Source organism: Rhinoderma darwinii, chromosome 8 (assembly GCF_050947455.1).
Source record: "Rhinoderma darwinii isolate aRhiDar2 chromosome 8, aRhiDar2.hap1, whole genome shotgun sequence".
NCBI lineage: Eukaryota > Metazoa > Chordata > Amphibia > Anura > Rhinodermatidae > Rhinoderma > Rhinoderma darwinii.
In genome coordinates, this window is record NC_134694.1 from 9,919,615 (window position 1) to 10,023,246 (window position 103,632).

The following is a 103,632-nucleotide window of genomic DNA, read 5'->3' on the forward strand; positions in this document are numbered from 1 at the left end:
TGTATTTAGGGTGTATGTATTTAGGGGTCTGTATTAGTTTAGTGGCTCTGGTCTTGGGTCCGTATTCAAGGGGTCTGGTCTGGGTCTGTATTTAGGAGGTCTGGGGTCTGTGTTAGTTTAGGTGTCTGTATTTAGGGGGTCTGTATAGTTTAAGGGGTCTGTATTTAGGGGGCCTGATCTGGGGTCTATATTAGTTTAAGGGGCCTGGTCTGGGGTCTGTATTAGTTTATGGGGACAGGTCTGGAGCCTGTATTTATGGGTCTGGTCCGAGTTCTGTATTTAGGGTGCTTGTTCTGGGGTCTGTATTTGCTTAGCGGGGTCTGTACTAGGGACAGCATTAGTTTAGAAGGTCTGGGGTCTGTATGCATTCTAATTTATTGGTCTGAGTAAGGGTATGTTCACACGGCCAAATTTCAGACGTATACGAGGCGTATTATGCCTCGTTTTACGTCTGAAAATATGGCTACAATACGTCGGCAAACATCTGCCCATTCATTTGAATGGGTTTGCCGACGTACTGTGCAGACGACCTGTTATTTACGCGTCGTCGTTTGACAGCTGTCAAACGACGACTCGTAAAAATACAGCCTCGTCAAAAGAAGTGCAGGACACTTCTTTCAGACGTTTTTGGAGCTGTTTTCTCATAGACTCCAATGAAAACAGCTCCAAAAACGAGTTGGTAAAAAAATGAGTTGGTAAAAATGCGAGTTGCTAAAAAACGTCTGAAAAGCAGGGTCTGTTTTCCCTTGAAAACAGCTCTGGATTTTCAGACGTTTTGGTTGACTACGTGTGAACATACCCTTAAAGGGGTTGTCCAGGCACATTGATAGGTCACCAGTATGAAAAACTGATCTGTGCCCGGACAACCCCTTTAATGTATGGTCCTGGGCCTTGGTGTCTGAATTTTTGTGTTTCTATAGGGGCTGGAAATGGCTGCAGAAGTCATGGACAAAGATGTCTCATCAGGATTAGTCGCCATACTTTGTGTCAGATGGAGAAAAAAAGAGAACGACTCCCATCAGAGAAGACGTCACGTGTGAGTCACTGGATCTATAGAGGATCTGTCCCCTCTCCTGACATGTCTGTTGTAGGAAATGCTTGTATTCCACATAAAGTCTTTGTGTACCCAGGACTAATAGACAAATGTGTGTTACCATTCCCATTGTCAGGAGGATGTGTGATAGTCAGCGATGGTTGGAGACTGTCAGTATGTAGCGACACATCCCTTTGACAAAAGGAATCGTAACACCCATTTGTCAATGCTCACACAAAAAGGTGGTGTTCACTATAGACACGGCAGAGCGGCGGTGGGGAAGGGGGGTCCAAATTTGTGGAACAGCCCAGGGCCTATGGTCTACTTAATCCGCCACTGCCACTAACAATCCGCAACCAATGCAATGAATGGGATTTTTGTAACCCCATTCACATGCTGCGGAAAAAGCTGCAGATTAGCTCCACTGAATCACAATGTGGCTAATCCATGTGCGAATCCGCTGGCACATTTGTGGCAGAAATCCAAGTTTCAGCCTCAGATTTTCTGAAAGCTTCACAGCCTAAGGCAAATCTGACATGTGTGAACATACCCTTAATGACTCTGCTATGAGGCCTACCTGTTTAGTACATGAAAGAAAGTACATGTCTGTTTCTGATGCCAAGACCTAGCCATAGGTTCCCTGCCACGTGTATAATCCAGCTATTCTGGAGCCCTTGGGATGGGGTCCAGGGAGACTCCTTGACATCCAGGGTAAGGCCTCCGTTTTAAAAGGCTGTGTTCACATCTGCGTTGAAGGCTACGTTATACAGATCCAATCAAAAATGCCATAAAAAAATAGCGCTGTTTTATCGGGTGAAATAACGGACAGCATGACGCAAACCCGACAAAAGCCATTACTGTACGTGTCCATCCATGATGGTATGTAGAGGCGTAACGTGAAGCTATTGATAATACTATTTTTTTCTTAGGTGGCAGAGGGGCAATTTTTAAATTTCTGCAACAAATCTTCCATGTGTGAATGTTCCCTAAATCACCCCGGCATCACGCTTCAGACCCCCGCATGTGGTAACAAGCTCAGCTCAGACAGGTAGTAGTGTGTAAAATGTTTTATTTAAAGTATATAGTAACATTTAGTAGTTTGTAGTATATAAAACACATAACATAATTCTCTATATAGAAACACATTGTCAGCGAGGAAATGGGGTGAGACCTGCACCCACAATACACTCACTGTCCATTATCTGTGCCCCCAAAGACACTTGCATGTATATTAACACTCACCAATCATTCATGGTTCCTGTCATCTGACCGCTTCACCCAATCACACTGTGACCGCTGACACTCTCACGTCATGCTGCACTCTCTCACCCACGTCATGCTGCACTCTCTCACCCACGTCATGCTGCACTCTCTCACCCACGTCATGCTGCACTCTCACCCACGTCATGCTGCACTCTCTCACCCACGTCATGCTGCACTCTCTCACCCACGTCATGCTGCACTCTCTCACCCACGTCATGCTGCACTCTCTCACCCACGTCATGCTGCACTCTCTCACCCACGTCATGCTGCACTCTCTCACCCACGTCATGCTGCACTCTCTCACCCACATCATGCTGCACTCTCTCACTCACGTCATGCTACACACTCTCTCACTCACGTCATGCTGCACTCTCTCACTCACCCTCATGCTGCACACTCACTGACTCTTAAGCTGCACATTCTCACACACGTCATGCTGCACTCACTCTCATGTTGCACACTCACTACATGCTGCACTCTCATGCTGCACTCTCTCCTGCTGTGATGCATGCTCTCTTAAACTGCAGACTCTCTCATGCTGTGATGTACTCTCTCATGCCGCACACTGTCTCATCCTGTAATGCACTCTCATGCTGTGCTGCACACTCTTTCCTGCTGTAATGCACACTGTCATGCTGCACACTGTCTCATGCTATGATGCACTGTCTCATGCTGTGATGAACTCTCTCATGCTTTGATGCACTCTCATGCTATGATGCACTCTCTCATGCTGTGATGCACTCTCTCATGCAGCACACTCTCTCATGCTGTGATGCACTCTCATGCTGCACACTCTCTCATGCTGTGATGCACTCTCTCATGCTGCACACTCTCATGCTGTGATGCACTCTCTCATGCTGCACACTCTCATGCTGTGATGCACTCTCTCATGCTGTGCTGCACTCTCTCACGCTGCACTCTCTCATGCTGCACTCTCTCATGCTATGATGCACTCTCATGCTGCACTCTCTCATGCTGTGATGCACTCTCTCATGCTGCACACTCTCATGCGGCACACTCTCATGCTGTGGTGCACTCTCTCATGCTGCACTCTCTCATGCTGCACACTCTCTCATGCTGTGATGCACTCTCTCATGCTACACACTCTCTCATGCTGTGATGCACTCTCTCATGCTGCACTCTCTCATGCTGCACTCTCTCATGCTGCACTCTCTCATTCTGCACACTCTCATATGCTGCACTCTCATGCTGCACTCTCTCATGCTGCACACTCTCATGCTGCACACTCTCTCATGCTGCACTCTCTCATGCTGCACTCTCTCATGCTGCACTCTCTCATGCTGCACTCTCTCATGCTGCACACTCTCTCATGCTGCACACTCTCATGCTGCACACTCTCATATGCTGCACTCTCTCATGCTGCACTCTCTCATGCTGCACTCTCTCATGCTGCACACTCTCTCATGCTGCACTCTCTCATACTGCACACTCTCTCATACTGCACACTCTCTCATACTGCACACTCTCTCATGCTGCACACTCTCTCATGCTGCACACTCTCTCATGCTGCACACTCTCTCATGCTGCACTCTCTCATGCTGCACACTCTCATGCTGCACACTCTCATGCTGCACACTCTCATATGCTGCACTCTCTCATGCTGCACTCTCTCATGCTGCACACTCTCTCATGCTGCACACTCTCTCATGCTGCACTCTCTCATGCTGCACTCTCTCATGCTGCACTCTCTCATGCTGCACACTCTCTCATGCTGCACACTCTCTCATGCTGCACTCTCTCATGCTGCACTCTCTCATGCTGCACACTCTCTCATGCTGCACACTCTCTCATGCTGCACTCTCTCATGCTGCACTCTCTCATGCTGCACTCTCTCATGCTGTGATGCCCACTCCCTCGATATCCCCCTCTCTAATCTATACTCTCATTCTTCATCATCAGCCAGTTTTCTTACATGCACACTAGTACTCACGTAAGTGCTGTTTTCATACCGCACACCCTAAAATGTGCTAATCCCTCATGTGACACCCCCATTTTCTTACTGTACGTGTTCAGTAATAAAATATGAATACATATGAGTCAATGACCTAAAGGCTGGAGCCGCACAATGAATCTCTATGTGGCAGCCATCACATTGCCACCCATATTGCCATGTTACATCTGCAGATTATAGACCACCATGCATTCACAATCAGTATAACCGTGGCGACAAAAAATTAATTTTCTTGTCGTCTCGAGATTATCCAGATTAGTGATTTTGTCTATTGGAATATGAAATGCCCTACAAGGTCTACAAGCTACAACTTGGAAAGGACAGAGATTCCCAGACTACCCAGGTGACCCGTACCCCTAGATGACGTCATGGACAGACTGGTCACCAGACGGACATTGGAGGGGGCATCCCAGAATGGGATCCTGTACATATGGGGCACCTAAGAGGAACAAGGGACTTCTGTATTGTGGGTCACACTACCAGGCACCATCATTTTTTAAGATGCCACCTGCTATTAATGCCCTATGTATCTTTTTTAGGCCCTCTGCCTTTACCAAGTAAGAATTTATTGGTTCCCACCGAGACACCATCTTCCCTACCGCACCCTATGTACACCATCATGCCATCTTGTAGACTACTAAAAAAAACACCATGTCTTGTCCTATGCCCACCGCATCACCCACCCTGTTGTGTATTATGCTGAACAGTCATTTTCAGACACCGTCTTGTGTGCCAGTCTTCTGCCCACTGGCGGGCACTATTTTGCATTGTGCGTTGTATTCATTCTATTACTTTATGCCCTCTCTCCCACCAGACGCCATATTACTCTAACCATAACATTCAGCATCTTGCTTTTCCCACTCTCCGCAGTAAGATGCCAATTTGATCCCTGTGCCCTCCGTTCATTACAGACACCATTGTGCAAATCACACCCTCTGCTCGTGACCAGACCCCATGATCCGTATTTATCATCAGTCATGCTCGATGCTCCACACTTTACATTGTGCTGATGTCTTATTTGGGTGGGGGGGGCGGGGGGTTGACATAAACTGGCTCTCATCTATATGAAAGTGTTAAGAATCTATCAGTCTCTCTCATCTACAAAGTCTCTGCTTGTCCATGTCCGTCTTCACCAAGCAGTGAGGAATTTATGAGAAACCAAACTACGCCCCTGCCAGGGAAATAAGAGGGTGAGATCAGGCACTCAGTCCAATTCCAGGAGTGACTTTTTTGGAGAAGGAATACGTCTGGGTGCCGACTGTGTCAGTCTGGTAGAAGGAATATGGACTGGGATTTGAAGGACTAAAGTCGATTGTTAAAGTTTAACTTCTGCGGACTGATCAAGAGTCGTCCTCCATGCTAAAGCTGCTGTGGCGGCTGCTGGTCTTAGATGCTCCGGGAGAAACGGAAGAAAGAAGAGGATCTGCTCCCCCTAGTGGTGACATCACATCATCCATAAGAATGTCTGCAATGGCCGAGTCCCCTGTCAGGCTCAGATCAAAATCCAGGCCCTGGTTAACTAAGTCATTCAATTGGTCCGAGAAGTGAAGTGTGCCAAGGTCTAGGGTAGAGGGGTCCAGATGCGGCGTGGGCTGGGCACCAAATCTTGACAGTATTCTGGAGATTGGCTCTACCTTGGTAATATCGGCTGACATAGACGGTGGAATAGTTGTAATCCCATGTAACTGAGCCTGCATTTCCAGTTCCTGCAAGAAATAGATAGATCATTGACACTACTATCAATCTGTAATATAAACCTATATCAGATGTGGAGCATCTCGTACCTGTACACGCAGCAGCAGGCTCTGGTTCATGTGCTCCAGCTTCCGCTGCCGGCCTTCCATGTCTCGCACCCTCTGCTGTTCTTTCTGTAGCTTCCTGATGTACTCCACTGAGGCCTTCAAGATGGTGCCTTTGTTCCAGCGCAGCTCCCTGTTAGATTGAACCAAGGGGCGAAGAGACGGGACGTATAAGCAGCGATACAAGAGGTGAAATCAAAAAACAGTGGGGTTAGGCCTAATGAACACGACCGTGTTTTTTGGTCCGTGTGATATCCGCAATTTTAAAGATATCACACAGACCCATTCATTCATATGGCGCCATGCACACGACCGTGATGTTCACAGACCCAGATGGGGGCCGCGAGTCTGGTCCGTAAAAACTCAGGACGTGTCATTTTACTGTCCATATTTGCGGCACAGACTTGCCCATAGAAGTCTACGGGAACGTGAAAATTGTGGACAACATACAGCTCTCCGTCCGTGCGTCTGCCCGGCAATTGCGGAGACGTTGCCAAGCGATGCCAAGACATTCATGTGATTCAGCTATCATGTGGCCTACTCAAGAGTTGGGAACAAACTGGTGACATCAATTCCAGCCTTTCTTCTTCTTTTTTTCTTTTTGCGGATCCGTGAATACTGATGACACACGGGTGCACTATGAAAGGTTTTTTTGCAGACAAATGGACCACAAATACAGACAACGGATCCGTGGTTTTGTGGACAGCAAAATCACTAAGATCGTGTGCATTAGGCCTTAGTGATATGTGTCACTGATATTGTCACATAATGACATCACATCCTGTCACTGACAGGAGTCAAAGCATTATGCTGCACCCATCTGTAATTAGGGATAAAGAGAGGCAAATGCGGGAGGACTCCGCATAAGGAGCCGTAAGGGGGTCACTGCAACCCATGTTAAATAAGGGGTTAAATGTTGTTCGGAGGTATAATTTGGGTGGTTGGGGTTGTAGTTATAAAAACAGGTTATGAAGCGCGGTGGGACAAAGATGGCGCTGGGAGTTAGTAAAGTGGGAGGACGGAAAATGAAAGGAGTTTTTTCGGCTGGAAAAAAAGGGACTGGGATTGGGCCAGGTGTGTAAAGGGGAGGGTATAAAAAAGGTAGCCAGGTGTGGGAGTTTTTTGTTTTTCCACCCCCCCCCCCCCAGTCTGAGATTGGGTAGGGAGGTTTTTTGTTTTCCTCTCATATTTGTATAAAATCGTCTGATGTGATCTAGATTGTGTAAAGCGGACATCACGGCCCTTCATCCAAAGTCACAGTGAAGTTGTAGGCCTACGCCTGTTAGAGGACTGCTCTGGGGCAGAGCAATTGTCAGTGGGGGGGACAAGACTGTGCAGTCGTTCCCCAGGTAGGGCCTATGATGGCCATGTGGTCAGCCGCGTGCAGGCGTGGCCTGGCGGGTAGGTGAGTTGTTAGCAGCCGGGTATCAGGCGTTAAGTGTCGCGATTTTAGTCTGGCTACCTGATATATGTTTAATATGATTTAATGTCTAATAAAATTTACATTTTTCCTGAAGATGAACGTTACTTGTGGTAATTGGATGGGGAACAACAGGAGCAGCAGGTTCGCTCCTTATTAGATAACCATGGGAACCCTTTGGTGCTAGATATGCAGTCCTATAAAGACAGTCCTTGATACCCCTACACTTAACGCAAAAGAGGGGACTGTAAAGTCTGCGGAGAAGCAGGGAAACCACATATAGAGCTTTGCCTCATAGACTTACGGGTCACTGGATTTTGGGATGAGTGCCCCGAGTTCTTTGATTCTATCATTGATGTTGAATCTTCTACGACGTTCAACTGCAAAGAGAAGAAATATGTTCAGAACCGGGTTACACATTGGGTGATATATCTAAAAACTGGTGCAAATAGAAACCAACGGTGTTGCCCATAGCAACCAATTAAGTTAGAACTTTTAGGTTGCAACATCAACAGGAAAATCTGATTGGTTGCTATTCTCTGTCTTTTCATACTGTCGCCTCCGACCTATGCCACTGTATAGGAATACAGTGCCATACATCACCCATAGGCTCCTATGTTAAAAATAAAAAAAATTGTGCAGGATGCCTCGGGATGGAATAAATAACGTAGTCAATTGCGCTATTCCATACAGTTGAAAAAAAGGTTAAACAATGTTTACCAGCTGGGCGAGCTCCTGGTGCATATGCCGAACATACGCGTAGGGTCCCATTTACACGATGGATGCCAAAAGAGTGTCTTTTTGGCATCCGTCGTGTGAATAGGACCCTATGGACACGTCCGGCGTATGCGCCACTAGCTCTTCCAGTGCATGTGCCAGACGCACACTACAAAAGTAGTGTGAAAAGACCCTAAATGATGGGCAGGAGACTACTGGTTCTCTTCATGTCACCTTGTTATATTTATATATATGGATCCTACATATTATATAATAATCAGATCCTACATATTATATAAAAAACAAGTATTTTGCCGTCGTTCGCATGTGTCTAGGAGCCTGAATAGAACTGTTTGTTAATAATGAACATGTGAGGGCAGATCAGCTACACCTCCGGGCCCGGAACATATTCCCTATGTTAAAAGAATGCCGACCGAGCCAGTCAGGCCAGTTTGGGTGTTGTTCCTATCGACAATGTCCTTTGTTACCAAAACCTCAATATCACCGACCCTTTATGGTTGCTGACATTTCTTTTGAGGAACGTCTGACAGGCGGATGATGCAAAGTGAAAGGTCGTGTGAAAAAAGATGGGGAAGGAACATCAAAAGGGTGGGGAAATGAAAGCATTGCTGAAGGACAGGAATTAGAGGGAAGTAGGATCTGTCAACAGCAGTGGTTCTGATATTAGGATGTCTGTGAAGACAGCCATAAAGTAGGAGTAAGGCGTCATGCACACAGCAGAGTCTCTGCGAAATGTGTCACTGTATGCTGCCTCTGTATGGCCAGTAGGGCCCTATAGAATTCTATGGGAGCCCTATTATGCTCCGTACAGTACTGAGGTTGTACGTATTGGGTGCATGAGCCATTAACCTGGCCATAATTGCGTCAATTTACCACCAATATGATATTTTTCAGTATAGGGATGCTGGGCATATAACGCAAAATATCTGCAGTTTCCCCAATCTGCTATGGCCATATGACCGATGGAGCAAATTTCGATTTTGCGTTTCCCAGTATTCATCTTTTAGGCTTGCTCATGAATATGATAGGCAGCACCTGAATACACTAGCTAGGGAGCACCTGAATACACTAGCTAGGGAGCACCTGAATACACTAGCTAGGGAGCACCTGAATACACTAGCTAGGGAGCACCTGAATACACTAGCTAGGGAGCACCTGAATACACTAGCCAGGGAGCACCTGAATACACTAGCCAGGGAGCACCTGAATACACTAGCTAGGGAGCACCTGAATACACTAGCTAGGGAGCACCTGAATACACTAGCCAGGGAGCACCTGAATACACTAGCCAGGGAGCACCTGAATGCACTAGCTAGGGAGCACCTGAATACACTAGCTAGAGAGCACCTGAATACACTAGCTAGAGAGCACCTGAATACACTAGCTAGGGAGCACCTGAATACACTAGCTAGGGAGGACCTGATTGCACTAGCCAGGGAGCACCTGAATACACTAGCCAGGGAGCACCTGAATACACTAGCTAGGGAGCACCTGAATACACTAGCCAGGGAGCACCTGAATACACTAGCCAGGGAGCACCTGAATACACTAGCCAGGGAGCACCTGAATACACTAGCCAGGGAGCACCTGAATACACTAGCTAGGGAGCACTTGAATACACTAGCTAGGGAGCACCTGAATACACTAGCTAGGGAGCACCTGAATACACTAGCTAGGGAGCACTTGAATACACTAGCTAGGGAGCACCTGAATACACTAGCTAGGGAGCACCTGAATACACTAGCTAGGGAGCACCTGAATACACTAGCTAGAGAGCACCTGAATACACTAGCTAGGGAGCACCTGAATACACTAGCCAGGGAGCACCTGAATACACTAGCTAGGGAGCACCTGAATACACTAGCCAGGGAGCACCTGAATACACTAGCTAGGGAGCACCTGAATACACTAGCTAGGGAGCACCTGAATACACTAGCTAGGGAGCATCTGAATACACTAGCTAGGGAGGACCTGAATGCACTAGCTAGGGAGGACCTGAATACACTAGCTAGAGAGCACCTGAATACACTAGCTAGAGAGCACCTGAATACACTAGCTAGAGAGCACCTGAATACACTAGCTAGGGAGGACCTGATTGCACTAGCCAGGGAGCACCTGAATACACTAGCCAGGGAGCACCTGAATACACTAGCTAGGGAGAACCTGAATACCCTAGCTAGGGAGCACCTGAATACACTAGCTAGAGAGCACCTGAATACACTAGCTAGGGAGCACCTGAATACACTAGCTAGGGAGCATCTGAATACACTAGCTAGGGAGCACCTGAATACACTAGCCAGGGAGCACCTGAATACACTAGCTAGGGAGCACCTGAATACACTAGCTAGGGAGCACCTGAATACACTAGCTAGGGAGCACCTGAATACACTAGCCAGGGAGCACCTGAATACACTAGCTAGGGAGCACCTGAATACACTAGCTAGGGAGCACCTGAATACACTAGCTAGGGAGCATCTGAATACACTAGCTAGGGAGGACCTGAATGCACTAGCTAGGGAGGACCTGAATACACTAGCTAGAGAGCACCTGAATACACTAGCTAGAGAGCACCTGAATACACTAGCTAGGGAGGACCTGATTGCACTAGCCAGGGAGCACCTGAATACACTAGCCAGGGAGCACCTGAATACACTAGCTAGAGAGCACCTGAATACACTAGCTAGGGAGCACCTGAATACACTAGCCAGGGAGCACCTGAATACACTAGCTAGGGAGCACCTGAATACACTAGCTAGGGAGCACCTGAATACACTAGCTAGGGAGCACCTGAATACACTAGCTAGAGAGCACCTGAATACACTAGCTAGGGAGCACCTGAATACACTAGCTAGAGAGCACCTGAATACACTAGCTAGGGAGCACCTGAATACACTAGCTAGGGAGCACCTGAATACACTAGCTAGGGAGCACCTGAGTACACTAGCTAGAGAGCACCTGAATACACTAGCTAGGGAGCACCTGAATACACTAGCTAGGGAGCACCTGAATAACTGACGACCATGCAGATCAGTGTGGTGGTAGATCAAGTTCTGGGAGCTGGTAGATGAGTAGAAGTGCAGGAGATACAGTGTCTCTCCTGCTGGAGGTTTTCTGCAATATTCCCATATTGGTAGGACCACACGTGGTGGAATTGGCAGGGTTGTTTACTCCAGGTTATATAGGTGCATGAGCCCTCTACTGTACCTCCGTATGCCTTTGATTTAATTTGGAGGGGGAGAATATCCCGGCACACACAGAGTCCATCCAAGTCTACGTGCCAGGGTGTATGAATCCTTAAATGATCGACGTGAACATGTTTCCTATAGGTTTCCCTCATGTCCTACCGCTCTTCCGCCATACTTACTCAGATTGTGATTGTCTTTCTTCTGACGCTCCTTTATAAATGCTTTCGCCTCGTGTTCTGTGGAGGAGGAGAATGAAATAGAAGTCACCTGCTCTCCACTATACATAATGCACAACACCAAGGCTGAGTACTGCCAAAAAAGAAGGAGCTATGAACTTCTTATCTCACCTGTGTATTCTTTCTTAATGTTCGGCAGGTCGGCCGGGCAAGAGTTGCTCGCAGTGATGCCGGGAGAGGTCATTCCAGGAGCGCAATACATGTCCAAGAGATTACCAGACCCCGGAAGCTGAGAAAATATTAGATTTTACATATATGTTATGGTATTAACACAATATTGTTAGCAATCATCCTTTGAACTGGTATCAATAGATTTCAACAGGTGCCGGATTATCAAATATTCTGGATTATCAAACGGTCATTGAACTGATAGAACTATGTTAGGGAATGACTGTGTATGCAGCTCCCTAATATACAAATCTAGGCAACCCATTAGGCTTTTTGGGGATCGAGGAGAAATGCTAAGAAACGGTAGCCCCGCTCTTGTGGTCTCGATACGATCATGCGTTATGTAGTTGCACCTTCATTTGAATGGGCGCCATTTAATGCCATATTTCCCCTGCAGTAACCGCTACAAGGGGAAATGAGTGGCCGCATACATCTGATATCAGCTGATCGCCAGAAGTAAAGAGAAGCCGGAGCCGCGGTTATCATTTGATCCCACTAAATTAACCCTATATAAATATCTGGTAGCCGTTATAGTGTATCTTTGTTATGACAGCTGCAGGTAAATATATTGATTGTATTGATTTTATGGCGGACAGTCCATTGTACTTACTGTCTACTAGCTGTAGTCCATTGGCTGACATTATTACCCCATAGGTCACTATTACGACAGTCCCTAAATTTACCAAATATCATAACTAAATAAATAAATATTGGATATCGCTTACTGTGCTGGGAAGGTTCCCCCTCTCCACATATCCCATGAACTCATCATTAAGGCTGGACTCCAAGCTTATGATCTCATCAATGACATCATCAATCTAAAATGGGGATAAAAACTTTTAAGGAGAAAAATTACACATGCACATTAAATCACACAATTTCCTAAGTATTTTGCCAAGAAATGTTGTCCATACCAGTCTCTATATATAAAAATACTGTATATTAGGAAAGCTGTGGCGGCGCTCTTATAAATGGAGAATAACTCAACATTACAGGTGATACATGTGGTAATCACTATCCCAAAAGACTCTGCTGTTCCTCGTGTGGTTAAAAGCAATGGTCTCACCTGTGGTAAAACTACAACTCCCAGTATGTGGTAGCGGTAATGCTGAGAAGTGTAGTGTCAGAACAATCTAAAAGTCACATGTTGCAAACCACTACTCTGGTCTGGCTGCCTCTATGGTATTTATGCCTTGGTCGATATCCCAGAAATATGAATTAGGCTTTGTGCACATTGGGTTTTGACCCTACGTTTAGCGTGTACGTCACGATAGGTCCCGACGTACACGATAATAGTGTCCATAGAGATCAACGGTGGTCAAACGAGTGTTCTGTTGGCCTCCGTCGGACTGATTTAGGTCAGCATAACTTTTTTGGATGGATTAGGGTAGTAGACTATAATTTTCCATCCCAAGGGAACCCGCAAAAAAACATATACCACGCAGTATATGCTTTTTTAACATGGGAGACTATGGACGACGTATGCCACTGCATGGCATACGTCACAGGTATACGTTTAATTTATACGCCAGAAGCTTTCCAATAGCTTTTCATGACGTTTACAATAAATAGATTCCATTAAAGTCTATGGGCGACTTATGCGTTAAACAGATGCCTAATAGTAACATCCATCGCCCATAGACTATAATGGTATCCGTTTTATATATAACTGTATGTCATGAGAGTACATAACGGATACGTTTAAGGGATACCATTAAACTCTGTGGTGAGAGATCTGTCACAGCCTACGGTAACATATACATCAGGAGCTTTTTCCAGTGTATATACTAAATGTAGAAAACCAAAATATGTCTAAACCCAAAAATACAAAAGTATTCCAATAGTAAAAAAGTATAAATCTTTATTATCCCATATTGGGAAAAACCCCCATGACAAATTCCCAATCCGAGAAGACACACGCGTTTCGCTACCTTCGTCAGGACTTTACTTTCTGGGATCATTTCTATAGGCTTTGACGGGAGAAATGTACTTGAATCAGTCCAAACTCACTCTCCACAATGATGAGATTTTTGGGGCTTTTTTGAGCATGAAGTCAGTTGACAACTCTGTTTGATATGGAGTTTGTCTGCTTCTGATGACTATGCTCTTCTTTTTCAAAGAAATAGCAGAAGAAAGATCTCCTGACAAAAGTAGCGAAACGCGCGTCGAGGTGTCTACTCGGATTGGGAATTTGTCATCTGCCATCATGTCTACCACGGGTAATGGACTTAGGTATTGATATTGTAATTGTTGTGATCTTGTTACCATCATTGTGTAATATACCTGTGGTGTACCTAGGGAGATCAGATTCTAGATTCCTGATCTCTGGTGGAATTACCTTACATGATTTTCAGTTGTTTGTTACAATAATTATATCGGGTCATCCGAGGCTTTTTTAGTTGTATGTTACTGAGGGGGGTTTTCCCAATATGGGATAATAAAGATTTACACTTTTTTACTATTGGAATACTTTTGTATTTTTTGGTTTAGACATATTTTGGTTTTCTTGATGATATATTTGTGTCTTGATCGTTCATTGTATGCTTAGGATACATATTGGTAGATATATTCTAAATGTAGGCCAAAAACATGATGTACACAGAACCTAAAAGACCCGTTTTGAGATGTAGGGCTATACATAGAGGATCATTTCGTGATTCTAGTTTGCCCAAACATATCAATCACTTGCATCCCCGAACAAGCCTGTTGTCTGTGGAAATTAGGACAATGGTTCTATAGCAAAATTGGAATCCACCTCCTGTTACTGATTCACCCCAACATTACGCTCTATCCCCATACATGAGGACCTGATGCTTATTGTATTGGATGACCCCGACAATCATGGCAATTCCATGCTCAGTCATTTGCTATCATAATGGTGTCAATGGAAAAGGAAGGGATCATTCACACGAACGTGAATCTCGTCTGTGTGACGGCCGTTAAAACAACCGCAGTCATACGGACCCATGTAATTCAATGGGGCCATTCACACGACCGTTGTTTCAACGGAGCGTGTGAACGGCCCGTTGAAAAATAGGACATGTCGTATTTTACCGCGTGTCACTCATCCCTCCATAGACTCTAGTCTGTGGGGGATCCTTGACAACGCGTTCCGCATGGGTCTGCCTTGGACGTCGAAAACTGCAGTTTTTCACGTCCGAGGAGGGCTACGTTCGTGTTAATGTAGCTTAAGGCAGCACTAGGTGATTGTATAGTATGTATGTCTGGCTTTGCTGAATGGACGTCTCCGTTAACACCTACCTCTTTTTCAGGATTGGAGCCAATTTTCAGCATTGCTAGCGGGCTATTAGGAGCGCTGCTGGCCGTAGGGAGCAAGGTCTGTTCAGGCTGCGGAGTTGCTCCGGTAGTGGCCATGATGGCTGTAGTGGTACTTGGGGCAGAGGTATGTAAGGGCACCTTAGTCCCCATCGTGGTAGAGAGGTATTGTTTCACCTGCTGCCTCTGGGACTGCTGGATGTGATATTTTGTTGGGTTTTCTAAATGGGTCTGGACCTGAAAAATACGGTAGAAATGGAGAAAGATTAATACATGTAAAACACGGTCCTTTCATTGAGATAGACACATGTATGCCGTGACCTCATTCCTGGAGGATGACATCACTAAACCTGTATTTCTCCGCATTACTAAGCACATGTGAAATGCAGACTGGAATCTGGAAAGCACCGAACCTAACACGCTACCACAAAGGTGAATGGGATTGTTCTGCTTTAAGAACTGGTACTGCGCTGTTAAAGGGGATTTCCACTTTGGTCAGGAAGGGGTTAACAGACAAAACACCAATAAATGGCATCAAAATATGATCTGGGGGGTCTTGGGGTCATCCCTGTATGCTTCTTTCGCTAAGAATTAAGCATCGAGAAGAATTAAAGAGGACTGTTAGTTGCTGTGTAGCCTGCGCCCTAGGTTAAAGGTCCTCAGTCCACTCACCCTTACATGACCAAAGTGCCCCTATAGCGATGCCATCTGTGAACGGTCAATAAGTTTGGCGTTGTTGGGGCTCGGATTATTGTATATGCAGGAAATTGTAGGAATCCTTTTCGGGCAGGGCCAGTGATGTCACAGCATCTCACATAACTGGAATCTTATCTGACCTAGTGGAATTATATACGGGCAGTGCCAGTGATGTCCGCTCTTTGACCTGCACTCATATATAAGTCTTTGAGCAAACACTTGATGACGGAATGATTGTTTTTCGTCTGTGAAGTGAATTGTTTATCCACAGAACACCATGTCAATGCTTCTCGTTCCAGTAGTTCAACCCCCTTACCTTTAGGACCTCCAAGGGCACCTGTGCGGGGGTTGGGCGGCCACCATTGCTAACACTGATGGCAGGTGTGGACGGTGCCGCGATCTGGGCGGCTTGCTGTTCCTGTTCTCGTCTCTCCTGCTCCTGGGCCTGAGCCCTCATCAGCTGCTGCCGGAGTAGAATACGTGAAGACATTGTGCCTGGCGTCTGAAAAGAGGATTGAGGGGACTGCGATGGGGTCTGACTGTCATGGGTAAAAAAAAAAAAGTTAGATTAAAACATAGTAAAAGTGCTGTGGTTCAGTGTTATGAGGTTTATCAGGTATCAATACACCTTGTTCTCCACCCAGTCACCTGTAGCCCACAGCAGGGACACAGTGGCCCCCAGCAACTATGTCACAGTTGCATTGATCTGCACACAGTGTAAATGAATGGGCCCCAACACTGGACAATGGCTTATGCTAAACACAGCCGTCATTTTGCAACCCAGGCCTAACCGAAATATAGCACAAAATGGGCTACATGGACAGGGGGGTTTCTAAAAAAATACACATAAGGTACTGACATCTTGCTGAAATGGAAATCAGCTCTCCATGAACTGACTTCCTGGTAAGCTTGAGCGTATACACAGCAGACAATGTGAATAAGCAGAGCTGCAGTGTAAAGCACAGAGGGAAAAAAAGCAATAGGCTGCGTCTCTGATTAGATCTCAGACTACATCAGACTCCAAAATGATCTCAATGATATCAATTGCTCCTAATCCAGGAAGTTTTAGGATTTATGTACAATGCAAGTTTACTGTGGGCAGCAATAGTTTGGAATTTGACAAATGTAAATGCACCTTGAGTTGTAGGAAATTGTGAGATAAGCAAACTTAGGTTGACTGGAGGCGCATTGCACAATGGTGCGAAATTCCCCCAATTGCCCAGCAGAAGGGAGAGACACAAGTTTAACTGACTTGTAAAATTGCAAGGAAGTCTACAAATAAAGTTCATAAAAGCGCAGAGTTTGAGGGAGCCAAATATTAAAAATCCTGCTGAAAAAAATGTGTACAATCCATTTCTGTTAGGGTGGTCCCTTAAAAAATAAGCTGATCACCAGCGATCAGCTGTGATATGCAGGGAAACCTGGCAGGTAGTGTTCAATTCCCCTGCAGCACCACCACAGGGGAAATGAAGTATTACATGATTCCCATTGAAATGAATGATCTGTCTGTGTAATGAATGAACGAGCGTCGTCCTCCACAATCTTTGTAGCCGATCTCTACTCTATCTGATTGATGCAAGTCCCAAATAAATGACATGCCCATAAAGAGCGTAGATCGCCGATTACAGGTCCATCGGCGCTCGTTTAAAGGCCCTTTACATGGACCAATGTAAACTGTATGGGGACAAATAATCGTTAATACGATCGTTCAGTCCCTATACAGTTTATATAATGTCGCTGGCATATGTCCCGCCGACAACAATGACTTTCAGGGCAGCATAAAAGATCAAATTAGTCGTCTAACGAGCGTTTGTTCGCAATGACCGGGAGCAGCGTTCATATGAGCTCGTTCGACCGTGTCTATAAACACAGTGTGCCCTAATAGGGCCCTTTTTCTCCATTCATAGGGATAATGCTGAGTGTGTGCCGGCTTATCTTGTCGCATGCCACGTATTATCATTGTTTTTTGCTGCATGTCTGAATCTTATCTCCTTTTCCTGTTGACTGCGGGGCTGTGGGGGTTCTGTATATTACATTTCTGTCCGTGTCATGCATTCATGCGGTGTGTCTGGACACATACCCTGTATCTGATATCTCACCTAGAAGGGATCGGCTGGCTCTTCAGCTGGTAAAACTGCTCCTCGCTGGGCTCTAGAGCGGTCTCAACGTCAATGTCGGCGACAATCCCAGACTCGGGCAATATTGGGCTCAGACTGTTGTGATAAGATAGAATATAATGTTATTATTATTAAGACACGATAGATCGAATGACTAGGAAACAGCACATATCTCCTCCTAATACACAGGCGTCAGTACACAGGCCTCTCACAATGGGGCATTGCCCCCCTTCTTAAAGGGGTGTTCCAGTTCTTAGGTCAATTATGATTACTCAACACATAGAGAAAAAATACAACTTTCTAATATACTTTGTGCTTCAATTCACCACCATTTTCAAAATCTATGCTTGCTGTCAGTGAAATCCCCAAAACCTCTTCTTCCATTCGCTAAGATATGCTGACACCTGCTGTTCGTTCCCTTATCCAATGTTCAGCGCCGCAACCATCCAGTGGTATCACACATGATAGGCTTAGATACACCAGCTCAGCAGACAGTATTACACATGATAGGCTTAGATACACCAGCTCAGCATCAATACATGCTAGGCTTAGATACACGGGCTCAACAAACAGTATTACACATGGTAGGATTAGATACAGCAGCTCGGCAGGCAGTATCACACATGATAGGCTTAGATACACCAGCTCCGCAGACAGTATTATACATGATAGGATTAGATACACCAGCTCAGCAGACAGTATCACACATGATATGCTTAGATAAACCAGCTCAGCAGACAGTATCACACATGATAGGCTTAGATACACCAGCTAAGCAGACAGTATCCCACATGACATGCTTAGATACACCAGCTCAGCAGACAGTATCACACATGATATGCTTAGATAAACCAGCTCAGCAGACAGTATCACACATGATAGGCTTAGATACACCAGCTAAGCAGACAGTATCCCACATGACATGCTTAGATACACCAGCTCGGCAGACAGTATCACACATGATATGCTTAGATAAAGCAGCTCAGCAGACAGTATCACACATGATAGGCTTAGATACACCAGCTAAGCAGACAGTATCCCACATGACATGCTTAGATACACCAGCTCAGCAGACAGTATCACACATGGTTATTTTGTAAACGCACAGAGAGGGGGAAACAATTCTATGAAATCGTCTCATCACAATAATCTGATTAGTTGCTATGGGCAACTGCTCCACTTTTCCTTTGCAGCAGTTTTGATACAGGAGACAGAAAGTGAAGCAGTTGCCCATAACAACCAATCGGATTGTGTCTTTAATTTACCAAGCTGCCTTAGAAAAATGAGAACTTGGATCTTATTGGTTGCTATGGGTAACTGCTCCACTTTCTGCCTGTACTGGCTGGATACATGAGGCCCACCATTCAGACTATATACATGGATTTCGTTTCTAAGCAATGTATCTCAATGATTCCTGCACAGTAATAATATGGCGGAGGAAGTGCCTGAGCCTGGCGTATGACCCGGCTTTCCTGTGCTGCCCTCCTGCTGAACTCCACACTTCACGTCCCAATAAACAGAACAATATCATAATATTCATCTGTTTATAGGGGCGGCAAACCTAATGTCTATCTTATATCCATTTACTATGATTTAAATGCAAGCTATTGTTCCCTATTATCAGCCATTTCAGTCTTGGGAGAGGCTGGCTCAAGTATGTTTCAATTGCATAAATGACAGGAGTCCAGAAAAATGTCTGCCCCATAATCTCTACTCACATACGGTATCTTTAGTTCTAAAAACCTGTAAAAAGATGTGTCTGTCTCTATGAAAAATCCTTGGGTCGTTAAAAAAAAGTTTTTTTTCAGCCTTTTCTTAGTTATATCAGTTCCTGGGAAAGCTGGATGACAGACAATATGTATTATATTGAACCTCCCTCAATGGTTGTCAACCAGCTTTTCCAGAGTCCAGAATGGCAAGCCTGCCTAGTCATACAAGTACACAAGAGCTGGAGAAGTATCACACCATAAGGGCATGACCACACATGGCGGAATTCCTCCGCAACTGTCCGCATCGATGCCGCACAGAATCTGCGTTGCAGATTCTGCAGCGGATCTGCACAAAATGTGCAGTACATTGATGCGGACTAGCTGCTGCAGACTGCGGGAAAAGTGCTTCTCTTCTCCCTATCAGTGCAGGATAGAGAGAAGGGACAGCACTTTCCCTAGTGAAAGGAAACGATTTTCATACTTACCGGCCGTTGTCTTGGTGACGCGTCCCTCTTTCGGCATCCAGCCCGACCTCCCTGGATGACGCGCCAGTCCATGTGACCGCTGCAGCCTGTGCTTTGCCTGTGATTGGCTGCAGCCGTCACTTACACTGAAACGTCATCCTGGGAGGCCGGACTGGAGACAGACGCAGGGAGTTCTCGGTAAGTATGAACTTATATGTTTTTTTACAGATACATGTATATTGAGATCGGTAGTCACTGTCCCGGGTGCAGAAACAGTTACTGCCGATCGCTTAACTCTTTCAGCACCCTGGACAGTGACTATTTACAGACGTCTCCTAGCAACGCTCCCGTCATTACGGGAGCCCCATTGACTTCCTCAGTCTGGCTGTAGACCTAGAAATACATAGGTCCAGCCAGAATGAAGAAATGTCAAGTTAAAAAAGCAAGACGTATCCGCAGCACACATGACATGTGCATGACAGCTGCGGACTTCATTGCGGAACTTTGAATCTCCATTGAAGTCAATGGAGAAATTCCGCCATGAGTCCGCCACTGCTCCGCAACAGACAGAGCATGCTGCGGACACCAAATTCCGCTCCGCAGCCTATGCTCCGCAGCGGAATTGTACGCATCGTGTAAACGAACACTGCTAAATTAAAGTGAAAGTCAATGGAGAAACGGCTCCGCTGCGGATTAACGCTGCGGAGTGTCCGCAGCGGAATTTAAGTGAAATTCCGCTATGTGTGAACCCGCCCTAACAAGGAAGATTTGCCATTCAGGACTTCATGAAAGCTGGGTGGCGGGTCAACATGACAACATGACCCCCATCCAGCCTACCACAGGAATAGCATTAACTATTGCAGCTCCAGAGTCGCAACCCCTGCAGGAGCTTTCATGGCGGCCATAACAGTTGTCATCCAGCTATCCCAGTAATAGATATAACTAAGAACTTATGTGGTGCTAGTCGTCATTTAGCCCTTGCCATATATTTTGCACAGGATTGTGTCAACGGGGATCTTCCACTAATTTGCAGTGTCTAAGGGTATGTGCACACACACTAATTACGTCCGTAATTGACGGACGTATTTCGGCCGCAAGTACCGGACCGAACACAGTGCAGGGAGCCGGGCTCCTAGCATCATAGTTATGTACGATGCTAGGAGTCCCTGCCTCGCTGCATGACAACTGTCCCATACTGTAATCGTGTTTTCAGTACGGGACAGTAGTTCCACGGAGAAGCAGGGACTCCTAGCATCGTACATAAGTATGATGCTAGGAGCCCGGCTCCCTGCACTGAGTTCGGTCCGGGACTTGCGGCCGAAATACGTCCGTCAATTACGGACGTAATTAGTGTGTGTGCACATACCCTAACAAGTACGCTGGGAGCTAATGGTAAATGTATACTGCAAATGGGCCTAAGTTAATATAAATATATTTATAATAATGTAAATTGAGAAGCCATAAATGTGTGAGTAGTCACTCTCTGCTGAAATAAATGATGATACATGAGATACATTAACAGTTCTGGGGCCTCCATGATTTTACAGGGGCCAATGATCAGGCAAACGAGCGTTCATATGAGCGCTCTTTCCCAATCATTGCCCTGTATAAACAGGGCAACGATCAGCCGATGAACGGGGAAGCGCGCGTTCATCGGCTGATCGTATCGTGTATGCCACACAAAATATTATCATGGTTGGCAGCACATCCCCCGGTGTAAACACCAGCGTGCTGCCAACATGATGGAAATGTGTGAGGACCAGCGATCGTAGTGATGAACGATCGTAGTGATGAGGGATCGTAGTGATGAGGGATCGTAGTGATGAACGATCGTAGTGATGAGGGATCGTAGTGATGAGGGATCGTAGTGATGAGGGATCGTAGTGATGAGCGATCGTAGTGATGAGCGATCATCCCCATACATTACTGATCATAGATCTTTGTGAAAGGAGCAAACGAGCGCCGATCATGAGCTGTCTCATTGATCGGCGCTCTGTTTTACAGTCAACATGGCCGGTGTAAAAGGTGTAGTATTGGTGGGCAGGGGCGTAGCTGTAGGGGGTACAGAGGTAGCAGTCGCACCCGGGCCCCGACGCATTAAAGGGCCCAAAGACCCCTCTGCCACATGAGAAGACACCAATATTAACATTGGCACATGGTATTTGGGGTCCTCAGATTTTGCATTGGGGCCCTGGAGCAAGGAGTTCCGCATGTTTGTGGTAGGGCCGAGGAGTTGGACCCAGGTTTGTAGCAATGGATCAGAAAATATGTCTGCGCAGGCGTCACTCAGCGTTGTAAGCGTTTCCCCTGCATCTATTGTTCGCGTTTCCACTGATACCAGATGAAACATGTACTTCCAATTTGCATTTCTTTCGTCACACTCTTAAATCGCTTCCAAATGTTCTGTATATTTGTTTTTCCAAAATACCAAAGCCTGCAGCAAAAAGCATCGACCATAATGTACCAAGTCACATACAAAATATATTGCTGGGAACTTTATATGTAAACGATTATGTATGAACATAAAGACAAGCACATAGATTAAAGCTAAATAAAAAAATAAACATTTTTTTATTTTGAGTTACATCCTGTTTTATACTCCAATCACATCCAGAGCTGCATTCATAATTCTGCCAGTTGTCCTAAGATACAGACTACAAATGATCTATATCTCATTGTCAGAAATTCGATCAGAAAGGTTAGCTAGCTCTGTATCGCTGACATCTGAGCTCCCATAATGCACCGCTCTCTGTTAATGGGAAAATAGTAGAAATTTGAATACAGCTCTGGATGTGAATGGAGTGTAATTTTTTTATTTTTTTTAAATTGGGTTTTATTTAATGCACACTCTACAATGGCCAACTTAGTGGACCATCTTAGTGGGCAGATCCAAGTAAGGTCCATGCTGTGTGATCACAGGGGGGCTACTATGAGTATTTCCTGAAGCTGTTTCTTTAAGAAACCAATGTGACCTGTACATTTCTTATCTCTTAATGTAAAATTTACCATCGTCAGATTTTACAACGGGGCAATAATCTCTTTCTGTACAATCAGGATCCATCTTATCCTCCCGGAATGGACTTTCCACTCCATAATAGAAATCAATATCGTCCCTCTTTATCTCTACTGTCTACATATTACATTACAGTATGGCGGGGAACGCTCCTGCAGCCTCCGGATGCTCAACATTTGGTCACATCTGTGCAATGTAGTTTCCACTAATTGCACCAAGATGACAGCCCCCCAGACTAAAAGATGGGGGGCTGCAAAGTGAGAGTAGCCTCAGGGTAATTCCGTGTCAGGTGGTTATAGATGGGTCGAGACCGAAGAGGTTGGTTGTCTGTATATAGCACTAGTAAAGTTCTGGGGCCACGGCCTGCAACAAGGCTTTCCAGCTGTTTTCGGACTACAACTCCCAGTAGGTATCTGTGACAGTCAGGGCATGATGGGAATTGTAGTTGCACAGGATCTGGAGGACCACTGGTTGCACACGACTGGTCTGGATGGTCAAGGCAGCCATCAACTCCATTAACATGCATGTATGCTATATTTCTAGAAAAGGAGATAAGCAGCTGCCTGGCATCTCTTTTCTGGGGGACAGACAGCAGTAGACGGCCTGACGATCGCCATAGACATTCAAATTGTTGGTTGATCCCAGAGAAATCAGCGGGATCTGCCAACAAAAACATAATGTGTATGACCGGATTTAAAAGACCAACTACCTGAAGAACCCTACAGTCGGCTCCTAGCCTAAATGGCTGATAACAGGGAACAAAAGATTGCATTCAACTGTACAGCAAATTACGATAAGACAGACTTTACATTTAGAATCCTTTTTTAATGTCACCCTATGTAATATTTATTTCTTCCAACAGTTACCATTACAATCCTGCCTTTTGTTTTAGAAGGGATAACGTGTACTTCACGAGTTGGACACCAGGGGGCGACTTTGGGGCCCTTCTCCGGCATGTCGGGGGCCATCACACTGTGACAACACAGACTTTGCCGGAGTTTCTACTGATTGCACAACTTGTCCTGCTGATGTCAGCCATTCTTGTAGAGGGGGGGGGGGGGTTAGTCTAAGGATTAAGCCTATCTTAATATTCAGACACTCAGTTTACTTATCACTTAACCTCTGAATTGCCAAAGCAAGCCTCTGATAGCTATAGTGTGTAGGAACTCGCAATTAACCCCTACTATACCACAAACTGCATATCATACCCGGCTCATTAGACTTGTGTATTAATAGATCCGAATGGATGTGCCTATGTGTTTCCATCGGCCGCCTGTTTCTGAATGACTAAGCAAAAGCCGAGTATTTATTGCTCCTTCCTGCCGCTCGCTGTTTTCATCCCCCCGTGTGCAAGACGGCTCCAAATGCCAACAGCGCTGCTCCATTCTACATGCGATACCCACTCCAAGCACATACGGTGCCCACGCGCAGCCCCCTAAGCGCATCGGGAGACCAAGTACCATGATGGTCAGACTATGCCCATAGAAACAGACCCAAACACAAGCATGCTGTCTCCCTCCCCGCAAACCCTACCGCTTATATGTACCCAAAACAGAGCACCCCCAATATACAGGCATAAGATTGTCCATTCGCCCACTTGTGCCCGCTCCAGGGGCACCATCTCATACACTGATGCGCATTTTTAGGGGGCAGCGGTGTCACAAATGACAAATGTCCACGATCCGGATAGGAGGACCGTGCGTTAGTAATGCAGCTTTCATTTACCTGAGCAGCTGGACGCTGTCAGCGCTGGATCCCACCAGGACATACACTGTGTGCTGTGGGTTGTTGTGCACTTTGGGGGTCTCACAGCCTATATCATGAGACATCGCTGGGGAGTAGCAGAATTTGTGGGGTCCCAGTCACTCCGACGGCTTAGCCCCCCTCTTGACGGGTGTCCTCTTCTTCCAATTTTTCCCGCACTCTCAGAATATTAAATGGCTCATCTGCTGCGTTGTAGCCGTTTCCTTCGTATCCTTATTAAGTGGCGTCAATTTCGCCTGTAATTCGCCGCGGCTCGGTCTCGTTCTCCCTTTGCCTCTACTATGTGTTCAGTTCATACTGTACTTCCCATAACTGGAACAGAGCAAAACAACCCCCCCCCCCCTCCTTCTTCTTTCCTTGCCGTCTGTGCCACCCCCTCCCTCACTTTCCTCATTACCCCCTCCTTCTATACTCTTCCTCTCTGGGCTGAGCGCAGCCACTCGCACCCTTGCTGTCCTGAATCAGGTGGATTGTTGCAGCGCGGCTCTTCCCATGTCCTGGCGGTGGCCTCCGGCATTGGAAGGGTTAATGAATGACTCACAGACTAGGGAAATTCCGCAGCAAGCATGAGCTGACATAGGGACAATGGGACAGCCAATGAATGGCCACCCGGAGGTGGACGTCATCTGTTAACCCTGCACTGCCTGCGTAGCAGGCGCCATACAAGAGCGGCAATGTAAACACGGACTGACGTACGCTGTATGAGAAATCGGCCGTATTTATTTTTCCGTAGGTCTTAAATATAGAACATTCTTATGTATTGCAGCATTTTTAACCAGATTCTCATAGAGGATCTCACAAAACGTCTCAGCTTCACATCCCCCCCCCCCAGCTCGACTACAACTCCAATCATCAGCGGCATGGTAGGATTTGTAGTTTCACATCAGCTGGACTGCCAGAGGCTTCAGACTACTGGTTCCATCGAACATATATAGCAGCGGTCCCCTACCTATGGCTGTTGTGGAACTACAACTCCCATTATGTTTTGATAGATGCAGGGTGCTGGGCATGATGAGGGTCAGGTAGGAGGGATGATGATGATTTGGATCCAGACAAGGTCTCCATGATAACACTAGAGCGGTAGGAGACATGTTGTCATCAGAATGTCTCAGTAGTGCAGCCTCAGGCTTTGGGCCTGTAACGTCAAGTGCTTATTTCTCAGCATAGGAGACTTTTGTCATTTTCTTCTGGTAGGTCAAGTAGGTTTCACCTTATACATGTGTATGATAGAAGACGTGTGGCCCTGCACAGGAAACTCTCCGCCTGGATATCTTCATACGCTAGAAGTATAAGAACAATGATAATCTGAACAGATTTCCATTTTCTGTTATCATAGACGCACGGATTATCATCACGGATACTCGCTGTGGTTGCATTGCCAGCTTCCATGAAGAACGTGGGCTGTCATGCGGCATTCCTTGCTCAATGAAGGAGCGTCTTAAACTTACTAACCGCAGAAGGAGCAGCAATGAATTTAATATACACAATACAAAGCGGCCAAAGACATGAGATATTTGTGGGAAGATCCAGGCGATTTTTTGTGAGATCTGCAAAGAATTTCATGGCTATGGTGGGGTATAGAAACTGGATCACTATTAGATCCCACCAGAACTGACTGGATCTACCAACCAATATATCATGTCTATGATTTCCACATGGAGATGAGGAGGCGAAAGAAACAGGAAAGGGTATGTTTATACTTGTAAGCAGGTAGCTGGATGACTGGGTGACCAAAGATAGTCCTCCATAGCTTTCAAAATGGCTGCTTATGGTTGCAACTTCCTGTCTCCTGTAACAGTAGGATGAGCACTCTAGACACCACAGGATAGGCCATCAATATCTGATCGGTGGGGGTTCGACTCCCGTCACCCCTCCCGATCAGCTGTTTTGAAGGGACCGTGACGCTCATACGAGCGCTGCTTCCTCTTACTATCACCGCTCGTTTTGTGAATTGCCGCCACACACTTGTAGCGGCAGTTCACAGTATTACAACCTTCTCCCATTCACTTGAATATGAGATGGCTGTAATACAGTGAACCGCTCGGCAATTGACAGTACGAGCAGTGACAGGAATGAAGAGAAAGCAGAGCTCTTCAAAACAGCTGATCGGGAGGGGTGCTGGGTGTCGGACCCCCACCGATCAGATATTGATAAACAATGCTGAGGATGGGCCATCAGTTTCTTATGACTGGACAACCCCTATAAGCTGTCCATACATTACGAAAGGCAGATTTAGACCATTTCCTGCCGTCTGTCAGCACCTTTACTTGACACGAACGAGTGTGACAGACGCCGACCAAACGCCGATATCTGTGAAAAAGTTGATCTGCCACCTTGGATTTTTTGGGGTCATCGCTGGGCGCAGCGTCTTGTAAAGTCGTAGTCATAGAAGCCCAGACTAGGCCACAGATCAAGGCAAGAATCCATTAGTGATTTGTCGTTTTAACTCATGGCGTTGTCGTCCAGATCGAGAACCTTTTCAGACCGAGCCTGAAGGACCGGTCCTAGAGAAAACGGCCGTCTGAAATCCCTAATGTATGGCCAGCCCTAGACGCCTTCCCTGCACACACTTAATCATTATGTCTACACGTTGACTGGTATTTAGTCAATCTTTAACCATATTTAGTGCTATAGGTTACCCTGAGTGCACCGGGCTGTGGATGATGGGAGTTGTCGTGGAAATCCATCGCTCAAAATATATTAGACTGAAATTTATACGAGTCCCAACAGACTCTCAAGGCCAGACTCCATTAGTCAGAATCCTAATTAGGATATTTCACCGATATATATCGAGAGACGAGAAGAAAACACACAGACACGCTGAAATGTTCAAAATTCTCATCTGAAGGATTTATTACCAAACTCAAACTGTTAAACTGAAATTCAGAAGGGGTGTAGGCTTGAGATAAACCAATCAGAGACAATGTAACAATATTTGTTATTCAGTAAAAAGCATACAATAAAATACATCATTATAATTCTTCACACATTATGTTTACAGGTTTCTTATCTCTCTTTTGGACAGAATGTCCTCGTGGAGATGGGGGGAGACCTTCCCTCACGCATACTTGCCATCCCCCCATCTCACTCCCATCTCACTCCCTGTCCATCTTCGCATGGGAACCAAGGTCAAAGATAAAACATACGAAATCAACATTACTTGTATTAAAGGAACAATGACTTTTCTATTCACTACAATAAAACCAAGATGGGAACTCCAGACAAGATGGCTGCTGCACGAAACTAAATCATTTAAACATTATCATCACTTTCACATAATACATATCTTAGTAATTCAGCCTCCTGCTTGATAATTCACAATGTAATTTCATACAGAGAATATAAGCAAATAAATCATCCTTCACAAACCCCCCTTTTTCTCATATTAAATTACAGAAATTATATATTATGATTATGAAACTCAAACAATATATCAATAGGGCCACAACTAATATGATGCCATCACCAATGTCCGGTTAGGGTATGGGGTCCCACCAGTGCATTGACAAGTCATGTACATCATCGTCCTCTTCTTCTCCTGTCTTCTGATTAGAACACTTGATACTGCTGACGGATTCACTCAGGTCTTTGGTCTTTACTTGGAATTTTGCTGATGTCATCACGACTTGATTTGGTCCTTTTCATCTGTCAGACACCGTCTCTTTTAGTTTACGTCACCGGGCTATACACAACACCTCATGCTGTGAGCCTGGTGTGAGATCCCACGTAGGCGGATTAGTGGGGTGTTATTGTGACCCCACAAACCCTCCGCTCATCTGTCTTCTTACTTGTCTGGGCGGCTGCTTGGAATTATGACACTGCCGTCAGTTCATGACAAACGCGTTGTACTGGCTCCGGCTGCTCCTGCCGCACCTCAGTAATGGAGTTCATCGTATTAAAAATCTTTTAGTTCATGTTTACTGCCACTTGCTCGAGGACCCCAACCCTTGTCAATTGTTACTAATCTGGTGATAACATCTACGTAACAATGTCAGGCCCTTAAACTAAATCAAACAAACACCTTTATATAAGAAAAACGTCTCTGTTCCAATGGACAGGGCACCTAGAAGATGTGTAATTATTGGGTACATTTCATTTGCACTTAGTGTCACGCTTTCCAGCAGGATTTGTACCTTGATCTGATCTGATTGCCTGGAACATTTCCAGCTCACCAAAATATACACAGATTCAACATGTTTATCTGACAAATGTCGCAAACCAATTTTCCTTACTCTAATTTGTATTGCATGGGGAGACCTCTCAAGGTCTGTTCTCTTTGTGGGAGGCGGGTATGATAAGGTTGGCACCGGTCTGCCAGGACTGTTCTGTAGGCAAATCAAACAGCTCTAACAGAATTTAGCAGCAACAGCTGTAAAGCCTGGGACATACCAATTAGATCTCACCAAATCGATCCTTGCAGTCTTGGGGCCTATGTGAGGTCATACACCATCAATGCAAAAGCCATCAAGAGTGCCTTGGGTCTTACCGATTCACGTTCCCTTATCCGTCCACATTCTGTTAGAATCTGGTTCTCACGCCTTCCGCTCCCAGTTGGACTCTTCCTGTGGAGAACAAACTTTTTCATTGTATAAACATTAATTGATCTTAATCAAATAATTAATTTGAAGAAAAACATTAACAAATAACATCTTTACATCAAACGTTCACATTGAGCAATAACTAGAAATGATACATGCAAACTCATTTTTCTTCTTTATATATATATATATATATATATATATATATATATACACACACACACACACACACACACAAACACTGCACAGAATTTTCCTTTCACAATAACAACGACAAAAAACAAATAACTAAAAATATTTTCAAATGGGAATATTCCACTTCTGTACCTTTTATCTGACGCATGACTCTAATAGTCCAATGCTAAGGCTGATCCAGAACTTTACATAAAACTTAACTTCAGTATTTAATATTACCACAACACTTCTTAAATACAATTATTAAACAAACTAACTTTGGAATAACATCTGGAGAACTGCTGATATCGTATTGTACAAACATCAGGTCAATACTTGGGATAACACTATTCCCCTGTCACTTACACACAACGTCTGCAGTGGGGAAAATACAGGCCGGGCTTCAGCCCCCCCTGAGAACAGGTCTACACACACGAGCACCGCGTCATACACTTCTACCTCGGGTAGTTGTATGTTCTGCAGTCGCTGGGACTGTTAATCTGGCCGGGCTGCACTTTTCACAGGTACCTTTGCTGTTTTACCTATGTCATGCCGTGCGCACATCATGCCGGCTGCTACAAACCTAGTGCTTGCATTATTGTATCCAGGGACAAGCCAATTTACTGACACCTGGCTGCATATACCCTTGTTGTCAGTTCTGTTTTCTCTTGCTCTCTCAATTGGCTTACCCAATGATCCAATAAAGTTCCTACTACCAATGGGCCCATAATTGTGGGCGATGCCAAAAGCGTACCTAGAGTCAGTGTAAATGTCGGCCGTCTTACCTTCTGCCAGGTTACAGCCTCAGCGAGCACCTCCAACTCCGCTCCTTGAGATGAACAAGAAGGTGAGAGTGGTTTCTGGGTAATTTACCTGGTGCCTCGTATCCTGTTCTACACATGCTGTATATGATAAAGTATGTCTTCATTACAAATTTACATTGGAAACCCATGTCACATATAGATAGAACATTTCAAAAGGGTGGAGTTTTATTGTTCCACATTTATCTGATGATCCAGAACACTTGTACATCCCACCCACCAGGTCCTGTAAATACCTGATTAATACAAAAACAAACAAAATATGTTACTGAAATCTGGCATAAAATAAACAATATTCAAACAATTTTTTTTTTGTTTTGACTTCTCCCCATCTAAATCTGTAAAGACTCATCTGTGAGTGACGTCACCTCACCTCCTGTGTAAATTGGCTGGAGGGGGATCTGGAACCATCTACACAGAAAAACCTCAAAATATAAGTTACTGTCATACACATTTAATCTGGGTTACTCCTTAAAACTCATACACATTTTGTAGATCTCCTAAAACCAAATTCATTAATTCAAAACAAAATAAAACACAAAACAAAACTACCTGATCAGTCCCTTCACCATTGGGAAATCTTCAACCCTTTCTCAGCCACTGGGATAGGGCAGTGCTTGGCATAGCTCCCTCTGGCTGTGAAGGGGTCATAAAATTGCCTGTAAAAAAAGGAGAACAAAAAACAAAAACTACCTGATCAGTCCCTTCAACATTCCCTCCTATTTGGACTCTGCGAAAGTAATGTAGCAGGGTTCAAAACTACATATTAACATAATGAGATTAGGCACTCTATCGGGGTGGCACTAGTTTAACCCCCTGTAATACACAACAGCCTGGAACAAAAAAAGATGACTTTCTCCTGACAAAAATACATTTTATCTTTAAAATGACCTGCAACCATTTACCTGTAAAACATCTCACATTTTTAAAAAAATAACATTTAGGCAGCACTATAGCACGTGCCTCATGTGTGAAAACAAAAACAAAACAATTGTAATTAGTTATTCAATAACACAGAAAATAATATATCTGGTAATATTAATTACTGCAAACCAATAAGCTGTACATAAGAATAGGGAACAGAGGGGGCACATACATGTTCAAGACCCCGTGTCTCACAATATCTGTAGTTTAATACATTTGAATCAACATCAAAACATTCCAACAATAAATCTTATCACATTATAACACATTAATCTGCAGTATAGCTTTTATCTTTCTACAAACAGATCCAGCCGGCTGTAATATTTTTCTCGCTTGGTGTAGTTACAGACGACTGCGCTGCGCGAAAATAAAACACGTTCCATAAAAAAATGAAAAAAAAAGTAGAACTGATTTTAACCCCATACACAAAACACTAACATTTTTAGACATTACTGCTGTTAAAAATAGGAAACATACAATATAGTTCTGCTTTTATTGTGGCCATTAGTTTCAAACTTCAGACATGTTACATTACACACATCACACAGATGTCTCATCACATCACACATGTTACACTCCCCCCGTTCTGACCCACGTTAGTCACTGCAATGTACCTGGCTGCTCCGTTTTCTTCACTCTTCCAATGAAAATTTACACCTGTATTTAAATTGTTCTTTCTCACATGCAAACATCCTTCTTACGCTGCCAGCCTTTTCAACAATTTTTTTCAGTGTGTTATTTTGCCTTCACATACTTTAGAATTAAAGCCCCAGCTCCTTTTGCTCATTCTAATGTTGGCCGGGACCAGTGCCCCAAAGCATCTTTGTCCAACTTCCTCCTGACCCCATGGTCGGAGAGCAGTAGGGTGATTTCCGGTAAATCCCCCACCTCCAGGCAAACAGGCCACGTTTGCCGACAGATATCTCAGACCAGTCTATCTCCTAGACTGTCTTACCAATACGATATCACAAGTCGTTCCTCCAGACATTCTAGCAGTAGGATCCTCTGATCCCTCACTGGATTGAACATCAAGAACAGACAAAATGCTGCCAATCAACAATTACAAGAGCAAATTCTTCAACACAATCGACATTCATGAAACTCCATTGATTCAAGCAGGAGTTGGTAACACTTCACTTATGCAGAACACTTGCTGCCGGGGTGTGTCTTTCAGTTCATAGAGCCCATGATGTAACATATATCCCAAACTCTTTCCTCTAGCACTTTGCAATGGTTTCACATGCAAATTATATTTGGTAACATATATATATTATCCTCCCCGCTCAGCCGTTCACTCTGTGGGTTGTAGTTTAGGGGGTTGTCATCTATGTTGGTGATAATTTCTTTACGGGCTATGGGTCTGAGCCAATACCAATGTTCTTCACTGTAATTACTACTACGACACAGGTGGCACCTGGGATAAGTGTCAGGGTCATTCAATGAATACAGGATGTTATATTACAACGGTATTCAATCCAGCGGTCTGATGTTATACTACTACAGACTTAATTACTTGGATGTTATTTTACATCAAAGTGTATATGCCGGATTATCATGTGCTAGAAATCAGTCTGTACTGATTCCCACCTTATGCCAGTCTGGCAATGCATACAACTGGTTTATGGACCCTTACACACAATATCACTGTCTGGCAATGAGCCAGGAAAATATAAATGATTTTCTAATACAGTATTCAAAGTTTTTCCCTATTGCACTGGGTAATGGTATTGAGTGCAAATTCAATATAGACACAATTGCTTCTCCTTGCACTGGATTCTACATTATCAGGACTTAACCATTGAAGCCCCTGTGGTACTACATGATATTACTCACAACTGTCTATGGGTCTGAGCCAATACCAGTCAGTACCTCCCAACTATAATCCCAGACAAACGGGTAACAGAACAACTATTAATCCTCAACAATTTTACACAACTAAATAACAAATGACGCTACAACAAAGCAGCAAGCAGAAGTTTTGTTTTTTCCTCACAGTCCAGCCCAAACTCTTTGCATTTCAAATACTTCACATGTGAGTTACGACTTCTCTCTGCCATGCGCTACGTCACTGCATTCCAAAGGCTTCTCACAATTTTTCCTGGTTAACTATGTATTTGCTGGCAAAAATTCTCTCATGTCTTTCATATCAACAGTTTAAGATCACGTACACACCTGCAATCCTTCATCACACAAAAAGCTTCAACATACCTTTTTGGATCCATCTTGCAACCCACTGACTAAGGAGTCTCGTCCATAGAAGTGACGTTCTGACAGCTGGATTCCAAGGCTTACGCAATACATGTGTGAATGGTGTAAGAATAAGCTCCTTACCTACCGCGGTTTTTGTAATTCACAGATGCAAAGCCAGACCTCTCCAGTGACAGCTTATCAGACGTGCAATCTTCCTGGGTTTTATCGGCACCATTACTGTCGTGGAAATCCATCGCTCAAAATATATTAGACTGAAATTTATACGAGTCCCAACAGACTCTCAAGGCCAGACTCCATTAGTCAGAATCCTAATTAGGATATTTCACCGATATATATCGAGAGACGAGAAGAAAACACACAGACACGCTGAAATGTTCAAAATTCTCATCTGAAGGATTTATTACCAAACTCAAACTGTTAAACTGAAATTCAGAAGGGGTGTAGGCTTGAGATAAACCAATCAGAGACAATGTAACAATATTTGTTATTCAGTAAAAAGCATACAATAAAATACATCATTATAATTCTTCACACATTATGTTTACAGGTTTCTTATCTCTCTTTTGGACAGAATGTCCTCGTGGAGATGGGGGGAGACCTTCCCTCACGCATACTTGCCATCCCCCCATCTCACTCCCATCTCACTCCCTGTCCATCTTCGCATGGGAACCAAGGTCAAAGATAAAACATACGAAATCAACATTACTTGTATTAAAGGAACAATGACTTTTCTATTCACTACAATAAAACCAAGATGGGAACTCCAGACAAGATGGCTGCTGCACGAAACTAAATCATTTAAACATTATCATCACTTTCACATAATACATATCTTAGTAATTCAGCCTCCTGCTTGATAATTCACAATGTAATTTCATACAGAGAATATAAGCAAATAAATCATCCTTCACAGAGTGCTGCATTTCTCTGGAGTGCTGTAACATATGTGTGTGAATGATTATAGAGATAGGAGATAACAGTGAAGCCATACATTAGGTTCTTGTAGGCGCCCACTAACCGTCTAATATATATACGGGGGTTGCCACACCCTTGGGTATTGAGGGAATTAGATCAAGTATATCCGATTTCAAGCGTGGCATAGCTTCATGCCACTGTTTCCAGGGTGAGTGGCACAAGAGCGTCCCTATAAATCCATATGGGGGTTAACATATACCCCATGGGTAATTCAAGGGGGGGGATTAGGGTCAAAAATTGGCACCATATACAGCTTGTTAATATAAATCCTAGAGACAGACATTTATTAGTAAGATTTGGTTCTGGGAATTTTGTGTGACAACCAATATGGCCGCTACTACAACTCCCACAGGAGTTATAACTCAGCTTTTCCAGACTCCTGATTAGCACATAGGCCTAGCCATGCAGTGATACATCCCCGGCACCCTTATCGCTGCATAGCTATAAGATAAGTTATTCAGGAATTTGGAAACGCTGGCCGATCCGTAGACTGGGAGTTTACTACAGTTGTATCCAATCTAGACAATTCTCTGTGAGGACTCCTGGACTCAAGGTTGCCGTCACTGATACATTGTAGCAAACTATCAGGGAAGAAGAGGGATTCGTGCAGCTGAGGTATTTACCTTAAAGAAGACTGGATGCAATTGAAGCAAACCCTCAGCTGAGAGAAGTATTAGCTCTATACAGGATTTCAGCCTCTGGATGTATGTAATGATGTTCTTATTCATTGACAGCAAGCAGGGATCTGAAAATGGTCAGAAATATAGTATATTAGAAAGCTGCAGAATTTTTCATTATACGTATATAGAATTGGAAAACAAGAGTCTGATTGGCTGCTGTGATCTTATACAATTTTCACATTTTCTGCAGTCGCAGAACATGAGCGTTACGTGATGATGATGATGATGATGATAGTAATTTTATTTTGTGTCACCAGAGGGCGCTTTTGTTGTTTTTATCACAGCTTGGAACTGCAACTTGTTGCTGTCAGACAGGAATAAAACCCATCTAAGATGAATGTTGCAGTCAGTGAATAGAACTTGTTACGGTGTATTGCATTAATATTATGTACCATGTAACCACAAGGCACAACACATCACAAATCAGCATTGCCTCATGCTGAGCCCAATCCCTGCATGGCACCCTCTAGTGTCAGAGAGAAGGAACTGCAGCCACTTAGAACCTGCGAATAAAGGCCTGTTTACACGAAGCGACCGCCAATCAACCATCTAGTTCTGTTTATTATGGCGTGTGATTACATCTGTGGAAGGGTAAACTTCCACATATGTCGTGGCGGTTCTTTAAACAGAATCGGATAGGCAAAGTATGCGGTAACAGATTTTCATATCTCAGATTACATCATATGAAGGCACTAAAGATGGAGGAGCCTCTACAATGAGAATCAGGTAGCCCACTGGCAGGATTGGGCTACATGCAGGTCATAATTTGTAGTAAGGGCCGTCAGCCAATCAGATGCCTAATATATATATATACTGTATATGTCCTGGTCAGCCCCTGTGTTCTGTTAATTTTAGGGTCCGGGTACTTGGACCCCCACCGTTCCCACATTGATAGCCTATCCTAATGAAAGAGAACCTCTTTAACTGGCTGAGGACCGCTTACTGTATATATACGGCTCTTGTTTAAGCTGCCAGAGCGATTGGGCAGCTGAATGTCGGGTGCCACGGCGGTCCCAGACTGCAAGGGACCCTGGAGAGAAGACAGAAGCGGTTTTCCCCGCTTTTGTATTTTCTTTACTCACATACAGAGCGCTAAGTGAGCGCCGTGTACAGAATAGCGATCATTGAGGGACAGGTCATACTAATACAAAAATCTAAGTAAAAAAAAAAACAAAGAAAAATAAATGAAATACAAAATACCACCTCCCAAAAAAATGCTTCCCTTCCCATCATTGATGTAACCTCAGCCCTGACCCAATTACCCTAAAATGGATATGTAATATATCAAAATCTACGATAAAAGGATATTATTATCAGAAAAAAATTAGCTAAGGCCGGATTCACACGAGCGTGCCGTTTTTGCGCAGGCAAAAAACGCTGCGTTTTGCCTGCGCAAAAGGCACTTAACAGCTGCGTGTGTCATCAGCATATGATGCGCGGCTGAGTGATTTTCGTGCAGCCGCCATCATAATGACACTCCATTTGGATGTTTGTAAACAGAAAAGCACGTGGTGCTTTTCTGTTTTCATTCATCCTTTTCACAACTGTTGCGCGAATCACGCTCGTCCCACGGAAGTGCTTCCGTGCAGCATGCGTGATTTTCACGCACCCATTGACTTCAATGGGTGCGTGATGCGCGAAAAACGCCCAAAGAACGGACATGTCGTGACTTTTTTTCAGCGGACTCACGCTGAGTAAAAATCACTGAGTAAAAATCACATGTCTGCACGGCCCCATAGACTAATATAGGTGCGTGCGACGCGCGTGAAAATCACGCACGTTGCACGGATGTATTTCCCGTTCATCTGAATAAGGCCTAAAAAGGAAAAAAAAACATTTTCTTTAGGGCTTATTCAGACGAACGGGATATACATCCGCACGCACCTATATTAGTCTATGGGGCCGTGCAGACAGTCAGTGATTTTTACTCAGCGTGAGTCCGCAGCACAAAAGTCACGACATGCCCGTTCTTTGGGCGTATTTCGCACATCACGCACCCATTGAAGTCAATGGGTGCGTGAAAATCACGCGCACCACACGGAAGCACTTCCATGGGACGAGCGTGATTCGCGCAACAGCTGTGAAAAGGATGAATGAAAACAGAAAAGCACCACGTGCTTTTCTGTTTACAAACATCCAAATGGAGTGTCATAATGATGGCGGCTGCGCGAAAAGCACGCAGCCGCGCATCATACGGGGCTGACACACGGAGCTGTCAAGTGCCTTTTGCGCGCTCGTGTGAATCCGGCCTTAGTATGTTTTTCAAACTATAAGCCTAAAAATACCTAAAAAGCAAAAATGATGTGTATAGAAATGATAAGAAAATAAACCTGCATTTATTACAAAAAGGACATTGCAAAAATCACGTCACTAGCCCAAAAAATAAAAAAGTTATAGCAGTTTAACTAATGCGCTCTAAAAGCGGCTAAACGGTGCCTGGTCCTGAACCTGTTAATACTTTATGGTTTGGTTGCCATATGTCCTATCATATCATGTCATATGTGGTCTCTTATCATATGTACTATCAACCATATCAATCATATCATATCATATCATATGTACTATCAATCATATCATATGTACTATCAATCATATCGTATGTACTATCAACCATATCAATCATATGTGCTATCAATCATATCATATGTGCTATCAATCATATCATATGTGCTATCAATCATATCATATGTGCTATCAATCATATATGTACTATCAACCATATCAATCATATGTGCTATCAATCATATCGTATGTGCTATCAATCATATCATATGTGCTATCAATCATATCATATGTGCTATCAATCATATCGTATGTGCTATCAATCATATCATATGTGCTATCAATCATATCGTATGTGCTATCAATCATATGTGCTATCAATCATATCATATGTACTATCAATCATATCATATGTGCTATCAATCATATCGTATGTGCTATCAATCATATCGTATGTGCTATCAATCATATGTGCTATCAATCATATCATATGTACTATCAATCATATCATATGTGCTATCAATCATATCATATGTGCTATCAATCATATCGTATGTGCTATCAATCATATATGTGCTATCAACCATATCAATCATATGTGCTATCAATCATATCATATGTGCTATCAATCATATCATATGTGCTATCAATCATATCATATGTACTATCAATCATATCGTATGTACTATCAATCATATCATATGTGCTATCAATCATATCGTATGTACTATCAATCATCATATGTACTATCAATCATATCGTATGTGCTATCAATCATATCATATGTGCTATCAATCATATCATATGTGCTATCAATCATATATGTGCTATCAATCATATCATATGTACTATCAATCATATCGTATGTACTATCAATCATATCATATGTGCTATCAATCATATATGTGCTATCAATCATATCATATGTACTATCAATCATATCATATGTACTATCAATCATATCGTATGTACTATCAATCATATCGTATGTGCTATCAATCATATATGTACTATCAATCATATCATATGTGCTATCAATCATTTCGTATGTACTATCAATCATATCATATGTACTATCAATCATATCGTATGTGCTATCAATCATATATGTGCTATCAATCATATCGTATGTACTATCAATCATATCATATGTACTATCAATCATATATGTGCTATCAATCATATCATATGTACTATCAATCATATATGTGCTATCAATCATATCATATGTACTATCAATCATATCATATGTGCTATCAATCATATCGTATGTACTATCAATCATATCATATGTACTATCAATCATATCGTATGTGCTATCAATCATATATGTGCTATCAATCATATCATATGTGCTATCAATCATATCGTATGTACTATCAATCATATCATATGTACTATCAATCATATCGTATGTACTATCAATCATATATGTGCTATCATATCATATGTGCTATCAATCATATCATATGTACTATCAATCATATCATATGTGCTATCAATCATCATATGTACTATCAATCATATCATATGTGCTATCAATCATATCATATGTGCTATCAATCATATATGTGCTATCAATCATATCATATGTACTATCAATCATATCATATGTGCTATCAATCATATCATATGTGCTATCAATCATATCGTATGTGCTATCAATCATATCATATGTGCTATCATATCGTATGTGCTATCAATCATATCGTATGTGCTATCAATCATCATATGTACTATCAATCATATCATATGTGCTATCAATCATATCATATGTGCTATCTATCATATATGTGCTATCAATCATCATATGTACTATCAATCATATCATATGTGCTATCAATCATATCATATGTGCTATCAATCATATATGTGCTATCATATCCTATGTGCTATCAATCATATCGTATGTGCTATCAATCATATATGTGCTATCAATCATATCATATGTACTATCAATCATATCGTATGTGCTATCAATCATATATGTGCTATCAATCATATCATATGTACTATCAATCATATCGTATGTACTATCAATCATATCGTATGTGCTATCAATCATATATGTGCTATCATATCATATCATATGTACTATCAATCATATCGTATGTACTATCAATCATATATGTGCTATCATATCATATCATATGTACTATCAATCATATCGTATGTACTATCAATCATATCGTATGTGCTATCATATCATATGTACTATCAATCATATCATATGTGCTATCAATCATATGTGCTATCAATCATATCGTATGTGCTATCAATCATATCATATGTGCTATCAATCATATGTGCTATCAATCATATCATATGTGCTATCAATCATATCATATGTGCTATCAATCATATCATATGTACTATCAATCATATCATATGTGCTATCAATCATATCATATGTGCTATCAATCATATCATATGTGCTATCAATCATATCATATGTGCTATCAATCATATCGTATGTACTATCTATCATATCATATGTACTATCAATCATATCATATGTGCTATCAATCATATATGTGCTATCATATCATATCATATGTACTATCAATCATATCGTATGTACTATCAATCATATCGTATGTGCTATCATATCATATGTACTATCAATCATATCATATGTGCTATCATATCATATGTGCTATCTATCATATGTGCTATCAATCATATCGTATGTGCTATCAATCATATCGTATGTACTATCAATCATATCGTATGTGCTATCAATCATATATGTGCTATCATATCATATCATATGTACTATCAATCATATCATATGTGCTATCAATCATATATGTGCTATCATATCATATCATATGTACTATCAATCATATCGTATGTACTATCAATCATATCGTATGTGCTATCATATCATATGTACTATCAATCATATCATATGTGCTATCAATCATATGTGCTATCAATCATATTGTATGTGCTATCAATCATATCATATGTACTATCAATCATATCGTATGTACTATCAATCATATCGTATGTGCTATCAATCATATCATATGTGCTATCAATCATATCATATGTGCTATCAATCATATCATATGTGCTATCAATCATATATGTACTATCAATCATATCATATGTGCTATCAATCATATCGTATGTACTATCAATCATATCGTATGTACTATCAATCATATCGTATGTGCTATCAATCATATCGTATGTGCTATCAATCATATCATATGTGCTATCAATCATCATATGTACTATCAATCATATCATATGTACTATCAATCATATCGTATGTACTATCAATCATATCGTATGTGCTATCAATCATATCATATGTACTATCAATCATATCGTATGTACTATCAATCATATCGTATGTACTATCAATCATATCGTATGTGCTATCAATCATATCATATGTGCTATCAATCATATCATATGTGCTATCAATCATATATGTACTATCAATCATATCATATGTGCTATCAATCATATCGTATGTGCTATCAATCATATCATATGTACTATCTATCATATCATATGTGCTATCAATCATATCATATGTACTATCAATCATATATGTGCTATCAATCATATATGTGCTATCAATCATATCATATGTGCTATCAATCATATCATATGTGCTATCAATCATATCGTATGTACTATCAATCATATCATATGTACTATCAATCATATCATATGTACTATCAATCATATCATATGTGCTATCAATCATATCATATGTGCTATCAATCATATATGTGCTATCATATCGTATGTGCTATCAATCATATCGTATGTGCTATCAATCATATATGTGCTATCAATCATATCATATGTACTATCAATCATATCATATGTACTATCAATCATATCGTATGTACTATCAATCATATCGTATGTGCTATCAATCATATATGTACTATCAATCATATCATATGTGCTATCAATCATTTCGTATGTACTATCAATCATATCATATGTACTATCAATCATATCGTATGTGCTATCAATCATATATGTGCTATCAATCATATCGTATGTACTATCAATCATATCATATGCACTATCAATCATATATGTGCTATCAATCATATCATATGTACTATCAATCATATCATATGTGCTATCAATCATATATGTGCTATCAATCATATCATATGTGCTATCAATCATATCATATGTACTATCAATCATATCATATGTGCTATCAATCATATCGTATGTACTATCAATCATATCATATGTACTATCAATCATATCGTATGTGCTATCAATCATATATGTGCTATCAATCATATCATATGTGCTATCAATCATATCGTATGTACTATCAATCATATCATATGTACTATCAATCATATCGTATGTACTATCAATCATATATGTGCTATCATATCATATGTGCTATCAATCATATCATATGTACTATCAATCATATCATATGTGCTATCAATCATCATATGTACTATCAATCATATCATATGTGCTATCAATCATATCATATGTGCTATCAATCATATATGTGCTATCAATCATATCATATGTACTATCAATCATATCATATGTGCTATCAATCATATCATATGTGCTATCAATCATATATGTGCTATCATATCGTATGTGCTATCAATCATATCGTATGTGCTATCAATCATCATATGTACTATCAATCATATCATATGTGCTATCAATCATATCATATGTGCTATCTATCATATATGTGCTATCAATCATCATATGTACTATCAATCATATCATATGTGCTATCAATCATATCATATGTGCTATCAATCATATATGTGCTATCATATCCTATGTGCTATCAATCATATCGTATGTGCTATCAATCATATATGTGCTATCAATCATATCATATGTACTATCAATCATATCGTATGTGCTATCAATCATATATGTGCTATCAATCATATCATATGTACTATCAATCATATCGTATGTGCTATCAATCATCATATGTGCTATCAATCATATATGTGCTATCAATCATATCATATGTACTATCAATCATATCGTATGTACTATCAATCATATCGTATGTGCTATCAATCATATATGTGCTATCATATCATATCATATGTACTATCAATCATATCGTATGTACTATCAATCATATATGTGCTATCATATCATATCATATGTACTATCAATCATATCGTATGTACTATCAATCATATCGTATGTGCTATCATATCATATGTACTATCAATCATATCGTATGTGCTATCAATCATATCACATGTGCTATCAATCATATGTGCTATCAATCATATCGTATGTGCTATCAATCATATCACATGTGCTATCAATCATATGTGCTATCAATCATATCATATGTGCTATCAATCATATCGTATGTACTATCTATCATATCATATGTACTATCAATCATATCATATGTGCTATCAATCATATATGTGCTATCATATCATATCATATGTACTATCAATCATATCGTATGTACTATCAATCATATCGTATGTGCTATCATATCATATGTACTATCAATCATATCATATGTGCTATCAATCATATGTGCTATCAATCATATCGTATGTGCTATCAATCATATCGTATGTACTATCAATCATATCGTATGTGCTATCAATCATATATGTGCTATCATATCATATCATATGTACTATCAATCATATCATATGTGCTATCAATCATATATGTGCTATCATATCATATCATATGTACTATCAATCATATCGTATGTACTATCAATCATATCGTATGTGCTATCATATCATATGTACTATCAATCATATCATATGTGCTATCAATCATATGTGCTATCAATCATATCGTATGTGCTATCAATCATATCATATGTACTATCAATCATATCGTATGTACTATCAATCATATCGTATGTGCTATCAATCATATCATATGTGCTATCAATCATATCATATGTGCTATCAATCATATCATATGTGCTATCAATCATATATGTACTATCAATCATATCATATGTGCTATCAATCATATCGTATGTACTATCAATCATATCGTATGTACTATCAATCATATCGTATGTGCTATCAATCATATCGTATGTGCTATCAATCATATCATATGTGCTATCAATCATCATATGTACTATCAATCATATCATATGTACTATCAATCATATCGTATGTACTATCAATCATATCGTATGTGCTATCAATCATATCATATGTACTATCAATCATATCGTATGTGCTATCAATCATATCATATGTGCTATCAATCATATCGTATGTACTATCAATCATATCATATGTACTATCAATCATATATGTACTATCAATCATATCATATGTGCTATCAATCATATCGTATGTGCTATCAATCATATCATATGTACTATCTATCATATCATATGTGCTATCAATCATATCATATGTACTATCAATCATATATGTGCTATCAATCATATATGTGCTATCAATCATATCATATGTGCTATCAATCATATCGTATGTACTATCAATCATATCATATGTACTATCAATCAAACAAATCATCTTTACACACCACAATGTCAGAACGACATAAGATTCTTTTTTTCTTCATGTAAACGATGATTTGTGGACATTTTGACGCCAGTCGTTCAGCCTCCATATCTATTCACATTAGGCAATTATCACGCATGATCGCTAGTCAGCGTTGGAATCGGACCAATTATCTGCTCCTGTAAGGCCTCACGCACACGACCGTAGTTTTCATCCGTAATTACGGGTCAGGTAATTACGCATGAAATTGCGGACACATTTATTTCTATAGGCCACGGACACATCTCAGTATATTTATAGATGTGCGTCCGTCCCGTAGAAATGATCCGCAAAATATAGAACATGTCCTATTCTTGTCCGCAATTGCGACACGGACTCACCCATAGAAGTCTATGGGCGCATCCGTATTTGCAGACAATAAAAACAATGAGGCTATGTTCACATGCTTAAAGAGGCTCTGTCCCCACAATATAAGTGTCCTGTCTCCTACATAAGGAGATCGGCGCTATAATATAGGTGACAGCAGTGCTTTTTATTTAGAAAAACGATCTATTTTCACCACTTTATTAGCGATTATAGATTTATGCTAATTACTTTCTTAATGGACAACTGGGCGTTTTTACTTTTGACCAAGTTGGCTTTGTGGAGAGAAGTGTATGACGCTGACCAATCAGTGACCAATCAGCGTCATACACTTCTCCCCATTCATTTACTCTGTGTCCTGACAGTGAATAGACATTACCTCCAGCCAAGACGGGATGTCTATTCAGAATCCTGACACTTCGGTAACGTTTGTGTGAGATTTACAGCAAGGCAAGCTTAATCTCGCGAGATCACGCTGTAAATGACAGGTTACCGTGAGATTACGCTTTGCTCTGCTGTAAGTACCACAGAAACGTTACCGAAGTGTCGGGATTGTGAATAGACATCCCATCCTGGCTGGAGGTGATGTATATTCATTATCAGGACACTTCAGTAACGTTAATGTGTGTGTATGTGGCTGCACATACACAGTAAGATCACTATGCGCTGATTACATGAATGAAGAGAAGTGCAGGACGCTGATTGGTCACTGATTGGTCAGTGTCATACACTCCTCTGTACAACGCCCACTTGGCTATATAGTAAAAACACGCCCACTTGGGCATTAAGAAAGTAATTAGCATAAAGCTAAAATCGCTAATAAAGTGGTGAAAATAGATCGTTTTTCTAAATAAAAACCACTGCTGTCACCTACATTATAGCGCCGATCTCCTTATGTAGACGATAGGGCACTTATAATGTGGGGACAGCCTCTTTCTAAGGGGTGTTTTTTTTACACGCCGTTAAAACGGCGGCGTAAAAAGCCGCCCCGTCTGAACGAAACTCAGTTTTTCTCATTGAATTCAATGGGCAGATGTTTGTAGGCGTTTATGCCCCGAAATCCGTCTGAAAACACAGAGTGTGAACATACCCTTATAGTTGTGTACACGAGGCGTAAATGGGCCTTTAAAGGTCTGCAGAAGTAAAAAAAATATTATTTTTATATAAACTTCACCGATGAGTACAACCTACGTCCCCATAAAGACAGCTCAAAGGCGTTTTTCCACTCTCACCAAGAGATAAGAATCCTGAATTCCCTAATAGGGTGTATGAAGATGGGTTCTCTAAACCCCATTAACAGCACCATTAGAGCGGTCCACATAAACCGTGCCATCAGAGTGCCCCACTCAACAGTGCCCGCAAAATGCCGCCAATAAACAATACTACCAATAGATTGCCCCTCACCACAAACAGTGGCACATAGTGTCACACTTCACGTAGCCGTAGAATTCAGTCTGCCTACCGCCACCACAAGGGGGAGCTCACTGCATACATATGTATACTGCTCTTATTTATGTCAATCGAAACAATATAAATATGTATCCAGCAAGCTCCTTCTAGTTGCGGCTGCCCACAGCCGATTCCTGCACAGGTTTTCAACACCTATTAAAATAAGAGATTAAACCAACCTGGACACTGGGCCCTGTCTCTCCAGGGGCCCATAGGCTTCCTCTGTGGTCTGTGGCCCATACGCCCTTATTCATAGGCACCTCCAGCACTGGATGAGGAAGATGCGCCATAATCTTCTTTGATCCTTCATAAAAGAAACTGGAAAATGAAGCAACAGTTACAGAAACATTTAGTTCCTGCACTGATACATTGAATCAACCCCTCAGCTGTGTGAGCAAGTCAGAAATGGTTTTCAGCTTCCATTCACTGACAAAAAGCAAAAATCCTGATGCACCTTTGGTAAAAAAACAACAACAACAACATAGGATACATTACAGTGTACAAGTCGCGTGATAATAAAATGATTTCACATTCAGGATTGCACTTTAATATTCAGCCACCAGATGGCGCACATCTTCTATTGATAAACCTGGCCCAAGTTGTACGCCGTCTCCAATGGCTTCCCAATGGGAGGCAAATGGCGCAGGAACTTTAGGGCGGTATTTTTTTTAAATATATATATATATAATTTATTTTTTTTAAAAAACATCTTCCAGCTGTAACTATGGCGATTGTCACATTGCTTTTATAAGGCTAAGAGAAGTTGGGGAGAGAAGTTGCAAGCGACGCTGTAAGTATCGCAACATTTCCGGAACAGTCTGAATTTTTGGGATAGTCGAAAGATCATAATTTTACCGCTTTTCTTGTTGCCACGGAGACCTAGCCTTTTTGATCAAAACTGTCTAACAGGAAAACTGTCCTTGTTGCCCATGGCAACCAATCAGAGCTCAGCTTTCATTTCTTCAACTGCTCAGTATACAAGACAATGGCGGCAGCACACTGCGAACACTAAGCCACCCGAGCCACTAAATATAAATAAATCTGCATTACTGCTAAATCTACTTACAATAGGGAGGTTCTTAGTGCACATTATGATCAAATTGTGTGAGCCCACCCGCCACGACAAGGTGACCTCTATGAGGTGGGAACCTACGCCGCACATACGCCAAGAACTGGGACTAAACCTACATATACCTGGGGACCTGAGGCAGTCACTAACCCCACATATATGAACCCCACAAACTTCAACTTCAACTGCTCTTGAAAAATGAAAGCTGCACTGTGATTGGTTAATGTGAGCACTAAGGACAGTTTTTATTTTTATGGTTCGGACAAATGGGGGAAAATGAGCAAAAATTCTGGCAGAAATTGCACCAAAAAAGTGGAATACATTGAAATGCGCCAAACCTATTATGTGTTTCAGACACTTTTCGCACGTACTTGCCAACTCTCGTGGAATGTCCGGGAGACTTACGGAAAGAGGGGAGATCTCCCGAATACTTGGAACAGATCTCCCGGGTACCCCCTTTAAAAAATACTTACCCCTTCCGTTGCTGCAGTCCTCCATACTCCCGGGCTCCGCCGCCGACAACAACGCACTGACACCGCCTGGTGTGGAGAGGACTGCAGCATGTACTAGGGGTCGGGTCTAAGGTCTGTAGTTGTTTAGGGTGTCTGATCTATCTATGGTCTGTATGCGTTTAGGGGGTCTGGTTTGGGGTCCGTATTAGTTAAGGGGGTCTGGTACCTTTATTTGGTTGGAGGGTCTGGTCTGGGGTCTGTATTTGTTTGGGCCGTCTAAGGTCTGTATTAGTTTAGGGTGTCTGGTCTGGGGTCTGTATTAGATAGATAGACAGATAGACAGACAGACAGACAGATAGATATGAGATAGATAGATAGATATGAGATAGATAGATAGATAGATAGATAGATAGATAGATAGATAGATAGATAGATAGATAGATAGATAGATAGATAGATAGATAGATAGATAGATAGGAGAAACTGCCAAACCCCAGAGACAGACAGATCCTGAGCCGCTACAGACTGAGCGCCCACAACCTGCTCATCGAATCCGGGCGCCACAGACAAACCTACAAGCCCAGGGAGAGCCGACTGTGCCAACAGTGCGACCAGGAGGCCGTGGAGGATGAGACCCACTTCCTGCTACACTGCTCCAAATACTCAGCAGTGAGGGACACTCACTTCAGGAGACTCTCTGATCTCTTACCGGACTTCAGCTCCATGGAAGAGGAAGAGAAACTCTACATCCTGCTGGGTGAAGAGGAAACCACAGTGGGCACAGCGGCACAATATGTCACTGCATGCCATAAACTGAGAGAGACATGATATGCCATGGACTTGTATAACCCCAACCCTAGATATGTCCCTATCCCCCAATCCCTCAGTCCCTATCCCTCATTCCCTTACTTCTTACTTGCTTTGGCAATGCTAATATGTATTTGGTCCTGCCAATAAAGCTTCTTTGAATTGAATTGAATTGAATTGAATTGATAGATAGATAGATAGATAGATAGATAGATAGATAGATAGATAGATAGATAGATAGATAGATAGATAGATAGATAGATAGATAGATATGAGATAGATAGATAGATAGATAGATAGATAGATAGATAGATAGATAGATAGATAGATAGATAGATAGATAGATAGATAGATATGAGATAGATAGATAGATAGATAGATAGATAGATAGATAGATAGATAGATAGATAGATAGATAGATAGATATGAGATAGATAGATAGATATGAGATAGATAGATAGATAGATAGATAGATAGATAGATAGATAGATAGATAGATAGATAGATAGATAGATAGATAGATAGATAGATATGAGATAGATAGATAGATAGATAGATAGATAGATAGATAGATAGATAGATAGATATGAGATAGATAGATAGATAGATATGAGATAGATAGATAGATAGATAGATAGATAGATAGATAGATAGATAGATAGATAGATAGATAGATATGAGATAGATAGATAGATAGATAGATAGATAGATAGATAGATAGATATGAGATAGATAGATAGATAGATAGATAGATAGATAGATAGATAGATAGATAGATAGATAGATAGATAGATAGATAGATAGATAGATAGATATGAGATAGATAGATAGATAGATAGATAGATAGATAGATAGATAGATAGATAGATAGATAGATAGATAGATATGAGATAGATAGATAGATAGATAGATAGATAGATAGATAGATAGATAGATAGATAGATAGATAGATAGATAGATAGATAGATAGATAGATAGATATGAGATAGATAGATAGATAGATAGATAGATAGATAGATAGATAGATAGATAGATAGATAGATAGATATGAGATAGATAGATAGATAGATTAGATTAGATGTGCAAATTATAACCCAGTTTCCTGTTGAAGTATATGTACGAGCGGTTTGGACGCTGGCAGAATACCGATTACCTAGATTAACCCTTCCATGACTCTGACAGATCACTCTATATTAAAGTGTCTATGTATTCAGGGCCCCCCACCTGCTCCTCCTGCAGCCCCCGGCCCTTCCTGTTTCCCACTTTCCCCCCTCCTCTATTCAGGACACTACAGAACTGTTTTCTATCATATGAAGGGATGACACAGTTCCCTGGGACAGGATATGAGCCGCCTCAGTGCGATCTTCAGCCAAATAAATCCATGTCTTAACTCCCGCACTGCCAGTGCCCAACAGATAACGGGCACATTTTCAACATTTTTAGCAGCCAATATGGCCACCATTGCAGCTCAGCTTTCCTCCTGTCCTGAATGGAAATTCTGCCCGGCTACTGCATTCATATGGGATAGGGGAATGTATTTGCATTATCATCTTTCTTTGCCATTCAGGAGTCCGGGAAAGCAGGACGACAATGGCTGTGGATGCTTTAATAGTGGCCGTATTGGTTGCCACCCAGCTTTCCCAACTAAAATTTTAGGTTACATGAAAAAAATTGTTGTTTGTTTTTAGCTATTTCTTACTTTTAGCTGTTTGTGGGAACGCAGGGTGACAACCAATATGGCCGTAATATGTTATATGGGAGCTGGATACAAAATAAACTCGGAAATATATTATAGTTGGCCAGTCTTTACTGTGTCAGTCTACACTGTATTTCTGGTATTCTCTTCATGAACCGGGAAGTGCAGGATTAACACTGATATAGGTCCTGCCCATATATGGTAGTGCTACAGTGCAAGGCATGATGGGAGGACAGAAATCCACACTTTATGAGATATTTCGGGAGTGTATATATGAAGACAGCTGCAGTTTTAAATACAAGTTTTTTTTGTTTTAAAAAAAAAAAAAAAAAGGCCCAAATGTATTATTTTTTTATCTTTTGAAACTCCTCGTTATCATTATTACCTGGGCTCCTAATACTTCTACATTAGCAGGAGCTGGGAATGGTTGGGCCCCTTGGGTAATAATAGTCATGGGCCCTTTACTGATCACTATAGCCATGATGAGTGCTACATCTGCTTGAGGGCTAGATGTGGGCCGCCTCTGGCTATGGGCCTGAATAGTCAGTCCACCGCTGTCTATTTGCCTGGCAGTAAGGAGCCAAATGTTGATCTAATGCCACTTGGTTGGAGTCAATGCTTCTTTTGGTGCCCAAGGTAAAACTAGTATTGCCCCCATACAGCTATTGAGCCCTATAAGCACTGGTTAGAGTGGGTGACAACCAATAGGGTGAGGGCCGGATTAAGGTTGGTGGAGACCCTAGGCATAGAATTTGGTGGAGGGCACTCAACCCACCACTGGCACCTGGAGACCCAATCACAGCCACACATAGGAGAGCCACTGTCGTCTATGGGAGTTATAGAGGTGGTCAAGCCAGCGATTTCAAAAGAGAGATCCACACGCATGCGTGGTCACCCCCAAAAGCAGTAGCAGCAATAACATAGTGTCCCTCAAAATATTGCCGTATGCAGTGCCCCCGATGATATTGGAATGGATACTGAATGGATTAAGCACCTGTGCCTATATGCTGTGGCACTGAATGGGTTAAGCACCTGTGCCCCATGCTGTGGTACTGAATGGGTTAAGCACCTGTGCCCCATGCTGTGGTACTGAATGGGTTAAGCACCTGTGCCTCATGCTGTGGTACTGAATGGGTTAAGCACCTGTGCCCCATGCTGTGGTACTGAATGGGTTAAGCACCTGTGCCCCATGCTGTGGTACTGAATGAGTTAAGCACCTGTGCCCCATGCTGTGGCACTGAATGGGTTAAGCACCTGTGCCCATATGCTTTGGTACTGAATGGGTTAAGCACCTGTGCCCCATGCTGTGGTACTGAATGGGTTAAGCACCTGTGCCCATATGCTTTGGTACTGAATGGGTTAAGCACCTGTGCCCCATGCTGTGGTACTGAATGGGTTAAGCACCTGTTCCCCATGCTGTGGTACTGAATGGGTTAAGCACCTGTGCCCCATGCTGTGGTACTGAATGAGTTAAGCACCTGTGCCCCATGCTGTGGCACTGAATGGGTTAAGCACCTGTGCCCCATGCTTTGGCACTGAATGGGTTAAGCATCTGTGCCCCATGCTGTGGTACTGAATGGGTTAAGCACCTGTGCCCCATGCTGTGGCACTGAATGGGTTAAGCACCTGTGCCCCATGCTGTGGCACTGAATGGGTTAAGCACCTGTGCCCCATGCTGTGGTACTGAATGGGTTAAGCACCTGTGCCCCATGCTGAGGTACTGAATGAGTTAAGCACCTGTGCCCCATGCTGTGGTACTGTATTGCCGTTATGCTCTGGCACTAGAGGCGCCCGGTACCTGGCTGTGCCCACAGGCAGTCTCTACGTTTCTCAGTCTGTGGTTATGAAGAGGTTAATCCTTCTTTCCTGGAATTTTTGGAATCCAGAACCTTGAGGTCGGACTGTACCAATTGATAGACAGGTCTACTGGGGAAGGGAGGATCGAGGACAACCTCTGTGGGGAATGGTTTGATCTTGTAGCCTGGGCTCCCCCCGGGTTGGACGTGCAGTTGGTGTGTTCCGCTGGAAGCTCCTGTGTGAGCAGAGAGCGCAGGTTGGTACCTGCGGCCGGAGAGGTGAGATCGCTGTGTCCCTGGTAATGTGTGATCGGTGCTGCCATGTAGTGTGTGCCCCGCATGTGTATGTATGTACCCCGCCGGTGCCCTGCGACGTGTGGCTGCAGCAGGCTTCTACCTGAGAGCCAGTGTTTACTGTGTGTCTGTGCTACACTGTGTACTGTATGTGATCCTCACACTGCATAGAACTGTATATCTGCTGTGTCTGACAACCTGTGTATCATATGCGTTTCTGATGTATATTGTGTGTATGATATTCTATGTATGTGTGGTGCCCTGTATATCCTATATCTGGGTATGTGTGGTGCCCTGTATATCATATATACGGGTATGTGTGGTGCCCTGTATATCATGTATGTGTGGTGCCCTGTTTATCATATATATACGGGTATGTGTGGTGCCCTGTATATCATGTATGTGTGGTGCCCTGTATATCCTATATCTGGGTATGTGTGGTGCCCTGTATATCCTATATCTGGGTGTGTGTGGTGCCCTGTATATCCTATATCTGGGTATGTGTGGTGCCCTGTATATCCTATATACGTGTATTTGTGGTGCCCTGTATATCCTATATACGTGTATTTGTGGTGCCCTGTATATCCTATATACGTGTATTTGTGGTGCCCTGTCTATCATATATACGGGTATGTGTGGTGCCCTGTATATCCTATATACGGGTATGTGTGGTGCCCTGTATATCCTATATCTGGGTATGTGTGGTGCCCTGTATATCATATATCTGGGTATGTGTGGTGCCCTGTATATCCTATATCTGGGTGGGTGTGTGGTGCCCTGTATATCCTATATCTGGGTGGGTGTGGTGCCCTTTATATCCTATATCTGGGTGTGTGTGGTGCCCTGTATATCCTATATACGTGTATTTGTGGTGCCCTGTATATCCTATATACGTGTATTTGTGGTGCCCTGTATATCCTATATACGTGTGTGTGGGGTGCCCTGTATATCATATATCTGGGTATGTGTGGTGCCCTGTATATCCTATATACGTGTATTTGTGGTGCCCTGTATATCCTATATCTGGGTGTGTGTGGTGCCCTGTATATCCTATATACGTGTATTTGTGGTGCCCTGTATATCCTATATCTGGGTGTGTGTGGTGCCCTGTAATATCTATAATGTGTGTGTCTAATGTATATTATGTGTGCGCGCTGCACTGTGTATCATGCCCCGTATAGGTCTGATGTCCTGTATATCACATGTGTCTATGACTCTATTCACACTCGCGTTTGACTTTCATTTCTAATGGACCAAGATTGAAAACAAACACAGCGGATATCTTCCATTTTTTGCTGACTTCAATAATAAAAATAAGGCAGTGCCAGGTCGCCATTTAGTTTTATTACTGGGTAGAATATGCTATACCCGCCGCCTAACCCCAAACTGACACCTGCGGAATAGAAGCTAATGAGACCATCAGAAACGTTCCTTTCGAATGTCTGTAATAACGATAGAACGGGAAGCATAACAGGAGGCTGATGTCTATATGATGTATACTATATACCTCTATATCCTATGTGTGTGTAGAGTGCACTATATGCGTCTGATACTCTATATACTGTACTATGATATATCTGTGTATACGCCATGTACATAAAAGCGCGGGTTTGTCATGGTTTCGGACTCTTTGGGGGTCACTGCCGCCTCCTGTATGAATTGGAGCGTTGGTTTACCAGCTGGTGTATAGTGTATGCTCCCCCCTGTACATAATGCTGTATACACTGCCGTTTAGTGTGCCGTATGCTTGTAGTTTCCCGATTCTATAGGGTTTATATCCATTGGGCAGGTCAATGACTTCCATGATGAGCAGATATCTGGCGCCCAGTGGGTCAACAGTACGATCTTCCGGGAAGTCGTACCCCATGGTTACCGGTGTACGCTAGTACCAGCGTAGAGGTGCATGACCCCTGGGTGGAAGTGTCCTGGCCAGAGAAGGACCCGTATCCTACACACCCCATGTACGTTATACTGTATGTATGTGGGTATTATAAGGTATACATGGGTCTGCCCCCGCTGCCATGGATAGGCGGCACACCCGTCATTGGTAATGTGCCACCTTGTCGTCTGCCTGCTGGCAGAATGTTTACGCTTGTTGCAGCGTATGGGAATAGTCGTTCTTCCCATATGTGCAGTCGGAGGAGTCTGTCATGTTGTTGTTATCATTCCTGTGGGAGAGCAGGTCCGGCTGGGAATCTCCTCTACGAGTATCCGCCATCGCTCCCGGAGTCATGACTAATATCGCCGACACTGCAGCTTTCACAGCGGTTGTGACAAACTTTTTTCAGGGCCCTGAATGGCAATTATGCTTTGATTTACATCAGATATGGGAACCAGGGCAGCGTCCCCTCATATCGGGGCAGGGGTTACAACCTCTGCAGTGGGAGCCATATTGGTTGTCACCCAACTTTCTTAGAAACTGCAAAATAAACTTTAGGTGCCCACAGTCCGTAGCTGAATGTCGGCTAAGCCGTCTGATTTTAGTGGGACTGGCTGACCATCTATGGGGATGTAAGGGGGGGGGGGGGGGGAGGGATCGGCATGTTGGATTTCGCCATGTGCAATCCTTTGTTTTCTTGGGACATAACCCAGCGCCAAAGATGTCTGGCAGCGGATTATTCCCCTCTGCCCATGGAGAACACATGCCCGGCTGAGCCAACTATGGGGGCACGGGAGGAATATCGGTCGGCCAAACGGGCATTTGGCTACCAAAGTGTATGGCCACCTTTATGCTACGTTCACACGTAAAAAATGTGCGTAAATCTGTCCGTGTGCGTTGCGTTTGGCATCTGTGTGCTTTTTTTCAATGTAATTGATGCGTGAATCACGGATGTAGGGCTGTCACGATACCAGAATTTGGACTTGCGTTACTGTTACTTCGTGTAGTATTGCGTTACTCCATACCAAAACGATACTTTGCCAACAACAATACAAACATTTAAAAAAATTCAATTTTCTGACATGAGGCGCGAGGTGCGATGATGAATTTTGAACCTCCGTGTGCCTCATATTAATAGTAATTAACCCCATCATGTTCCTAATGGACAACATTGGGTTAATGTGTGAGGTACGTGATGGGGTTAAGTACTATTAACGTGTAAGGTACATGGAGGTTCAAAATTCATCATCGCACCTCGCGCCTCATATTAATAAGTGAAAGTTTTTATTTTATAATGGCGTAAACATGAATGACGCTATAAACGTGTAATTACGGTTGCGACGATACCAAATATGTGTATATTTTATGTATCGAGACTTATTTTAATGTTTATTGTAACGGATGTGCGTCTGTGGGCAACTAGACGCGTGAAAACTCCTGCATGTGTGAATAGCCCCATTGAAATCAATTCAACGCACCGCACACGAGAATCACGCTCGTCTGAATGAGCCCTTAGGGGTTGTTCACACAGAGGGTTTTGCAGGCAGAATAAAAAAATCCAAAGATTTTGAACAGTCTGCGTTTTTTTTTTTGTTTTTTTCCCCACTGTTTTTCGGCCGCGGCCATTGAAGCTAATTGAAGGACCGCAGGCAAAAAATGCTGCGAAAAACGATCAGAAAAGAGCGCCGTAGGTTTTTTGTTTTTTTTGTCTTTTTCTGCCTCCCGTTGATTTCAATGGGAGGTCAGAGGCAGAAACTGCAGCAAAAAAGGACATGCCGTTTTTTTTCACGTAAGCGGCCAATTGCTGCCCGGGGAAAAAACGCTTCTGACTCCCATTGAAATCAATAAGGAGGGGGGGCGATTTTTGGCCATTTTTTGGCGCTGATTCAGACGTGGTTTACATGTTAAAATCTGTGCCGAAAAACTGTGTGAACGGGCCCTTACTGTGACTCCTTGCGGTCAGGGGGACGGTGCTACTTGCTTTGATCGTTCTGCTCCTCCTTGTAAAGGCTGGAATCTTATCTGTTGGTATTTCATAAACCGGAAATAATTTCCTAATAAAAATAATTGTTGTCACCAGTGGTGCTAATTACAATCTCCTGTAATGTAGGTGGAGACGGATGTTGATGTACAGGCGAGGACAGAACATGACATGGGCGGGTGTATAACGCCTTCCTGTACACCCTATTGGCCCCCTGTATTCGCTAAAATCTGTACAAATACTTGATGCCAAAAACGGAACCAGTTTTTTTCAACCTCTTTTGAATGAGTTTGTCATGGGTCAGGTGCGCTTTAAAAAGGGCGATTTACAAAATGCCCCCAAAGAGTTAAAATAGTGGGTACCAATAGCACCCCCTCAGTCTGTGTGCCCCCCTTTTTTTTTTTTTTTTTTAAAGGAGCACACTTTCATTTGTAATGCAGGGCCCAAGGGGCGGAGCATGAGTTAGAGAATCCTTGTCATGCCCCGCCCTCTCAAGTTCTCCTCTAGACGTAACAATGTATCGTTTTGCCCAGAGAAATGTATATTCCTGTACATGGGACGGTGGTATTTTAGATGTAGACACCGCAGACACGTCCTATGGAAACTGTTGACTACGGGAAATAGTCCTGAGTGTAGAGGATGTGGACGGCCGCCTCTTGAGGTTGAAGTTTAACATTTAGGGATTATGTCACGAAAAGCCACGTTGCAGGCCTCAACGGATTGCAGCATGTTCTGTAACACACCAAAGTGATGAGGTCACACATGAAAGTCTTCGACCTAAAGTGGAAGAAGCAAGTTTTAACAACGTTGTCAAGTTTCAGAGTTGCGCTGCTGATGGATTAAAGGAGCAATGCACCTTTAAATATCTGTTATTGAGACGCCTGATGGTACTGTCTGTGGGGGCTCTGCTTGCTAGTCCAAAGAAGTTTAAAGGAACTCTGTGCAGGGCCTGAGTGGGCGGTGCATGACAAGGACATGAGAGAATCCTTGTCATGCTCCACCCCTTCAGGCCCTGCATTAGAGGCAAATATTCTAAACACCGGCCAACAATCTGGTCGATCAACGAGACATGGTTGATCGGCGTTCGTTTGTTCCTGTCACACGGAGCTATAGATGGGGACGAGCGGTCGTTACGCTGATCGCTCGTCCCCATACATTATTATGTCGGTAGCGCGTCTCTCAGGGAGATGCGCTGCCGACAACGATAATATTTTACTTTTTTAGAACGATACGATCAGCGGATGGTCCAGCGTTTGCTCGATCATCTGCTGATCGCTGCCCTGTTTACACAGGACAATTATCAGCAACGAGCGTTATACGAACGCACGACTGCCCAATAGTCGCCCAGTGTAAAAGGGTCTTTAGGCCTCATGCACACGAACGTGTTTTTGCGTCCGCAATTCATCCGTAAATCTGCGGGTGAATTGTGGACCCATTCACTTCTATGGGCCCGTGCACATGACCATGGTTTCCTACGGTCCGTGTATTGGCTGGAAACCCGGAACGCAAGAAGATATGACAAGTCCTTATACGAACCGTGTTTGCGGTCCGGTCTCATTGAAATCAATGTGTGCATGGTCCGTGAATTGTGGGCGGCCCGCGGATGTCATCCTGCGGCCGTCCGTGCCGCATGTACGGGCCGTGCACACGCCTACGGTCGTGTGCGTGAGGCCTTAAACAGAGAACAATGCTCGGTCTGTAAGTCACAGCGTTCAGTGGCAAATCTGTATTTGCCGTTTAGGACTCCAGGAAAGATGGATGACAACCCCTGTAGGAGCTGAAATGGCCGCAATATTGGTTTTCACCCAGTTGTCTTTAGGACAGGTTGTCCATGTTTGTTCGGTGGCGGTCGTGCCAGCGCCACATCCCGTCGTTGTTTACACAGGCACTGCGGCTGGTCCTTACGGGCGGTTGTGCCAGGTGCTTCAAGTAAATGGGACAAGCCGCGGTACCAGGCCCGGGCAAACCATGAACAGAACTCCGGTGCTCGCAGGAATGCCACGTAGTCTTCATTGTGTGCTCAGCGGGGGTCCTAAGGAGAGACCATCAATGTTTAATAGAGAACCCCTTTAAAATGCATGAAATGGCGTATATCTGGATCTGGGAAAGCTGGGTGATAGCCAATATGGTCACCATTACAGTTCCCACAGGGGTTTGTTGCCCAAGTTTCCGAGACACCTGGAAGGCCGGTTTTCCTAGTTATGTGGCGGTACACCCCGTGCTCCGTCCCGCGGTATACTTGGGCACATACTATAGGGTTTCATTTATTCCGGGCGGTTTCGCACCTGTAATTTGCGCGGTAGTTCTGGTCAGACAAATATTATCACAGGTGTGTCTATTTTTCTTTGCTTTTTGGTGACTTTGCATTTGTTAAACTGGCAATTCGGACGTGATGTTATGTACATGGGACGGGGTCCCCGTGGCTCTCTGTAGGGCCGGTAGTGCCCATTGAGATCCCAAAACATCGTAAAAAAAATTCTACAAATCTCGACAATCCCTTTTAAAAGGAACACTAAATTCTATGTTCACACCGTTTTCTCTGCCATTTAATACCATCTATTGTTCCCTGGTATCAGCTATTTCAAGGGTTTAGAGAGACAAGAGTTGTGTCCTACAATCTGATGAGTGGCATGACGTCCAGAAATATCCCTGCCCCCATCAACGGGACTTTATCTCGTATGTCCAGTGCTGAGAGGAACGTTTCCATACATAGGTGCGAAGGATATTCGCAGTTTGTAATCTACTGAATTTAGGTTTACTGGCCCTTTAAAAAAATGAGTTTCTGTTTTTTTTGGGCCTGGTTTCTACCTATCTGAACAGGGTCCTATTTATGCGCAACAGTACAGGCTATAGATACTCCCTATATGTATTTACATCGAGCTATAGAAAGTGAAGGCGGCCATTTTGAAGGGCCTGCTAATATCCATATGAATGCAGGAAGGTGAGCCTCATGAATACCCAGGAAGTCGGGCCTCATGAATACTTCTAAGCCAGACATAGCCGTTAAATAGAAGACTCTACTTCTAAACATCGCTTTACAGTATTTACATTTCTTCTCCATTCACATCCAAATCTGCATTGATTTTGGTTGGTTTCTCATTGTGAGAGCTTAGATGAAATTTACACAGTAAAAAGAGCGGAGTTGTTAGGTCACATGTCTGACGGTGGGGGTGGAGCTAAGCTGCTGTCTGTTTCCAAGAGCAACCAGCACACTATTGAAAGTGTGAATGGAGTATAACACATGATATGTAAAGTAATGTAGCCAGATTTCAGGACCAATCAAGAACACTTAGAGGGTTTAGATTTTGCTAAGTACCCACCTCCTAGATTGTGGTTAAGGACTGTGGGGGCAAAATTACATTTGCATTTATTTAGCAAAACTATTGAACTGTAAAACTGCCATTGTTGCCCATAGCAACCAATCAGAGCTCTACTTTCATTTTTCCAGAGTAGTGTAGGAAATGAAAGCTGATTTGTGATTGGTTGCTACGGACATCAGGGACAGTTTTACTGTTGCACTGTTTTGATAAATGAGGCCTATTGTGTTATGCCTAAAGTAGGCCATGAGGGGGCGGAGCTTGACACTGGAATTCTATCTTGCTGCTCTTTGAATCCCTGTCATGCTCCGCCTCCTCAGACCCCTAGTGGTGTGACCGTTTCACCTAGTGTTCCTTTAATTCCTATATATATATATATATATATATATATATATATATATATCGGTGTGGCTTACTGATACACTACTGCCTGAACCTATGAACCTGTCCTAAGGTTTCTAGGAGCCATAATAAAATAAAAAGTTCTGTTTATAGCCTCATATTTGATCTGTTTCGTAACCGTATAATTTATAATAAAGCAATAAAGTGAAATGCTCTGGGCAGCTACTCTCAACCTCATCGCATCCGTGACTAATGGCAGCCATAGACCTTACATTGCTATGCGCTGAGCATGGTGGGATAAGCGGTTGGTTCTGATGCTGCTTATCTCCATAGTGAACCATATGACCGGCCAGGTAAAACCCAACCTGTTTTATCCTTGTTTATGTGGCGGCGTGATCCGGCACCGGGTTAAGGAGCACATTGGATTTTTCTTCTATTCTATGTTCTCCGCTGGGATTTAGTGGGGACTGTAGAGCAGGACATGGTGTGGGGGGTTATTACAGGGACTGGTGGCGTATGCAGGAAGCCTGCAGATAATTCTGGCGCATCTGCGGGTGAGTCAGGGCAGGCGTGTTCTCACCTGCTGGGTGTAGTGTAGGTTTCTTTGCTCATATGTATTGAGCAAGGTCTGAGCGGATTTACAGACACTTCCTGCTGGGCCAGATATTAACCTGTGCTGGGAAGAGAAGCGGCCAGCTGCTGCGCCTCCGGATACAATAATCTTCAGGGACAGAGTGCTGCCGAGCCGGCGTATCTAAGCTTATGTGTGATACTGCCTGCTGAGCTGGTGTATCTAAGCCTAGCATGTGTGATACTATCGGCTAAGCCTGTGTATCTAAGCTGATTGTGTAATACTGTGTGCTGAGCAGGTGTATCTAATCTTAGCATGTGAGATACTGTCTGCTGAACCAGTGCATCTTATCCTAGCATATGTGATACTGTCTGCTGAGCCTGTGTATCTAAGCTGATCATGTGTAATACTGTGTGCAGAGCCGGTGTATCTAATCCTAGCATGTGTGATACTGGCTGTTCAGCCTGTGTATCTAATCCTAGCACGTGTGATACAGTCTGCTGAGTCGGTGTATCTAATCCTATCACGGGTGATACTATCGGCTGAGTTGGTGTATCTAATCCTAGCACGTGTGATACTGTCGGCTGAGTCGGTGTATCTAATCCTAGCACGTGTGATGCTGTTTTCGGAGCCGGTGTATGTATCTCAGCCTATCCTGTGTGATACTGTAGTGAGTGCGGCATTCCTGGGTGAGGTGTAATGTTATTGACACACGGAGCTAATGATGACATCATCCTGACAGGCAGCTTGTGATGTGGGCTGATGATGATGTCATTCTTACCTGTGCAGCCAATGATGTAGTGATGACAGCAGACAATGGCTGTGCAGGACATGACTGAGTTGCGTGACCTATAATCTAGTATTACTGCATTACTGGCACCTATCCAGAAGTATGAAAATATGTACCTATACCGATCTGTCTATAGATCTACGGGTAAACTTTTCACTTAAAGGGCCCCCTGATCATCTGGTTTAGGAAAAGATGGGTGACAACCATTATCGCTGCCTTTATATCTCTCACAGGGGGTTGTCATTCAGCTTTTCCAGAGTCCTGAATGGAAAGTCCTTATGTTTATAGTGATTTATTCTCTACTCCAGGTTAGGTAGATTTGCAATTCCTGATTCTGGGAAAGCTGGGTGACAACCCCTCTGGAGCTGTAGTAGCAGCCATATTGGTTGTCACCCGGCTTTCCCAGAAACAGATCGTGAAATAGTGCGGGGATTGAGGGTTACAATACAGTTGCAAAAGATGAACAAATACTAAGTCATGTGTATCTAAAAGTATCCCATTACATAATCCCTAGGTACTGGCATGGGGTAGAGCGATCAGTGTGCCAAGGCCGACAATGAGGTGGAACGCTTGTCAGATTGACGACTGGTTTACACATGAATAAATCATAGTATCCGAGATAACTGGGGTGTTAAGTAACCCTACCCCAAACCTGCCCTGTAACAGTACCCATGAGCGCTGCCGCCACCCTGTGCCCTATTTGGCAACGTGGTCTGATCTCTTCCCACCACCAAAACCACTTGAAATCCGCCGCGTGTCCGATCTATCGCAATAGAAAGAACTGCGTGATGTAGAACAGGCCGAGGTTAAATTATTGCATACAAAATGTTCCCTGAAAAAGGAATCCCATAATACACCACACTAGAGTCTACTCCATCTGCGGTCACAGGGAGGGCAGAATCTCGTCTCGGTTGTCGAGGCCTGGCAATGTGCGACTGTACCGAGCTAGGTGTGTCCGGCCAGCTCTATTACCAGGCAGGGAGTGTGATTATTATAAGCATATAATTGCTGCACCGATGACATCATCACAGTGGACACTGCCAGCAACGCAGTCTGTTATTTGTACTTGGAAACTATTTGTCCCCCCTGCGGAGTCCTTGCCCTGGTGAATCACTGGGTGCTTCTGTATAACCCGTCCTTCAGATAACTTTAGTACATGTTACATGACGCGCTGGGCACAGCATGTACGGCCACATGTGACGTGGCACCCTGAACATGTCTCCCTGGTATAGCAGCGCGTGTGAACTACTACAACCAAAGATCTACATAGAAAAAAAGATGGCGCCATGGTAAAAAGGAACATGTATCCAAAGGTGGTGGTATGAACCGCCACTATGAGGGAGCCACAAGGGCCTGGTACCTGTTTATCTTCTCCCTTGGCATCCCTGGTAATAGAGATGGTCGGGACCGTTCCCCTTGAATAGCGGACAAACATTGCATAAGGGAAGCACCGTTGAAATGAAAGGCTAAAGGGGGTTATCCAGGATTTAGAAATTGATGGGCGTCAATATTGGGTCGGTGGGGGTCCGACTCTCAGCACCCCGTCGATCAGCTGGGGGTCGCGGTGTAGAGAAAGCGCTGCAGCCTCTTCATTGTAAACCTCGGGTTTCAGGATGTAGTTATTTTCGTAGCGGCTGTGCAAAGTTTTTCAGCGCTGTCCCATTTGCAGCCCCTTTAAACAGCTGATCGGCGAGGGTGCCGAGAGCCGGCGCCCCAACGATCTAATATTGATGTCCTTCCTATGGAGAGGCCGCCCATTTTTAAATCCTGAATAACCCCCTTAAGAGCCAGAGACCTAAGCGGGAGCCCAATCTACTAGTCCTTGTTTGTAAAGTCTTTTTATATCGTATTTATCTGTTTCTGGGAAAGCTGGGTGGCTACCAAAATGGCCACCAGTACATCTCCCATAGGACTTGTCACCCACCTTTCCCGAGTGCCTGAGTGACACATATGCCTATATCCAACTTCGCTTTATAAAAGGACAGATTTGCTATTCAGGTGTCTGGAAAAGCTGGATGGCATCCTCTGTAACAGCGACAATGTGGCCATTTTGACTGTCACCCAGCTTTCCCAGAAAGAGACAAAACTAAAAAACGGCTGAATTCAGTATTAAATGCCACAAGAGCAGTGATAAGACGCACACGTAGCAGAGCTGAATTTGTCATCGCGCTGTGATAATGCAGTCCTATGAATAATCACAAGAACACCTGCTGATCTCAATGCCATAGGACCTGCTTGGCTTTACTACATTCACAGACTCGGTTCTGCTATATCCTCATCAGCTATATTATTGTACTAAGGCCTACAGCTAGATTTATATGTCTTCACTGTCTTGATTCCAGATTTGGGGCAGCGCTGTGAGGTGAATGGCCCCCTGCCGGATCACAAACGGTAAGAAACCGCACAAATCCGGCAAGCTGCATTCAGGGAGAGGGGGATAAGCGGCGGTCAAGCACCTCTGGCGGCAAAGGATCGGATATGCTGGAATGTGTATGTTCCCATTCTCCGGTCATAAGTAGTCGGCATTGCCTCATTTATTTGAATGAAGTGGTGTGGTGGGTACCCGCGAGCGCCATTCTACGAGGAACACTTGTAAGAGGCCCCATGCGCACGACTGTTGTTGTCGTCCATAATTACGGATAATCTACGGACCCGTTCATTTCTATTGGTCACGGACACCTTTCCGTATATTTACTGATGTGCCCGTGCCGTAGAAATGATCCGCAATATATAGAACATGTCCTATTCTTGTGTACAATTGCGGCATGGACTCGCCGATAGAAGACTATGGACGCTTCCGCAATTGCGGACGGCTACGGATGTGTGTCCGTAGCCGTCTGATCCGTAGTTGCCGACAGTAAAAACCCTTACGGTCGTGTGCACGAGGCTTTACACCAGCGCTGTGGCCCCTTCATTCTCAGGATCAGTCACGGCCGCCAGACCCCCACCAGTCAGAATAAGGGATTTGACCACTCCATAATGGGCGCCATGTTGTCTGTCACCCGGTATCGTATATTAGTAAGGGTTGTCTGACTAGAATTTGAATCCAGTTGACCGAAAAGGACGACTCGGGGATTTACGGTTAATGATGTCATTCCTTGAGTTCGTCGGGAAGGTTACAGTAGTCTTTATGGGAGAGGATATGGGTATCATCAAAATATTTGTATTGTAATTTGAGAACCGCAAATTCTGCAGATACCAGCGAGGCGTGGACAGTGGCATGCATTGTCATTGAGCGCCCGCGCGCTGCTCGTTGGGGAGGTGTTGTGGTTCATTGTTACATCAGAGGATTAGGACACCGATCCCGCGTGACAATGGAGTCGGGAACAATTCCTTTCTTGTTACATATTATTCCGTGTGTTTGCAGAAGTGACACGGATGTCTGATCTGTCAGTGATTCACCTGTAACCTTTGGCAGTGACTACGGGTGACTACGCTGATTGGCAGGATAGAGCTTGCCATAAGAGTCATGTACCCGGAGCTCACTCCATGTGTATGTGGGCCCATACAGGAGTCTCAGTGGGGTGCCCCTGTGTACCCTAACCTCTACTTCAACGGCGTAGATCACCGTAAACCCACAATCTCAATGGGCCCTGGCATCTATGTGCCCAGGATTGCCTGGTGCTGATGCTTGCCCTGTATGTACCCACCAGTTCCATGGTAGAATCATTGGCAATTGATGGTATACGTTGCCCAAGTGACATCTACCAACCCATATTGACTTTTTGAGAAAATATTTTTGGGGTATTTTTCAGGAGGTCTTGCAGCGCTTTCCTGTGTGGGAGTGACCCGTTTCACTGCTCATCCAGGGCCTCCTGGTTCACAAACAGAATGGGCAGGGCAATGGGAGACCAATTGTAGATGGTTGGCATTCTGGGTTTATGGAAAGCTGGATGACCATTTAGCTTGCATTTATTCTGAATGATTTCACTGATGGCAAAAAAGAATATATCAGACCAGTACTGGGAAGGGGTTAAAATCTCCGCCTCATTGACTAGTTTACTGTTCTGAGACCCCTTGCTGCTGACCCCGTGTCGCGTCTCGCTGGACCTCCTGCCATGTTGTCATGTCATGTTTATTAAAGTTGATTCAAATGTATTTCCGACAGTAAATATTCATGTGCGGCACGTAGTAAAACAATTTGGGAGAAATCGCATCCGACATGCGGAAAAGAAGCCGGAAATTCCACCTAAAAAGAGAAACTCCCCAGTAAATGGAAGTCCTTGAGTCGACCTCTGTCAAATCCTTTACTTTATACTTACATCTGTTTCTCGAAAGTTGGGTGACAACCAATATGGCCGCCATGACCGCTGCCGCAGAGGTGGGCAATCGGCTTTCCCAGACACCTGAATGTGATAAAATGTTGGAGTTCTGTGTTATATTAGAATTTGTAAACTGGCGTTATTTCGGGGCTGTCGGCCCCTTTTAGTCATGTCGGTCCCGGAGGCTGACGGCAGAAAACTCCAGATTAAGCTGATTCCATCGGCAGGAACTATTGATTGCCAGCTGTGCCCATCGAAGAGGGGAGTTGGCATTGACAGACTACTTCACAGAGCTTTCTTAGAATATTCTGTGGTGAGGAGCATGCTGAGAGTTGTAGTGCAGACCACTAGTTGGATCTGGACCCCCATTGTTTTTTTGCACAGGCAGCGTAGCAGGGGTCCCAGCTTCCCCGTCATATGAATAGAATTTGCTGGGTTTCCCAATCACTGACTTGGAAGTCGTATCGTGTAGAGATGCTATAAACGACTGAATGCCGGACCCCAGCCGATCCTGAGAATGGGGGTACCTGGTCTCCATTTCTGTCGGAGAAGTGGGTCACTGTTGAATAGGGGTACCTGGTCTCCATTGCTGTCGGAGAAGTGGGTCACTGTTTAATTTTATGGGAACAGCCTATTGATGGAAATAAGAATTGGACAAGTTAGACTTCAACCCGTCCAATCCTATTGGTTTCCTTTGGAGATAAGTGGCGCCGAATGTGTCTGAAAGACGCTTATCTCCTCCTCTTCATAAATTATAACATGTTTTCTGTTGAACGGACATGTTAAACGGATCTGTGGGTGATACAAGGATATTTCACAGTCAGTTTTTTAAAAGCAAGGACTATCAAAGGTGCAGCCTGTGGGTCCCTGGGTCCGGCCACGCACGTCCCAGTGGTTCATGGTTGTCCTCGGCGCCTCTCCTGCCGTTATCTGTAAACCAGATGTCCTTCGTGTCGGTGTTTTTAGTTCCTTTGACTTCAAACATTTGGTGTCTGCTGCGGGGAGGGGAGGGGGTGACCTGGGACCTTGCAGAAGTTTATTGGTGCAGTGCTTAACTTTTTCTCCCCCCTTCCCCCATCAATCTCCTTTCTTTTCCCATTTCAATTCAAATCCTTTCTATTGACATGGCAGAAGCCACTTCTTTGCTGCCAAATCCTACGGTGCGGGGGTGGAGGGTCTCATGGGGTCTATACAGTGGACTATACGTAGCTTGCGGCTTGTGTAATGACTTGTTGCCGCTGCTCGTGTCTTCGGTTTGACCGCTCTCTTCTCTCTCTAGGCTTCCCTCATCTCTGGTAGGAGCTGCAGAACAAATATGGAGGTGAAAGGTCCTTGCGGCATCTCCACGGCAGGTAAAATACCGACTCTCTGGGTGTATGACTTGTCCTTATATGTGGTATTAGATTCGTCTTCATCCTCCATTGATCTGATGTGTATAATGGTAGGGGGCTGCCTGACTCCCATCCAGTATCACATGGATCGGCCATGTTGGATTTTTTTTTTTTTTTTTTTTAGCGGCCACTCAATCTCTCGGCTGAGCCAACGTGCTCTTCTATTGGGAGATTGAGGTCCAATATGGTCGCCAGTCCGCTTTCAGCCAGTAGCTCGTATGCCTATGGCCCGCTTGATATTTGGAATTAGTGTCTCTTACCATGGACATTACTTCAATACTGGCCGATGTCTCAATCGATCAATTATAGGATCTAAACGATGCCCTACAGGCGGCCATACACCTTAGATAGCTGTCGTCCTACAACTATTCCCCCTGACCCCCCACCCCCCATACACATCGTGCATGTGTATTCAATAACATGCCCGCCTTCCACGGACACCTGCCCCGTCAGGGGAGAGTAGGGACACCCCCCCCCCCCCCCATACACGTTAGATGGTCGGCCGGTCCCGCCGATGTTTTGTATACCAGTAGTAGCAACTAGACACGCAGAGGCCGGTCTATGTCCCCCCCCCCCCCCCCTGCCCAGACATATCTTATCCGTCACATCTATACATGGACCTATATACATTCCACGTCTCTTCATCGCACATTGGACTGGTGAGCAGCTCGACACACGGGAGTGATGGGGTTTGAGCTGCTCCTCTGCGCTCGGATCTTTCTCAAGCATCAGGAGCGACAAATTGAACAAGTCCATGCAAGTCCTCTCCATGATCACCGCTCACTACATGCGGGCGCAGCTCCGTGGGCGCATTGTTAGAAGGTCATATTTCGAGACCACATGCAGGGGTGGATCAAATGTCCCTGCCCCCTCCAGGAAGATTCAAAGCAGTCCTCATAGTTGTAGATTTAACATTTGGGCACTGTATGGTACAGTTATTTGGGGACTATATGGCAGTATTATTAGTGCACTGTGTGGTGGTATTTGGGCACTGTATGGTACAGTTATTTGGGGACTACATGGCAGCATTAGTGCACTGTGTGGTGGTATTTGGGCACTGTATGGTACAGTTATTTGGGGACTATATGGCAGTATTAGTGCACCTTGTGGCAGTATTTGGGGACAGTATATTAGTTTCTGGGCACTGTATGATACTGTTATTTGGGGACTACATGGCAGTATTATTAGTGCACTGTATGTTTCTAGTATTGGGGCACTGTATTCCCATCAAATACTCCTCTTCATGAACGGCGGCTCAGCTGCCAAACCCAAGAAACCCCCTTGTTTGTGGCCAACAACGGCAAAAAAAATCCACCCTGTCCAACTCTCTTTTTCGTAAGACGTATTTGGGCTTTGAAAAAACGATCTCATTCTGGTAAAAGTTCCATTCCTTATCCATACTAAATCTTGTTTTCCCGCACTATTCTCTCCAGGTGGCGCTCTCTTTGACTCCTCCTCTAAGCAGCGAGCCCATCTGATATCCGAGCTCACGGAGAAACAGCGAGATCTGCAGGAGTCCCTAAGGCAGAAAGTCCATGAACTGCGGAGGTTGTGCCTGCAGGAGGCGGTGAGTACGAGGCATCGCCCTTCATGTAATCACTCACGTAGTTCCTCTGGTCCGGCACCTGATGGTCTGGAAATCTTGATAATCCGCTATTGCCGCAAGTCACTTTTGGGGCGCCGCTTGTCCAGTTGTGTAACAAAATTGTATATTCTGTACACACAAAAGATTAAACCTGTCACAAAACGAAATTCTGCGCCACCGAATGTAGTTTTGTGTTCATTTCGTACCACAAAACTGCATCCAAACGTCACGTAGCCAAGAAAAACAATTCACTACCACATGGGGGAGGGGAAGTGATAAATGCCCTGCGGACATTTGGCACTCCACCAGCGGCGGTGGTCACTTTCTCACCCTTCAGCTGTTCTAGGCCCATATGTATGTAAATGGAGATCAGTGAGATAAATAGCGATCAGAGATCTTTCTGGACTTTCTAGCCGTCATCCTATTGAAGAAAACTCCTGAAATTGGCTGACAACAGGGAACAATAGACAGCATGCCCTTTTACAGCATGTCGAGATAAGATCGACTTTGGTTTACACTTGTACAGCCAGGACAGGACTTGTAAATGAATGTCAGATATTGGTGACTGTGTACCGACTGATACAGCGTGACGGCTTATCCCTGTGTGTACCCGGCTATGATCCCTGCCCCCGCTGGTGTGACATGGTAATTAATGAGGCTTTACTGATTTCTGCTGCCGGTATTGACTGAGCCATTAAAGCGACAGGCCTGTGTTTCTCTCCTAACCTACGGCCTAATGGATAAACCAACCCTAATCTATAACATGTTGGTCTTCCCTATAGGAACTGACGGGGCAGGTACCCCCGGAGTACCCATTGGAGTATGGCGAGAGACCCCCAAACGTCACCAGGAGGCAGAGAGCATTTCGAGTGAGTGCAGCCACTGTAACCAGAGCAGAGGTGAGAAGTCGCAGGATCTTTAGTTTACAATTGCGACTTAAAGGGGAACTCCACTTTTCCGTATCACACGTATCCTTGAGTTGGGACCCTCATCAATGAATGTGTTCCAGTACATGATGCAAAGTAACAGAATCCCTGCGGTGCTGGTCTAGGATTTATGTAACGTTAGTGTTTTTGGAACATGAATTGAGGCCGAATATCTCGATAGGTGTCGTTAGAGGGGTATTCCTAAAATAGTCATTTATCACGTTTCCACAGGATAGGTGATAAGTGACTGATTACTAGGGACCTCACTGCTGGGACCCTCACCGATCACTAGAACGGGGTTCTGACACCCCCGTTTCTTCTCACTGCACCCCTTAGAGAAGTGGAGCTGGAACGGAGCGGAGGACGAGCATGCGCCTACCGCTCCATTCAATGTCTATGGGACTGACGGAAACCGCAGAGCGCTGTACTAAGCTACCGTAGACCTTGAATGGAGTGGCACCGCGCGTGTTCGTCTGGCGTCTTGAAGTGAGGAGAAAAGGGGGGGGGATGACTCGGGACCCCCGTTCTAGTGATCGTAGGGGTTCCAGTGGTGGGCCGCCCAGCAATCAGACACTTATCACCTAACCTGTGGATAGGTAATAATTATTTTTATTTTTTTTCTGAATACCCCTTTAAATGCGACTGACCGTGCTCGGCATGTGTCCACGTGTTCGATTCCCATCAGAGGCGACATTGAGATGGCTATTTGTATATTTATTTTTTTTACGTTTCTGCAATTCTCTAGAGGGACTCGTGGAATATGTTATTGCTATATGGATAAAATCCCCCAAATTATTCAATCATTACTCGGATAATTCAAATTTTTTCCTAGCAACCAGAAGGTATAATCCAGGCGTTGTTTCCAGCAGGGAGAGCTCAGATCTACTTGCAGTCCATCCCAGACTATAAATGAAACTCTTGCTGCATTTGAATGAACATGGCTGGCTTCCAATCCAGTCCGATGCTGTTGTAGGATCACGCAGCCTGTCCTTGACAGAAAACACTGCGGACGTCCTTGAGGCCCATTTGTAATAGCGTCGCTGTCCGTCCTCCAAGGATTTGGAATATAATTAAACAATTTCCTGATATTCCCCTCCTAATTTATTATAGATTATATTAGATAATAAAGGAGTTGGGACTTATGACTGCCATCTACTGGCTGTTCGTGGTATTGCAGCTATGACAGGGTGTTCAGGTTACAACAAGCCCTGCTGTTAGTGCATTCCTTAGCTGTGGAATGCAACCTGTAGCTCTCTAGCTGCTGTGAAACTACAACTCCCAGCATGCCCTGACAGCCGCAAGCCACACCCATTGTTTTATACATTCGCTCCTTACAGTATGCAAAATTAACCCTATGAGTTTCCTGATCACCTGGGCTTTGTCTCCTGCAGGAGGTTCAGCTGGAGCGCTTGGAGAGGGACTTTACTTTACAGATGCAGATGGCAGAGGCGGCCCGGAAGCTGAGTTTGGCAGCTGAGCAGAGTGCGGAGCTCACCATGGAGCAGCGCCGGAAACGGAGACTTGTTTATCTGGACGCGCTACGCAGACTGCAGGAGTTAGAGGAGCAGAGTAACAACCTGCGCAGGAAGCTCGGTCTGAGACCCACACACAGGGTGCCACACAGTCTGCTGGGTGAGTCTTTGCATCTTGGTGCCAACACGGTTGCACTGGCAAGTCGGATGCGTTGGCGATTCCCTCGAGTGTGGCCGTGCCCGTTATTATTGGACAACGATAGAAAAGAACCGTCAGAATCATGACGCTGATCTCGGGTGCTGTCTTGTGGGCGACGCATACTTCTATGGTCGTGTCCAATTAGGCTTTTGTTTTCTTTCATTGCAGATGAAGCGTACCAATCAGAATGCAGCTCGTTATCAGAGAGCGCCAGCCACGGTGAGACCATTACTGACTTTTAATAGTTTGGGGAGGACGTTATGGATTTGTAGCTTACTGTTGATGTCCTGCAGATGACGTCCTATCATCCGGAATGCGTCCGTCTCCCCCTCGAATGACTGAACACTCCCGGGCTGTCTCCAGCAGTCCAGAGAGAAGGATCGGATGGAAGCAGTCACCTGTAGAACTGTACTGTGAGGTCCACAATCGGCGCAACTCCATGGCGAGTGCATCAAGGTGAGACGGCGTGTGAGAACAAGAAGGGTTAAGACCAAGACACATAGTGGTCCTTCATACAGGAAGATAGGCCCAGGGGGTGCTCAGCGGCTTTGGTCGCTCTAGTTGTATAAGCATATGGATCGATATAATCAGTGGCCTTTATAGACTGGAGCTGAATGATCGGTGACCGGAGGGTGGTCTGGGGGTGTTTAGGAGTATATTTCTGGATTTAACATCCATAGTCTATCCTTATGTTCTGCGATTGGTGACTGTCTGACTCAAAGGGGCCCTGCCGATCCGGAAACGTCGCAGTGACTTTAGTGCAATAACCAACACGGCGCTGTACATGTGGCTTTGCCTGGTACTGAAGTGAATGGGGCTGAGCTGCAGTACCAGACACAGCCACATGGATGAGAGCAGCACTGTGTTGTTTGCTGCTGTGAAGGGGCTACCGTGCTCTTTCTGCTGATCGTTCGGAGTACCAGGGGTCAGATCCCCACCGATCACACGTTAATTGTCTAGCAATGTTATATGCCGGAAGGACTGTCGTAGTATAAAGGAGGACAGCGCAGGTTTGTTCGCTGGGCTGTAGCCTACACTTTCTGCCTTGTATTAAACCCGCTCACCCAGTGTTTGTGAATCTGCTTATATACAGTAGCGGTTTGGCTTTAATAGATGGCTTTGTTCACCTACAGCCCCACTCGGTCGTTTCCTCGAAGTCTGTCCAGTCTAGAAGGCCGCAGTGTCCCTGCCACCCCCATATTGAGTCGTAATGCCTGCAGCAGCTCTGCCCTGAGGTGGGTATTGGTGGGACATGGAAGAGTTAAAGGGGTTGTCCAGGTTGGGGGCTGTTTTTTATACTGATGGTCTATCCACAGACGCCGGACCAGCTGATCGTCGTGGTGTACGGGTGTCGGACCCTCACCGATCATATGCTGATGACCTATCCTGTGGATAGGTCATCGGTATAAAAACTAGCCCCCCAACCTGGACAAACCCGTTAAGGTGGCCATACATAGTAAAATTCCCATACACATGATGAATGTTGGTCATTTCAACTGAACGTCATTTGAGAAATGAACACAAAAGATCCTTCGCCATGGCAGACTGCCAAAAATGTGATCTTGCAGGTTGGGGAATTTTGGCCAACCGAAACTGCATGAGTATGGGATGATCAGCCAATCTTTGCCACTTTGTGCCGGCCTGAGTGAGCCAGTTTCTTTTAAAACACACTCCCTGATTGGCCAGTTTAGTCTCTTCTGTTGCTGGCGGGATCATCATCTTATGTGTATGGCCGACTTCAGATTAATCTCGGCCGAACCTGTCGCTTTTTGGCAGGATCGGCCAACCATCTAATGTGTATGGGGGGCCACCCGAGATCTGCTGTCGGGGGAAAGTTGTATTTCAACATGCCTGATCCTTTTGTTCTCAGGGGAGATATGAATCCGCCAGAGTTGCCCGGCAGCGGCTTACTCCCCTCTCCCCATTCATGTACACTTGGCCGAGCGGACACCTGTTGGCCAAACCCTCCATCTAATGTGTATGGCTAGCCTCAAGGCCCTTTTACTCGGGCCGATGATTGTGCAAACGCTTGTTCCTGATCATCGCCTTGTGTAAACGGGACCGTGATCGCCCATGAACGACCGTCGGCTGATTGGATCTTTTATGCGGAAATAGGGAAAGTACTGGCGTCAAAATGAAAGATTGTTATGGGGATGAACAATCAATTTGTGCCCATAATTGTGATCGTTACTCCACTTAAATGGAGCAAACGAGTGCCGATAGACAAACTGTATTGAGTATGTGCCCGTGTAAAAGGACCTTAATTTATTCCTTCATCTTCCAGGTCTGACAGCTCGGGATTATCTCAGAAACAGTGGTCTGGAAGTCAGGACTCTCAGGTGGGCTTCCCCATTGATCGTACAAACCTCCATTCCGCACGGAGTCGGCGCAGTAACAGCTCCGAAGCTTTGATTGAGCGACCACCTCCTACAGAGACCCAGGGAAAACCATCCTTCAAAAGTTCTGAAGCTCTAAGTGAGCGTCCTCCGCCTGGTGCGGTGCCCTCTCACCTCCAACAGCGGGGGGCAAGATCCCCAGATCCCCGGACACCTAGCGCCAATCCTCGGCTTCCCTATGAAGACATCTTGCTGGACTATTACATGGAACGGCAGCAGCAGCAGCAGCAGCGAGGGTGGGTGGAACCTGACGGGCACTGGTGGGTGGAACCTGAAGCTCCATGGTGGGCAGATCTTGATGGCAGCGGCCATTACTCACGACGAGATGGCTATTTCGAGGGTTATCCAGGAAGTCCAGCCTTAAGGAGCCGTGCAGAAACACAACAGCGAAGGAGTGTTGCCCGCAACAAGTCGTGTGGCCCCCATTTGACTGATACATCTCACTTCCAGCAGCCATGGAACTCCGATGGCTTCCAACAACGTCCTGCTCCTCAGGTTTCCCATCCAGGTCCCCGCTCTCGGAGCCAACCACGGGCTCCACCACCTGAGACAATGGAGAGGAATGTGCATAAAGCCTTGGCTCTGGAGGGACTGCGGGACTGGTACCTTCGCAACTCAGCGGCACCTGCCGGAGTGCAAAGGGGCCCTATCCCTCCTCACATGCAATATCCGAGATACTATCGGCCCGGTTACCACGATGGACATTATCAGGCTGGATCCCCTCTTCCACACTCCATCAGTTTCACTGGGGCCCCAATGCATGGCAGGTATGAAATTCTCTACTAGGGGCCACCTCCTGTTCACACAGGCTGCCGCGCTCAGACTCCTCTCTAGTCCGTCCGGCTCGTTTTTATTACACTTCAGCTTCGGTAATATTATAACCTTCACTTGTTCCTGTCCAGGCCAAACGCGTTTCACATATAATGTTATGCAAAAATCTCTAAATTAAAGGGGCTCCCCAGTATTGGGGCTTCTTGTCTCACGCCTGCAGCGATCGATCGGTGCTCCCTGGGATATCTTCTATGTAGCTGCCTGCGTAGAGTATGAAGTAGACTTCCATGTCCGTTCCTGTCCGTTTTCTATGTGACTATGGGCACAATAATCTGATGAACGTTCTGATTTTATGGGAATTTCATCCCAAATGCCTTCTCGTGGTCTTAAAGGGTCTGTCCACCTCTGATCGCCATTCTATAGATTATATATAGGTGTGATCTACAAGAAATGTTGAGTAACTTTCTAAATATAGAGAATTGCTTTTCATGTTCCGATTCAGAGTTACAGCTTGTATTATACTCCAGAGCTGTATTCCTAATTCTTCTGGTTGTCAATGGAAATTGTCAACGCGCTTGTCGTCAAACACACCCATAACAGCTTAGCTGAGGTGCTTTAATGCAGGGGGTAGTTAGTTGTGTCCTACATTAGTTGACTGTACAGTGTCTGGTGTAGATATGACAATTCCTAGAATGCAAATCCCCAGAACAAGTTCTGTGAAGACTGAGGGAATGTTTGGAGATTTTGGCTGTGAAGCCTGCAGAATAGGGAGTACAGCTCTGGAGTATAATACAGGATGTAACTCGTGATCAGTACAAGATAAGTAATGTATGTACACAGTGACTCCACCAGCAGAATAGTGAGTGCAGCTCTGGAGTATAATACAGGATGTAACTCAGGATCAGTACAGGATAAGTGATGTAATGTATGTACACAGTTACTCCACCAGCAGAATAGTGAGTGCAGCTCTGGAGTATAATACAGGATGTAACTCAGGATCAGTACAGGATAAGTAATGTATGTATGTACACAGTGACTCCACCAGCAGAATAGTGAGTGCAGCTCTGGAGTATAATACAGGATGTAACTCAGGATCAGTACAGAATAAGTAATGTAATGTATGTACACAGTGACTCCACCAGCATAATAGTGAGTGCAGCTCTGGAGTATTATACAGGATATAACTCTGGATCAGTATAGGATATGTAATGTATGTACACAGTGACTCCACCAGCAGAATAGTGAGTGCAGCTCTGGAGTATAATACAGGATATAACTCAGGATCAGTACAGGATAAGTAACTTAATGTATATACACAGTGACTCCACATCTTATGTAGATTAGATTTTTATGGAAACTGTACAATGGGGTTCGGAGATGGACATATATTTTAAACATGAAAATTTTGGATTATATTTAAATGTGGAGATCATAGTGATAGCAACCAGACTGAGAATATCGTTAAGGCGTGGCGGTTCCTACCGCTCATTACTGGTCCCGATTGCTGAATTATCAGCGCATCTATCGCCACCTTAAGGCAGGCTACAAAATGAAAAAATAAACAAGCTCCTATGTGCAACGCCTCCTCCATGTTCCCCATGCGCTGGTATTTACACACCTCCCCCGCTGTATTGGACGATGTGGTGGACTCTTTGCTGCTGTGAAGACGTCTTTAAAGTAACATTATATCTGAAACCTTTTCTTTTATGCTATAAATGCTTCGGATTAGTTTTTCGAGGGCAGACATTCCCTTAAAGTGTAGCTCCACTTTGTTGTTCAGCTGTATAGGGACCTGCGTCGGTACCTATTTGCTAATATATATTCATTATTAGAGGACCCCCCCCCCCGGCTCCAGAATTATGAACCCCAAATGAGCAATTTTTTTATAGATCTCCTAGAGGGAAAACTGGGTGACCACCAATATGGCCGTCATATCGAACACTGGGCAACCAACCAACTTTTCTAGTGCCGAATGTCAAACATTACTGCATAGCTAGGCAGATTTGCTATTTAGGACTCTAGGAAAGCTGGGTGAAAGCTCTTCCTTAGTAATGGTGGCCATATTGGTTGTCACTCAGCTTTCCCAGGTACATATAGAGTTAAGAACTAGCCAACGTGGGGCTACACTTAACATTCTTAGTTATTATGAGCTGCTTTGTCAATTTCTAATGCTTTGTTTCTGCTTTCCCCTTCTTTTCTGCCCTATATCCATCCTACTCCACCCCCCGCCCGCCTAACATAACCCCCTTATTACACCTATACCCATTGCACATAATTCTGACTCCTCCATGGTACATAAACTTCAACTCGCTTCTCTAAAACTCCTTCATTCTCCCAATTCTTCAACGTTCCCGCTGTCCTCGAATGCTCCTCATTTCAACCCTCCGAACGTATCCCGCCACACGCACGTTTTACAACCCCCTGCCCCACAAACGCCCCCCCCCAACCCCCATCTTTCACTGACCTACTTCACCAGACACTTTTCAGAGTACGTCGACGAAGAATTGTACAACCAGTCGACCGCGCTGACCCGGACACAAGGACAGCGGTCGGCAGAGGGCACGCCGCCCGGGACTTTAGTCTGACACTGGACCCCGATCCACCATGGACCACCCGACTCTCCTCAGTACGGAGCCTCCACCAAATGAAGACCGATCTTCCAAGAGAGAGAACCCCGAAATCCTCCACCACCGGTTCTGCAGCAATAAAACCAACGTGGGTGGAGTCGGAAGCGGTAAGAACTGTCCGCGGTCAATAGTCCTGATAGTCGCCATCGCCAAGTGCAATAAGTACCCCCTCGATTTTGCACCAATTTGGGCAGAAAGAGGTTCGGTTGCCGCAAGGGACTGTTCTATATATATTTTTTCTTTTATGGTCAAGAATGGCAAGTAAAACTGATGAAGAATGAAGTTCCTCCCTGGCGGGGGTGTATTATATATATAACGTTTCTATGTCCGGGTCGGTTATTATATGTTCTGTACAGTCGCTGGCGTCCGTCTCCCGCAGTGAAGTGAGAAAATGATTTCCTACAGACACTTTAACGATGCCGCTTATCTCGCTAGGAGTTGTGACCTTGAAGAGGTCGTAGCTGACGCTCGGCGGGTGACTCCTGCTATGACGGTGGTCTGAGACCCTCCCTACTGTATATTTTGCTGTCGCTGTCTTCACAATGAATGTTATAAGTAGAGACACTGGAGAAATGCTACGGGACGGAGGTGTTGCCCCAGGATGGAGGGGCCCGAGCTGGACTCGCAGCCTTCGCTTGGTTGGGATGTTAAGAAAAAAAAATCACTGACTTTTGTAATATTTCTTGTGGATCCTATTAACTGTTACTAACACTGACTTGTGACTGGATAACACTGTGCAATATGTAAAAACTGAAAATTTTATTGGGCCGGGGGACCTTAATTTGTTATTGATTGGGACGGTTTAACAATAAATGATAAAGGAAAAAAAAAAAAAACATTCGTTGAGTTCATTTTTAGGTCCTATGACCAGTCTTAAAGGGGTAGTCCGGCTATTATATCATCACCTATACACAGGGTATGTACATTTTAGATCTCAGTAGTCGGACTCCTCCACTAGGTGCTACAACGGTCATGGTGGGGTGGAGTTGTATGAAGCAGTGGCCAAGCACGCGCACTGCTACTCATTACAGTTCTATGGGAGGTGCAGAAACTTTTTGTAACCGCTTTAAAGATTGTTTTTGGGAACTGCATAAATAGCGATTCCCAAGAATAATGATAGTCCGGGCTTCTCTTTCTGTAGCTGCATGTATGCTCCAATAAAGAAAGACCTTTAAGGGTAGATCCATCTTTTTTATTATGATTTTACAAGTTTATACGGTCTTAATCTACATAAATAATGTCACTGCACATACATTACTTATCCTGAGTTACATCCTGTATTGTACTCCAGAGCTGCACTCACTATTCTGCTGGTGGAGTCGCTGTGTACATACATTACATTACTTATCCTGTACTGATCCTGAGTTATATCCTGTATTATACTCCAGAGCTGCACTCACTATTCTGCTGGTGGAGTCACTGTGTACATACATTACATTACTTATCCTGTACTGATCCTGAGTTATATCCTGTATTATACTCCAGAGCTGCACTCACTATTCTGCTGGTGGAGTCACTGTGTACATACATTACATTACTTATCCTGAGTTATATCCTGTATTATACTCCAGAGCTGCACTCACTATTCTGCTGGTGGCGTCACTGTGTACATACATTACATTACTTATCCTGTACTGATCCTGAGTTACATCCTGTATTATACTCCAGAGCTGCACTCACTATTCTGCTGGTTGACAATTGAAACAGTCAGACAACCCCCTAAGAGCTTAGTTGAGAATCTATAATGCATGGGAATAGTTACAGTATAGTACAGACTATAACTGCACATCCGTATAGGAGAAGTAGTGTCCTGTATGTACAAAACGTGGAAACGGCTACATCAAAAATGAGAGACCACAACCTGTTAAAATTGAAAAAAATGTATTCTCTGTATAAATATAATGGTATGAAAAAAACACTATAACAATCATGCAAAAGTGCAAACAGTGCGACATTTCAGGGGACCTCCCCTTTCTCAAGCCCTGTTGCATTTCGATGTGGTTTTCGCGTCAAAAGCAGTGCCAGTAAACTCAGTGTGAACTGGCCCTAAGGCCGCTTTCACACAATCGCATCACGGGTGTTTTTTTGCAGCCGTATACTGTCGAAACACTCTGCTTTTTGTGGTTCATCGGAAACCGGAGTTCGAGTACCAGTGACTTCTGTTATGCTCTTTACGATTTTCCTGAACGGCAAGAGGTCCAGGATGTGGCAAAAAAAACAAAATCCTCCCATATTACACGTGTGAAAGACGCCTAGGGGGATACTCAGGCGCCATTCTTGTGACCGTAGTTTTTATTGGTAATTACAGAATATCGGCGGACATCTTTCTGTATATTTACGGATGTGTGTCCGGGCCGTAGAAATAGTCCGCAAAAGACAGAACGTGTCCTATTCTTGTCTGCAGTTGCAGCGTGGACTCCCATAGAAGTCTACAGGCGTGTGCAAAATTGTGGACGGCTACGAATGTGTAGCCGTCCGTAATTGCGAAAGCGTTGGCAGTGGATTTCCCCAAGAAAATGGCGTCTGAGCGATCATGTGACCTTTTTAAGGGGTTGGGGACATCAATGTTCTAGCATTCCTTCTTTTTTCTTTTTTTTGAGCAGGTCTGTAAATACGGATTGTGTTTGTGGACCACGTGTCCGATATGTGGATGACTACGGATCCGTTTTTTTTTTTTTGTTTTTTTTGGGCGGTCCGTAAAGAACACTACTGTCGTGTAAATGAGGCCTCAAAGCTAAACTGATAAACTGTTCTGTCTGAGGGGCGGCGCAGAACAAAGTGATTCAAAGAAGATCCCAGTGTTGTGTTCAGGCCCTGCGGCACGCGCAGCACAGTGTTTTAAAGTGTAGCTAAACGTTTGACAAACTTACGACAAGTTCGAAGATTTGATTGGTGGGGGTCCGAGCACTGAGACCCCCACCAATCGCTAGAACAAAGCGCTCGTGTGAGCGCTGAGCCGCTTCATGTCTGTTCGGCTTTTTCCGGAAATAAATGTATCGGTGTAAGAACTCAATAGAAAGTCTATGAGCCCGTACACCGATACATCGGCTTTCCGGAAAAAGCTGAACAGACATGAAGCGGCTGAGCGCTGACTTGAGAGCTTCAGCTGCTTAGTTTTAGCGGTTGGTGGGGGTCTCAGTGCTCGGACCCCCACCAATACAAACTTCTGACATGTCGCTATCAACGGAAAGGCAAACAGGAACCATAGCGTGCCGTTGGCATGACGATTGATTTCAATGTTAATGCTTCCGCTGCTAATGGCTTTCATTTGTCTCAGTTTCATAAGGTTTCCGTTTTTTTTTTTTGCCGGAATCGGTTGCAGTCAACTGTCTGTTGTGCATCTGTATTTACGGATCCGCAAAAAAACCAGGGAGAAATCTTGGGTAATCCCCTGGCGTCGCTTAACACTTCCGCAATTACGGCCGGCTGCTGATGCACATTTGTAGCCGTCCGCAATTACGGAAGCGCCCATAGACTTCTATTGGAAATCCGTGCCATAATTACGGACAAGAATAGGACCGGTTCTATCGTTCGCGGAGCATTTCTTTGGCACGAACACATCCGTTAATATACCGAAAGGTGGCCGGGACCAATAGAAACGAATGGATCTACAATTTGATCTATAATTACACATGAAATCTACGGTCGTGTGCATGGGGCCTAATACAGCACGCGATGATGCTGACGGCCGGATCCACAGTGACCTGGGGGAGGGGGTCATGGACGCTGGGCGTAAGGAGATTGATGGCTGAGCTTTGTAAGACTATACAAACTATTTATTTATATCTTTTCCTAAGATTGCAATGAAATAAACCTCCATTTTTATAAAAAGTTGCGTGCTCCTATTATAAACCAGTCGAGGCATATTATTTTTAATGGAAAAAGGGGATAAGCGGCTCACAGGTCCACATGATGCCGCTTATCTAAAGAGAGTCAGGATTAGACTGGTACAAAGCCAACCTGTTCGAGACCCTATTTTTTTAATATATCAAGTGTCCTCATACATAGAAGAATCCGCTGACTAAAGTCTTATATCTCTGGCCAGCATTAACGAGTGACGCGTGTAAAGCTAACCGTAATTCACGCCAATTTTACCAGAAATGACGCCTGACTACGTGTTTCACGGACGTTACGGTTTCTGTGTAGCCCTAAACTTAGGTGCGGCCAAACCCTGTAAATAGGACTCTCTTCCGTGACTGGTGTACCGCATTAGCTATCGTACATATGGAAAGCACCGCTGCAGTCCGCTGGAGCGCAATATAAATGGGATTTATATTCTGGTTTGTCCTTTTTACCCGTTTGGCTTATATTTAGAGGTTGGAAAACTCCTTTAAGTAATATCCACTAATATTAGCTTGTACTATGGTCTCCATTTTCTATATACGTTCCCCCCCCCCCCCCCCCGTCTTCTTTGCATGGTTCATTCCAGCCATCTCCCCCTTCCTTACACCAAAAGTGGTCTCTCCCAGTCGCGCCTGCAATTGCGTCATTCCAGTAGACTGCCGAGCTTCACTGACGTCATTACTATGCGACGTTCCCGTGACGTCATTTAATGCGACGCGGGAGACATGGAGGAGCGGCCGGCGAGGGACAGTGACAATTCATTGTGTGATAACCGTTCCCAGGTAACAAGCTGGGGATGCCGGTCCAGGCCTTAGCTGGCTCAGGTGCTCTGTTTTGAGGGGGGTTGATGGGCGATTCGTAGCATATATGCATATAATAGATCGGAGGGGGGGCTGTATAAGGCGCACAATGTGGGGGTGGGGGGAAGCTTACAAAGACTGTCCCGAAGCACGTGGAGCTCTGTATAGATGGGCTGTGTGTACAGCTGCTGTATGATGGAGCACTGATGCTTTATATAGAAGTGCTCTGCAACCTGTGGCTCTTCGGCTGTTGAAAAAACTACATATCCCAGCATGCCCTGGCAGCCTCATGTTGGGGGTTGTAGTTTCACAACTGCTGGAGAGTCGCAGATCGCTTTATTATACATGATAGGAGCTGCATATAATAACATACTGGATGTGTGATATATAGCGGGCAATTGTATAACTAGTAATTACATTAACGGGTTATCCCACCATAACAACTTATCCTCTGTCCACATAATAGGTCATAAGTGTTTGATCGCTGGGGGTCCCACGGATCACGAGAGTGGGGGTCCCGAGACCCTCTGTATGAATGGAGCGGTGGCCACGTATGTGCGCTACTTTTCCATTCATTCTCTATGGAACTGACTAGCGCTGTACTAGGCTGCAGTATCTCCGTCAGTCCGATAGAGAATTAAAGGAGCGTCAGCGTGACTTCCGTACCGTTCACAAAGGGGACTAGGAACCCTCGTTCTTGTGATTGGTGGGACCCCCAGCGATCAAACACTTATCACCTATCGTGTGGTGGTCATCTGGACCTCCGGATGAATGTGTATTCGTGTCCCGCTGCTAGGGGGCGCAATTCACCTTATGTTAGGAAATTGCTTTTTATGCAATTGTATCACTTGTGTGTTCACTTTAAATATTTTGTTAACGGGATCGGTTATAAATGTGCGACCGCTGGTACCTCCTGTGCTGGGGGTGTCCGGTCCCCTGTTCTTGGCGAAGGTTTATGGTCAATCTGAATGATAGTGAAACACTTCTCACTGGCCGGGAACAGGTACCCGTGTTTTTGGTTTGATGACGGACCTGGTATCAGATCTTGATTGTTTCCCATGAAGGATAGACAGGACACTGATTTTGCATGTAGTTGTAATGCATTGCGAAATTTTCAGCTGATTTATGTGTTTTTGGAAAATAAAATTTTAATGCACGTCCTGTAAATGATTCTACGAAGCAGCGGCCCTGCAATTCTGACTTCATATGTTGATGCATCCAGAAACAAAGAACAGTAATATGTCATAAGCAACTCGCCAATGCTTGCCCCATGGCGCTAAAGAAAATGTCTGACAGAAAAGACAATGGGGCAGACTTCAGATCTAGCAGTTCAGTTGCCCGTACCATCCAATCAGGTTGCTGCTTTCATTTCTAATGTTTGACATCTATGCTAAGATATGATGAACTAGAATTACAGGCCCCAAGCCTGAGGCTGCACTACTAAGATTCTGGTGACACTTCCTGTTCTGATAGGTGTCATGGAAACCAAGTGGTCAGGGGTATTTCAACCTGAAAGATTTATTACCGATCCACTGGATAGGTGATAAATCTTTGATCGGTGAGGTCTGACTGCTAAGACCCTCACTGATCGTTAGAAGGGTGAACCCTGGTTGCACCAGCCGCAGTACCGCGGCTAGGAGTAGTTTCGGAGGAGCGGTGATCAAGCATGTGACATCCCTGATGCTCTGTTCAGTCAGTCACTGGCAGAAACAGCTGAGCGCTGTACTCGGCTGTTTCTGCTTGAGCCATAGAATGGAGCATCAGGGCAAGTGCTCGACTGACGCTGTGTGCAAACCCCTCCTGGCTGCGGTCGCGTGGCTGGGGGGAATGTAGGACCGTGGTCCCCTGTTAAAGCAATCGGTGAGGGTCCTAGCGTTTGAACCCCCACATATCTAAAATGTATCACCTATCCAATAGCTGGATAGCTGGAATAACAAATCAAAATGGAACATGTCATGAGAATCTCTCAGTAGTGCGGCCTCAGGCCTCGGTCCTGCAACTACAAGCCGTCAGATCTTTACATAGAAATAAGATGTTAAAAAAAACGGATTTTTATTTTTTGTACGCATCATGTTCATACTCCAAAGTGATTTCTCCTCCAATCTCATCCCAATTCCCTCGCCTTCCTTCCACGCAAATGGTTAACGGACAATGGGCGCAGCAGTCTGATTGGGTGACAGGAGCTCTGCATATGTAATGTATATATGCCGTGTTTTTCTAATCGCGGACAACCCCTTTAAGATCTGCCACCTATTGTTTACCGACTGTTGTGAAACTACAACTCCCAGCTTGTGGGGCATGCTTGGAGTTGTAGTTCGCCACAGGTCGCAGACCTTTGTATCTAAAGAAAGGATGCAGAGAAGAATTTATGTACTTCCCTCTGGGTCTGAATCCGATGTTGCTGGAAAAAAAGCAGCACGTCTATATGCAGTATTTAAGCAAATGTTTGTATGCATTGCCACAAGCCATATTTACAATGCAAGGCACAGTTAGGCTACCTGTGCACAGCCATTATTTTAGGAACAACAAGTCCCAGCAACCCCTGCTCTATAACGTCTCTGCATTTGGGGAGCCACTTGTTGCTTAGCTTTCCATATGAGTTTTGCATAAACATATAGATGTTAAATATAGTGTGTATGTGGCTTCACTTGCTTTCTATTGGACTAACACATGGGATGCACATGTATACCGTTATGTCACATGTCCCAAAAAAAGACGTCCATATTTGATAAGGATGGCTAGTGCGTTTCACTGTGGAACGCAACGCCATTTTACATTCCTTCCCCAGAGATTATTGGTCGGTGCTGTTCACGTGATAAGGTGAGGCGCGCTCCATGGTCCTTCCACTCTAGCCCGCCCCCCTCCTCTGACACGCAGACACGTGGTTTGGAAGCTGTCAGAGCAGACGCAGGGTATATGGGCGTGGTATTGCTGAATCTCCCGATTCTATTGGACGATGATGGCCCCGCCTATGCTGTATATTAATGAGGCCGGGCGCGCTGCGCTCTATTCTGCCGTGTTCCGGGCAGCCGCCATCTTGTTTTTGTGTTAGGCCGTAGCCGGTTGTGCGTGGATTTAGGGAGAAGAGCGGGGCGCGCCCCGGTGGGATTGGTAAGTGATTTGTACCGGAACATAATGAACGTGTCGTGCGTGATTCTAATGGTGTTCCTTTAAATTCCTGGGTGACCACTTTATCCCTGTCAACCCGAACTCTCCTGTCACTGAGTCATCCAGAACGCCTGTGTGACTGCAGAGACTACACACAACGCTCCCATCTGTACACTGCGGTTATATACGTCATGTACAATATACTACAGATTCTACCCTGTATATTGTATCCTTCATTTATTATATTTTCTATTCACATTTGAGTCTTTTGTGCAATTTAATTTGCGCCATTTTTTTGAGTTAGTCTAGGGCAGGGGGTCTGCACTCCAGCTGTTGTAAAACTACAACTCCCAGCATGCCCTGACAGCCGTAGGTTGCCGGTTAAGGACATGACTCTTCATTCAGACGCTGTAATAATACGTCTCACGGCGTGCTGTACTGAAAGGGTTACAGAGATTTCTCTCATCCGTCGTATAATGGGCGAGAAAAGTGGAAGATTCATCGGAAAGTGGAGCAGCCAATCAGGTCTCTGCTTTTATTTCTTACAAAGAAAAGAGCTAGGAGCTGATTGGTTGCTATGGGGCAGCTGCTCCACTTTTCCTTTGCACTTGTTTTGATTCTTCCTCCTGGAGACCCCCATGATATTTTGGGGACCCCCGTGTTCATATGACGTTACACGTATGTGGTGGTCGTCGATTCTGTGGACTATTGGGGGACGCAGGTTTAATTCATTTGCTCTGAATTTCGCTGATGGATTCCAGGCCTGGGCGTGGACTGAGCGAAGCAGACGCCACCCGAGACCGAGCGCTTCCTGGGGAAGATTAACCCCCGTGTGTCCAGGCTGCAGGGCCGGGGGTTTCCACGCCGGTGCGCTGCTCTGTAATATAACCCGGGGTCGTGTCTGACGTGTCAGGTGTTCGATGACGTCACGCCGTCTGCCGCGCTATGAAAGGTTTTAATGCAGCCATCGTTTTAGTGATGCGGATGATTACGTGCGGTTTTTTGGAGACTTTGGTTTGCAAATGTTCTGTATTTCGATTTAACTCTACGAATTCTGAGGCACTTTTGTGACCAACAAGCCGCGCCCGGTTACACTGAAGACAAAAATTGTCGCAGCTGCTGGATAAAATGGCGCATGCCCAACTTTGTTTTCTGTTCGAACGTATCCGTCTGAGAACCACGAGAACGGAAGTTAACTTTTTCGTCAAAAAAACTCATTGATTTCCATGAGTTTTATTTTTCATCCGTTTTGCTCCATTCCGTCAGGTTTCCGTTTTTATGATGAAAGAAATACCGTAGTATGCTGCGCTATTGTTTCCGTCAAAAATGATGGAAGCCTGACCGGAGCTTTCCGTTTTTTTTTTTTTGTTTTTTTTTAAATGTAACATTGAAGTCAGTGGGTGACGGATACAAACTGATACCACCCGTTTCTATCAGTAAGGCCTTATTCACACGAGCGTACTTCACATCCGTGTGACGCGCGTTAAAACAACGGACGTCACCCGGAACTGTGCCATTCAGACGTTCAGTGGTTTCCATGCAGCGTGTGTCCACTGAAAACTCACTGCATGTCCCATACTTGTGCGTTCTTTGCGCATCACGCACCCATTGAAGTCGACTGGTGCGTGAAAATAACGGACAGCACACGGACGCACATCCGTGTACAGTGCGTGATTCAGGCGACAGCTGCAAAATAAATGATAAAAACACCTTATTTGTTTGGCTTATGTAAAAAAAAAAACATGCGCCGTACACCGATGTCACGCAGAACTGCAACGCAGGAAAAACACTGCATTTTTTTACGCGCACAAAACGGACACGTTTGTGTGAAAAAGGCCTAAGGCTTCGTTCACATCTGCGTCAGGGTTCTGTTCTGACGTTCCGTCCGCTTCCTGTCAGATCGGGACCCTGACCAGAGGCTTCCGTTTGCATCGTCATTGATTTCAGTGGTGACGGATCCGGTGCAAATGGTTTCCGCTTGTCCCCGTTGGGTAAGGGTTCCATCGTTTTGACGGCATCAATACCGTAGTCGTCTGCGCTATTCATTCTGTCAGTGACGGAACCCTTACCCAACGGCGACAAGCGGAAACCATTTGCACCGGATCCGTCAACATTGAAAAATGTTACGTTTTTCACGTCCGAGTTTCCCCATATTCGTGTGACTCTGGCCTTAGGGCCTGTTCACATCAGCGTTGTCTTTCCGTTGAGTTCCGTCGGGGGAACCAGTCAATGGAAAGGCAAAAGGAAACTTCCGTTCACCACTGATCTCCACGGTGACGGATGATTTGCTAATGGTTTCTGTTTGTCACCGTTGTGTAAGGGTTCTGGGTTTTTTAGCTGTCACTACCCCCTTACCCACAGATTTTTAGCTCTCCATATGCAAATTAGAGTTGTTTTTTTCCTTTTGTGGTGTAAATGCCTTACCATTTTAAGATCCCTGCTTGCTGTGAGGGAATGGAAACCAAAAAATAATCTTGCTGTCATTCAGACTTCTAAGGGTATGTGCACACACACTAATTACGTCCGTAATATACGGACGTATTTCGGCCGCAAGTTCCGGACCGAACTCAGTGCAGTGCATGTTTTCAGTACAGGACAGTTGTCCTGCAGCGAGGCAGGGACTCCTAGCATCGTACATAAGTATGATGCTAGGAGCCCGGCTCCCTGCACTGTGTTCGGTCCGGTACTTGCGGCCTAATTACGTCTGTCAAATACGGACGTAATTAGTGTGTGTGCACATACCCTAATTCTGTTCAATTTGAAAAAGATTACAGGAAAGCTCTGATAAATTCCAACGAGCCCTGCACCTTTGTAAGGCTGGGTTCACACTTGTTTTGGTAGTTAAACGTCCATGTTCAATGGGAGTTCATCAACCAAAACACAAAAACGCACCGTGTGAACCCAGCCTAAGTCAGACGAGGTTGACACGTTGCAGTAGTGCGCTGCGCGGCCACGGGGCATGCGTTTTAGGCCTCATTCACACGACCTGAAGGGTTTTTAGCTGTCTGCAGATCCACATCCGTAGCTGTCCAAATTGCGGAAGTGCCTATAGACTTCTAAGGGGGTGTCCGTGCCGCAATTACGGACAGGAATAAGACGTTCTATATTTTGCGGATCATTTCTACGGACACACAATTCGTAAATCTACAGAAAGGTGGTCGATAGAAATGAATGGGACCGCAATTGTGGATGAAAACTACGGCCGTGTGAGGCCTTACCGGGAATTGCCGTGGTTATTTACCATTCATATTTTAAAACCGCAGCTCTCCCTATATGCGTTGCTTGGTAGAAGTTGCGGCTTGATAGGGCGGCCATAGATAGGACTGCGGTGACGCGGGATGTCCGTCTGTATTGTGTCCGCGCCGCGTCAGCTGTAACTGCGGCATTGGACGTTGTGTTTTTAAACCTAGTACCAAAAGGACTTGCCAGGGGGCCGATGTGCCTATAATTCTGCTGCTGGCACACAAGTTTTTGGTTTTTCTGTTGGTCTTTGGAAGTTTTGATTGTTTTGGGCCTCCTGCCCACGATTGAGCATTTGCGTCCGCGTGCTATCATTGCGGATACTATAGGACACGTTCTATCCTATGGGTTTCCGTGGTCCGTGCTTTGCCCGAAACCTGGACTGCAAAAAAAAAACCTGGCCTCTTTGAAATCCATGCACGTCTTGTGTGTGCACGGTACGTGATTGCGGACGGCCTGTGGATGACATACCGTGGGCCGTCCGTGCTGTAATCCGGGGCCGTGCACGCCGCTACGATCGTCTGCACGAGGCACCTCCGGTCAGCGCGGTTGTGTAGCTCTGAGCTGCTGGCGGCGTTCTCCATAGATGACCCGCATTGATCCCCGTGGTGTCCGCTTTGCAGAGAGCGTTCACTACCGTGTGGGGAATCTTCTCTTTCTGTGGTGTCGGTCCCCACTCGAGACCCCTCTATGAACCACAATGACCAGATACTCTTTAAGGGCACATTTACGTGAGTCTTTTTTTTTGAACGCACATCAAACGGGCGAAGCATCCCAAACAGGTTTCAATACCGTTATCTGTACAAGCAACGCAGCCGATAACTTCATGGCGAAGCTGCGCGCGTTTAACCGGGTATTGACACCATTTTCAGCCTCGCGGCGTCTTTTGATGAATCGCATGTAAACTGTTTCACCTGTATTGTTGCTGTTTCAAGAGAGCGGTCATGAAAACCTACCCTGATGCCTTGTTCACACAGTGCAGATTCTGCATGTATTTTTTTTTTTTTTAAGCCAGGAAAGGAATCTGAACAGAAGTAATATATAAAGGAAGGCCTTAAAGGGGTTTTCCCATGAGGGAAATTTATGACATATCCAAAGGATGTGTCGTTAATGTCAGATAGACGCGGGCCCCACCTCTAGGACCCGCACCCATCTCTAGAACGGGGCCCCATAAACCTTATTCTACCTTTTTCTGCTCACGCTGACTCCCGGCCACTTCCTGATTACATGGTCGGGAGATATGGAAACAGCGCAACTCGCTGAGCTACACTGTTTCCAGGACTACTATTCAGATCTATGGGAGTTACGGATACCGCGTAGCTCTGCGAGTTGACACTTGACCTATCCTGTGGGTATGTCATAAAAGTCCCTCGTGGAAAAACCCCTTTAAAGTGTCTCCTCTCCTAAATCCAATTCTGGTTTTGGCTTAAAAAAAAAAAAGCATGCAAAATTTGTACTGTGTGAACGGGGCCTAAGAGTGGTTAGCCGCTCGGCCATGGCATTACGTGGTCGTCCATTCATTTGATGTGACTAGCAAAATGTTTTGTTAGACTCGGTGATAACCGCTAGAGAAGCCGCTCTGCTTGTTGGGGGGTCTGAATTTTGATGGCGTAATCCGTGTGTTTATTCGCAGACTTTCAGTTTGATGTGCTGCGGATCCATACAGGAATTCACCCCATTCAATGGTGTTACTCTGCGTATGTAAATCCGTCTGCTTTTTCCGCGCCAATAAGTGAGTGACCTGTCGCGTATTGACACAGGGAAGTTTCTGCGACGTCTGTACAGACGCACGGATTTCCCATTAAAATCAATGGGACGGGGATTTCGTCACGGATTTGACTCTTGTGCTATTACAATCCTGTCCTGGATTACTGGTCTTCGGGGGTCACGGCTGTTGCGTGGGGGGGCTATTGTTTGGTGTCCATCATTCTATCTGCTGGTGGATTCTCTGCCCGCTGTCTTGTAATCTGATCTGTTCCTTTATATTCAGATGTCCAGCTCGCCGGTGACTAAGAAGCGTCGCGTGGCCGTATCTGATACAAAGACGGGTTCAAACTGCGCATCCTCCAATTCTGTGAGCACCGAGCAGACAGCGCCAGCCAACGTGAGTGTCCAGCGGGCTGATCGCGGCTTTAAGGTCAAGTGCAAATCTCCGCTGGCGCTCATGTTAGGTTTTTTTTTTTTTTTGTGTTTTTAGGGCATGGCTCGGAACGGGAATGAAGCGGAGATTGATGAGGGCCTCTACTCTCGTCAGCTGTAAGTATTCGCTGTGCTGGAGCGGATGTGGGATGATATCTGACAGGACTCCGGAGCTGTTCAGTCACCTATATAATGTTATTAGAGCCGTGTACATGGAGTCCCTGCGGGTCAATGCTTTGTAGCCGTCAACGCCCCGTGTGCACGCCTTATGTTCAGCACCAAGAATATCCAGTCCAATGAAAAGTACCGTGTATAAAATCTGAGGGATATGGGGTACAGTATGGACTTTTATGGGTGCCATATTGCAGCTCCGTACTACCCTGAACTTATATAGAGACTAGTACATTAGCCTTCAATGAAATTGCAGTATACGCTTTGTTAGGGAAACCCCTTTGAAGCGCAACTGAAGTTTTGACATGTCATTAGTTTTGATCGGTGCGTGCCCGAGCGCTGCCACCCCCACCAATCGCTAAAACGAAGTGTCGCTTACTTTCTGATAGGCTTTTCTCGGACCGGTGCACAGGCTCAATACAAAGGCTATGACTCCGTACACCGCTCGCTCGGCTTTCCGAGGAAAGGCGTTCGGGAAACGAAGCGGCAAATCACTCACCCCAGCACTTTACCGATCAGAGGGGTCTCGGTGCTCGGACCCCCATCGATCAAAACTTCTGACACGTCAAAAAGTTTAGTTACCCTTTAAGGTGCTCAGGGATCATGTCAATTGTTTGACGCTTTTAGCATCTAGGAGCCCGCAATAGTGACTGTGTGGGGAAGGGGTTGAATATAGGACTATGTTTTTTATTTCTCCCGTTAATGCCTGGTGTATCTTTCAGCTATGTCTTGGGCCATGAGGCAATGAAGCGGATGCAGAACTCCAATGTTCTCATCTCCGGGATGAGCGGTCTCGGTGTGGAGATTGCGAAGAACATTATCCTGGGAGGAGTGAAGTCCGTCACCATCCATGACCAAGCGAACACCGAGTGGGGAGATCTCTCCTCTCAGGTCAGCAGACGGCTATAGAATATCTGGTCAGTTTTACTACTTGTCTGCCTGTGATGAATAACCGCCCGGTTGGGCTTTTGTGTGACAGTTCTACCTCCGTGAGGATGACCTTGGCAAGAATCGGGCAGAGGTTGCCCACCCCAGACTGGCCGAGCTCAACACCTACGTGCCTGTATGCGCCTCCAGCAGCTCCCTGACAGAAGAATTCCTCGTGAACTTCCAGGTAAGTTTATGGCTCGTGTTGATCCTGTCAATGGGATCCCCTTGGACTAGACAGAGCTACTATTGTCCATGGGAATGCACGTTGATATGTTGGCATTGAAGTCCTACATGGTAGTTCTCTCTTTACATGGGGGTTATCCATTTAATTAAAAATGGAAAAGCAATGAGCGTGAAAACCTCTTATGTTTTAGTATCGTCATCACTTTTTTCCATTTTGTTACTGGTTTTACATCTTTCCTCAGCTTGTGATTCTCAGCGATTTAGCTCTAGACGAACAGCTACGAGTCGGAGATTTCTGCCATGGTCACAATATAAAGTTCATTGTGGCCAACACCAGGGGTCTGTTCGGGTGAGTGGTGATTGTGCTAATTCTATGTGGGGTGGGGATTCATTGTGTGACCAGTAAGGTGGGGGTATCCTCTGGTCTGAAAGGTGTACTTTAGCGTAATGCGTTTATGGCCTACCCTATGGATATGCCATTATGGCCTTTGGCTGGAATTTCTCTTATGGTCATGAGAAGTAGTCACGTTGGGATCATAGGTGGAAATAATTAAATGTCAAATTTATCGTGACTTAAAAATTTAGTTTTTGGCTGCACATTCACTTTTTGTTTTACTGAATTGTTTTATCGCAATCCATATTTGTCTGATAATTGAGAATGATGATCCGGAATGTTACGAATGTCGAGTAACTTATAAGGCCCAATGCACACGACCGTAGCTTTTATCTGTAGTTACGGATAATCTGCGGACCCATTCGTTTCTATTGGCCTTGGACACCTTTCCATATATATCCGGATGTCCTATTCCTGTCCGCAATTGCGGCACTGACTCGCCCCGAGAAGCCAATGGGCGCGTGCAAAATTGCGGCCTTTTATGGATGTGCAGCCGTACATAATTGTGGAAGGGATGCTATGCGACCGCAGGGGATTCCCCAACAAAAATGGTGCCTGAGCGATCATGTGAATTTTCAAGGCATTGGGACATGTTGGTGACATTTGTAGCCTCACCTTTTTTTTTCGGATATGTAAATACGGATGCACCACAGACCGACCGTGTTTGCGGATAGAGTGCCAGATGTGCACATGACTATGGATCCGTATTTGCAGACAGTAAAAAAAATAAAATGTATACTACCTTCATGTGTATGAGGCCTTAGTCTGAAGGGGTTTGTTATATGTAGTGATCTCATTTCATTCAGTGAATTTCACCATTACAGGCAGCTGTTCTGTGACTTCGGTGATGAAATGGTTGTCCTGGACCCCAATGGAGAGCAGCCCTTAAGTGCCATGATTTCAATGATTACAAAGGTAAGAAAACAAAGTGTCCCAGGAAGTTTCTTGTTGTAAATAATAATTTGTATTTGTAGAATTTGACAGTTTTCTATAATCGGGTTTGTTTCCTTAGGATCACCCGGGTGTGGTTACCTGCCTGGATGAGGCTCGACACGGCTTTGAAAGTGGCGATTATGTAACCTTCACTGAATTACAAGGCATGACCGAGCTGAACAACTCTGATCCAGTGGAAATTAAAGTACTCGGTATGATGGTCATTTTACATTCATCTGGTCTCGTCCCTTCTTGTATGGCAGTTACAGTGTCCCTGGATGTTTGCATCATCTTTGCTCCTTCCATGCAGGACCCTACACGTTTAGCATCTGCGACACAACCAAGTTCTCGGACTACATCCGTGGGGGCATTGTCAGCCAAGTAAAAATGCCGAAAAAAATCAGCTTTGTAAGTGGCCGAGCCGCTAGGGATTCAGCAGTCAATCCTATCTGTGTTTTCTTTGTCTTTTGATTTATTTTCTTTTACTTTTAGAAACCCTTAAAGGAATCTCTCCAGGATCCAGAGTTTATTATTACAGACTTTGCCAAGTTCGACCATCCGTCCCAGTTGCATCTGGGCTTCCAGGGCCTGCATGCCTTCCAGAAGAAGAATGGTCGGCTTCCAAAACCACGCAATGAGGTTGGTGCCCGCGCCTCTTGTGTCTTTAGCATGCAGGGCCCTGGACGTCTCTAATGATTTTTTTTTTTTTTGTTTTTATGCCAGGCTGATGCGAAGGAGTTGCTGGCCATTACCAAAGACATTAATGATAAATTATCAGGTTCTGCAAAGCAGGAGGAGCTGAAAGAAAGTCTTCTGAAGAAGTTGTCCTTTCAGGCCACTGGAAACCTTGCCCCTGTTAACGCTTTCATTGGGGGATTAGCGGCACAGGAAGCTATGAAGGTACCGCATGCGTCCAGCGGTCTATGTATTCTTGCGGCTCATTGCTGTCGGTCGTACTTGACTGTCTATCTGTCCGCAGGCCTTGTCGGGGAAGTTTATGCCAGTCATGCAGTGGCTGTATTTCGATGCCCTAGAATGCTTGCCCGACGAAAACGAAGACTCGCCACTGAACGAGGAGAACTGTAGTCCTGTAAGTAATCTCCTCCTGCACGTGATTTACTGTATGACTTCAGCCTCTGCATTATACCTTCTCTGCTTTATCCCCCAACAGAAGAAAACTCGCTATGATGGGCAGATCGCTGTGTTTGGATCTGACTTTCAAGAGAGAATTGGCAAACAGAAGTACTTTCTGGTATGTGGTCGTCGTCCCCCCCTCCCCTTTTATTAGCCACAGTGGAGATGACTTGCACATAGCAGATCTCCCAGCGGAGGACCTGGCTTGTCCATATACTACACCAATGGGCGCTGTGTAATGTTTCATCTCCGCTGCAGGGAGAGTGAGGGGTTGTCCAAATTGGTGTGAAATTCCAGCAATATTTGTAGCATCCGTATCTCTTTGCTATTCCTATACAGGTTGGTGCTGGTGCCATTGGCTGCGAGCTGCTGAAAAATTTTGCGATGATCGGCTTAGGGGCTGGCGAGGGCGGCGAAGTATTTGTGACGGACATGGATACCATAGAAAAGTCCAATCTGAACAGACAGTTCCTCTTCAGGCCATGGGATGTTACGGTGAGTGCAGCATAGACAAGCAGGTTAACACGATGTTACTAAGGCCGGATTCACACGAGCGTGTGCTTTTTGTGCAGCCGCCATCATTATGACACTCCTTTTGGATGTATGTAAAGAGAAAAGCACGTGGTGCTTTTCTGTTTTCATTCATCCTTTTCGCTGCTGTTGCGCGAATCACGCGCGTCCCACGGATGTGCTTCCGTGTGACATGTGTGGTTTTCACGCACCCATTGACTTCAATGGGTGCGTGTGCGCGAAAAACGCACCAAGAACGGACATGTCGTGACTTTTACACAGCAGACTCACGCGGCTATAAAATCACCCAACTGCCTGCACGGCCCCATAGACTAATATAGGTCCGTGCGACGCGCGTGAAAATCACGCGCGTTGCCCGGACGTACATCCCGTTCATCTGAACAAGCCCTGAGGCTTTTCTGTACGTCAGCCGGCTCCTGGTTTCCAGTAAACTGACTTGGTTGTTTCCTGTCTAATAACAGAAAATGAAATCTGAAACGGCAGCTGCAGCGGTTAAACAGATGAACCCAAACCTGAACGTCACAGGGCACCAGAATCGGGTGGGCACGGAGACTGAGAAGGTTTACGACGATGATTTCTTTGAGGCACTAGATGGCGTGGCCAATGCACTTGATAACGTGGATGCCAGTAAGTGGACGGCAAATAATACCATTTAGTTCAGGCCTCAAAAATGGTCACGGTCTTGGTTTTTTTGGTCTTATTTTGTGATTTGGTTTGGACTCATTTCTATATTTGTGTCCCTTAGGGATGTACATGGACCGCCGTTGTGTGTATTACCGGAAGCCACTTCTGGAATCTGGAACATTGGGAACCAAAGGGAATGTTCAAGTTGTGATACCTTTCCTCACAGAGTCGTACAGCTCAAGCCAGGACCCCCCAGAAAAGTCCATACCTATATGTACCCTGAAAAATTTCCCCAATGCCATTGAGCATACTTTACAGGTGGGGCAACTGGATAAAGAGGGGTGGGTGTTGGGTGCTAGAAATTGTTTTGAAGTGTAATAGCTAAAGGAGTTGTACAGGATTAGAAAAGCATGTTTGCTGTCTTCCAAGAACAGTGCCCCACCTGTCCACAGGTTGTGCGTGGAATTGCAGTTTGGCCGCATACACTCCAATGGAGCGGAGCTGCAATACCAGACACCACCCAGAGTCAGGTGTGGCGCTGTTTCTGAAAGAAGGCAGTCATGTGTTTCTAATCCCGTACAATCCATTTAATTGTCTGCTTTGGGGAATGGCATAAAATGTAATGGTCAATGTGTAGCTAATATTTCCGTGAATGGCAAGAACTAATCTCTTGAAATAGGTAGTGATTCCCTTTAAATTTTTCAGGAATTATCTGATTTCAAGGGGGTTTCCTATGAAAGACGTTTTATACAGGATTTGTGATAGGTGGGGGGTTTTGCCTCCGACTCCTAAAAGGAGTTTCCTTCTCCCCCGCGATCTACCTGATCAGGTGGCTTCAGGCTGAAATGAAATGGAGAGAGTGCCACAATTCTGCGTCTCTCTGGTTTTAGTCTATGGGAATTACGGCAACAGCTGAGCCTGTTCTCCCAATAGGTGGGACCCCCAACTTGTCTCTCATGGGAAATCCTCTCTAAATGCGTTCTGTATAATTGGATCTATAAGTAAACGATCGCTATGTGACTGGTTCATCGCAGGCCTTATTTAGATCACCATAGAGAAGGACAGCAAAGGTTAAATAAAACCAGGAAAACTAGACGTCGCTTCATCCATTTTTCTTAAATTTTTTCCTGTAGAAGATTTTTTTTTTTTTTTTCATGCAGTTCAAATGAATGTCAGCAGGTAATGTGCTTGGAATTGACCACATCTTGTATGTTTTTGATCTTCAGTGGGCTCGGGATGAATTTGAGGGACTCTTCAAGCAACCAGCAGAAAATGTCAATCAGTATTTATCGTGAGTGTCTAATCTGTATTTTTTTTTTTTTTTGGTAACGTGGCAGAGAGCAGTTTGTAGTTTTCCTTTTTTGGATAATGAAACAAAATGCAAGATTTACGTGAGCACCGTTTCTCGCTTGATTTTTATTTTTTTTTATTAAAGGAACGCACCATGCACAAATAATACTCTGTTATGACAAGTTCAGGGCTTTAGGGGGCTGGAGCTCAAGGAACATCACAGAGAAAATGTGGCATGCACCACCCCCACCTGCGCTAGGCATAACGCAGTGTATGAGGTTTGCCCGTTGTGCCCCTTCGATGTTGGAATTGATTTTAGAGAGAGGAATATGATACAGCTTTAAGTGCTCTAACTTCCCAATGACTAAACCGCACCCATGGGTGACCGCTCAGGGTTAACTTATGAACCCGCGTTTTTTTATAGGCTGACTTATGTATTCTGTCTGCTAAGTAAAAAGCGCTAATCTTTCACGGGCACGGTCGTCTTAAATTTTGGGCCGTTCGATTTTTGTGTTCAAATTTACACGCGAACACAACTTGCTGTTATCCGTTTGCCATATATTTTTTATTAACCCTTTTAGGAGCTTTGATTAGATGGAGCCGGCTGATCAGCCTATCCTCTCGTATCAGTCTGTGTACGGGTGCAGTCACACTCGGCAGGTTTTTTTGCAGACATTTTTTGCAACTGTCCCGTTAATCTGGAACTTGCAGAAAATTATGCACCAAAATGTGCCACCTGTGGCTGCACCCAAAATCTTCACAAAGCATCTTGGGAAAGAGGTGGGTGGGGGGGGCGGATTGGTTACATTTTGCCTGAATCCGGACGTTCACTTTAGTGGTTTGAATAGCTGCACGTGGGAATTAGATTGTCAGGAGTCAAGTTGATCCATTATGAGATATCAGCGGTGTTCTTTACAAGGGTGACTAAACTTTTATAAATCTTTTGACATGTCAGAAGTTTTGGTTGATGGGGGTCCGAGCGCCGAGACTCCCACCAATCGATTAAAACGTAGCGTGAGGAGTGCTCGTGTCAGTTCTGTGCCGCTGCGTTTCTGATTGGCTTTTCACGGAGCGATGTGCCGACTCAGACTATTATATTTATCCCGTACACCGCTCCAAGGAAAATCAATCAGAAACTAAGCGGCACAGCACGCACTCCGACCCCCATGTCAAAAGTTTAGTTAGGCTGGATTCACCCGAGGTCATTACGTCCGTAATTGACGGAACGTATTTCGGCCGCAAGTCCCGGACAAAACACAGTGCAGGGAGCCGGGCTCCTAGCATCATAGTGATGTACGACGCTAGGAGTCCCTGCCTCGCTGCCGGACAACTGTCCCGTACTGTAATCATGTTTTCAGTACGGGACAGTAGTTCCACGGAGAGGCAGGGACTCCTAGCGTCGTACATCACTATGATGCTAGGAGCCCGGCTCCCTGCACTGTGTTCGGTCCGGGTCTTCCGGCCGAAATACGTCCGTCAATTACGGACGTAACATGCTCGTGTGAACCCAGCCTTACTTTATTTCGTAATATCCAATAGAGGGGCTGTGTTATTCGTGTGGCTCGTTTTGTATCGGCTATAGGTGCAGCTTGAGTTTCAGCAAGTGGCGCTTATGTTTTAATAACTGTTCATGTCATTCCTCAGGGACCCAAAATTCATGGAGAGGACTCTGAAGCTGCCCGGCTCTCAGCCTCTGGAGGTGATTGAAGCCGTGTACAAAAGTCTAATTAACGACCGGCCCAAGAGCTGGACAGAATGTGTGACCTGGTCCAGTAATCACTGGCATATTCAATACTCCAACAACATACGTCAGCTGCTGCACAACTTCCCTCCAGATCAGGTTAGTGGCCGTAAGAGGAGAAGCCATCGGCCTGGTGTCCCTTCACTAGAGAAATCCGTATTTACCGGTGCGTCTTGGTTTGTTTTTTAGCTGACGTCTTCTGGCGCACCCTTCTGGTCTGGCCCCAAAAGATGTCCTCACGCACTGTCCTTCGACGGGGACACGGTGAGTCTTTAACAAGGTGCAGTTGGACGTGCTGTGAATTGATAGGTTTATTAATCTGTTGTATTCTCCTTTCCAGGCCTTGCACTTGGACTATATCATAGCCGGTGCTAACCTCTTTGCACAATCCTATGGTATTGCTGGATCCACAGACAGAGCTGCTGTCTTAGAAATCCTTAAATCTGTCAAAGTGGCACAGTTTACCCCCAAATCTGGAGTGAAAATCCACGTATCAGACCAAGAGATGCAAAATGCACATGCTTCCCTGGGTACGATCTTGTACTTGTGTATGGGAGAGGGTTGTTTATGGTTTTAGGATGGACTACGAGAACTGCTATTAACATAAGACACAATTGTCGTCTTTTTCTAGATGACAGTCGTCTGGAGGAGCTGAAGCAGGGTCTCCCTACCTTAGAAAGTCTATCTGGTTTCAAAATGTTTCCTATCGATTTTGAAAAGGTAAAGTAATCCTAGATTTGCACTTTAAAGGGGTCCTCTGCTCTGTGCAATTTCTATCTGCAGCGTGTGGATGACATTTGATAATCTCATCCACTTTGCTGCCACTTTAATACGCTGCGCAATTTCTGCACGGAAAATCTGACCGTAAGTTTTGCAGCGTTTACGCTACGTGTGAACTTACCCTAAATGTCTGTTTTGTAGGATGACGACACAAATTTTCATATGGACTTCATTGTGGCTGCCTCTAATCTGCGAGCTGAAAACTATGACATCCCACCCGCAGACCGTCACAAGGTATGTGTGCTGGTATTAATAGGTGCCCTTCTACAACTGTAGTTTGAGCAGATGGCTTGGTGATGTCAGTAGGGTCCCATAATTTATAGACTGGGTCCATGTTGGGGAGATGGAGCAATGTGATCGGAGAAACCTCTCATCTCTGCCGCTATTCCCCTGAATGCTGTGATCAAAGCTGACTGCAGCATTCAAGGGGAAAATGAGAAGGGGGGTGCCCCTTGGATCGCGTCACAGGGAATCCCTGTGACGCGATCGAGGGACGTACCATATATGGGCAGACAGTCCAGGGTCCATTTAAGGACCCCAGGGCTGTCTGACGATATTTCCTGTTAGGGCATACTGAGGTATGTCCTAACAACTGCCTGTGTACTATCCGTATATACATATATGCCTGTACATTAAAGTTTAAAAATAAAGTAATGTTAAGTATAAAATATTTTAATCAAATACATACACATATTTTTTACAATGAACATGAAAATAAGTCTCCATACATAAAATATACACATTCGCGAACCGGCGCAACAAATTTATAGCGTCATTTGTTTTCGCTGTAAAAAAAATAACCTTAAAACTGCTTTCTTTCGCCTTATTAATGTGAGGCACGAGGTGTGATGAATCTTGAACCTCCGTGTGCCTCACGTTAATAATTATTAACCCCGTCATTCACCTCACATTAACCCAATGTCGTCCATTATGACTGAGAAACACGATGAGGTTAATTACTATTCATGTGTGAGGCACATACATGTAGGTTGAAAATGAATCACCACGCGCCTCACATCAGAAAATAAACCTTTTTTTTTTTTTATATATTTTTTTTTTAATTAACATTGTTGGCAAAGTATCGTTTTGGTATCGAGAATCGCAAAGCTACACAAAGTATCGGTACCGAAGTCCAAATTCTGCTATCGTGATCGCCTGCTCAAAGGAGAGTAGTCACCGATGTTCAGCTTGGGCAGCCCTAGCCAGAGATTTGCGGGGGAGAGAAAGTGGTACACGGCATGGAACCAGATTAGGAACGCGTCCCTTTAGATGTGACGGAAACGTACTAGGTAGAAGTTTGGGTAAAAGCGCGTAGCAGAGGACAATCTGAAATGGGAACCCCCTGCCGGCTCGGCCTTACAGAGTTTCCTCCTGTGATGGATGAAGCCGCAAAGCGTGATCTGATGGTTTTCAGTCGTTTTTCTGCTCTTGATTTGTTCTGTCATCTGCTTTTCGCAGAGCAAGTTGATAGCAGGGAAAATCATTCCAGCCATTGCTACCACCACAGCGGCTGTGGTCGGCCTAGTGTGTTTGGAACTCTACAAGATTGTTCAGGGACACAAGAAGATCGAATCCTTCAAGAACGGCTTCATGAACCTGGCTCTCCCATTTTTTGGCTTCTCCGAGCCCATTGCAGCGCCGAAGCACAAGGTGAGTTGTCCTCTTATGTGATTGACTTGGCTCCTTCCGTTCTCCTTGATCTCCACTGAGCGAACGATCACTCTCTTCACAGTACTATGAACATGAATGGACTCTCTGGGACCGGTTTGAAGTCAAGGGTGTCAAAGACAATGGAGAGGAGATGACATTGAAACATTTTCTGGACTACTTTAAGGTAAGCAAGTCCTTTATATACCACTTTCCTGTAATAATCATCCAAAGGAACGTTTCGTTTTTCTTCCCTTTTTGATCCTCCTCCGGGACCATGAGGCGCTTTGATAAAAAGTTCTGAATTCAGTCTGGGCAAAGGGAGCTCCATTCTCTATTCAATCCCCTGGGAAATGGAAGGGACAACACATTTTGGGTGCCACAATATCTCACCTAGAGCTGTCATTCATTTGTTTGTCCTCTGAATTGGTATTGAGGGGGGGGGGGGTTGAGTCGCTTTCATACTGTACGATCCACTTGGGTGACTATCTGTCGTTGATTGACTAGCCGGGCTGTGTATAAACCTTTGTATATTTCTTGTTTGCAGAATGAACATAAGCTGGAGATCACGATGTTGTCACAAGGAGTTTCTATGCTCTACTCGTTTTTCATGCAAGCTGCCAAGCTGAAGGAACGTCTTGAACTGCCGTGAGTGTCTCCATTTCTTTTACGTGACCTTGATGAGCTCCGGCACCAACCAATTGGATCGCAGCTTTTACCACCATTCCTTTTGTGATGTCATTTTTATCTTTTTGTAGTGTTGGCCTAAAAGGTCTAGTTTAGAAAAACTATTATCCAATCCTGTTAGGGAAATTGAGTTGGATGAGGGTCCTGGGATCTCCCTTCAGTTATTATTGAGCCTGTCTGTCTGGTAGACCACCCTGCATGACCTCACATTACATGGACAGGCTGTTGATTTCAATAGGGACTCTGGGGGGTGGGTTTCAGGGGTTAGTGAATACCGCAGTATGGGACCAGACGGGCTTTGTATCGCTCCTATTGACTCTCTGGTATCTTTCGTCTTGTAGGATGACGGAAATTGTAACAAAAGTGTCGAAGAAGAAGATCGGGAAACACGTAAAAGCTCTGGTGTTTGAGCTGTGCTGCAATGACGACGACGGAGAGGATGTGGAGGTCCCCTATGTCCGCTACACTATCCGTTGATCTTCACCGGATCTCCAGCTGCAATGCACCTATGGGAGGGTTTTCTGGAGCAGATTGGAAATGGGCCCAGGTGTTAGGGGGGGGGGGGGGTGGTGGGTTTTAAAGAATTAAATTGAAAAAAGTTTTGGGAGTTTTAAAGTCTTGACTGTTCTGCTATTTAACCTTTTCAGTGCGGTGAAGGGAACATGACTAAGGGGGTGCACGAATCTCATTGTAACGTAATCCCATCACCTGTCCGGTATCTTGTGAGGTTTGTGATCATTTTCCGTGATATGACCATTTTTAACATCTAGATCCAGCTAAACCTGCACCCCGTCCCGTCACCCTATTAGAGGTGCTCACTCCCGAGCCTGATCCTTTCCCCCCCCTGAATCTGTCCAGTCTCTTCGGTGCTTCTCCCCGGGAGGCTCCGGCCGCCGGTGACATTTCCCGCTCCGTGTATTTGTACCGTTAGTCGTTTAGTGCACAAGTTTGCTTAACCCTTCTGCCGCATGAGACCAATTCTGTAGGAAGAAGGGTTATTGGCTGTTAAGAATTGAGCTGGAGAGTGCTGAGCTCTTACTTGTAATACCAACTGCATGGAGAGCAAATTATTATTATTTCATTTTTTTTTTTTTTGCCTTGCCCACACTAACCACATCCAGACCGTGCCAGTGACCCGAGGGCTAAAGAGCAGTGAGACATAGCTTTAGTGTAATGAGAAATACAGTACTGCTGTTCTTGTAGAAATGTCTCTTTATACTGTGTTTGAAATCTGAAAAAAAATAAAAAATACGAAAGGATTTAAGTTTGGACTTTTTGTGTATGTGAACAACGGCTTACAGAGAAACTGAACGGCCACTTTCAGACATCGGCCCTTTCTCGATTCAATCTTTTCTGTATGGACACGTCATCCCGGACACGGCATAAAATAACGGATTCGTTTCTGTGTCAATCTACAATACAATGGGAAAATGGACTTGAGACGTGGCACGGTCATCAATGCCGGGCTAGCCGGGGCCAGTATTACAAGAACTGCTAACCTTGTGGGGTGTGTCGTCCCCCGGTGGTGAGTGTACTGAGAATGTGTGATCGAGGAATCATCCAATGAAAGTGGATCCTGTGGACGTTAAGAACTCCTCAATGAAAGGGGTCCGAGGGGGATGTCCGGAATCGTTCTGAGGAACGGGCGCTGCACAGACCAGCAATATACGGGCAGGATCTCTGCTATTTGCATATGTATTCCCTGCTCTAATTACAGGCACCCAGCTCCCTGCACTGTCACACACCCAGTAATCATCACACGGGGATGGGGGTTCTATACAGGAATGTGGGGTAATACACAGGGATCACAGTATATGCATCGATGATGGGGTAATACACAGGGATGATTGACTCCATTATCCCTGTCTATAACCCCCATCGTCCCTGCATATAACTGCCATCATCCTTATGTATTGCCCCAACATTCCTGTATATAACTGCCATCATCCCTGTGTATTTTCCCCATCATCCTATACCGGGATGATGGCAGTTATATACAGGAATGATGGGGGTAATAGACAGGGATGACGGGGGTCATGTAACCCCATCAGCCCTGTATTTATGTAACCATCGGCTTGCGCGGAGATTGAGCAATAACAACGCCGCCCCCTCCTACATCAGAGAGCAGAATTACAGTACTTGTATATTAGAAAACTGATATCCTATTCTTCAAATAAGTTTTTTAAAAAAACTGGACAACCCATTGAATGAAAACATCCTTTATCATGCCGCCCAACTTTGAAGTATCAAGGATAACGATGCCGTGCGCACCACACATTTTTTTTTTCTTTTAAGCCATTCCTCTAATCCCATTCAAACCCCGCCCATACACATCAGATTCAGCCCGCACCGTATAATACCCACCATACAGTACAATGCCCCCATAGCTGCCACTATACAGTATAATGCCCACACACATTCTCCCATGCAGTATAATGCCCAAACAAAAGCCCCCATACAGTATAATGCCCTCTTAGCTGTCCCTAGTGCCAGGGCCCTTGTAGATACAGTGCCCATTTACTTAGTGCCACAGTGCCCCCTGTAGATAGTGCCACCTCTGCCCCCTGTAGATAGCGCCATTGGGACTCCCTCTAGGAGCGGAATCCCCAGCTAAAGCATAGGCCGGGGATTCCGCTCCTAGAGGGAAGCCATTGTGTCGATGTCCAGATATGGACAGTGACGTCAGTGGCTACTCCTTGAGCGGAATCCCCGTTGCCGACTGGCCGGGGATTCCACCCCAGGAGTAGCCACTGACGTCATTGTCCATATATAGACTAATGTCAAGGGCTACCCCGAGCACAGCGCTGACAGTAGCGCTGAGCCCGG

At 44.6% G+C, this 103,632-nt stretch overlaps 3 protein-coding genes and 1 non-coding gene across 6 annotated transcripts; 3 read left to right on the forward strand and 1 right to left on the reverse strand.

The window, feature by feature from the left end:
* Positions 1-2,085: 2,085 nt before the first annotated feature.
* TFE3 (transcription factor binding to IGHM enhancer 3) lies at positions 2,086-25,187 on the reverse strand. The gene is made up of 10 exons (XM_075835009.1): positions 24,815-25,187; positions 17,886-17,999; positions 16,103-16,325; positions 15,076-15,327; positions 12,540-12,632; positions 11,758-11,875; positions 11,590-11,646; positions 7,792-7,867; positions 6,053-6,200; positions 2,086-5,974 (listed from the first exon to the last, which is right to left on the reverse strand). The coding sequence occupies exons 1-10, from the start codon at positions 24,916-24,918 to the stop codon at positions 5,609-5,611; spliced, it is 1,551 nt and encodes a 516-aa protein (XP_075691124.1). The 5' UTR covers positions 24,919-25,187; the 3' UTR covers positions 2,086-5,608.
* On the forward strand, positions 13,753-13,969 carry LOC142660095 (small nucleolar RNA U3). Its single transcript, XR_012850412.1, has one exon. It is a non-coding gene; the product is annotated as a small nucleolar RNA U3 (small nucleolar RNA).
* Positions 25,188-52,028: 26,841 nt separating the features above from the next.
* Positions 52,029-77,480, forward strand: CCDC120 (coiled-coil domain containing 120). Of its 2 annotated transcripts, none has more exons than XM_075835008.1 (10): positions 52,029-52,107; positions 66,544-66,616; positions 68,089-68,222; positions 69,023-69,109; positions 70,558-70,798; positions 71,006-71,056; positions 71,131-71,293; positions 71,971-72,072; positions 73,122-74,000; positions 76,481-77,480. In XM_075835008.1, the coding sequence occupies exons 2-10, from the start codon at positions 66,580-66,582 to the stop codon at positions 76,587-76,589; spliced, it is 1,803 nt and encodes a 600-aa protein (XP_075691123.1). In that variant the 5' UTR covers positions 52,029-52,107; positions 66,544-66,579; the 3' UTR covers positions 76,590-77,480. The 2 variants fall into 2 exon arrangements, with proteins under 2 accessions (XP_075691123.1, XP_075691122.1); XM_075835007.1 differs by having other exon boundaries at positions 69,023-69,139; positions 76,481-77,477.
* Positions 77,481-81,151: 3,671 nt separating this feature from the next.
* On the forward strand, positions 81,152-102,065 carry UBA1 (ubiquitin like modifier activating enzyme 1). Of its 2 annotated transcripts, none has more exons than XM_075835012.1 (26): positions 81,152-81,256; positions 89,613-89,726; positions 89,820-89,878; positions 90,655-90,823; positions 90,912-91,046; positions 91,288-91,394; positions 92,264-92,354; positions 92,452-92,584; positions 92,683-92,780; positions 92,865-93,011; positions 93,096-93,272; positions 93,352-93,462; positions 93,544-93,624; positions 93,846-94,001; positions 94,499-94,664; positions 94,783-94,979; positions 95,888-95,952; positions 97,596-97,791; positions 97,882-97,956; positions 98,033-98,222; positions 98,324-98,412; positions 98,614-98,706; positions 99,931-100,122; positions 100,205-100,306; positions 100,667-100,767; positions 101,148-102,065. In XM_075835012.1, exons 1-26 carry the CDS (start codon positions 81,200-81,202, stop codon positions 101,281-101,283), a joined length of 3,237 nt encoding a protein of 1,078 aa, XP_075691127.1. In that variant the 5' UTR covers positions 81,152-81,199; the 3' UTR covers positions 101,284-102,065. The 2 variants fall into 2 exon arrangements, with proteins under 2 accessions (XP_075691127.1, XP_075691128.1); XM_075835013.1 differs by lacking the exon at positions 81,152-81,256 and adding an exon at positions 84,284-84,385.
* The last annotated feature ends 1,567 nt before the right edge of the window (positions 102,066-103,632 follow it).

Bases quoted from the DNA above. Each gene is read 5' to 3' on its own strand.
- CCDC120 (XM_075835007.1), top strand. From the start codon at position 66,580: ATGGAGGTGAAAGGTCCTTGCGGCATCTCCACGGCAG. The intron at 71,057-71,130 runs GTGAGACCATTA...GATGTCCTGCAG, and splicing joins ATCAGAGAGCGCCAGCCACG to ATGACGTCCTATCATCCGGA. The intron at 74,001-76,480 runs GTATGAAATTCT...CTACTTCACCAG, and splicing joins GGGGCCCCAATGCATGGCAG to ACACTTTTCAGAGTACGTCG.
- UBA1 (XM_075835012.1), top strand. From the start codon at position 81,200: ATGGAGGAGCGGCCGGCGAGGGACAGTGACAATTCATTGTGTGATAAC. The intron at 91,047-91,287 runs GTAAGTTTATGG...ATCTTTCCTCAG, and splicing joins AATTCCTCGTGAACTTCCAG to CTTGTGATTCTCAGCGATTT. The intron at 91,395-92,263 runs GTGAGTGGTGAT...TCACCATTACAG, and splicing joins AACACCAGGGGTCTGTTCGG to GCAGCTGTTCTGTGACTTCG.
- TFE3 (XM_075835009.1), bottom strand. From the start codon at position 24,918: ATGTCTCATGATATAGGCTGTGAGACCCCCAAAGTGCACAACAACCCA. The intron at 18,000-24,814 runs GTAAATGAAAGC...TTATCACAACAG, and splicing joins GACAGCGTCCAGCTGCTCAG to TCTGAGCCCAATATTGCCCG. The intron at 16,326-17,885 runs GTGAGATATCAG...TACCCATGACAG, and splicing joins AGCCAGCCGATCCCTTCTAG to TCAGACCCCATCGCAGTCCC.